This window comes from Leptinotarsa decemlineata, unplaced genomic scaffold (genome assembly GCF_025532065.1).
Source record: "Leptinotarsa decemlineata unplaced genomic scaffold, Ldec_3_MD MMD2_tig00000882_RagTag_RagTag, whole genome shotgun sequence".
Taxonomy (NCBI): Eukaryota; Metazoa; Arthropoda; class Insecta; order Coleoptera; family Chrysomelidae; genus Leptinotarsa; species Leptinotarsa decemlineata.
In genome coordinates, this window is record NW_027412556.1 from 21,759,764 (window position 1) to 21,903,942 (window position 144,179).

The 144,179-nt window shown below is 35.2% G+C and overlaps 5 protein-coding genes and 1 long non-coding RNA gene across 8 annotated transcripts; all 6 read left to right on the forward strand.

The window, feature by feature from the left end:
* The first annotated feature begins 16,644 nt into the window (after positions 1-16,644).
* Positions 16,645-67,311, forward strand: Osi15 (DUF1676 domain-containing protein Osi15). Of its 2 annotated transcripts, XM_074175215.1 has the most exons (3): positions 16,645-16,717; positions 16,779-16,978; positions 66,615-67,311. In XM_074175215.1, the coding sequence occupies exons 2-3, from the start codon at positions 16,942-16,944 to the stop codon at positions 66,923-66,925; spliced, it is 348 nt and encodes a 115-aa protein (XP_074031316.1). In that variant the 5' UTR covers positions 16,645-16,717; positions 16,779-16,941; the 3' UTR covers positions 66,926-67,311. The 2 variants fall into 2 exon arrangements, with proteins under 2 accessions (XP_074031316.1, XP_074031315.1); XM_074175214.1 differs by lacking the exons at positions 16,645-16,717; positions 16,779-16,978 and adding an exon at positions 41,447-41,865.
* Positions 67,312-71,789: 4,478 nt separating this feature from the next.
* On the forward strand, positions 71,790-73,188 carry LOC111502583 (uncharacterized). 2 transcript variants are annotated; one of them, XR_002721745.2, is made up of 4 exons: positions 71,790-71,925; positions 72,012-72,569; positions 72,663-73,015; positions 73,070-73,188. It is a non-coding gene; the product is annotated as an uncharacterized lncRNA (long non-coding RNA). The 2 variants fall into 2 exon arrangements; XR_002721744.2 differs by lacking the exon at positions 71,790-71,925 and having other exon boundaries at positions 72,378-72,569; positions 72,663-73,011.
* A 6,766-nt stretch (positions 73,189-79,954) lies between these two features.
* LOC111510492 (uncharacterized) lies at positions 79,955-80,889 on the forward strand. The gene has a single exon (XM_023166417.2). It carries the CDS (start codon positions 79,997-79,999, stop codon positions 80,795-80,797), a length of 801 nt encoding a protein of 266 aa, XP_023022185.1. The 5' UTR covers positions 79,955-79,996; the 3' UTR covers positions 80,798-80,889.
* A 3,421-nt stretch (positions 80,890-84,310) lies between these two features.
* Positions 84,311-85,184, forward strand: LOC111510490 (uncharacterized). The gene has a single exon (XM_023166415.2). The coding sequence runs from the start codon at positions 84,355-84,357 to the stop codon at positions 85,120-85,122; it is 768 nt and encodes a 255-aa protein (XP_023022183.1). The 5' UTR covers positions 84,311-84,354; the 3' UTR covers positions 85,123-85,184.
* Positions 85,185-90,941: 5,757 nt separating this feature from the next.
* Positions 90,942-92,402, forward strand: LOC111510493 (uncharacterized). The gene has a single exon (XM_023166418.2). The coding sequence runs from the start codon at positions 90,942-90,944 to the stop codon at positions 91,692-91,694; it is 753 nt and encodes a 250-aa protein (XP_023022186.1). The 3' UTR covers positions 91,695-92,402.
* A 25,402-nt stretch (positions 92,403-117,804) lies between these two features.
* On the forward strand, positions 117,805-127,668 carry LOC141482232 (uncharacterized). Its single transcript, XM_074175226.1, has 3 exons — positions 117,805-118,024; positions 118,110-118,555; positions 127,364-127,668. Exons 1-3 carry the CDS (start codon positions 117,912-117,914, stop codon positions 127,666-127,668), a joined length of 864 nt encoding a protein of 287 aa, XP_074031327.1. The 5' UTR covers positions 117,805-117,911.
* Positions 127,669-144,179: the final 16,511 nt, after the last annotated feature.

Consider the following 144,179-nt stretch of genomic DNA (forward strand, 5'->3'; position numbering starts at 1 on the left):
CCAAAATTAAAACTCCTTTGAAAACCCTAGAAAAATCTAATGTATATGTTGGTCAAACATCTAGAATTTTATCAGGACGTATAACGTCACATAAAAGTGATTGTAATATGAACAAAGCTACCTGTGCATTGGTTGAACATGTCATCAACACAAAACACACAATGAATTACACCGAAGTTAGAGTATTGTGTACTGAAAGTAATTTACAGAAACGGCTGTTTAAAGAAATGTTCTTTATCAAAAGGAATACAAACAACATGAACAAAAAGACTGAGATTAACAACCTTAGTAATATTTATGATTATATCTTGAAATTGGAACTGATTCCCCCAGGTTCCCAAAGTAACAGATAGTGTGTGAGTTTGGAGGTAGTGTTGAGTCTTGTTACTCACTTCTTTTATGAGTACTTGGCAGCACTGTATCCTTTTTCAGATACTTTTTGAGACTGCTAGTGTCAACACTGTTGTTTGGTATACCTTTTGGTAATTCTGGTTTAGTTATATTGTCAATTTTCAAATTTTAAACTTCAAATGTCATAATGTCAATTATCAATTTGCAGATATTTCCTGTTTCCTTCCTTTCTAGTTGCTACCACGCCACTAGTAAGTGCCATGCATGGCCGTTAAAATAAAATTTAAAATTTCGAATCCTCTAAATGTTATTCCCGAATAAATTTTATATATATATATATTTTCTTTAAACCATAAAAAATTTCAATGTGTGACACTTTTCTACATAATGAAAAGGACTTTTTTTGTGTTTCTCAGTGAAATTTTCGACTTTTTAATATAACCTCAAGTTAGTAAGTACTATTTATCTATTGTTTTACAATTTTGCTTCAATGTTATCAATTTATTGTAGATTTCTTGATAAAGGGAATAAACATTCTCGAAAGCTCGACCATATAACAAAGAGTATTCTTTAAACAACGGCCCAGCATTTTTGACTGCATCCCCAACATTATTCCGTATTTCTCCTTAACTAGTCAGTCAAGACTACCCATCGCTTTATATATATATATATATATATATATATATATATATATATATATATTGAACTGTTTTTCATGTGAAACTTGTGTTACGACAAAAATATTACAATGTCTAATTATACCTAGTAAATATGGACAATAAAAAATGGAATTCAATTGCTGAACTTATTTTCAGTCGCTTGAGGTATATAATCGATAATGATCACTACCGATACGTTTGATTTCAATTATATTTCAGATAATAATCTTTAAATCTAAAGAAATGAACTTTAAACGATCATAATTTTTATTTTCAAAAACTCATATGAAACAGTTGATCTCTGAAAACATGTTTTTTGTTCATTTGCAACATGAAAATGCCAACATTGACTACATACCTATTTTTACTGTATTATCTAATACGACGAATCATCTATTCGTCATGTGGAATGGAAATTGAATGAAATTTCCACATTTGGATTGTCAAATAATGAGAAGCACGTAAAGAAAAAAATACAGATTTGAATCATTTGAGGAAATGAATATTTCAAAATGAATTATCAAAACATTCATATCCCTCAACAAACCTACCCAATAGGTTCTGGTAAATGCTTTCAGGAAAACAACTACTTTTGCGGCTAATACCACGCTGGACATTGAATTATATCCAACAGACATTCATACAAGATATCTCACAGAGGTTAGTTAGTCTTGCAAATTGATTCATTATGGAAAAAATATGAACTGGAAGTGAATGAATAAATGGTGAAGGTGAAGGAATGAAACTCATGGTGTATTAGCGACCCTTCGAATTCGCACGAGAAATGAAGCATTAATGCCTTATTCTTTCTCTGTCATACTGTCATATCAGCTTATTCGTGAGAAAGATTACCGCTTTACCTGAGGAGTATTCTTGTGAAGATATAGGAACTGGAAGTTCCACCATCTAGAATAATCTAGAACAATGCAGATCATCGGAGAGTATTTGAAAACCTTCTTCATTATTTCAGAACATCCAGAAACACTCGTAATTGCAGTGAAATACTCGGTAATAGCCTGGAATATTCAGTTGAATGTCAAAACACCGCAGACCATTTTGGAACGATCAAGAAAGTTAAATGATGTGTTTGTTTTCTATCTTCCTTTTGTGAAGTTGAGTTAGGTTTTCATCTGAAGGGCATGCTTTCCGGAACATTCTGTTATGTGGTGGAATGTTTGAGAGTGATATATGATGTTCAGGGAAATACCGAATGATTAATGAACATCCCAGATCATTGCAGAACCATAAAAGGAGTTATACTTTGTGGTAGCTCTTTATTTCTCATATATGACAAAGATTTCAGTATTTACCTGAAACACGTTCTTTCAAAAATATAATAATCTCAAATTATCCATAACATTCAACACTATTCGAGAGCATTCCAGAGCATTTCCAAAACATTCTGGCATGTTCGGAAATAGTTTGAAACGTTCAGGAAAATCTTAAAACTCTCAAATCATTGTAATAATAATAATTTTTGTTTGAAGATGGTTGACAATGTTTCGTGATGCATTTCATCAGTTCGGTCTTCCATTGAAATGAAATAAAATACAAGCAACAAACAAAAAATAAAAAAAACTGAACTTATAACACGAGATGAAAATTAAAAAATTCCAGACTTCAAATGGGAAACATCTGTATATCGAAAACCCAGTCACACAGGATCTGAACTAGGAATCCAACCACCATAAATCGACTTAGAGGGGAATCATCAAGTCTCTACTAGATCGTGCTTTCGGACTTTGTAATACAAAGGAAGGTCTCGAGAAGGAAGTATGCATCATCAAAAATGACTTTCAACGGAATGGTTACGCCAAAGTGATGATGATTGTTGCTTGTATTTTATTTCATTGTAATTTCAGTTTTTTTTAATTTCAGTTCGGACTTCCATTGTCTGATATTATATGAAATGATTTGAAATCCCTGAAAGAACTCAAGAGAAGAATTAAAAATCAAAGAAGAAGAATAAAAATGAATAGCTGAAACAACAATTATTTTAAGCGAAAAACCTGAAATGAAATAACAGTGAAATAAAAAAAAAAAAATGAAACAAATTGAACAAAAATTTAAATAAAATTAAGTAGTTGAGCGATTCCAAGCCAAGTTAATTCACAACGTTTCGATTATTACTATCCACAATCGTCTTCGGGTGATGACTGCACTGAATCCTCCGTGAGCTGACTATTCATAGGTCATTTTGAGTACTTTCACTTATTTCAGCTTGGAACCAATCGATGTTATGTTGATGGGTGCAAACATGCTCTGCTATTCCTGATTTGCGGGTTTCCCCTCGCTGTGTGTTTTTCTTGTGCTCGGCAATGCGAACATTCAATGGCATCTTAGTTTCACCGATATAGGATATATATTTCAGTATAACTATTTTCGTTCGGGTTTGAAGGCCGTCATAGTTTGAAAATGCATCCTAACGTTTCGCCAGCACGAGTGGCTGGCTTCTGCAGATATTTATTCATCTTGATGATTCACCAGTCATCGGTGAATCATCAAGATGAATAAACCTCTGAAGTAGCCAGCCACTCTAATTACAAGGATGACCTACCTCATTACATCCAATATTTTACACAAAAAAAATCACATAACAAAATAAGTCAGTTACTGTGCATAACCCACATTAACAAAAACGCAAAAAAACAATATTCGACAAAATTATTCGACGTTTTCAAACTATTCTTGGCATGCAACCACAAGTTTCCGATTCTAAACGATATGGAAATTCTGTACTATGCTAGGAAGGGTTGCAAACTCAATTATTTAGAATCCATGGAAATTCACAAGCATAAACATTGAGGGTGCAACCTGTTGAATGACCAAATCGATTTAATTTACTCTCCGGTTTTTAAATTGGCACATGCGCATTGTGAACTGTAAATTCAAGGTACTTATTATTTATGTCAATTTGACTATTGCAATTATTGATTATATGGCAAACGCAATTATTATAAACTATAGCAGGTTGATTGGAAGTAGTTGCTTGTTCTTGATTCAGAGATTCTTGAATCATCTTTGCCGATGTTGAAACAGACCTCATTGCGTCAATTATTTTCTGATGATGGCCCGAGTCTATTTGCAGATATGTTTTTATTGAGTGGCTACCATGACCGGTTATTTTAATCAATTGCTGTTCTTCAATTCCCGTTTTGGCTAAATTTGAAACAGCAGTGGTCGTTACAGAATGATTAGTTATTTTGATCTTTTCAACATCAATTCTAATCCAGGAACCAGTAAGATATTGTATTCTGTCCAACTGGACTATTCTTGTACCAGCCTCCTGAAGATTTGAAGACAAATTTCCAAGATTAGGTATAGATTCATAAGAAGAATTGATAGGTGAACTATTATTCGTTACGTGTTCAGAGATAGAGTGTCCATAAACTCTCTACTACCTACTACTTAAATGTTGTTGAGTTTTACCTGAGTTCTTCTTCTTCTTAGTTGACCTCATCTCCCCGTTAAGGTATCGAATATTAAATCTGAAGTTTTCACGGATAGGACTATGCTGAACTGGTTTTTCCGGGTATTTGATCCGTGTATGTGATATTATCCCTAATTTCACCGACGTTTCGACAAAATCTCATTTGTCATTATCTAGGTGTGCTGTTACCTGTTCAGAAGTTTGTTGATCTTGCTCAACTCACTTCTTACTATACTGGTAAAATGGTATTCGTTACGTGTTCAGAGATAGAGTGTCCATAAACTCTCTACTACCTACTACTTAAATGTTGTTGAGTTTTACCTGAGTTCTTCTTCTTCTTAGTTGACCTCATCTCCCGGTTAAGGTATCGAATATTAAATATCTAAAGTTTTTACGGATAGGACCACAAACTTCTGAACACGTAACAGCACACATATATATTTATATATATATATATATATATATATATATATATATATATATATATATATATATATATATATATATATATATATATATATATAAATAAATAAAATAAAAACTTGGCAAGTTGACTTGGGTGTCACACCAATAGGTGGTTCCACTTATGTTTCGCTTGCGTTTACGCAGCTATTTTTATCAAGTACTTTCTTGGTTTTTTCTCATTTTGTCTTCAATCGAGGACCGCCTGCCCGGTACTGACGATGCCCAATAGGCTGAAACAGCTGTATACCGGTGGCTCTTAAATTGAAATCAATATGTGAATGATCAAAGAGTACTTATCTATTTATTTTTTGATTTTCATGGAATTATTTTCCAGCAGCTTGACTGCATTAACCTTTCTAGATTTTATATATATATATATATATATATATATATATATATATATATATATATATATATATTTATTTCCTGAATTCCTGGAAATTATTACTTCACAGTTGAAGTCTTCATCGCCATATCTACTAATCACAACATACTGAAATAATTGTCGTTATCGCCAATTCACATAAATACATTCATACAATGACGTCAAGACTCATCTATTTGCCAAGGCCAACACTTCTTAAAGTTCAAATTATAGAACTATGGTAAAAGATATCTAAATCAGTTTCTCCACTCCGATGAGTAAGACTACGTTGCTCGAAGTAATCTTTTTAGAGTTAACTATAATTTTTCATAGTACCTAATGAATTTATATAGATGGCTATAATACAATGAAGCACATCTGATCACTGTAACTGAATTTGAATTATACCATTGTTATGTTTCAGTTGCCAGAAGAATAACTGCAGCAACTAAAATGAAATGAATCGGTGACAATGAAAGTAAAACTAAAGATGTGAATTTGATTTCAAACTTCAAGTCTGATATATTTGAATTCTTGCATTTCATCATTACCGATTGAATGACATTTGTTCTTTCTGAAGCATATTGATCGAATAGAAAATATACTGAATTTCATTAGTTCGGACTTCCGCATTGTCTGATATTATATAAAATGATTTGAAATCCCCGAAAGGACTATAAAAAAAAAATCAGAAATAAATAGCTAAAAAACAATTATTTCAAGCAAAAAAACTTGAAATGAAATAATAGTAAAATGAAATACAAGTAAAAATAGAACAATTAATCAAAAATGAGAATAAAAAGTTAAGAGATTCCAAGCCAAGTTACTTCACGACGTTTTGATTGTTAGTTGCTACGTTGAGATCTGATCCCTTGAAGAGAGAAGTTGGAAAAATTGATCTAAGGTGGAGGTAACAAAAAAACTATTTATAGTGCCTCACTTTTTTTTTTTAAAAAGAAGGCACTCGGCTAGCATAAGTGGGCGGTGGAGTGAGTAAGGTTGGTTACGAAATGAAAGAGTGTTGGTTACTTCCTCGACATACGTTTTAATGAACCCTAATAAAAAAAAGGAAAGTGTACTCCTTCCTATTCGGAGATCACAATGTCAGATTTATAAAGAAAAGTACAATACTGTATCTGCGTACAAATATTTCAAATAATACCTTGTTATACCAATGCGCTTTACCCTACCGAGGTGATCACCGCAGTTCACAAGAAGTGTCTTTATGTCCAAACGGTAAAAAAATTGCACTATGTATATTAACTGAATATAAGAACCTGAAGGGCTTAAAACATAGAAAATATTCAACTAATGTAGAAAATACCAGAACAGCGATAAGCGCTCTCACCACAATCTATATACTATACTTGGCGTATATCAATACTTTGGAACAGGAATCCACAGAAAAAGCACTGTGTCAGTAAATTCAATATAAGTGCCTGAAGGGCGGAACTATAGAAAATATCCTATGTAATGTAGAAAATACCAGAACAGTGGTAAGCGCTCACTCCACAATCTATATACTATACTTGGCGTCTCTCAATACTTTGGAACAGGAATCCATAGGTTATTCTTGGGTGTCTGAGAGAGAAGGGAAATTTGGGACAGGCAGTGGCCTGGTTCTCTGGTCTAGAGGAGATGTCTTGAGACTTGTTCTGAAAGAATAATGTCTTGGGACCCGTCCTAAGTAGGAATAATGTCTTGAGACTTGTCCTAAGCAAGAATAATATCTTGAGACCCGTCCTAAGCAGCCCTACAATGGCAATACATAATTTTAACCTCTCCAAATCATCGTGGGAGAAAATTATCTAGCACGAGGAGTTGCCTACCTGTTGGATGGTGGTTGGGCTAGAAAAAAAAGTAGCTGATAAGTCCACCGAAGCGAGTGATAATCCCCTCAAAGGGTATTGAACGAATTCAAAATAACACCAACGGCAATGATTCTCCTATTGATCCCACCTTTCCCAGTGGATAGAGAAAACAACTATAATCTCACTTGAAGAATATGGCCGATTGGAACTCACGTGTCGTCAAGACTCTGTACCAATTCTCTCCTTGTCAGGTAGGCGGAAAATGTCCCACTAACAGGAAGGTGTCGTGCGCCGGCGTTAACCGGAAACTTCGGTGAGTTTCATAGACGTTGCCAGACCACAACACATCAATGACACTACGCGTTCACGACAACTCTCGAGTAACTCCGAACATCTCGTTAGATCACAACCAATAAACTTACTCGATTTAACGGACATGTTAGAATTTCGCAAGTTGCCTGATACCTACCACGACAACCTACCACGACAACTTCTATCTATCCCGAAATCCAATGAATAATCGACGAAACCACGCATTATCGATACCAGTTTTAGATGTCAGGGTTGGCAAAATGACCTTCGGTTACTGCCCACTTTTCAAGGCAAATAGCAATTCGATCATGAGAAGAAGAATGTCGAGCTTGACACCTGAAGACTAGGGTTAATCACTTCAAATCATAACATCGAATATACGACCGAATTTCAACAAGTGGGTAGAACTATCAGCTGTGTAATGTTACTCCTATAATATCGGTGTCTATTTCTTCTAGGTATGATTGAGAGTCCCAGTGGTCACTTATTTCTCTATTACTACCACAAGAAAATCAAGAACACTGTATGCGGAATAAATCTTTGTACCTAAACAGTCTTATAAGAATCAGAAAATAGAGTAAATCAGTTGTTATTTTGTGGAAAAGAACTCAGTGTTAGTGGCTGAGAATGTACGATATTATAGTTTTATTCGGAAGCTGCGAAGGTTAGTACAAAATTGAATGATTTTTAATGCATTCGCAGTACTCATTCGGTGAGACAAATTCATCATGTAACAACTCCCCCTCAACTCCCAAGAGATTTACCCGTAAATCTCTTCTGAGCTATGTTCTTGCCACTTACAAAAAAAATATATCCAACTATTGATACCCCCAAATTCTTAAACCCTTAGTCGCAAGTGAGGCTTGACACGCATGACAACAAGTCGCCTCAACTTTGTTGTTCTAGCAAACATAAATATCATAAGGGTTGAAACGCATGACAACAAATCGCCTCAAGTTTGTTGTTCTAGCAAACATAATTATCACAAGGCTTGAAACGCATGACAACAAATCGCCTCAAGTTTGTTGTTCTAGCCCACCTCAAATTGTTGTGTGTGGATCCAGTCCATGAACCGTTTCCGCTGTCCATAGCCAAAATTTCCAGAACACCCAATGTGATTGAGTTTGGATGGAGTTAACTCAACAACCCCCAAAAATGCACGACTCAATGGAGCAGGAGAAGTCTTGTATTTTGAGTCACATTGTTGCTCTAGTCATTCCAGGAACAAGATCCAACAACCGAAACGATCCCTAAACAAAATCCCACACTTCAATTGTCCAGCATTAGGGAGCTGCCATCCCAACAATAATAATGCATATTATCAGCGTAAAAATTCAAGATTTCACAATACCCACCAAGCCCTGGAAGAGGCACTGAGCGGAAACACCCCGTAACTAAATAAAAAAAACAAGAGAAAAGTTTGAAACAAAAATGGCTCAGGACCTTATTGCCACCAACATTAATATAGATAGAATGAAAGATGAAACAAAAATACAACTCACCAATCTATTTCGAACATCATTCGAACTAGTCGGGATTTCAAATCACAATAGCACGCTCGAGGGATACACTCATACCGAGGGTACTTGCAAAAAACATCAACGATAATGACAACCAATGTTCTTCCAGAAAAACTACTTCAAACAAAAAAAAAGTTACTGTCATGGGCCAGAAATAACATTCTCAAATAACAAAACCAAATGTACTTTCGGTCACGCACAACGGAACACAATGGGGTGGTACTAAGATAGAGTAGTCATTACAGGAGGCATCAGAGATAATGGAATCAAATGCTCTCCCTGTAATATTAACCACAATTCAAACAGTAATGTTACTGCCATGGGCCTGAAAATATTTTCACACATAAAGACACCGAATATATTTTCAGCCACTGGATGGGGACCGTACCATGTCCAAGTCGCTTTAGGCATACGCCAAGGATGACCATCCTTCACCCCAGACACACAAGAACGACATATTGTCGGCTTCACCAACAAATGTAACCCCCATTCGAGTAGTCAATCTATAATCCACGTTAGTGGTATTTCCCTACGGAAAAGCACCGAAAGTGGTAGTAATAATCCCTCATGAAGGAAATACCTCAATATACCTGAAACTGAAACCACGAAAACGATACCTCAACAGTGCATATCTACCACTCCCGAAATGACTACGAACTAGGCTCCAAACTGGCTGGAGGAACCGACAATCTCTAACAAGACCACACAAAAAAAAAATAAAAAAAATTAATCAATTCGTATCCAAGTTCCTATGAGTTGTCAATTATTCGTCGGTATCCGTCCCCGAACTTTCAGGTTTTAAATCAGGAGGGTGACTTTTAAGATCCTTAACGTGCCAAGTCCCTTTAGCTCTGCCATCAGCGTCCACCAGTTCATACGTTATTGGTGAGAGTTTTCGCTTTACAATGAATGGACCAACATATTTCTGGTCAAATTTAGCAGTGAACTTTTGTGCTGCATCCGATAGAACATAGTTTTTGCGATATACGCGTGAGCCAACGAAAAAAAATTCTGGCCGTCTTCGTAAATTGTACTGTGCTGCAGATCGGATATGGGCCGATTTCAATCGCTTTGCCACGCCTCGAAAAATGTTACCATATTCTTCAACAATGGCCGCCTTACTAGCGGGTTGTGCATCTTCCGAGTCGATTTCGGGTTTCCGATATCCGTCACCAGTAGGTATGTGTTCGCGCCCGAAATTTACAAAGAAGGGTGTAAGGCCAGTTGCCTCATGCACATCCGTTCTAATTGCACAGCCTACTTTGGGTAGTAACGTGTCCCATTTCTTGTGATTATCTTCAATGTAACACGATAACATGGTTTTAAGTACTTGATTCACCCTTTCGACCGGATTCGCCTGCGCGTGATATAACGGAGTGAATCTAATGGTGATTCCATACTTTCTACACAAGTCTTGGAAAAGATTCGAGCGGAACTGTACTCCGTTATCGCAAATGAGAAATTGTGGACATCCAAATACGAGAAATATTTGCTCCTCGGTGATACGCGTCACGGCTGCTGCCGTTGCAGTCCGGAGTCGGTAATGACATAAATGAACTTATATCCCTGTGACGAACGTGGAAGCGGACCAAACAGATCAACACTAATCATTTGCCAAGGTACTTCGACTTCCGGGTGTTTACCCATTTCACCTGGTGGTGTTTTCAAGACCGACTTTCTCGTAATACAGATTGGACATTTTCTGATGTAGGCGGCAACATCTTTCCGCATCTTGGGCCAATAATAACGATTTTTGAGACGTTCAAACGTTTTGAATACGCCAGAGTGACAGGCCACCATACTGTCATGATGTTGGTTGATGAGCTGCTTACGATCATCTTTAGGAACAACTACTTTCCAGAAGTCACTGGTACCGCGCAACGTTGGATATTTACAGTTCACGTATTTATAGAGCTTATTTCCTATTAATCGCCACTATGGAAATTTCAAAGGGTTTTCACGGACGCGCAAGGCCATACGATTATACCAAGGATCTTTAATAGTGCACTGGGTGGTTTCAATCGCTGATACTTCAGGGACGGTTCGCGATAACACGTCGGGGACAATATGGTCTTTTCCTTTCAGGTGTACGATGTCAAAGTCAAACTGTTGTAGCCTAACCGCCCAACGCGCCAATCTGCCGATGGGTTCGCGTAGGTTGTGAAGCCAAATCAGACTGTGATGATTCGTCACTAATGTGAATTTGTAACCCTCTAGATAAGCACGAAGCTTCTCAATGATGTACAGTGCCGCCAAACATTCACGTTCGGTCGTACTGTAGTTTCGTTCTTGACGGGTGAGAGACCTGCTGACAAAACAAATTACATGTTCGCCATCGTCCATTTTCTAGGATAGAACGCCCCCGATTCCGTAAGCTGAGGCATCAGTCTGCACTACAAAGGGTCGAGTAAAGTCTGGGCAAGTGAGTATCGGAGCCGCATCCTTAACATCAGTAAAGGCTTTCTGACATTCATTCGTCCAAGACCACTTCTTGTTTTTCGACAGCAGCGCAGTCATAGGTGCTATCAACGATGAGAAATTCGGAATGAACCGACGATACCAAGAGGCAATGCCCAGGAGGCGTCGAACCTTCGTCGTGTTCTTTGGAGGTGGAATGTTCAGAATTGCCGATACTTTATCGGGATCCACGTGAAGGCCTTGTCTGTCCACTACATACCCAAGGTAGTGTAATTCTGGTCTACAAAAAAACATTTCTCTTTCGAGACAGTTAAACCTGCTTTCCGAAATCGGTTGAAAACCTCCCGTATGAGCGATAGATGAGACTCAAAGTCCTGTGTCACCAAAATTACGTCGTCTAGATAAACGAATACGTTTGGCTCTAGATCAGCCCCTGATACCTTATCTATGAGTCTCTGAAATGTAGCTGGCGCATTGCACAGACCAAATGGCATTCTTTTGAAATGATACAGTCTACGTCCCGGTATTGTAAACGCAGTGTATTCGCGAGACTCAGGAGATATAGAGACCTGCCAATAAGCAGACTTGACATCAATGGAGCTGAGGTATGTTGCGTTTCTCAGTTTATCCAAGATGGAATTTATAAAGGGCAACGGGTACGCGTCCTTCTTGGTAACGCGGTTCAGCTGTCGGTAATCGACACAAAAATGATATTCTCCATTTTTATTTAGAACCAGCAGTACTGGACTTGACCAGGCTGATTCTGAAGGTTCGATCACATCATTAGCCAACATTTCTTTCACAGCGTTATCGATATGCAGTTGCATAGCTGCAGAGACACGATATGCTATTTGTTTAATCGGTTCTGATGATGTTACGATTTTGTGTTGAACCATTGATGAATCACCCTGTAGTTCGAAATAATCATGGAGATTACCCGAGTAACCGAGTTCATTCGTGGGTTGGGGCGTTCAAATTCCCAACAGTCACTTTTCAAGTCCGGAATAATACCCATAGATATCCAAAAGTCCACGCCCAGAATGATGGTGTGATTCAATTACGAAATAATCAGTACCTCAATAGTTCGCACTTTCCCTTCTACGTTAAATGGTACACACGCTGTTCCGATTACCCTGCAATGCTCGTCGTTCGCTACTTTGCACGATTTTACCTGAGAAGTACTGAGTTTGATTCCTAGATTCTGTAACACTGTCCAACCAGGTCCTCTAATGACTGTTCTATTGCAGCCACTATCCAACAACGTTTTAAATTTCAGACCCAGAACGTCAATTTCCAAATAAGGTCTATTGTCTCCCTCACAATGTGGCATTATATAGTCAAGAACGGGATGTATATTATTAGAAATGTTGGTCGCTGAAGGCAAGCGCTCAGAGCACACTGGACGACCAGCTAGTGGCTCCTCTGACCGTTTCCCGAACAAGTTACACGATTCCTAAGTGTCACCATTTGGGCTCCACATCGAAAGCAATGTACTCGCCGTGATTGGGTACAATTCGACCGCAAATGACCAGATTGATCGCAGTTCCAGCAACAAGCTGGTCCTGAAGACCCCCTCACCGGCCTCAAATTGACGGCGGTAAGAACGGAGATTCCAATTCGGTGATCCGGTAGGTCAGTAGAGGCACCAATCATTGAAACTCGCGGCTGACTTACACGTTGGTACTCGAGGCCAGGCTCTACGGAGTGTCGAGGTAATATTGCTGGGGCTTTATATTCTTGAGCACTCAAAGTCGCTTCCTCAATATCTCGACCGACCATGATCAATGAACTCAACGTTGTAATGCATTTTCCAGCAAAAGCCATTTGAATGTGGGGTAGCATTTTTCCACGAATGGAGTTAACACATGATTCTTCCCTAGGTTCACTAGACAATTTAGCAAAAAGGTTCTCCATATATGCGACGTAGATCCTACGTTTGAGTGTTTCCCATATTCGTTCTTCATAGTTCTTTGGCAAAAAGCTTACTCGAACCGAGTTTAGAAAGACATCGTAGTCGCAAATCGAAACCACACTGAAGCATCACCCTCTAACAATTCTGCTAGTGAGTCAAACATCTTCGAGACATTTCGAGATATTCTCATTTCTTCTAACTGTTCGATGAAGTCCGTAACACTGGAAGTACCATTAAATCTCAATCTCCAACGGCTCATATCAACAAACCTTGTTGAAGAAGGACCACACTGATCTCCACAAGGAAGATAGTTAGCATCAGGTGACCTCATATCTACCCGGTGGTTAAACCTATGGCCATTTCCCGATGGGTCGAACTCGTGTCTGGGATTCAATACAGTTGAATTCTGAGGCATCGTGTTGAAGATCGCACACTGCGTGTTGAATACCTCATCATTTCTAGTACTGTTTGTCATCTGAGGAGGTAAGTGTGGAGGGATGACGTGCCTAAGAGACATATTCTTCACCTTCCCTACTAATTCCGCAGGAACAAAGGTAACCTGCTTAGGATTTGGCCCGCTATTGCCGGGGTTTGAACTCGAGCCTAGTATTTGGCAGAATTCCTCCCACTGGTTATCAGCAGCCGGTGGTTCAGCATTGGTAGTTGGGACCTGTTCAACACCAGTACGTGACGAAGATACGTCAGGTAGCAGAATATTAGGCTCATCAAGTATTGACTGAGTCTCCCGATGTATTTCTGTTTCTCCTGTATTTCTATACTTCGCATAAACCTCCTCCAACGCCTATTGGGTGTCCTCTACAATTGATAGTAACCGATATTTTTCTGTTTCAATGTCCGTATTAGGAGGCTTAATTCTCATTAAGCGACTATGCACGTGAGTAAGTCGTGTACCAATACGCCTATAATCATTTTCTAAAGTTTCAATATTGATATCCTGGATGTAGCCGACTAATTCCTCTAGTTTGTGACTACAAACTGTGATTTCATTGTTTGGATCACAACTCATAGTATCGCGGCTAACATAACCTTGATGCTCACGAAGTAAAGCCTGTCTCAATGACGAACGCTTTTCTTGAACAGTACCGTTTCCCAAACCTGCACCACGAATCAATAATTCGTAAGTCAGTTCGTCTCCAAGCAACCGGTTAACGTCCATTTTAACACAATATAAGGAATAGTGGGAATAATAAAAAAGATATTCACTCTGTATATAGAATATCAAAAAAAAATTAATCGAAAAATGGAGCACTAGTCACTCTAATGAATCCCCCTGTATTCCCAACACAAATAAAAAAAATCCAAATCAAACAAGAAAAATTATCGATTTTTTTTTTCAAGTCCTTGAAATTTCCGACGAGAAACTCCTCCCTTTCCTCAAAAAAAAATCGAGCCACTCTGCAAACAAAGGAACAAGATACGGCAACTGTATACACAACTATTTTTTTCTTTTTACCAAAGAAAACTTCCACGAATATTTAGTGCGTCTCACCTTGTACAGAAGACAATCAAAATATAACCAACTGAATTGTCACTAGGGGGTCGTCTTCATTTGTGAACGCCCTGTAAGTTATAAATAAAATAAACTTTCGATACAACCCAACTCACCAATGAAATAAATCAAAAGTGGCACTTTATATCTAGAATGACTTTGTATAAGAAGAAAAACAAAAGTCCTAGGGTGTGGGATGTCACCCTGTAAAATTTCCAAAAGGAGCAAGGTATCAAGAGTCAGTGTATGATACAAATGTTTTTTTTTGCAAACTAGTATCCAATTGAAAACCTATCAAACGTCATATTGTTCTAGCGAAACGAAAGTAAAAAAAACAAACTGCACTGGCACGAGAGACAACCGAAAATGTAAGAACTTTGCTGCCGCTAGACTCAGGATAACAATTGATTGTTTTATTTTAGGGTTAATAATATAATAAGTATCCATCAAAATCATTTACCAATTTTGTGTGATTCACCCTGTACAAACGGAGCTCACAGTAAGGCTGAGTAGCACACGGAACCAGAAAATAATACGTATTTTAATAAACTATTAACAGAGTCAAGCGAAGAACGAAATAGAAAGTATTGTGGCAATTGAGCAGTTAATTAAAATCACCTTGTATAGTAAAGCATTGCTGACAGTAAGGAGACTTCTAAATATCAAAACAAATAGGTAATTTTCATTGAAAATATGCAAGATTTATCAATTTTAAATGTCGAGGATAAAAAAAAACAATTTTTGCAAAGAAAACTTATTTCCACCAAATCATTCAGTAAATCCAACCATACACATCGTAACCAACTGAAGTTAGATAAGTTCAGTGGGGCGCCATTTTGCTGCGTTGAGATCTGATCCCTTGAGGAGGGAAGTTGGTAAAATTGATCCAAGGTGGAGGTAACAAAAAAAATATTTATAGTGCCTCATTTTTTTTTAAACAAGGCACTCGGCTAGCATCAGTGGGCGGTGGCGTGAGTAAGGTTGGTTACGAAATGAAAGAGTGTTGGTTACTTCCTCGACATATGTTTTAATGAACCCTAATAAAAAAAAGGAAAGTGTATTCCTTCCTATTCGGAGACCACAATGTCAGATTTATAAAGAAAAGTACAATACTGTATCTGCGTACAAATATTTCAAATAATACCTTGTTATACCAATGCGCTTCACCCTACCAAGGTGATCACCGCAGTTCACAAGAGGTGTCTTTATGTCCAAACGGTGAAAAAATTGCACTATGTATATAAACTAAATATAAGAACCTAAAGGGCTTGAAACATAGAAAATATTCAACTAATGTAGAAAATACCAGAACAGCGATAAGCGCTCTCACCACAATCTATATACTATACTTGGCGTAAATCAATACTTTGGAACAGGAATCCACAGAAAAAGCAGTGTGTAAATAAATTCATTATAAATGCCTGAAAGGCGGAACTATAGAAAATATCCTATGTAATGTAGAAAATACCAGAACAGCGATAAGCGCTCACTCCACAATCTATATACTATACTTGGCTTCTCTCAATACTTTGGAACAGGAATCCATAGGTTATTCTTTGGTGTTTGGGTCTGAGAAACTTCGCTGAGTTTCATAGACGTTGCCAGACCACAACACATCAATGACACTACGCGTTCACGACAACACTCGAGTAACTCCGAACATCTTGTTAGATCACAACCAATAAACTTACACGATTTAACGGACATGTCAGAATTTCGCAAGATGCCTGATACCTACCACGACAACTTCTATCTATCCCGAAATCCAATGAATAATCGACGAAACCACGCATTATCGATACCAGTTTTAGATGTCAGGGTTGGCAAAATGACCTTCGGTTACTGCCCACCTTTCAAGGCAAATAGCAATTCGATCATGAGAAGAAGAATGTCGAGCTTGACACCTGAAGACTAGGGTTAATCACTTCAAATCATAACATCGAATATACGACCGAATTTCAACAAGTGGGTAGAACTATCAGCTGTGTAATGTTACTCCTATAATATCAGAGTCTATTTTTTCTAGGTATGATTAAGAGTCCCCGTGGTCACTTATTTCCCTATTACTACCACAAGAAAATCAAGAACACTGTATGCGGAATAAATCTTTGTACAGTCTTATTAGAATCAGAAAATAGAGTAAATCAGTTGTTATTTTCTGAAAAGGAACTCAGTGTTAGTGGCTGAGAATGTACGATATTATAGTTGTATTCGGAAGCTTCGAAGGTTAGTACAAAATTTAATGATTTTTAATGCATTCGCAGTACTCATTCGGTGAGACAAATTCATCATGTAACATAGTATCCACAATCATCTTCGGGTAATGACTCGGAGAGATGACTATTTATGGGCCTTCCAATACTTTCACTAATCTCTGCTTTACTTTTTCCGCTTCACTGGTTTATTGGGAGATGAGCGTTTGGCGGAAGTTGGCCATGTTGTGGTCAAAAACCACCTGATTTGCTGGTTTCCCCTTTCTGTCTGTTTCTTGTGCTCGGCAATGCGAACATTCAATGGCCTCTTAGTTTCACCGATATTGGATTTTCCGCACTCACAGGGTATCCGGTAAATGCAATTTTCGGAATCGCAGTCCACGTTTGGTGGCCTGGTTTCAGTTCCCAATGAGGTCACCGTTGAGTCCCTTGTTAGCAGGTATTTTCATGGACAACTTGTAAAACACACATATCCTGACACATTTCATTCTGGTTCAGATATGTGGATGATATCTCGCTATTACAAGAACCAATAAAAAATTAACATCTATAGGAAAAACACTTTCACGGACTGTACAATACCTATGGATCCTTTCAGTCCATAATAACATAAATAATCGGCAAATTAAGATCATAAATCAGATAGCATATAACAACCATATATCCGCCGCCAACTCAACTGAAAAAATGATCTTCAATAAGAATCAAAAATTGATCAAGAACGAACTATACCTAAATCATGAAGAACCTAAGAAATATGCTAGCATGGGCTATTCGAGAAAGCTCTCTAAAAAGAAAAAGAACTATTTTTTAAAACATAATTACGTCATTTGCTAATAAACATCGGGCATATAAAGATTAGAATGAGGTGACTGTCCAGCAGCTTATGCTGGACCGGGAGCCTGTATTATCGCAAAAAGTCAGCTACCATACACAGCTGAACCACACAGTAAATAAAGAAAACATGAAAATCATTCATACGTGCAATAAAGAAAAGAAGATGAATTTGTTGGAAGCACTGGAAATAAATAAATTCTACAAACTATTAAGCTCTCCCCTTTTGAATTTTTTAATTTTGACAACTAGTTTAGGATCCAAACACCAGTTGGTAATCGTGATTATTATGAAAGATATAGTTATTATAGTTTTAATCAGTATTGGAATTGATTAATCCAGTGACATTTGTTATTTCAGGTGCCTATTATAGGTATCTGACCTTATCAGTGTATATTCATAACAAACTTGGTAGAATTTTGACAAAAAATTATTTTTTTATTGTATAATAAATATGAATTTCTACAAAATAAACAAGTCATCAATCGACAAATTTGAAAAACTAAATGGCTTATATTTAGTAAGTCAATTTCAACATTTCATTTTTTCACTTTTCATAGTATACCTACTGTTCGCGAGGCAATCTAGAAATGAAGAAATCCAACATTCTGACAGTTATTTGATATCCATATTAATTGTTTATTTCATTTTACGGCAAGGTAGACAATCTAATATTCTTCTTTCATTCGCCCATAATGATTAGCGTGAAGTGAGGTACAAACGAGGATATTTACTAACGTTTGCGACAATGTTAAACTTAGAATCGGTGAGCGCCCTCTGTGTGAATGTTTGAAGGAACTGATGCTTGGGTTTTGAACTGAAACCAGTTCTATGTGTCATTTCCTTATAGATAATACCACAATTTGTCTTCTGAAATGAGGAAATAGCGTCATATGCGTCATATTATTAGTCTGAAGTGAATAATTATTATCTAGAAAAGAGACACAACTCAAATAATGTCTTCGCTTGTACAAACGCTTGTAGTTAACCTTGTTACTATCTACTTGATGTTCACTTTGGTAAGGTTTCCAATGCAAAATATGCCTGCTCTGTGATCCTGCTTATCTGAAATAAAAGTAACACAAAGAAGACTGTTGTTACGTTTCAATTTAGCACTAGATCAAACTGCTCTTATGTGACCTTTCAAAACACTACGTTACCTTTTAAGATCTTTATTCAACGGATATTAACAATGTAATTAAGTTACAAGTAGATTTTATTCATTTAACATTATTCATTTAACATTCTATGGAATCTTCCGTTCCATAGAAAACCATACCTGAAATGTACAAGAATAAATGTATGCTCCCTGACTAACTGCTTTGACCAGTACTTACGCATTCTCCTATTGCCAATCGACGTTGGAGATCCGAAATTCCTCGCTAGGTTGAAATAGTTGTTATTGTTTGTTTCTCAGTTTACTTCGCCTATCATTTTTCAGCCGTTGTCTGCCTTATTCTCTATACCTTCCCAAGAATATTTCTTGCATAGATTGTTATTCATCACTTCCAGAAGGATTACTACATATTAGAGTCATATCGCCTGAAAAACAATACTAGTTAGCTCTTGTTTCTGAATACTATTTGATATTTTCGGTAAATATTCTGCATAAGATGAATGTTCAAATATTCGTACTGAATGGGAAAGATGTGACGACTTACCTTATATGTTTCTATTCCATCGCATAAATAAGGATTGGTAAATAGTTGAAAATAGGTTGGAGTGAATACTTTTGTAAACATTATAATATACAAGGTTAAGAGACAGCTGTTGGTTGACATCTGCCGAACTTTCGTAGTGTCGTTCCGTCGACTTACACCGAACTAGTTCTACAGTTGTTCACGGGTGAGGAATTGATCGGTTACTCAAGTTGTCAAGGGTTGTTTAAGGGTTGCATTGCTTTGAGAAGGAGTTTTGATGGGTCATGGACTTGTTGATATTGTCTCAAGTGGCTGTGGAGGAATTGATAGATTTATGATGTTGTGCACAGCGCCCCCTTGGTGCTTGTAGGGTAGGTTGGACGCACTGTGGCAACAACTGGTTAGCTGTCAGATGTGGCAGTCTCGGAGTACTCGGAAGTTGGCTTTCGATGAGCTTGGTTCGGAGTTCAAAGCGTACCATCAGACTGATTGTAGGATATATTTGGTTGTATTTGTGCCATCCTTCACGGGGATTATTTCTACAAGTCAGGATTGTATAGTGGAAGACTGATTGGTCATTTTGGTGTGGATATTTGCAGTCTGAAACTTAAGCTCTTTTGAGGATTTGTGGTGGTTACCGAACTCGTGCCAGGTGGAAGGATTTCCGAAATTAGGTATGTCTGAATCACTGTCGCATCTCTCATGTGGTCTTAGCTATGATATCACCTCTTCAATTCTACAACCTTCGTTTCTCGTCTCTAGATTCATAAGAAACAGAAGGCCCTCAGTCACTCATCAAGTCCCAGTAGGACTTCCGTGCAGAACACCGCACACGAAGAAACGTATAGAAAACCCCTTGGCCAGGGTAAGAATTTTACCATTAAATGTGTTTTTGATGATTTTAGTCATTTCTGATTCCATCGTTATATCTCAAATGAATATTAGTATTGAAGAGAGGTTTCAACACTCATTCAATTTTCTTGATTTTTTTTACGGGTTATATGGTTATACAGGGCACCCAATATACCAGGGGTATTGATTAGTCAAATAGTCCCTATTGAATGGGGGTTGAATCTCACCTTGTTTTTATCTGATTCTGATTGAGAATTTTCTTCCGTAGGGTTTTTTTTTTCTTCTCCTTTCTTTTTTTTCTTCTTCTTAAGTTTCTTTATCTTTCTGGATCTTATTTGGTGATCCATTACTGGTCCAGCTTGTCGTGCCCTACAGGGTGATCTATCTTGGTGGTGCTACAGGGTGATCCATCTCCGCCGTACTACAGGGTGATCCACCGGTGCTACAGGGTGATCCATCTCCGTCGAACTACGGGGTAGCCTAACACCATATACCGGGTGGCCCAAAAGGAGCACGCAAGTTATAATTGATTTATTTGAATATTTGTGCTATACTGAGTTATTTAAATGATTGTTTGCCCTTATGTTTATTGATACCTGTTGATATAGTGTTTGTTTATCGTTTATTGATCAAGACTTTGTTTATTGATACCTGATTGATATAGATATCTGTGAAACGGAAATTGAGGTATATTCTTCCTTTCACGATTACTGATTGACACCGATGCGCCTACGCCTGAGCTCACGCGACGCAAACGAGTTTGTCTTACCATCCGATACTAGTATTTACGATTTCCCCTACTCAATTTTCGTGGTAGTTTTATTCGACGTATTGTAGTTTTTTTTGAGCGTCGTTACTACCGTAATTTATGGCTGATTGAATTCGTGGTTATATACACCGCGCTCTTGTATTGATATTTGAACATCGCGTAGTAGTGTGAATATTGCATTGTTGTCTTAGAAGCGTTGTTGGTTAATCCATGTAAGTTAGGATTACTGAATAAATCATATTGGGGATCTTTATCTTTTATTTCCAATATTAATTGGTAAGTTATTGATATTGTGAGTTACTTAGGGTATCTGGAGGATTAAATTTACCTGGCGCCCATTAAGATCTATTTGAAATTTGCTAAGTTGTTTAACCCACTCCCGTCTCCACTGTTTAGCTTAGCCGCGGATACCCATCTGTCTTATTTGTTACCGACAGATGATTTAGTCTCCTCTTGTGGTTTGTGAGGTGACACTGTTCCTAAATAATACCAGAATTCAATACTCGATGAGACTTTCACCAACCAAGTTTCCATCTTCAGGAAAGGAAATAATCTGTTTACTTTATCTCTTGAAGACGCTCACTTATTTATTCTAGGCCAGAGGTTTCAGTTTTACCTTTAAATAACAGTGTGAGGCAGAGAGAGTTTTTAACTTGTTTATACTAAAGGGGAGTTCAAGTTTGTTTGTTGATGAATTTTCTAAAGTATCCAAAATCTAGTGATCACTGGTGTCATTTTCTGTTCGTAGTTCGAACAGAAAATGACGAGAATTATCGAACAACGAACTTGACCGTTACGAATATTTGAATTCCATAGAGGAATCATGTGAAGTCAGAAGACGAAGAAAATTATTGTCTGAGGAGTTATTGAAAAATGATTTTAAAGAACGAAAGGAAATGGTGAAAGAGAGGGTGCAGGTGAAAAAAAGTTTACTTCTTCTTGATTTTGGGGACAATTCGGAGAAATTGTCGCAATCCAGAGTATTTTTTCAAAGACAAATCACATGTTCTACAGAGGAAAATTCTTAATGTGCTCTAAGAGCAGTTTTTGTGCGAAAGTAGCGACTCACGTTGGATTTGAATCGCTGGAGATTAATTTCATTCGAAAAAGTTTATTCCACATGAACGCAGTTCTCCAAATGAAAGACTTCTTGATCTATGAACTTCTCTTGAAAGTATCTATGAACGAGACATATCTTCAACTATTCTTCGATGTTTCAGTCTATCAAGCTTGCAACTGATGTTGGTGTCTTCAATCAGATAACTTCTTTCTGGATAGAACCCAGCAACTTGAGTTTATACTTAGGGGCGGAGCTCTAAACATATGAACAATACTTCAAAGAAGGTCTGAGCTTCATAAACCATCAAAAGTTGATGATGTGCATACGGTTTCCTGGCACGAAACAGGGTTTCAAGCTTTTCAAAAGCACCTTTTGAAATTTTAGCGACATAATTGTTCCAAGACATATCGGCGTCCATTTTAACCCCCAACAAAGCAGAAAGCGGAATGGTCAGTCCTGACTTTATTTTATTTGGTTCGGCGACATTCATTTTTTGAAGAAAACCGATGTCTGGGTTTTCTTGACATTGAATTGAACCCGATTGATTTCACTTCAATTCGAAATCACTTCTAGATCCTCATCAAGACATGCAACCTCCTGTTACCGGTGAAGATGGGGGTCCGCAGCCGATGTCATGGAATTCAAATGGAATAACGACACGAGTGTGTAGTCGTCAGCAAAGCAATATATTGGATTCTTGTTTTTTACCAATGAGTCGTTGATATACAATAAAAAGAGGGTTGAAGGCGATATGGATTCCTGGGGAACAGCAGCGTTGATGGTAAAAGTATTCGAGAGATATCCATCGACCGCCACTTGTAGGAAGCGGGTTTTCAGTATGTTGAAAACCATAGCCACACTATGTTTTGATTTTTGAAGAAGTAGTACAAGTACGAGTATATGGAGGTTACTAGTACGAGAGTATAACATGATATCGAATTTGGTATTAGAGCACGAGCCGCCATAATTAAGTCGCAGTTGGGATTCCTGACATCATGAATGCGTTGCGTTGAGTAACAATATTCAGTTGATATCTGGTGAGTCGCGATTTTATTTTTGTACCAACTGACTGCAGCAAAATTTTTCTTCACTGCTGAGTAATGGTAACTCAACACGCATGCATGTGAGCTGCATTCTACTGCTTCACAGTGTATTTTGATTTTATGCTTTTACCTATGTAAGTGCTCTGTGAATTCCAAAAGATTACCTCAGTCTAGCTTGCTGTCGTTTCAGCTTGTCAGCACCATATTACGAAGACAATATCATTGGTGGGACGGTAGCCTGGTGGGTTGACGTGAGTTATTTGCTTCGTTCACTCAATCAACTGCTGTGTGAACCGGTGGTTCGAACCGCAAGGTCGGACTATCGATTTTCTCTTCCTATCGTCTAACTCGTGTTAGGATTGTCATGTTAAAAAGTAAGACCTCGTTAGTCTTTAGATCGCACAAGTTTCGACTTTTGAGAATTGTCGTTCGAAGGGGGCGACAGCTGTTTAACGAAAAAATAGGTTTTCACAGATTTTGTTTTATACTTACATTTCTCGAATACTTAGAATTGCTGCCAATACTTTCATGAAAAGTGTTTCATGAAACTATTGACTATTGAAAACTTTCTTGCTGATTTGTGTTTCGAATATTGTCCTTATACTGTGAGGTTTCATTTGTAAGAAACTTTTTTAGGTATTTGTTGGTTTAAAATTGTTATTATCCACATCTTGTGTTTAGTAACTTGATATAATGATGATAATAATATTAATTATAATAATAATAACCAATAATCAGCTACCCCACGGTGTGGGGAGTGATCATTGTTTGATAATGCTGGCGCGCCCCCCCGAATGTATCGGGGCTTCGGGGGATAGGGCCTGACCAGAGCACACTACGGTGGAAAAAAAATAAATAATAATAATAATAAGTAGGGATGTCCACTAACACCCATAGCCTTTGGTGAGTTGCGACACCACTTACCCGAACAACTAGTGCAAAACCGGACCGGCAGCCCAGGCGCACCCGGGAAGGAGAACTCTATTCCCCCTCCGGTGCCGGCCGTGGGTCCACAGGGCTAACCACCCGGTGGACCCAACACTTGGTTCCCAGTAATCAAGAAAGGGGCCCCCACAATCGACCCGCTCGGAGGGGTCAGAGGCAAGGTGGTGGGGCCCATAACGATGATTTGCCTACTGATGTCAACCTTGGCAATGAAAACGGACGCTTTGAGTGGACGCATGAGCTGAGAGATGCATTGCCACGAGAGTAGTGAGCCCGCGCGAAGAGGGTTCATGGCGAGATTGCATGCTCTGTGGTGTGAAACACATCCGGAGCATGCCGCCTTTTCCGCCTAAAACCTTAGGGATTTTGTATCTTATCTTCGGCGGCAGGACTATTTAGGTCCTTCCCAGCCTGCTAACGAAGTGGTAGAAGTGACAGTTCTACCAACCGTTGGCACGGCTGGAGAGGAGACTCGCATCATACCACCAATGGAGACGACAATCAGAACATGCAGGGCGCTCCAAAGGATTAAGCATCTGAAGCCACAAGATTAAGCCTCTGAAGCCACAAGAACTGGCTCGTTTGGATATGGAGGTTCACAGTGTTCTAACAGAAGAGGCTGATATCTGGCAAATCAACACCGCCGTGTAAAACGTCGTCCAATTGCTTTCCGAATCGGAAGGACGAAATCCCGGTTTTACGATTTGGAAGATTGAACGGCGTGTACACAAGATGGAGGCTAAGATCACGTTACAGGGCAGCCAATAGGCCTTTCACGCCCGCAGTGCGGCGAATAGCCGCCAATCTACGACGTATCCATCACACTTTAAGCCAAGGCGTGCTGCTGACCACCAAACTGCACTGCCTTGATAGAATACGAATGCTAGTGGCTACTAAGAAGTCACTGGTGAGGCGAGCGAGAAGTATCGCGGAAAACCTTAGGTTCCGCGAGAAACCTTCTCGCTTATTCCAAGAGCCTCCACGTATTATGGATAATCCACCGACCGCTGATCAGGTGGAATCCTTCTGGAAGGATATCTATGAACACCCGCAGCCACTAAACTTAGACACTCCAGCCCTAGCGCAGTTCGAAGCTTTCAACAGAGGCTTCGACAGCCTGAGCTCAATGAACTGCGCAACCCGGTAACCCCGGATGACGTTCGAAGGGCCCTTGTTGGTTCCAAGAACTTTGCTGCTCCAGGCCCAGATGGGCTGATCACTTATTGGTGGAAAAAACTACCAAGTACCCACCGCCATCTGGCCAGAGTTTTCAACGCATGGCTGGATGGAGAGAAGCTGATTCCGGATTGGTTTGTGGAGGGGCGGACCGTTCTCATCCCTGAAAGCGGAGATTTGTCGATTCCCAAAAATTACAGACCGATAACATGCTTGAATTCGTGTTACAAGTTATTTACAAGCATCTTATATACACGAATACTCACCGCAGTTGACCGAGTGTTCGAATGGATATATGAGCAGAGAGGGTCGAAGAGAGGAGTCGCTGGATGTTAAGAGAACCTGCTTTTCAATAGATGTGTAACACAGGATTCAGTACAATATAAGCGTAACCACTCTATGGCCTGGATCGATTACCGTAAGGCATTTGATATAATTTCGCATGAGCTCATCTTGCATTTGCTCAGATGCCTTGCGGTACCCGACAACATAGTGAGATGCATTGAACAACTGACACCACTTTGGCGAACTCGCTTCACCATAACATCTGGTCAAGCAAGAGTCCAAACATGGTGGGTCACTTTCAGAAGGGGTGTATTTCAGGGAGATTTCTTCAGTCCCCTTCTATTCTGCATCTCACTATTGCCATTATCCGTTGCGCTCAGAAATACTCAAGGGTATAAATGTGGCTTCCCCCCAGAAATCGGAGGCACAAGGTCACCCATCAGTCCTTGAGGGTGGTGGAGGAGTAGACGCATGCTATCGGTATGAAATTAGAAACAGACAAATGTGCAATGGTTCATCTCAAAAGAGTACGATGATGCGGGGACTACGGAGAGGATGTGCAGCTCGTAGATGGAAGCATCCTACACCATCTGGATGCCGGAGAGACGTATACTTACCTCGAGGTGGAACAACGCCACTCACAAGAGGTAACTGCAGTGGAATACTCTCTTCGCGGCAAGTATCAGCACAAACTCGACAGATCTGGTCATCGAAACTGTCGGGAAAGAACAAAGTTGCTGCAACAAATATGCTAGCCGTTTCAATCTTACTCTACTCGTTTGGAGTAGTGAAGTGGACTCGGGAGGAGCTGTATCAACTCGACGCAAAGACCCGAAAAATGATGCATCTCTATAGGAGTTTGCATCCCAAATCGTCCGTTTCACGGTTGTACTTCCCCCGACAACAGGGAGGCCGTGGACTTTTGAATTTGGAGTGTCTACATGACAGAATGGTACTGGATACAGCCCGTGAAGTCGTCAGGAGTTTGGATACCCTTCTCTGCATGGTCGGTGACCATGAGAGAGCAGGAATTGGAGCATTTCTCCTTAGGGCAGCTGCTCGAGCAGCTGATGGACTATGTATAGTTTTCGACTCTGAACGAGGTGACTACAACTCTGTCACCGAGTTGGAACCCGTTCCGCAAAAAGCTCAGATTAAAGCCTTACTTCTGCGGAAAGACAAGGATAAGCCAATGCATGGGGTCTTCTTCAATAACATCGGAGACCTTGGCTTATCGGAGTTCCTGACGTTCGCTTTTCTCAGGTTGAGTGGGCTGAAGTCGGAAACTGAGGGGTTCATCATGGCTTGCCAGGATGGTGTCTTCAACAACTTAGTCTATCGCAGTCGCGTGATGAGTATAGAGGTACTTGACACAAGGTGCAAGGCCTGCCGCGAGGCGTCCGAGACCCTAATGCACTTGCTATCTGCATGTTCAGCATATGCGGTCTCGGCCTATATCCATCGACATAACGCGGACCTAAGAGAGCTATATTACCATCTACGGCACTCTTACGGTATTGACGAGACACCGGTGTTGTCCTACGCTCCGGGGGATATTGAATCCGTTGTGGGGAACGGGAAGTGCCAAATTTATTGGAACTATTCGTTTCCCACCCTCAGGCTCATAAAAGCTAATAAGCCTGATGTAGTCCTTTTCGACCACCAGACCAAAACGATATTTGTCGTGGAGTTTTCAGCTCCTGGCGAGACGAATACCGTCAGAAAAGAGGAGGAGAAACGGATAAAATATCGAGATTTTCTCTTCGAACTCCGCAGACTCTATCCAGATCACTCTGTCAAGATGGTTGTTCTGATTAATTATTGGAGTCCTTGGTGGAATGATGTCCTCTCTACTATCGAATTTTAAAATCATACCGACTTGCCGCACTAAGGCAGAAATCTCAGCCACACAGATGAAGAAGGCTGTCATTCGGGGCTTCGGGGAATAGGGCCTGACCAGCGTACACTACGGTGAAAAAATAATAATAATGATGTGCACAGGACACATGCTTCACGGACCCAATGATCACTTATAATATTGTTTATTCAACAACAAAAGAATAAAAAAAACAATTGAGCATTACATAAATACCATGAAATAAACATAGGTACTCACAGAAGCAAGTGATTGCTTGTACGTGATTCGGTATCATCACATAAGCGCGAAAGCATTGTTTCAACTTCATTTATCTGTATAGAAATATCAACAGAAACCATCTCGATTGATATATCTTTCGATATATTCATCGAAATATATCCATTTGAAAACCTCAGATGTCTTCCACCTCCGATCAACAGCGTAACAAACAGCTACGAAACAAAAATAAAATGTTTGAAAAATCAACTCAATTCCAAACATGAACGTCTTTATAGGTCAAACTAATGAAAAAATAAGGGTGGGAATATGATCCAAAATTGCATGATGGCGCTCCTAGAGTCAAAATACTCCGGAGGTAAAGCAGCTGGCCAATCGGGTAGAGGCTGATTCGGAGCCATCATCCTGCAGAAGTTATTCAAAAACCAACATTTCTGGCAGTAGGCAGGGTCCTTCTAACACCAGTATACAAAGAAATAGCATGATAACTGCCGTTGCTAAGAGGCCCACTAGCAAATTCGAAATCAATTTCTGCAACATCAGAGGACTCGACTAAAATATAAACTCAGTGCACCAGTATCTGCAAACAAATAGCCCCCATATTTTTGCACTTACAGAAACTGAAGTCAGTGCTTCAAAAAACCCCGTCAATTTTCTATAATTCCTCTATGATTTCCACTTTCGATTCAGACGCAACTAGAGAAAATGCTGGAACCCCCAAACGCTCCCCGCCTCCGCATGGGAAGCACCTCTGCTCCAACTCCTCATGAACATCATCGTGATATTTCAGTTAATTTAGAAAAAACATCAATGAATTAAAGGCATTAACCTTCTTTCTGAATTCATTGGTAAAACCGTATGTTCGTTTTTGAATTTTTCGCGTTTAGACAAGCAGAAGGGCGGGACAGTTTGTTTCAAATTGAGTTGTGAATATACGAGAAGTCGAGAAGTCGAAATTTCGAGCTCGAGCAGCTGCTCGAGCAGCTGCCCTAAGGAGAAATGCTCCAATTCCTGCTCTCTCATGGTCACGGACCATGCAGAGAAGGGGATCCGAACTCCTGACGATTTCACAGGCTGTATCCAGTACCATTCTGTCATATAGACACTCCAAATTCAAAAGTCCACGGCCTCCCTGTTGTCGGGGGAAGTACAACCGTGAAACGGACGATTTGGGATGCAAACTCCTATAGAGATGCGTCATTTTTCGGGTCTTTACGTCGAGTCGATACAGCTCCTCCCGAGTCCACTTCACTACTCCAAACGAGTAGAGTAAGATTGAAACGGTAAGCATATTTGTTGCAGCAACTTTGTTCTTACCCGACAGTTTCGATGACAGTTTTCGACTTCAAACTCGAAATTTTCACTTTGAAGTCGAAATTTCGAGATTGAAGTTGAAATTCGAGTTTGAACTCGTAATTTTAAAATAACGAGATTAAAGTCGAAATTTAGGGTTAAAATTTGAAATTTCAAGATTCAAAGTCGTAATTTACAGAAACCAATAATAAAAATATGTGGCCCTTCTGCGCTTCCGTACATAAACATTGGAAATTTCACTTTTGTAACTATTTTATTATGGCTTCAATGTCACAACTTTACAGGTGCGACATAATGTTCATTTATGTATGAGTTTAAGAACAAAAACTTTTTCTTAAATATGGCGCGACCTTGTAGTTAAAATTTTTTAGCACTGCAATGCTTTTTGAACGCGATTGTAATGTTCCAATCTATGTTTCTGTTCGATGAATTCAGAGTGATATTATTACCTGTCATCCATAGTAATTTCTGACTGATCCGTAGATTTCCGGACCACAAACACCAATAGAGGTTAAATGTTTCACACAATTTGTTCTCATTTGTCTAAACGCATTTCATATAATAATCGATTTCTCACGGTTACGCCTCAAAAGAATGATACTGTAATGATCATGTTTTTCGGGATTCGTACTAGTTAGCTTCAATATGGTACATGAATATAATGTGTGTACATCAGAATGGAAATGTTTCTCTTGTCACAGAATTAGTTTCGAATCTGCCTAATCTGCTTCACTCAGTAAAAATTGGACTTGTTCGGAAATAATAAGGTATTTTTCTTGATATAACAAATATAGGATTAATGGAATCTCTCCACTTTTTATTTTTATTTTCTTTTTTCATTTCTTTATTTTTATTTATTCAATTGTTCTATTTTCACTTGTATTTTATTTCACTATTATTTCATTTCAGGTTTATTTTGGTTAATATAATTGTTATTTTCAACTATTCATTTTCAATTCTTCTTTTTTAGTTGTTTCAGGGATTTCAAATCATTTTATATAGTAGACAATGGAAGTCCGAACTAGTGAAGATCTATTGAAATAAGATATAAGGAACACTCAGCACACCTAAAATATGAAAGACCAGAAAAATCAACAGTCGCCCATCATATTTGCAATAACACCATTCCATAGACTTAAGTTCATTAGGAACAGTTAAAAAAGACAATAACAACAGGCATCTAGATGCCTATGAGGGTGTAGAAATAAGTAAACATAATATTATTATGAATATCGATCGTGGACCAATACCAAATAGTATACTATATAGCTTATTGAAATACATACATACATAAAAACACTATAAAATGAATTCAAGACTAGTAGATGAGGCAATATTGTGAAATCAATTTGAGACACTCAAGACGCAGGTACCTAGAAGAGGTATCTAAAGTATGAAAAAGGATAATATTGTACGTATTTTAGTTTAATTTCCTTCTTGGAGGTCTTGGAGGTCCTCGACAACACGTGTCGAGAAGTTAAAATAACGGTTTGGTGTTGGGATATATCTCCAATAATATTCACTTAACTTAGAGTTCCATTCAATGAACGGTTACGTACGTTTTATCACCGCAGCTGTTAGCTGGATCTCCAAGCTCAGATGTTCCTGAAAGTTCAGGCACCTAACCAAGATTACTCCCAGTAAATGAGTTCGGCTTTCGATGCGTTGATCTCAATTTTGTTTCTATAATAGTACGGCACGACTAACTTGTCGAGGTGGATCTGCAGTTACTGCTCAGCCACCTCGCTCGAAAAAGAATGTGCGTGAATTGCAGTATCATTCACATAAATACCCACATTCTTCCTCAAGAATATGTGAAAGTCATGCCTGTACAGTGAGTACAAGTGCGGTAATGAGCAGGTCGGAAAGTTCAGTCGCTCAGGCAGGTTTCAAGAATTCTAGTCACATTCAAGAATCCTTACCATGACCAACCCTTTTTGTCCAAGTCCCATCAAAGGATTTCTGTATATTCAGCAGGACCATAACTGTATTTTCCCCTCCCTCGATAGATATCGATCTGGTATTTAAGTTTTCAGGCCTTGTTATTGGGCACCATCTCCGTACACTTCAAATAATCCGGATACAATTGATGTTTGATTATGGCGTTGGCAATATGCACTAGCTGCACAAGACCTTTACGAGAAAGATTGCGAAATGGAACTGCCTCGATTTCAGTAAGCCCCGGGGCTACATGTTTCCCAAATGCTTGATGGTCTCTACTATATCATCATAGCTACTGAGTCACTTTGTTTGCAATATAGTCTTGACTGTGACTGTTCTTCGTTAACCTGTTCCTAGACGTCTGAATAATGGAGACGAAACAGTCATAGACCATATCAAGATCTGCTCTCGAGATGTTGCTTTGTGACCTCATCCACTGTGACCAGCTTGCATCGCTTACGTTTTTATTGAGGACGAGTTCAATCGTGGTGGACGACAAAACTTCCTAGGGGAAATATGTGGTCTCGTCAGCAAACTCGATGTTGTTATTGTTGTTCGAGAAGTACTCAAACTACGTACTCCCGTTGACGTTCGGTTGAATGTGGCAGTTCCACTCACGCCTCCTAGTGTTGAGGTCTCCCACAATCACCATCTCACTGACAACACTCGATAAGTTGTCCACTCATACGGACCGAAGCGTCCATCCGGCCGGCTGTACACTGCAAATACGCATGTATCATCAACAAACTTTACACCCACGTGTTCTATTTTACTGCGTTGCTGAGGCAACTGCGTAGGTGCGAAACCTTTTCTAATGATGATAGCTACCTCATTGCTTCTCAGTACTTGAGTACGGTAGGCCTGGAAGGTAATAAAGTGGCACAGCTTCAGTTTATGATCTTGTCGAAGCTAAGTTTCGGACAGAAACATATATACTTTGTGTGTATTAATGGAATTGACAACACTGGGGTATTTGTTGCCAATTCCATTCACGTTCAACATGCAGACCTTCACAGGCTTGCATGTATCAATCGTATTAACAATCGAGAAATGATACTTGCTTGCAACAGGGTGTCAACCTTCATATCAGTGGGATTTTCTGTCTTCAAGGAAACTGAATTCATTATCGATAATTACCTTGTACCTACTAATCGGTTGCGGACTTTTTGTACAACAATCTCATCCTTATTTGGACGGGTAGTTGTGGAAAGAGAAGGTAAGCATTTTTTCGTTCCAGTCTTCCTAGGTTAGATCCTCAGAATATTGGCAAGTTTTTCCATTATTCTAATCTCTTCTTCCACATTCCACCACGAATTGTCTCAATTTGGTTCTGTCGCACCAGAGTAAGCAAAAAGACTCTGACCTCCTAACCCGTCACAGTTTCCTCTTTCTCGGTGTTTGTTCCTCTTCACAGTCTGATGAAATGTCCTTCCTAGGGGCAGGGAAATTTCGTTTCTTAGGTAAAAATTTTATTCTACTAGTTATAAGCTATTACTGGCTAGTTTTCACTAGCTCTCGATCCACTTCGAAATGCGAAACTTGATTTTAGTAGTTCAATGTGAAAGGTCGCCACTGAACGCCACTGAACGTTGTTTATAATTGAGATTTTCATCTCTCTGCAATACATATTCAATCCTCTATGCTGGGATTTGGTGGATTTGGGCCATAGAAATACCCTAAGTATTCCGTTAGGAGTTACCTTCATTCAAGGTCCATCATTTTGCTGACCGCGGAAGTAGAGTGACACCTCTGGTAATGTATTCGACCTGGCATCGCTGTCACCAATCTGTTTTCTTCTGAAATGACATGTCAATCATCTTTTCTCTAGATTGTGGAGTTTGATGAATGAGGTGGTGTGTGTGGTCCGAATTATCTTGCAACAGTTTTTGCATCCATCCTGGTATTTCAAGATTTTTTGACTTCGTGATTTCTGGTGTTGTTTTGTGGTTTCCTGAAACCTATATTTTCTTTGGAACGCAGAAATCCTTTCGGCAATTTGCCTGACTTATGAAGCATCGGTAAGAGGTTATGTTCTATCAGAGGGATGTGTGGTGCATTTCATCAGTTCGGACTTCCATTGTCTACTATGATATAAATAAATTGATTTGAAATACCTGAAAGAATATGTGAAATATTTGAAAGATCAGCTGAAAAATAATTTTATTAAGCAAAAAACTGAAATTACAATGAAATAACATACAAGCAACAACCAAAACAAAACCAAAAAAATGTAACTATCATCACGAGCTGAAAAAATTGAAAAATTATTAACAAGAAATGGAAATTCAAAATATGAAATTGAAAGATTCCAAACCAAGTTACCTCACGACGTTTCGATTGTTAGTATTCACAATCGTCTTCGGATGATAACTGTTATCACCCGACGTTGGTTGGTGGGACCAGCTTCACCATTTAATGCAGATTTTCGTTCTTCAATATCCGTAGGAGACGCGACTCTTTGGGAGACCCCCACTCCTCCAGTTTTCGTCATTACCCAGTCGAGCAATCAAAAGCTACCGCGCGCAGAGCACGGAGAGAATCGAATGGATTAATTTGAGAGATAACGGCGTGGCTGAATTACAAAAATAACGGTATAATAATGATAATGAATGAAAAATCGGATTAAAGAAAAAACATGGCTACCAGCGTTGAAGAAAAAAACATGGTTGCCAACGTAATAGAAAAAACATGGCTGTCATCGAGGTTTACAGGAAGTCTCATAATTTAAGAAGAAAAAATGATGCCAATGTATACAGGGTGTCTCAAAATACGTCATTAAAAAAAAGACAGTCCAACAGGGCTCTATCGCTTGAGTGTGCGATTCATCAATGTGTACAGGGTGTCTAAAAATACGCCATTTGAGAAAAACAAGGAAGTTTAACCAAGCTCTATAGTTTCAACGTGCGATTCTTCGATGTATACAGGGTTTCTGAAAATACGTCATTTAAGGAACATGGCAGTTTCGACCAGAAGGGCACTGAGCCACATTTTCGTTAATAATAGTCGAATCATCACGCACAGCACGCCAAATGAAAAGAGAAAAAATGCAGAATTCATAAGAAAGAAAAAACAGAGGATTGCTGCCAGAACGGCAATAAGCCACATCTTTGTTAATATTAGTAGCATTGTGACGTACAGTACATTAAATGAAAAAAGAAAAAATGCAGGATTCATCGACAGAGAAAAAAAATATTGCGGGCAGAAGGAAACAAAGCCACATGTTCGTTAATAATGTTAGCATCGTCACGTTCAGCATGTCGAATGGGAGGAGAAGAAATGCAGAATTCATCGACAGGAAAAAAATAACGATTGCGGGCAGAAGGGCACAAAGCCACATGTTCGTTAATATGTTAGCATCGTCACGTACATCACGTCAAATGAAAGGAGAAAAAATTCAGGATTCATAAACAGAAAAAAACAAAGATTGCGGCCAGAAGGGCACAAAGCCACATCTTCGTAAATAATAGTCACATCGTCACGTACAGTACGTCACATGGAAGAAGAAGAAATGCAGAATTCATCGACAGAGAAAAAAAAACAAAGATTGCGGCCAGAAGGGCACTAAGCCACGGGACCTAACATTTCAACGTGCGTGTTGTGAAGTGAAAGTTTGAAAATTGGGACAATGAAGGAGCATAGTATACAGCACTGACATTTCAAAATACATCATTCAGAATACATATCATTTGTCAAAATACATCATTCAAGAAAAAACATGGCAGCCATCGGGGTTTACAGGGTGTGTATAGCGTTTGAGAAAGAAAAATGCAGTTAAATGAGCCTCTTAATTTTCAACATGTGATTCCTCAATGTGTAGAGAGTGTCTTAAAATACGTCATTAAAAAAAAAACAGCAGTTCAACAGGAGCGTAGCGTTTCAACGTGTGATTCCACTGGAAAATGTGTAAAAATATTAGTTTAAGGAAAGTGTAGCATTCCAACGTGCGATCCCAATGAGGAACGTATTCATATTCAGAAGTTTCGTGGAGTTAACGTTCGAAAATATGTTGTTTTACAGGCATTCCGGCCGTTTTTTTTTTCGATCGTTTCCCGTTTTCGTGCCGGTGTCCTAACTTTCAAACATGCAATCCCTCAATGTGTACAGGATGTTTCAAAAAACGTCGTTTAAAAAAACATGACCGTTTAACGTGCGATCACAATGAGGAACGTATTAATATACAAAAATGTAGTAGAGTTAACTTTTGAAAATATGTTTTACAGGCGCTTCAACCGTTTATTGTTTTCGTATCGGGGTCCTGACGTTTCAACATGCGATCCTTCAGTGTGTATATGGTGTGTCAAAATGCATCAAGAAAAAAAACATGACATCAATGTGTACAAGGTGTGACAAATTTCATTATTTGTGGAAAAAGATGACAGTTTAACGAGGTCCTGAAAACAAATAATGCATGACAGAATGGCAGTATATCTATTATGATAGAAACTAGAATCGAAATTTCCTCAGACCTAGAGAAAAATGAAATTTCATGAGACATTTGGAGTGTAATTGAGAGAAAGATTCTTTATAATATGGAGTGAGAAATTCTTCGCGAAAGCATTCCCATGTGAAACGTGGGAACCAGAATCAAAATTTCCTTAAATGTGTAGAGTAGTGAAGTACGAAAAAATATGAACATTTTAAAACAATTGTTATTATTCGAGCCATTGTTCATTTCTATATATACAGAGCAACTAATTCATTTGTTTGCTTGCTCGTTCGTCAGTTAGTTAGCCCGCCTGGTCGTTCGTTCGTCCTTTTATTTGTTCGAGAGGAACGTATACAGCTCGTATCAAAATACAACGTTTGAAAAAAAATTGTACTTTAACAGGAAACAAAAAACCGTTTGTTCGACCGCACCGGTCGAACGTTCATCTGTTCGTTCGTCACATCGTGTCAGATACTGTAACATTTTTTGTCACATTTTCACAAGTAGTGAAAAAGTACCTAAAAATATAAAAATTATACAGTCACTAAAGTTAGTCGGAAATTTTTGGAGTGATAATAAGAGATAATGACTAAAATTAGTTATAATATATACAAATACAAATATTATAGAATATGACTGAGAACAATGAAGTAACGAAAAATTCAAAAAGTAATCTCATATAGAAAAAGTTGTCGAAAATATGCAATAACAAAAAATTATATACGAGGGTTCATAGTTATGCATAAATATTGTGTTGAAAGGTGCAAGTTTGGTAAAAACAATTCACATACATAGGATATTTGAGAAACGAAAGAGAATATGTTTTTGTTTGCCAATTCAAAATTGTTACCAGTGTATGCCAACGAGGAGGCCAAAACAGTTGGTACACTATAAGGAAACTTAACAAAATTCAAAATAACAACACATCATAGAATGGTGGTATTTTTTTTCCAAATAGTATGGCTCTTTTTCAACAGACTATACGAATACTTATCTCTAAATTGATAGAGACGATTCATTAATTTGTGTAGTGGCATCTTTTTTTACTCAAATAGTATGGCTCTTTTTATTGAATAGACGGTTCATTTATTCGTCTAGTGGCATCTTTTTTTTACTCAAATAGTATGACTCTTTTCATTGAACAGACTACACGAACACTAATCTCTAAATGAATGAAGACGGTTCATCTATTCGTCTAGTGGCATCTTTTTCACTCAAATAGTAAGGCTCGTTTCATTTATTAGACTGCACAAAGGGTAATCTCTAAATTGATAGAGATGATTCATTGATTCGTATAATGACACATGTCAGTTTGAATTTTGTCAATCATAAAATGGGTAAGGGGCATAGGAAGGATAGATGGTATATAAAATATGAGGTTATGACTGGTTGCTTTTTGGAGTGAAGATTTTATCATTTTAGGGGCTACCTCAACACATAAAGATTTGTGAAGTGAATATTTTTGGTTAGATCATGTGAAAAATCAGAACAGTGTAATGTTTGTTTCAATGTTGTAACAGAAGTTTGTGATGGTTTGTATTTTTTAGTTTTTTGATTTCTTGAAACCGTATGGTATGGAGGTGTTATCAGACTGAAATTGACATTTAAGGCATACAGGTTCGTACTTTTTGATGAGATCAACGGTAATGACTTTGTGTTCTTTGGAACTTTTTATCTGTTTGCTTGAAATTTCGATGGGGTTTCCATGGTTCAGAGTAGTTTCTTTTATTGAGTCGAAATTTATCATAAGTGAGGCATCGTAGTTTAGGCATATGCCCTCCACTTTGCAAACGACTGTAAAATCTTGTTATCTAGTGTTCCAAAGTTTGAAACTATAATTTTAAGAGCCTGCGGATACAAATTTGGATATATGTGAGCCAGGGCCGTAGCTTGCTAATTCATCTGTCATATCACCAATAAATTGTCCTGTGGGGATGTCATATTCCTTCGATTTATACACGTTGATCACAGAATCTGTATCGTAATACAGGGCTCTGTCATCAAGTCTCTCTAAAAAAATGTATAGTTTCAGACGCGCCAATGCTGTGACGTATGCAGGAATAACCACATTGACTGTTGAAAGGCGATCAAAACTTTCACTTCTGATTTTCCAGTTGACAATCAGGGTGTCCTCATTTATTGATAATGCGGAATTGATGACACGAGGGGAATCAGTAATCATTTTGAAGAATTCAGCTGCCTGATAGACAATAGATGTTTTAGGCTGATTCTCACGCTGACAAAACTTACCCCAAAATGAATTCAACATGAGCTTAGCCAGCGATCTCAAGTCATGTTTAACAAAGAAATGTTCATTTTCTGTGGCAGAACAGGGTGAAAGAGACTTTGAGTAGGGAGTATCGTACACTTTATGAGTCCTGAGATGGAGAAGAGAGAAACATCGCATTCTTCTTCACCAACTAGTACTTTTGGGATTACCAATTGGAAATTCACGGTAAATCGTTGAATTTCCTCAGAAAGTTCCCGGCGAAAGTCACATTCTCACTTTTTGATGACTGAAACCCTGAAACTCTAGAACCTGATTGGTTTCTGAACACCAACCATCAACTTTGAAATTGCCAACGAGCGCCTCAGAAGAACGACATGCTTCGCTGTTTTTCCTCCCAGAGCAACCATTGGGTGGCTATCACAGACTGATTATTACGATAACCACCCTCGGGAATAATACCAATGGTATTTGATTTGAGAAAATTCCTGCGAAATACTTTATTGCATGTTGAGGCAATCGTTACGGCTTCTGTGAATGGACATACATTCGTTTCAGTTAACATGAGTTGACGAAATTTCAAACAGGCTTTGGTCAGGATTTCAACATCTGAAATACTATAATTTATGATTTTTCGAGAAAAATTGGAAATTATTTTCAGTGACTCTTTCCGAATGCCATTTCATGAGGGAAGAACGTGCCTCTGAAACAAGGTTATCCGGAGAATAGAATTCAAGAGAAGGAATAGTACCCTTATAATTCTGATTTTCCACACGGTTAAAAAGATGCGGGAAGTATCCCTTCTTCAACTCTGAAAATCTTAAAGATTTGGAAAGTTTTGCCAAAGTCATTAGGAAATAATTAAGAGAATCTGAAAATTTTACATTTCCGATGGTCATTAATATGAGCTTACTTCCGCGCATGATCAGATCAGGGGTTAGGTCAGTTTGTGTTGGAATATAATTCACGATGAATTAATGGTCAAAGCCTACTCCATTGTGAGCGATAACTATGATTGTTTTGGATTTTTTCCTCATGGTCAATACGTGGTGAACAAATGGAGGGATGGGATCGTGGCACTTGAGAATTTGTAGACGTACACCAATGTTTCTGCAAATTTGTTGGTCGGTTTCGAGGCAAGCGTCACAGCTTTGCCAAAAAATACACGAATTCGGCTCGTGAAGTATCAATCCATAGTCCTGCATACTCTCCTGACGAGTCTTCAGATCATAAAAGATGAACAATCATGATCTAATCATGCGCGGGAGTAAGCTCATATCAATGACCGTCGGAAATGTAAAATTTTTGGATTCCCTCAATTATTTTCCAATGGCTTTAGCAAAACTTCCCAAATCTGTTGGAATTTCAGAGTTGAAAAAGGGATACTTCCCGCATCTTTTTAACCGTGTGGAAAATCATAATTATAAGGGTTCTATTCCCACTCTTGAATTTTATTCTCCGGATAACCTTGTTTCAGGGGCACGTTCTTCCCTCATGAAATGGCATTCGGAAAGAGTTGCTGAAACTTATGTTTTCGCCGTAACGATTGCCTCACCATGCAATGAAGTATTTCTCAGGAATTTTCTCAAACCAAATACCACTGGTATTATTCCCAAAGGTGATTATAGACATCGTAGTAATCAGTCTGTGATAGCTACCCAATATTTGCTTTGGGAGGAAACACAGCTGAATACAGAAATTCAACAAGCATGTCGTTCTTCTGAGGCGCTCCATACCATACGGTTTCAAGAAATCGAAAAACTAAAAAATACAAACCATCACAAACTGCTGTTACAACATTGAAACCAACATTACACTGTTCTACTTTTTCACATGATCTAATGAAAAATATCCATTTCACAAATCTTTATGTGGTTGAGGTAGACCCTAAAATGATAAACTTCTCACTCTAGAAAGCAACCAGTCATAACCTCAGATTTTATATACCTTCTATCCTTCCTACGCCCCTTACCCATTCCTATGATCAACAAAATTCAAATTAACATGTGTCATTATACGAATTAATGAATCATCTCTATCAATTTAGATATTACCTTTTGTGCAGTCTAATAAATGAAGCCATACTATCTGAGTGAAAAAAATGCCACTAGACGAATAGATGAACCGTCTCCATTAATTCAGAGATTAGTGTTCGTTCAGTCTATCCAATGGAAAGAGCCGTACTATTTGAGTGAAGAAAAGATGCCACTAGACGAATAAATGAACCGTCTATTCAATGAAAAGAGCCATACTATTTCAGTAAAAAAAAGATGAAATCAATGAATCGTCTCTATCAATTTAGAGATTGGTATTCGTGTAGTCTGTTGGAAAAGAGCCATACTATTTGGAAATAAATGATACCACCATTCTATGATGTGTTGTTATTTTGAATTTTGTTAAGTTTCCTTACGGTGTACGAAATGTTTTGGCCTTCTCGTTGGCGTACACTGGTAATAATTTCGAATTGGCAAACACAAACATATTTCCTAACATTTCTAAAATATTCTATGTATGTGAATTGTTTTAACCAACCTTGTATCTTTCAACACGATGTTTATGCATAACTATAAATCCTCGTATATAATTTTTCGTTATTGCATATTATCAACAACTTTTTCTGTATGAAACACGTTTACCACATTTTCTAATTGTCAATATTTGTGGAATTGCACAATGATAGCTTTCCACTCCTTGTCTTCATACAGAAATGTGAAAAACTTTCGAGGAAAGAAAAAAGCAATACATTTCAAAATGAACTCTTTACAAAGATGTGTAAATCATGCAAAGAAATTACTTCCAGACAAAAAGCACTTTCGAAACAACTACTTTTATATAAATACTGAGTGTCACGAATGAAAAAGTACTGTCGAAACAACAACTTTCATATGGTCATGGAATTATACAAAAACACTTTCTTTTATTCAATGTGTACTCCAAACATTATTCATGTAATTGAATCAGATACTATTCACAGGTACGCTACAGGATACAGTATATATAGTTCATGTCCGCCATTGAGGATGACAGTATTCCATATAAGTGAAATTTCATTGCTTTCATATAGGTAACCACTCATAAATTATAGCATCAGGAAAAAACAGAAGATTAGAATGAAATACATTGGTAATCCGACTAATCCTACTTCTAATAATATTATAAATACGTGGAGTTTATGAGGATGGATGAATGTAATGTAATAAATAGCTTCGAGAGTCGATATATGTTTCTTATATAGAATATTCGGAAAACTAAACTAACACAACCGTCAGCGAAGTCTGCCCTCACGCATCTGTCCGCGTTCGGGTCGCGTTCTCGGCGATGGCGCCCTACTGCTAAGACCGCCCCTCTAGCCCCGCGTATCGTTTCCCGTGGTCTTACAGTAGACGCGACGCATAATGGCTTACTGCGTTGCGTGAAGTTAACCTTTTAGTGATAACTTTTGCAATATTCGTCCAAATCACTTAGTATAATCGACAAAGTTAATCTATATTAAACTATTTGAACAAGTACTATAATGGGCCATTAGCAAGAATTTTTATCAATTCACCACAATATCAATTCAAACTGTATGTTTGCACCTTTCTGCAATCGAAAATCATGAATTAGGTACTCAGTTTCACTTTTTCAGAACCAAATTACCAATAGAAATTGAACTATTTCAATTCCTTTGTGGAACGAATCAATACCCAAGTCCTCATTTCATACAAGTTATTTTTCGACTTCGTGAACGTCTCTCATATTGAACTACAAGGAATAAATTAAAAATAAGCTTCATTCGTTGCATACAAAATTGAATGGGTACCGGTATGACATTCATTCGAATCAACGAATTCGCGACACCTTCATCCGATTGAGTATCAAAACACGATCCAACATGGTATTTACAAAGTACGTGATACATATTCTATTCAATTTCGCCCCCACTCACACTCATTTTTGACCTAAAAATATAAATACAGTAACACTTTTTGCGAATTGATTGTCAGTACCAAAAAAGCACAATGTACAAAATAGTAACCTGTTTGTTATTTATTATTGTTTTTTCAAAATGTGACAGTGTAACCGATTGTGAATCAATAGAATGTTTGGAAGATCAAATTATTCGGTATATTGACGATATGGACGAAGGTGGAGACATAGGGGAAAATCTTTCTGTTAAAAAAATCAGTGGAAGTGATAAACCTACTGCTGTTAAACATGATGAGGACATCTTTGAAAGAGGCGCCAGATTTTTGACAGAGCACGAGATAAGTCTGCGAATTTCTCCTTCCCAAGCCAGAAGTTTAGAATCAGGTAATTTTGAAAATATTTGAGTTCTCATAATTATTGAAATATCTAAACAAAGTGTCCATTTGATCATTCTCATGCTCATAGTGGAATGCAGATGGAACTAGAATATAATAAAATAGGAATGGAGGGTAGGTACCAATGAAGATTGTCCTTGAGTAATTATGATAATCTTTTGTTCATCGTCTATAGACTCATATTCATGCGCGATCGTAAAAACAAGATAAAACCGTAGAAATTGAGTGCATTTTCTCAGATGATGACTAATTTTTCAATAAGAATATTGTCTGGTATAAGAGGGAAACTATTTTTTTTTTATTTTGAACGCAATATTTTCGGAATTTCAAATGTCACTCTCGTCACATTGCAAATCAAATCACACGAGCATCATTCAAATATACACACTGAAACTGCCACCACAATGAATCATTGTAAAATAATGAAATTGGAAGAAAAAATTCGATTTTATTGGACTGGTAGATGATCATTGGAACAAAAGAAAACAAAGCTAGAAGCATTTAGTACTGTCAATATATTTTTATTGTATTGTACTTTATTGGTCAGTAATACACGACATAGTGTTTTGACAAGTCATTGACTACACCTAAATCTAAATCTAAATAAAATTGGTTTATGATTAAAATATACATATTGGATTTCTTAATAATCATTCATTTTCACGACACTGTTTTTTGGATTCCAAATTTCAAAATTTATAAATTTTATTTACATGTTTCTTACAATGGGTTTATAATGTTACACACAGTTTATCGCCTAATATTGAGGAAATCTAAATTCAAAGATGTCATAATAGGCAGAACATTGTGAGTTTTCAGTTTTGCTTTAATAAAGTCTTGATAAAGTCTGGTAGAGAGTTGAATAATCTGATACCAATAAATTTTTCATTCGTAGAGGTTAATCTGTTATTTGGAATAGCGATATTGGATATCATCGTAGTCAAATAATTGTGTGTATCTCCATTAAGTGTGTACAAATGCATATGCGTTTTTATGTGGGTTAGTTCGTTGCTGCCAGCAGAGTCAGTATTGTAAACTTAATGACCCATGGTTTACAGCTTTCAGTCTGGGTTATACCGGCCAGAGCTCTAATGGCTCTTTTCTGGATAATGAATATCAACTGATTGTAGCAAGATTGGCCCTAGTTAATTGGAACCATAAGTCATAATTCAGTGGAACATTCCATGGTGAATAGAGATGGCTGCCTCCAAGTTCACTAGCGATTTCATCCATCTAATTGCAAATATTGCTTTTGATTACTTGCTTGTTAATTGATCTAAATGAAGTTTCCAATTTGAATTGGGATCGATAATATGTCCTAAAAATTTTACGCTCTGAGTGGCAGTATGCTTGGTATTGAAAATAGGTGTCTGAGTCTTGCGTGTATTCAAACTTAGTTCGTTTGCCGTGAACCACTCAGTAGCTTGATTGATGATCGATCCTATCATTTCATCAATTGTTGTAGAATTCTTTTCGATTCTGGTTGCGAATGTAGTATCATCAGCAAACAAGGTTGTTAATGCGTCCATGCTTTTGGGTAGGTCTTTTATATAAATCAAGAACAATAACGATCCCAAAACGCTTCCTTCTGGAACACTTTTGCATATTATCAGACTTGAACTGCTCTGATTATTGCAGTGAACTATTTGGGATCTATTTTGGAAGGTATGAGGTCATCAGTTTTATTGCGGAGTCAGAAAATCCGTTAGAATTTCAACTTGTCTATTAGTAAAGTTGGATTGACACAGTCAAACGCTTTACGGTGGTTAACGAAAACCGCCAGAGAGGAAGTTGCGGCTTCAAACCCAACGACTACAAACTCAACAAATGTTCTCCTTTCCTGAAACCATACTGATGTTCTGAGAAAAAACTATTCTCTTCGAAATAATTAAATCAGTTTCTCAGCTAATTGTGCTAAAATAGGTAGGAGAGCTATTCCATGGTAAATATTCAGATTAAATATTCAGATCATCTTTAAGAGGAAGAATAAGTCTTTCTCTTGAAGATGATCACTTTGTGATCGAAACTCATGTCGAGGTGTTAACAATAACGATTAGGTGTTGGAAAGAAACTCCAGTAATATTAATTTTTCTCTCAGACAAAGGTAGCAGAGCCGTGTTGAAATTAATTGAGTCCCAAACATTGCTGTAAGGGTAGGATCTCTTGTACTGACGAGAGGTAATATTTCGAAACCGTGATCTGAAGGTGATCTAATTGGATAATTTTAGTATGATCCTACTGCTCGATGAACGAGAAACATCTGCAAGGCTTGCCTCTGTGAGGAATCTTGCATAAATATCTGTCAGATATAATTCAATATCCAGCGTGGTACTAGCCGAAGAAGTAGTTGTTTTCCGAGAGACGTTTACCACACCTTACTGTGTAGGTAGTTTGGGGAGATTAAATATTTCGAAATTTTTTTCAGAATATTTGTATCCTTACATAGATCTTATATAGATCTTCCAAAGATGTATTCAAATTTCAAAATGAAACATTCTGTTTATGTTATGAAAACGTCATTATGATAACGAACATCATTTTCGCAATGATAAACAGGCGTTTTTCACATATTCACAAAAAATGTTTACCCTGTAGGTTTCAAATGTCATTTTGTTATACCCATCTTTGAAAACACTATACCTAGGAATATTATTGCCTTAAACCAATATTATTATTGATGAACAAGTATTCTTCAAAACTGGAACAACATTGGAAACAGCTATCTTTTAAACGATCATAATCATAGATCGAAACATAAGATCTTGATTTTGGCTTGCAACAATTTCAACTTTTGAAGTTTGGGAAAAAAACGACAATTGGTTGACTCAAATCTCATTTTAGTTTTCTTTTTTCGATTCCTCATCGCATATATCTATTTATTTTCATTATTGTTATAAATATATACAATTAACCACAATGCATGAAATGAGTTGGTTTATCTCACTTATCTGTCCTACATTCGAGAGTAGTAATAATAAAATTGCAAGAGTTAACGTCAATCTTTACTTTCAAACATATGTTACAGTATACCAAACAATTGTACAGCCTCATTTCGATTACTGTGATGACTTACTGTTTTTAAATAAGTTACAGAATAGACGAATGCAATGGCTTTTGAAGTATAACACATAGGTAAAACCCCATTCGGACTATCCCGTTAGTACACTACTCCACAAGAAACAATTACAAACTTTATGCTCCTCGTACCCATTATTTCCGCACAATATATCCCCACTCTATTTCATAGATACCTTTTGGAATACAATAATCTTTCAGCTAGAGTCAAACAATGTAGGTACTTCTTTGGGAACTTTCATATAAGAATTGATGAATTATTGGAAAGCAAGGTTGACATGAGATCCTATTCCAGAATAAGCTTTAAATTATTCATGAAATAATCGTATATTGTCTATATAATCACTACCTGCAAACTATGTAAATTAGGATCTTCCTCTTTCACTTGGTGATCGAAACACGTGACGAGGTGTTAAAATAACGGTTTGGTATTGGGAAAAAGCTCCAGTAATATTCATAGCTATACCAAAGGTTCCAAACAGTGCACCACAAATTATAGAAAATAATGTTTTTCGATTAAATAACTACAAGACTGGCCTTTTTTCAATAAGACCCACTCAAAATTGGTATATATTTTTTGACATGCTAAATTTCAATTCATTAATCAAAAACTACAATGTCTTTTTGGAATATTCATAGTTAATTTGAATATCTATTTTTTCGAAACTTTCATAATCATTCCATAGTTTTTCATAATCATAACTGTTCCTCAAATAAGATTCCCGACACTGATCAACTGTTTTTGAAACTGTGATTTGATGATACGGAAATAACTCAATTTCGAGTCAATTAGTTACGTTCATGTTCTTCGAATATGAGGAAAATGAACAAGGTTCGCGATCTATGTTGGAACAGAAACCAATCACAAAAATGGGAACAATGAGAGAAGGAGACGGTTGCATTTCTATAATATAAAATCATAAATAAGAAAGTTGCACTCACTGGCTTCCTGTAGTCCATCTCATTGCGAAAGTTTTCTTGATTACTATTTGAATTACAAATTCGAATGAATAAAAAATATTTTACTCATTAAAAGTATAAAAAAGGGTTCTCGAAAAACAATAAAAAAGGATTTTGTAAAAATTTGTGATATTAACATAAGAATATATATCCTCAAAATAGAAAATGTTCGAATGTTGTGATTAATGGTTATTCATGTAGACAAAAATTGATGATCTTATTTGACATGATTTGTATATATATTATGTGGATGTATGTGGTGTTTTTGTATGAAGATCGACAAGCTGCTTTCAGTCCGTCAGTGCCATTTCTATATACCTCATGAAATATTTCAATGAATCACCTAATAGTTACGACATTTTCAAAAACAATTTTGCATCGACACGAATTGAAAATGAAAAAATAAGTTTCAAATCAATTCAAACACATCAATTCATTACATAACTCAATCTATATGATGTGAAAGTTTATCTATTAAAAAAAAATATTTGTTTCTCAGAATTACTTATTTGAAGGTGGCTGACAATGTTTCATGGTACATTTCATTAGTTCGAACTTTCATTTTCTAATATGATATAAATTGATTTGAAATCCTTGAAAAAATCTGTAAGAAATTAGAAAGTTAGCTGAATAATAACAATTATATCGAGCAAAAAACTGAAATTACAATGAAATAAAATACAAGCAACAACCAAAAAATAAAAAAAAAGAACCAATAACACGAGATGAAAATTGATAAGTTATTAACAAGAATTGAAAATTAAAAACTGAAAGATTCCAAAACCAAGTTACTTCACGACGTTTCGATTGTTGGTACCCACAATCATCTCCGGGTGATGACAGGACTTATTTCTCAGAGATCTGACTATTTATAGGTCATTCGAGTGCTTTCACCTATCCCCTCTTTCCTCTCTACGCTTCATCGGTTTTAACGGAAGCTGACCGTTTGACGGGAGTTGATCATGTTATGCTTGATTAAAGGTTTCCACATGTTGCATATCTCGACGTTTACTTGGCTAAATGCGTTGTTGGACAACATATATGTGATTTCTTTGAATTTTCTCCTAAACCAGCTTGAGATCACTTGATGTTATGTTGATGAGTCCAAACATGCTCTGCTATTCCTGATTTGCTGGTTTCTCATCAATGTATATTTTTCTTGTGCTCGGCAATGACCTCTTAGTTCTTGGAATCGCAGTCCGTGTTTGGTGGCCGGGTTTTCGTGAGGCTGCTACTTATAGTGCTCCCAGATCTGAAACATATTCTGATGTCATACTTGAACCCGATCATTCTTATCATTCTCATCCTTTCCGACAATCCTCTGATGTAGGGAAGTACAAGTACTGGTTGTGACAGCTTTTTTTTGTGGAGCTCTGGTTGTCTTCTATCTGAAGCCTGTTCCACCATCACTTTAGAGTAACCATTTCGTTGAAGATCATTTTTGATGCCTAGTTCCTTTTGGAGACCTTCCTTTGTATTACAGACCCCGAAAGCTCGGTCTGGTAGAGTCTTAATGATTTCTCTCTTGATGGTGGTTGGAATCCTGGTTCAGATACTGTCCTGTGTGAGTGGGTTTTCGATATACGGATGTTTCCCATTTAGTGTCAGTTGTCTTCAGCAATACGTCTAAGAATGGCAATTCGCTGTGGACTTTCTTCTCCATTGTCAAATTTATGGAAGGATTTACGTTGTTGATGTGCTTCAGGAAGGTGTCTAGTTCTGCATTCCGGTGATTCCATGTTATGAAGGTGTGGTCCACGTATCTCAACCAGACTCAGGGCTACTTGTGAGCTTCTTCAATGGCTAGAGTTTCAAACCACTCCACATATATATATTCGCTATATTCGCTATCTTTAAATTTTTAATTTTCATTTCTTGTTAATCATTTTTTCATTTTTCATCTCGTGTTAATAGTTATTTTTTTTTTGGTTGTTGCTTGTATTTTATTTCATTGTAATTTCAGTTTTTTGCCTAATATAACTGTTATTTTTCAGCTGACTTTTCAATTTGTTACAGATTTTTTCAGGAATTTTTCAGGAAATCAATTTGTATCATATTAGACAATGGAAGTCCAAACTAATGAAATGCAGAATTACTTATATTATATATTCAGTTATATATCATATTATTATTTAGCTGCACTGCCTAATCTTGCGACGAGCTCTTATATCATATGAAATGTGTAACTTAATAAATTCATGAAATTCAATTGTCAAACATTTTTTTGAGATCATGTAATTGAAGCTCGCTTTCAGAAATGTTCTTCACTATTGATTTTTTTTTGAGATATCGTTGGACATGTTCCTTAGTCTGTTCATTTCATTCAATGCATCATTGTTTGAAAGAGTAAGGTCCACTTTCATTTGGTGATATAGAAAGGAAAGACGATTTTTATCTCTTGCGACAAATCTATGAATATGATTAGCAGGATGCTTTTTCTAATAGGTATTTATATTGCCCTGCAAATAGGTATCCCCTATTCTCCAATACCCAAACTCACCCATAGAATATGTAAATCGGGCTGACAAAACATGTTTGAGGTGGTCCATAGGTCACGTGACTCACATTTCCCCTGCTGGGGAGGCAAATAATTGTTTTTTTTAATTTATTTTTTCGGGGGCTCACTATTTGATGAAAAATTCAGAAAAAAATCATTTGTATAGGTGATGATAACACGTTGGAAAAAAATTTTTTTGGTCCCCAAAATCCCGTTCCCACCATTTTGTAAGCCTTTTACTATTTGTACCTCGAATGGATACGTTATAGATTTGCACGGCATACTACAAGATCCGGAAGGAATCAGTAAAATTCTGGATTTCGCGATGTTGTTGAGTTTTTGAAAGGTGAGGGTCACTGCCAAATTGCTAATTGCCTGCAAAATCTTTTTGGAAAACGGTTAAACAATTTGGACGAAAAAATAAGACTTGTAGAGCACATGAAACTAAAAAACACAAAAGTTATCAATTTAGAGGAGAGGATAAAAGAAGAGAACTTGAACAGGAAAACGATCCCATTTGAAACCACATCTTCGGAGGATCTGGATTTTCCCCAGTTAATTTTGGATGATCTTGAATCAGAATCATTCCAGCTTCAACCAGATAAATTCTCTCGGAAAAATATCTGGTTGAGGCGGGAATCGAACCCATGGTCTTCCGATCGTGAGTCGGGCGCACTACCACCGCGGCCAATTCCACAACATGCATTATTAGGTTTGAGGTAAGATCATGCCACATTAGTTCAAAAGTGCACAAATGTTACGTTAAGCATGACAAAGACGGAGCTGGTATTGATGCCATCTGGGATAATGTTGTACATGTGCGAATGGTTAGCGAACCGTTGGCTGCTGTTCTCACGACGCAGGCCTAATATACCACCTTTCTTACGGAAGATATCAGTCGAAGATCGTTAGACCTGTAGAAATGCTCTCTAATATTTTCGATATGGAAAATATGTGTCCCGTAATCGATAAAGATAGCGACGTAGATTGAACATTTCTTACCACGATGTTTTAATATAAATGTGATTGGCAAATACTTGTATTGATAAAACGATTTTTTGAACAATTTTTTTTTATGTGAAAGAATAATTACTTCATGAAAATAATATCAACCTAGTATACTGCTCAGTGATCTTCAAATATACACCGTTACCTACCTGACAAGTTATATGGAAACAGTACGTTAAGAAATCGATTGCATCCTTTCCCTGTTCTTTCCACGAACTTAACAATAGAATAAGAAAAAAAAACATTTTCATAGAGAACGTATCATTTTTACAAGTGCTCAGAAGAACATGCACCATTCGCAGCAAAGTCCCGTTTATCACTACTAATCTTAAAACGACAATTTGTTCATCACAAGAATAAAAATGCTCTATAGTAAAATTTATATATGTGAAATTTTCTGAGGAATTCAATTTTCAAGTTCAACGAGCTCGCAAGGTGTTGTGAATGGTGACAAACGGACAAAAAAATGTAAAAAACGATCAAAATTACGAAAAATGGGCGTTTAAAATGTGCTCAGGCCTTGAAAAATCTGAAAAAATACATGAAGGTGTATTTTTTTATAAGTCTTCAGAAAAAAAAATTGACGTATCCTTTTTAAATTTTTTTGTTTTATTTTTTCAAGTTGTGAGCACGGGATTTTGGAGACCAAAAATTATTTTTTTCCAAATGTGTTATCATCACCTATAATAATAAATTTTTTCAGAATGTTTCATCAGATAGTAAGCTGGGAAAATATTATTAAAAAAAAAATGTTTGGCCCCCAGCAGGGGAGAGACGAGTCACGGGACATTTGACCTTTCTTAATAGGGGATACTCAATTTACTCTACGGTTTCTACTACATCCGAAAGCTGTGAGGGAAGTTTCAGCAAACTGAAAGTAATTAAAATTCATTTGCGATCGTCTATGAGCTACGAACGCTTATCGAGTCGTGGAATTGCACACGAATTGAATTATGACAAGGCCATAAATTTATTTACTGAAAAAAATCGAGGAGTAAAATTGTAATTTCAATTCACAATATGCAATAATATTTGATTTTTATTTTCATATTCATTTCAAATCCTATCCTGTGCTATGTATAAAATATATATCCTACACGTTTATGTCTATATACATATAAGGAAATTACATATGAATAAATATAGTTTAAAAAAACTGAAAAACACGCTTTTGAAGAACATCGAACGAAAAATTTGAAAATATTTTTTTTAAATTAGCTTAAAACAATAACGAACGAAAAATACTAGTATTATTGTGAAAAAAGCGACGTGCGCTTGATATATAAAAATATGGCACAAAGCGCACACGCTTTTTTTACAATAATACCAATATTTTTCGTTCTATATTGTTTCGAACTCAAGTTCTTCAAAAGTGTGTTTTTTAGTTTTTTTAAACTATATTTATTTTCCATTTTTTAGTCCGATTTATTGTCAAAAATACTTCTTTTTTAAGTTCTAGTCACTAGTATTATATATCTTTAACAGACGGCGCACGAAAACGGCGTAAAATTCCTCTCAAACAACATAATAAAGTTTGAGCATTGGTTTGAGGTCTTAAATTCTATAGTAATAATGAGATGTAGTTAGTCTCCAACAGAGGGCGGACAGTTGTAAAATTTGTTTCGAAGTAAAGAGAAAATTTGAAGTAATAATTTCAAAAAACAATTCAGTCTTGATATGTTTTGATTTGAAATTTCATTCAAAATATTAATGAACCAAAATTATTTTTTCAGAGGATAATTTTATTTTTCAAATCAATCTCTTGATTTGATATGTATGTCAAGCACCTTAATTCAAATTTTTCGATTTTTGGAAATATTTGAGTAACTAAATTTTTTAGGTGTACAATTTACGATGAAGTTTTCTCATATTCTGGTTTGCTTTCAAATAATCGAATTAGATTTTAAAATGTATCTTCCGTTTCGTTCAAAACTTTTTCTGTGCCGAATCATGGGTAATTGAAAATATTTAAATATTTCATCTGTAGAACAAAATTTTGCTAACACTTATAATTCTTACAATATGTTTTTTATTCTGATTTTCTTTTGGACAACCGATCAAGGAGGTTACGTATAGCGACATCTGTCCGCGAATAGTTCAAGCGAAGTTGATTCTCACTAATGTTTTCTATTTATTCACTTTTATATTTTTATGCTTTATAGTTTTTATATTCTCATACTTGCATTTATGTGTTGTATGAGAATATTCATTATTATTATTATTATTATTATTATTTATTTCAATATGTAGCATATATATAATTACTTTCTGACTACTTTTTCACCCCAAAATGCTGAAATCACCAAATATTCAAATATTACTTTCAATTTGTGTAACTTATATTCTTCAAAATAATAACACTTTGACAATAATTTTTTTTCTTCGACAATATCTTTTAAGTTGTGTATCTTATATTTCATACAACAGTAACACTTTGTCAATGAGATTTCATCTTCAACAATAAAGTACATTTTGATTTGATTTGATTGCAATAATTGATAGTTACGTACAGCGCCATCTGTTCGCAAATAGATCAAGCAATAATTGATAGGTACGTACAGCGCCATCTGCCCGCGAATAGATCAAGCAATAATGCCGATAATTCTGTCAATATAGATCCCGAGTTACACACAAACATGCATACAAACAATCTTACATACATACATACATACAAGTGAAGCTAATATAAAGCGTGTAAAAATATTAGAAGGGATTGCCTCCGTCAAAGTTTAGTTTTGAACATCGGCGTTTTTTTTCCAAAGAAATAATATTAATGGATATTAGATTATTCTATACATATTCGTTTATATGTCAATTGACACTTTTCGAATTCAGCAATGAATACGTTCCAATATCGTGAACTATAAAGTTCTCAAATTTAATAAAAAACTAAATTTCAATACTGAATTGAAGGCAGAAAGTTGATAGAAAATTTTCGAACAAAGAATTTCAAATCTGGTTGTATACAGAAGGTAAATGACATATTTTTGAAATTGATAGTGACTTCAACTTCAAAACGTAACCTCAATAATAAGATGCAGACGTGGTGCCTCATGATCTAAAAATCGTGAGTTCGGATCTCCAAATATTTTTCTCGCGAGTATTCATTTATTCGAAGATAGCTCAAAAAGTTACAACGTAGAGTACCCAGAACACAAAAATAATGATCATAGTAGTCGATACCATTGATTTCGAATAAAAAAGAAATGAAGAAGAACTCAATTTCTGGAGATGAAGTCGAGTCAAGTCAGTAGACTGACTTGACACGATTTTACTTTGATCATGAAAGCGTCTTCTTGTGGTCTTCACTATTTTAAACACAATTTTTATGTATTTTCAAAATATAATAGTAGGGCGATGAATGTTTCAGTTGACACTTCTGTTGCATTGGTACACCTCCGCGATCTTACAGGAGGTTTCACATTGACCATTGATACACGAATCGAAACTAACACTGATTTAAACAACTCTTGAAAATAATCTCAAATATCCGTTCCACTTATCGAATGTGAGGAAATAGCGACCTGATCAATAATCACATATTGATGATCATCTAGTGTGATACTTATTCCCGTTTCCGTATCAGTGCCATTATTAGTCATCAATAATTTCATAAAAATATTCAGATCCTCTGATGAATTGACAATGAAATCCTGTATTCAAACCTGCTACATGCTACAATCAAAACTTGAAAATCTTGGCGAAACAAAATGAATGGAATGCAAGCAACCGACAGTAAAGATTAAAGAGAGATTCACTTGTTGCAATGCCACTTGTAGTGTCAAGTTCAAGAATAACCTGTTTTTGATCTCAAGTTAAAGCAGCACGTTAGCGTTCTCACTCCACAAGTAAAGTAAATCGATTGAGAAAGAAAATGACTGATGGAGAACTCTCTCGCCAACGGCCTTTCACTGAATATATTCAACATATTCCATATATTTTTTGAAAATCATAAAATATAAGAAGTAAAAATTGCTTTACAACAACCTATTTGTTGCACTTGTAGTTTCATTCAGAAATGTTTCAGCTCTCATTCATTCATTCATTTTTTGTGAATTCAAATGTTTTAATTTCTAGTTCATCACATCACACTGCTATGTATATTTTTGTGATAACATTCATAGTGATATTCATAGGGTGTTAATATTTGATTTATGAGTTCTTTACGGTCGTGTTTTCAAAAATTTGGCAATTCTTGGAAAACACTTTTGTAAATAATACCTTGTCATTAACCACTAACATTAGTTTGGTGAAAATCTTTAAAAAATGATGGTAGAGTAGCATACATTTTCTTCAGATTTTCCGGATATTATTTTATTCTCTATTCTCTTTCTGAATTCCTGAGAAAACTTCTCGGTGATTGGGTGTGGTATCATAGGAAAGTTGTAGTGACAAAAACTCCACTAAAGGTTTATCCCTGATGCGGGTGGTGTTGAGAATTTCCACAAACTTAGACAATGTTTCATATTTCAAAATCTTAAAAATCTTTTATCTTCATAGGGAGGAGTTGGTTGTTTCAATATTGAATGAAGTCAGTGGAATAAATGAATTTAACCGGCTATTGATATTGCCTTTCTATCGATTTCAAGTCTCACACTGAGTTTTGATGTTTCTACTTTATACTCATATGATCTAGAAGACGTAGTTACTCGTCCCCTATAAAGTAGTGAATGTCGACTTTCAGGCCTAATTTTGAAATAAAGCCATATTTGTGTGGAATTAAGCTAGTACAGAACGATTTGATGATAATTTCAATTCGACAATTCGACGATAGCCTGATGGATGATTATTGAGAAATGAGAGGATATATCATAAGACACCTCTTTTTGCTAGAATGTGATTTTATAAATAATTTGTAAATAACTCAAAAAATCATATGAAATTCATTCACTTCTTTTTATTAAATCAGAAAGTAATGGGGGCCAAGATTATTATGAACGTAGAAACACAGAAAATTTTGCTTGGCAAGAATAATCTTTTTGGAAAGAGATCATGTGTCACTTTCCATGTCATCATTTGATATCCAATGGGAGATATTTTCAAAGTAAATTACTTCGAATTTTTTCCCTCAGTGGTAAATATCAGGTTGAAATAACGTGAACATGTCTTCTTCCGGAAAGATCGTCGACCTAATCGAAGGTCGAAGTAACGTAATTCTGACTAATGAGTATTCTTTTGGTCTGCAGATTGTATCATCGGTATCTCTTTGTCTTTTCTCCTTGACGCCTGGATGGTTGATTTGGAAACTATGGAAATGTTCAACTGAAATTTCAGTCGAATCAAGTTTTTTCAACAAATATCAATCGTGATTTTACAAATTGACATCACTTCTTTATATAAGCCAGTTGAAATGACTTTAGACTAGTGAAAACCACATTCGACACACAGACAGCGATCAGTTACATATTCACCATATGTCATCAAATTGACTTTCGATCAGGTTAGTGTCATTTTTCCATTCTCCTGGTTTTGAGGACATCTGGACCACTTAATTCAGAGTATAACGCTATGTCACATGAAAGATAAACAAATAGTTTTTTAATGACTGTCTCCGCTTTAAAAACGATGGCCTACAATGATATGAGTGATAATTTGTTCCATGCATGTCGTTTTGTGTTGGTGTTGTCTCGGGAATTTGGTTGTTGCCATGTTTTTTTATTTTTTTCAATATGTATCTAATATGTCTGCTGTTTTTTAAAATAGTACTAGCATCAACAAAAAGACGCTTTTTTTCGAGCCCTGAAGGAGAATTTGAATGAATTCGAAACGTCGGCAAGAAAACAGTTGTTTTTTTAATTGATCCTGTTACCCAACCAACCCTTCTTCAGTAATAATTACCGTTATGAATGGAGAAATGGCACAAAAAGTATACTGGGTATAGTAAATATACTAAATTGATGGATATATAGTAGCCGTTACTACGTCGTAGGAGATCAGAATGAAAAAAGAAACAAAAATGGACATTCTCAAACTTATGCAATGAACTTATTGTATTGTAAGTTTGAGAATGTCCATATAGGACGGAACTGCAGTAACGTTGGTTACAAATGAGAGTGGTAGAAAACATATAAATTTTCATTTCTCTTTTCATCGTAAATATACTGTTAATGGGGAGCTATAGATTTTCCTGTGACTTCATATTTCCAAGGTGTTCAATATAATAAGGGCTATTGAAACTATACTGCGTGACACGTCATCAGAATATCCGTGAAAAGTCGTTATTCTTTGAAATAATCTAATCAGAGTGATTCTTCAGTTACACAATAAATCAATCCAAATAATATTCTTAGTTAGAATTACGTTACTTTGACCTTCGATTAGGTTGGCGACCTTGCCGAAAAAGAAAGTTTTTACGTTATATTTATCTCGTCATTCAAAGTAAATTAGACGTTGAAAACTGAAATAGTAGGACACTTCAACCACTAAGTTGAAGGTATAAAGTAGGATTATAGTCTGGATATTGATTTGAAAATATCAAATATCAAGTAATTCTTCTCATTCCTCACAAAAAAGATAAATAAACAAGTTTCAATTAATGAATAATATCTACATACCTCAACCTTTCATGATTTCTCCAACATGAACATGACAAAGATATGGTATGAGATATGAAATGAAAAGTGACTGTATATGCTCTCTCCCCAACGAAATTACAAGTTTATGAAAATCATGGGCCCTTATTACTATCTAATTTGAAAAAAAATAAGGTAATCAATTGCACATGAGCCAAAATGAAGGTCTCGCAGAACAGAAACACTCACCCATCCTTCAATAATCATTTATCAAGCTATAGACAAATTGGAGATATTATAAAATTGTTTTCTAATTGCTGAAAATTCAATGCCATGCAAATATAGTGTCATTTTCAAGTTCAACTTCCAACATAAATGTCTCAGGGACTTTTCAAACCCATGATTTCACATAAACTCACGTGCACCAATATATCTAGAGAGTCCAAGGAGAAAGAGAGAGTAGTTCTCCAAATGCAGAACTATTGTAATAACGGGTAACGTAAATTATCCCATCTTTCATCGGTCATAGGCACACTGGTTGTGTTCTTATAAGATTTTTTTATTGTCCTTTTCCCTCGTTTTAACATTTAATCATCAAATTCACTACCAGAAATCATACGAAAAAATTCTAGGTGGCCTATGATTTAATAGTCAATACGATTCACCATGAAGTTCAATACATAGTCATCAAGTAGGTATAGGACATATGGATAATTCCACATTGTTCATTTTTCAGATTTAATAATACCTAATATCGTACCTGAATTCAGATAATCTCGTTCCTCATTAAGGCTATCAAAGCATTTTTGCAGTGAAGAATAACTACTATTTGGAATGCTTCATTTCACAGAAGTTTACAATTTGTGGGGATGGTCATTGGTGATAATCGTCCTGATTTTGCTAATGTTACTACTTATGAGTTAGTTTACACTCCGAGATCCAATATTCAAGGCCACACTCTACCACAGTCTTTCCCTTTGAATACGTTTCTCCTTCTCACTTGCAAAAAATGAAAAGTTCTCAGTTGGGAAGATACATTTTTCACGAATAATTATTCCAATATAATTTCTATATTTTTTTCTTGATTTTATCAAAATTGATTTGATAGTTTAGTTGTTATGGCTTGATTCTTCCTCAGCAAATTTTGAAATATCATAAATACTAGTACTGATACAGTTGCGATAGTCATTCAGTAATCGACCACTGGTGCTACAGTACCTTACCTAGGACGACAATCCGGCCATGAGCATAAGCTTGGTCGAGCTTTTGCGCAAGCGTGACTCATTAACTTACTAACCCACTCAATGTCTCTTCCGCTTCTCCTTGACCTCCTTAGATATCAACACTATATTTTCTCTCGCCTTTTCAGTCTTTCTCCGCCTTGATTTCGATAGATTTCTCATTTCTTGTCTAGTTGGCGGAACGCAAATATTGGATATCTTAGATCTTGTACCCATTATTTACACATTCGTATTGCGATAATTGATTTTATGGCATAGAGAAAAGGAAAATGGCTTCTGAGGCATGACATTTAACGGGATCGAATACTTGAGCCATCATTGTAATGTTTATAGCATATTATTTCTCTATGCATCCAACTTGGGTACATGAAATTTGATTCATTTCATATTCATGGTGAATATGTAGTCCATCTGAACATTCTAAATTGTAATCTAATCAATAATTTGTGTGCAATCCATTGCAAATATTATATTTGACCAATCGGAGGAAATTAATCAATTTCATATTGCATTTAGTATGTGACTGTGATTTTTCAGAATGAACACAAATTATTTTTTTGGGAAAGAAAGTTTTTGGTTTTCTACTACTCCATCTGATACAAAAAAAAAAACGGATGAGAGAATTTTCCAAAGAAAGGAAGGAAGTAATCAATTTGAAACTCTATACATGAGTGTGTAGATCATGCAAAGAAGTAACTTTGCATGATCTACACACTCAGTTGCAATGGCGTTGGTCTTGTTCAATTAGTAGGTCGCATTTCTGTTCTGAGTTGTCTTCAGGTAGATTGGTACTTCACCTGTTTGAATAATGCAATTGATAGTTGTGAATATAATATCGTTTGATTTAATTTCATCAATTTTAGTTACAACCAGAGGTGACAATATGACAGAAAAAAATTAGGTATGCATATAAGCACTGCCTTTTACTGCGAAATGATCTATAGCGAGTCAAAACCGTGCTATCTCTGAATAATCGCCAATGTTTCGTTTTGAGAACCAGTTTCAACAAATTATTGAAATTATTCCAACTGAAATACATCAATCATTATTGATGGTACTTTTTTCAATTCCCGTTCGAAAATTTCAAATCGGAAAACCGATATAATTGTGTTCAAATGAAATTGATTGTAACATCTATCAAGCATCTGTTATAATACTTTTTGAAAATTAAGCTGATGGGTTCAATAATTTTTATATTGGAGCAGTAGATTCTAATATGTAAGTTAATTGAGTAAAAATTCTAACAGATGTAACACGAATGGAATCCGCATTGTTGAAAGCTGGATTCAATTAATAGAATGACTACATGGTCTGAATATCATCGAACCGTTCTTCCATGAAATCACTTGTAGATATCAGCAGAATCCGTGAAATCGATGAAAATTATTAGTGTCATTGCTTTTCAGTTTACTTTCATTTCACCTCCTAGCAGAGTTGGAGTGAGCAGCTACCACCAATTCCAAATAGTTTTCTGAATTCAAATCCAAAATTCAAATCAAGCAGTATATTCACACCACAAACATTAAATGGTATTTTTGAATAATCAGTAAAAAATCAAGTCAGAAAATTATAACAGGTTGATAACAACTGAAAACCGTATATTTGTTTCGAAAATGCTATATGCTTTTGAGAGCAAGAGTAAACAAAGAGAATAAGAAATAAGCTTTTTGATCCGAAGCAGAAACAAATTGGGTATATTTTCAAAAATCACTGTTGTTGGGCAATATGAAGAGTGAATCGAAGAGGTTTCTGTATGAAAGTGTATAATTATAAAGTTGCAACGCGCTTTCGACTTTCGTCATACTTCATACTTCCTGTTGCCTGGCAAGTAAGTAATCATAAACTATTTTCCAAATTTCATAACCTTAAAAAATTTTTGCAAACTTCAATTTTCACAAAACTTTCTTATCAATTAGATCACTTACTATCAGGTGAGCACTGATGATGACGAAAGTCGAAAGCGCTTTGCAATAACTTTATAATTATACACTTTCATACAAAAACCTCTTCGATTCATTCATTTAAGTGTATTCAGCTTCCCAAATCTATTTAAATATAACGAATGACCCCTATGTAAAATTGGCAATGAAAAAATCTATACGAAAAATATTGTTAACAGTTGAAAGCAATGAACTGCTTGTCAATCCAAAATGTTTTGGATCTTTCTGACAATGGCTGAAGCTTAGTTGAAATTTCAGCAATTCCACAGTTCCACCACTCTCACAAATGGATGCTCCAATAGAAACAACAGTGATAAAAAACAAATCCACTTGCGAAACAACGAAGATTCTGGTCCTGATAAAGTACCTGTTATCGTACTTGAAACAATAGTCAACGAACTCGCACTAGTGATTTGTAGGCTCTTCACCTCGTTGTCTGAAAAGTGGGTTCGTCATTTTGGTGGAAAATTGTTCGAGTTCAGCCTATAAAGATATTTAAAATATTCCCCGAATCCTTGAAGACCATCAGTCATATAAAAAATGATCAATAAAGCTTTTGATGAAAACATTAATAAAAATTTGGAATGCTTCAACGTCCAAAGCGATCGTCAATATGATTTCCGGAAGTAAAGATTAACAGACCACGTTCCCACATTGGTCATCAATGATTCAATCGATATGTAGAGTAGGGAGGGTGAGTGTAGGCCCACAGCACTTAGGCCACATGTGACCCATTGTACATCCTTCCGAGGAGTTGTCCTCCTAGGTCATCGTCTAACCTATCCATTCCAGGAAGGTGGACAGGTCACCAGGAGATATCTTCTTTATATCGGCAGGTGTAGGACAAAACTCTCGCCTTATACACACTCTCTTATTGATGATAACTCTGGACACTCGCATGAGACATGCCTGACAATTTCATCTTCTGTTCACACATCCTGCATCGTTTCACTTCAGTGCGAATATATCTTTCGCCTTTTTACTAAAGACCTCGGACTCATTTGCAAGACCATGGATATTTGAGGGTTTACTATGGAAACTTCGATGTTATGGTTCGCCAGAGTTTTTTTGTTCGTGTCTCTCCAGCCTTTCTAAAAATCATTTGTCACAAGAAAACATCGATAATTTCTTCTGGGATGCATTTTATCATCAACAATAATGTTCCACATAGGTATAAGTGTTTTTTCACTGTGATACATCAATGATTCATCAGAAAATACAAAAACTATGATATTTCGCTTCACTGGCGATAGTCCTATTTTTTCTATTCATGTACCGGAATATCAGCTGCCAATGTGAATCTTCAGCTTTAGTGAATGTTGGCTTGGTTTGGATTACACAACCAAGTTTTTTTTGGAAAATGTGACAGAAGTGAACATAATGTCAAGGCAAACAATGATCTTGTGATGCACGGTTTGGAACCTTTGGTGTATCAATGAATATTACTGGAGTTTTCTCCCAACATCGAACCGTTATTTTAACACCTCGACACGTGTTTCGATCACTAAGTGATCATCTTCAACAAGAAGATCAAACTAATCATACTTACAACGCTATCCTTATGTATACCATAGATACCTGTTCCAAGTATATGCGTCTTGAGTGTCTCAAATTATTTTACAATGTGTCCTTATGTAATAGTCAGGTAAATGTGATAATTGAAATATTATAAGTTATATAAAATTGATTTCTCATATGCCTTTTCTACTAGTCTTGAATAAATTTTACAATGTGTTCTTTTGTAATAGCCGGGTAAATCTAATAAATAAAATATTATTTTAACAAGCTATATAATATAATATCAGGTATTGGTCCATCACCATCGTTATTCATAATATTATTATGTTTACTTATTTCTACACTCTCATAGGCATCTAGATGCCTGTTTGCTAAGCACACTTGCAATATGGAAGATCTGAAAAATCAGCAGTCACCCATCATATTTCGCTACAAAACCACTCCATAGACTTCAGTTCATTAAGATCAGTTAGACAAGTCAACAATAACAGGCATCTAGATGCCCATGAGAGTCGAGAATAAGTAAACATAATGATATTATGAATAATGATGATAGACCAATACCTAATAGTAAATATAAATAGCTTGTTAAAATAATTTTTTGATTATTAGATTTATCTGACTATTACATAAGGTCACATTGTAAAGTTAATTCAAGACAAGTAGATAGGGCAATAGTGTGAAATTGATTTTATACAGCTTACAATATTTCAATTATTACAGTTACCTAACTATTACATAGGGACACATTTTAAAATTAAGTTAGGACTAGTAGATGAGGCGATTTGTGAAATTAATTTTATATAGCTTATAATATTTGAATTATTAGATTCACCTTACTATTACATGAGGACACATTGTAAAATTTATTTAAGACTAGTAGATAAGGCAATATGTGAAATTAATTTCAAATAGCTTATAATATACTTGTGATATACTGTTTGGAACCTTTGGTGTAGTAATGAATATTACTGGAGTTTTTTTCCAATACCAAATCGTTATTTTTACACCTCGACAAGTGTTTCGATCACCAAGTGATCATCTTCAAGAGGAAGATAAAACTAATAACTACTCAAAACTAAAGCTACTTATACTTATCAGGTATGTCATACAGGTAGGTAATCGGTAATACCACCCATACAAGTGTACCACCCTAAATTAATTTTACAATTGGCCTTTCTATTATTTACAATATGTCCTTATGTATGTTTAAATGTTACAGCTATAATAATTACAGCTTATAATATTTCAATTATAAGATTTACCTTACTATCACATGAGAACACATTGTAAAATTGATGCAAGATACCCAAGACGCAAGTATACTTCATATATATATATATATATATATATATATATATATATATATATATATATATATATATATATATATATGTATATATATATATGTATATATATATATATATATATATATATATATATATATATATATATATATATATATATATATATATATATATATATATATATATATATATATATATATATATATATTCCGTTTATATAGATGAACTTGAATAGGTGTGAACCACAATAAACCCTTGCGGGTTGCGGTGGAGGGTAGAATAGACCCACTCACTTGTGACCCAACCTAACTACTCACTCACATATATATATATATATATACAATCGATCGCTTCAAAAACACTTAACTAACTTTCTTCGAAAGCTTCTGATAATTACTCTTCCATACTATCCGTTTCACTATCACTGTTGTCATTTAAATCGATGACGAATTTAATTCCACCATTGATATGGAAGTGTCCAATCTCCATATAGTCTTTTTCAACTAAAATTATTTTTTTAATTCTTTTCTAACAGTCCTCTTCGGTAATATTAGATACTTCTCCTTCAACTAGCTACCCTTCTTATCAAATTTTGTAAAATTATTTTTACGCCTGATGTTTTGTTTCAATTTTCTCCAAATCAACTCGATGGGATTGAAGACACAAAAATAGGGGGGAAGTCTCAATATGGTGTGTCCATACTTTTCAGCAATACTCTCAAGGGAATAAACTTTTACAAATGTTTTTGTCTGTAAAACTTCAAGTAGTTGGTTTTTGGTATAGTTATCTTCAAAATACAAATTGTTATCCATTAAAAAACTTTGTATTTCATCTTTCCTCGAATTTTTATTGGTACTTTGATGAGCTGTCGCGAATGATAGGAAGCGTTGTCAAGAAATATTACACTATTCGCATCCAAATTTGGGATCAATGTGTTTTCAAACCATTCCCGAAAAATATCACCTTCCAAGTTCTTATGATAGTCAAAATTGCAGTCCTCAATTTTTTTTCCACATAATTTCACAGAATTCGGAACCTATCCTTTACTTCCTCCGCAATGCACAATGATTAGTCGCGATCCTTTGTTTGCAGGCATGTTAGGCGTACACATTCTCGAACCATCAGTCCACCCTTTTGTAACTGTGTCGTGAGTGTCATACCAAGTTTCGTCCAAATAGAAAATTTGCCGTTGTTCTTGTCTATATTCACTTATTCGTTCTAAGTATTTGTTACGCAATTCCACTATTCTTTTGTTTTCATAACTGCTTGACATTTGCTCATTATTTTGAATCTAAATCCTAGTTTCTTCATCCAATTCTGAAGAGTTTTGTCACAGCAGCTCACGTTATGGCCGAAAGTATTCAATTTCTTTCTTATGATTTCAATTGTAGGAATTTCATTGCTCTTGAAACAGTCGTATATTGTTTTTTTAATGATTTTATTAGATGAACATCTGAAGGTTTTGGTAATCCCGCATCAAATCGCGTCTTGGGTTCCAAAGGTATGTTTTTGACTATTTTACGTACAGTTGAGAAAGTAATTTCGGTCAAATCTGATGTTGCTTCTAATAGTTTTTTTCCCTCGAAACCAAACTTGATATGTAGATTCTTATATACATTGAAACATACTCTCTGTGTTTCAATATTCAATTGCATCCGAATTTTATTCACTGGTATCTCTTTTTCGCATTGTTCACTAGCGCTATTGAAATCACTACACAGGAAAAAGTCTGCGTTGTTATCACATCGTTATTACTATCAGTACTTGTCCAAGGACGTCACATTTCAAACAGAAATTTCAAGTAATTATAACTTCAGTAATTTCTAATTTCAACACTCAAATCGCGATCAGTTCCTGAAGTAAACATTGATAACACGACTTTTCTAACCATCCTCACATTCTATTGGTCACCGTAACATGACTTCAAATTTAATTTTATGACTTTCAGCCAATCATAAAACTCGGTCAGGAAAAATCATCCAATACGAACCGCCAATTCTTCAGTGCACGTGGACTAGTTCGTAGCGGCATTATTCCTTTGTATTGTTTTTTTTGGCCTTTGAGTTCGCCGAAGCTTTAAGAATTACGATATCGTTTACTTCAACTATACCTAAAACAGGTATCTATGGTATTAATGAGGGTAGCTTTGTAAGTATGATTAGTTTAATCTTCCTCATGAAGATGATCACTTGGTGATCGAAACACGTGTCGAGGTGTTGAAATAACGGTTTGGTGTTGGAGTTGAGAAAAAACTCCAGTAATATTTTTTGCTAACAATGATGCTAATTGCGGCTATTACTTTGTTGGGTGTCGAATTGCACTATGTATGGTAACGATTATGTTACTAGAACAGCAAAATCAATCATATTTTGAATTGAAAAGTTATGCTTACTTCAGCTTCTTTGGAATATTGTTCACATATATAGAGCTTCGCATACAAGCATACCATGAGGCTGATGGATTATGTCTAGATAAAATCATCCACAAGCAAACTGGAATCAAAATCTTTTATGTGAAATGTTCGATTTAGGTAATCAGTAGGGTTAACTCCTGTTTCATCATTTTCACTCACTCAGTGCAGAAACACTCCTGGAAGTTTTTAATATGAAATTCTGTAAAATTCAAATGATTTTTTTTTTACAACTTTTCATTACATTTCACTTTCTCCTTACAAAGATGAAATAATAGTTCATATTCTCTGATCGTACCGTGCCATTGAAAGTTGTTGTCTCGACAGTACAATTTTCAAAGGAATGTCTACATAGAATGTCATTGCGATTAGCTTTAACCATAACGTAATTTGATGTAACAATTAAGACAAATATATCAATGAAAAAATGAGATGATTTATTGATATATCCTACAACACATATTTTGCACCGTCGAAAGATGACGAAGGTTCATAAAATGTTTCGAATGAACTATCCTGTTTCTCGCATATCAAAGTTCCAGCTACAAAAAATATCTTTCGATGAGTTCAAAAATGTGTTGAGATATTCCTCTCAGAGACATCTGTTATGCTCATTACAATTTCAAAGAACCTACCATGACACCTCCTACGGTGCTGAATGCTCTGAGGTAGAAGTTTTATCAAATGATTACATCTATCTATGCCAGCTCACCTCCAAGCGGTCCTCAATTTGCTGCTTAGCACTGCAGCGAGATTCATATCCAGCCTTATTTCTTTCAGCCTCTGGTGCTCGATTATTTTTCATATGTTTGTGTTTCTTGTAACCGGCTTTACAATGTGGAGTACATTGCAGTACACTGTACCTGATTAGCGATGACTATGTATGTACAATCAACCAGATTTGTGTCTGTGCGAGTCTGTGTGTTTCTATACCTGATGAAGGCACAGAACAGCAACTCTCAGAGGTGATCTCTGGTTTTGTTTTGTCTGCCTCTGATGCTTCTCCCCCTTGCGGAATTTGTAGTCGTCCCTGTTAAGTGCGTCTTGAAGGTCATGCAGTACCATGTTCTGGTGAATATATCCATTGGGTATGTTTCTAGGAGCGTTTACTGACGTATGCAGGCATACCTTCTACTGGCCTCAAACAGTGGAGGCATACAGGATGAGAGAAGGAAGATTATCTTGATCAGAAGCGATTTCTTCTGCAATTGAGGTTATGTTGAGCGATTCGTTAGCCCCAGTATTTGTGTGATATGTTAAGGGTGACTTCCATGTATATTGCTTCGTTTGTCTCTTGGAGACGACGTGACTTACCGGTTGCGCCCTCCTTTTAGTAAGTAAACTCTTCTTAGGGTTGATGCTCATCTTCCAAACTTCGACTCACTTCTCTATTCTTTCCACTTGTTATTGCAGGTATCCTATGACACACTTGTAGATCTGTCATCTTCGTAGAGAGTCAATATGTTGGAGTTGTTCTCTGACCTGGGCACGTCTGCCTTACACACCGTAAACAAACTGCGCTTTGAGAGTCTTCTTCTTCCAGAAGTCTCCTGGTGGACACTTTCTGTTCTACTCTGCTTCGGCATCATAATTCAGTTAAAAAAATTTCAATCAGTCACACCATTGTGTGTAGTAACTTCTGCCCATGTCGAAATCTTTGATTGCATAAATTATAATCTGGATTCGGAGACATGTTGAATGTTCTGGCCTGAATCAGAACTACTCGTCTGGTAGGATGTTCAATTTTTATACTGTCATACATGTCGGTATGAAAACGCTTGAGGAAACTATTATAAGGCGGAATAAGTGTTGCGGTTTTGCAAACTGTCTAGTGAAAATCCCACACTGATGCGTTATTTGACCAAGTTACGAATGTTCATCAATTATCGTCCAATTCCATCACCTATGTACATAATAGTCGCCCTTCACACCGTACAAGTTAAACTAATATCTTGGGAGCTATGGCAAAATTATCGAATTGCTTTGAAGTTTGAGGTGATAATTTTATTTTGTATTGGATTAAGGAAAATGGGTTATAGGTTATATTTCAGAACAAAGATTGATTGTTGTGTAAATTCAATCAAAGATTATCATCAGTTACAAGCTGTGGTACACGTGCGAAGCGGAGGCGGAGCACTAGTTTATTATAATTTGAAATTTCAGCTACGGATATTTCATCACCGTTTGAAATATTATTCCAGTTTCATATTTTTGTCGATAATGAATGTCATTAACTAGATCATCAAATAATGTACACATTTTTTTTTCAGAGGGCCGCTCGAAAAGGTTGAGAAAGATCATCCTCCCAATCCTACTTCTCTTGAAGCTGAAAGCGGCTATCATCATTCCGATTATTCTTTCGTTCATTTCCTTAGTAGCTTTCAAAGGTTTGGGAGTGGGAATAACAGCTTTAGCTATTGCCGGAGCCACTGGACTGAAGAGTCTCTTGGAGCACCATGGACCCTCGAAGATTTCTTACGAAGTTCTTCCACAGGTAGTCACATCTCAATGGAGTAGATCATCTGTGGAAGGGCCCTTCATTGGTTCACCTCTGAATGCGGGATATCACACTATATCATAGCACTGAAAGCCAAAAATTGAAAAACATTATTTATATTCATAACTTATTTTTGATATATATATATATATATATATATATATATATTACTTGGTACAATTCTGTTTTATTTTTGAAAAATGAACTCAGTTGAAAACGATTGGTTCCAACAAAATCACATGCAAAATAATATCGGGTATTTATTTCATGAGTACCTCTTTCTCCAAGTGAAAAACGGATGAATATTTTCGAAATGGAATAGCAGCCTTGCAATATGCGTGGAATGTGGAGCTCAAAAAGAGTTTGTATTATCCAATGAAGAAAAAAATGTGCTCAATGAAGTATTCAAAGTTGTTGAGGTTATTATCCAATTGTATTCTCGACCGAATCAATAAACGTTTGTAGTGAAATTGTGTGTTAATTTTCAGAATACTCAATCTTTTTGGATGACATTGGTATTTGGGTGTACCCAATATTATATGTCACTGTCACCCATTATCGAAATATTGTTCAGATTATTTTGTTCGCCTATTAGGAAAGAAGATATGCATTCATAGTTGATGTTTGGGTATCTGAAAGAAATGAAGAAATCAATGAGCTATCATCAAAAAAGCAATTTATTGGATACATCGTGAGGAGATGATACTGATCAGCATTAACAATAAGGCCTTGTACATAACAATCAGAAAAGTTAATTCAAAATAATTGGATGTGATGTTGTGAATTCTAGGGGTAGCATACACTTTTTCATGATTTCATAGAATATGGAGAAGTGGAAAGCCAAAACTTTTTTTTCCCAAATAAAAAATTGTATTTTGATGTCAAATCCAAAACGTGCCTGATCAAAATATCAATGTCTCAAAAGCGTTTTTTTTTTTAAACAGCAGTGATCTTTTATCAAAACATCTTCAAGGTGGTGCACAAAAGATAACATCACCGTTGAAAAATTTGCCAGGATATGTAAAAAACAAAATAAACTTTTTCAGAATAGAATGTTTTCCATTATTCGTGTTTTCTAACAATGATTTGAGTTGTACTGTTTTATAATTTCACATCTGCAAGTAGATGATTCAAGAAAATAAACACACAAAAATATTTTTATTGCATGTGTACTTCAGTCTGAATTCTAGGCATATTTTAGGTTCAACATCGTGATAAACCAGTTATACTGATGAATTGATGAATGTAGCCGTTACTACGTTGTAGAAGATCATATTGAAAAAAGAAATGGAAATTTCTATGATTTTTACCACTTTTAATTGTAACCAACGTTACTGCAGTTTCGTCCTATATGGACATTCTCAAATAATAAACTGCTTTATTGTATTAGTTTGAGAATGTTATTACGCCGACTAAGATGGAAAATCAAATTATTGGGGCGTAATAGAAATAACTCAAAAACAAAACTCTAAAATCAAAATTAGTCAACCGGTAGAGGGTTGGTGGGTAAAATAAATTATTTGACACTAAAGATAACAAAAAAACAATATATATTAATTTCCCTCTTTGGGTAAATACCCTTTTCCTGTAACAATGTAACCCTGGATAGAATTTCCGAAAGTTAGGGCCGTCGGTATATCGGAACGTATTCTTCTACTCTATAAATCCACGGTCGATCAGCTGAACGATTTTTATATTCTTAAATTGAAACTGTCAAATGTCTGAATAATTGCAATATGGTGCATGTGCAATTGCAATTATAAATACAATATATAATATATATATATATATATATATATATATATATATATATATATATATATATATATATATATATATATAAATATATATATATATATATATATATATATATATATATATATATATATATATATATATATATATATATATATACAGGGTCCTGCAACAGTGGCGCGGTGTTCCATATCTCTATATAGGAAGCAGATAGGAATCTAATTTTCTATAATATTACCTTATTGCTCGAGCTCGACGAAATAAAAATATTGGCGGTCATACAGGGTGTTCGATTTTTTCTGGGCGGATCCCAACTGTGTCTTTTTAAATGGCAACCTGTATTTTTTATCGCTTTTTCGGTTTCTTCATAGAAAATAAAATAAACTTTATGAATATCTGCACTTCGAAAATATTGACGGTTTTCGAGATATCTAGCATGACAGGTTTTTTTTTCCAATATTCGTCACTCAGAATATTTGAAATTATAAAGTGGTGACAAGTCCAGTTGAAATTTTTTTTGATCGAATATTCTACATTGGTAACTCTCTCAAACGATATATCTGAAATCGACCTGTGATATACAGGGTATGAAAAACCGCTTGCCAAATATTGTAAATGAAAATTTGCAAAATCTTCCTTAGATTAAATGGAACACCCTGTATATTATTGATCCATAAGAAGCGCCAACGAAACCTCTACAAATTTCATTAAGTATTCCCTATGGCTAAGTTCAATAGTTTTTCTTAAATGAGCATTTCTTTCGAAAAATGGTCATTTTTTCAAAGCGAAATCCATTTGACGACTGATAAAAATATACGAAAGATATCTTGTTTCAATTTTGTACATTAGAAGGTGTCCAAACAAATATTTTTTAACGAAATAAATGTATGTACCTATCACTTTTTGCTAAATGGAAAATTATTTTTTCATTGGATGCAGAATTTCACTCATAAATCGTGCAATATCAAACCAAACAAGTTAAAAGAAAGAAACATTATAAATAACTATTTTTTTCATGTTATTATATTCATTCAGAGCTTGAGTTCTAGATATTCAAATTTGTCAACTGGCAAATTACAAAACTACAAAAGGGAGAGTTTAATTAAGGTTGATAATGAAACTTTTATAAAATATGTTCAACATGTCTTCCATTTTCTTGAATGCAGAGCTGAAGTCTATGTTTGAAAGACTGTTCTACCCTGCGCAAGACAGCTGGTGTAATGCTGCGAAAAGCATTCGTTATTCTAAGTCGCATATTTTCGGGAGAAGTTGGTGGCTCAACGTAAACCATATTTTTTATGTATCCCCAAAAGAAAAAATCTAGTTTCGTCAAATCTGGTGATCTAGCGGGCCACCGTACAGGCCCATTCCGTCCTATCCGTTTATTGGGAAATACTTCATTTAGATGATCTCTCACTTCTGCCGAATAGTGAGCAGGTGCACCATCATGTTGTAACCACATTCTATTGCGGAGGTCAAGAGGAATATCATCTAACAAACCTTGTGAATCATTTCGTAAGAAATTGAGATACATTGCACCATTCATATGTCCCTCAAAAAAGTATGGACCAATTACATATTCTCCAATGATGCCTCCCCAGACATTTATCGACCACCTATGTTGATAATCCACCTGTCTCAATAAGTGAGGATTTTCTGTCGCATAATAATGGTAATTATGTCGATTTACAAATCCATTTTTATGGAATGTCGATTCATCCGACCATAAAATATTATTGAAAAAATATTCGTTTCGACGAATTTTGTTCATGGCCCAATTGCAAAATCTCACTCTTTTCTCGAAATCAGCATACAGTAGTTCTTGATGTAACTGAACGTGGTATGGATGCAAGCGATGTTTCTTCAATACTCGTTGCACTGATCTCTCACTTATATCCACTATTTCCCCAATTTGTCGTTGACTCCTACTAGGATCTTCTTCAACAGCAAGAAGAACTTGCAATTCATTATCTTCATTAGTAGCTGGCTTGATGCGCTCATGTTTGGAATAATTAATAGATCCAGTTTCAACGAATCGTCCCAAGACCTTTCGGAAAGATCTTTCATCTGGATGCCTTCTATCTGGATACCGTTGAGAATAAATTCTACTTGCCAATAAACAATTCCTGTCTGATTCACCTAATATGAAAATCATATCAATCAAATCACTTTTTGATAACAACATTCTGATGAAATTATACCGACAGTTCAACTTCACGATTGACTAAAAATTTCAATATTCATTTGCAGCCAAATATTTTGTTCTGTCATTTGCCAGACTACTTGATGTTGTTTTAGAAAGGTTGTTTTAGATCGAAAGAATATGGCACAAATTCCGAGATTTTTGAAATTATTGTAACTATTCAAGAACGTCCATTTTGTGGTGTAATTCGCAACTTGTTCATCTAGCAACAGGTAATTTTAGGAATGGGCGATATTTTAAGGAAAGGGTATTTTTTGTATATTCTTATCAGTCGTCAAATGGATTTCGCTTTGAAAAAATGACCATTTTTCGAAAGAAATGCTCATTTAAGAAAAACTATTGAACTTAGCCATAGGGAATACTCAATGAAATTTGTAGAGGTTTCGTTGGCGCTTCTTATGGATCAATAATATACAGGGTGTTCCATTTAATATAAGGAAGATTTTGCAAATTTTCATTTACAATATTTGGCAAGCGGTTTTTCATACCCTGTATGTCACAGGTCGATTTCAGATATATCGTTTGAGAGAGTTACCAATGTAGAATATTCGACCAAAAAAAAATTTCAACTGGACTTGGCACCACTTTATAATTTCAAATATTCTGAGTGACGAATATTGGAAAAAAAAACCTGTCATGCTAGATATCTCGAAAACCGTCAATATTTTCGAAGTGCAGATTTACATAAAGTTTATTTTATTTTCTATGAAGAAACCGAAAAAGCGATAAAAAATATAGGTTGCCATTTAAAAAGACACAGTTGGGATCCGCCCAGAAAAAATTGAACACCCTGTGTGACCGCCAATATTCTTATTTTGTCGAGCTCGAGCAATAAGGTAATATTATAGAAAATTAGATTCCTATCTGCTTCCTATATAGAGATATGGAACACCGCGCCACTGTTGCAGGACCCTGTATATATATATATATATATATATATATATATATATATATATATATATATATATATATACATATATATATATATATATATATATATATATATATATATATATATATATATATATATATATCAATAAATAGATGTTTCAAATAATACAAGAATGATATTATTTACGAATGTTTTCCCCGTTAGTATATATACTATTGTTTCACAGACGTCTTGGTAAGTAGCTAGTTTTGATTTAAAATAGTAAAGGTGTCAGTTCAATGCATAAGGTTAATTGATAACTAATATTTACTATGTTCTAGGTGCTAACTACAAAATACCACTACTTGCTCTTACGAGTTCACGGAATATTCTTGGTGATATGAAATGTTCCTTATATGTTAAAAAGAAGCAAAAGTTGTACAAGGCAAAATTAATAAATGAAGTAGATCCTACTTGTATATTCCTTTGGAGGTTGTCCTTTCTTTTGCAATCCCCAACAATGGCTTTCTATACAAGGTCCGTCCAGTTTATCAGGATTGGGGAAAGTCTGTACTCTAACTAGCAGAGGAAATCAAGCAAGCTCTATCTACTAAGCAAGGATGGAGCTGTCTCCAAGCGGTTAGGTGTAAAGCAAAGTTCTAAACATGCATGCTAGCTAAATTGGTGTATAGCTGGTAATATCCTTCGTATAGAGAAAACGTAAAACTAGGTACTAAACAAAAAGAGACCTGAAAAGACTGAAAAGTTACTAACCTGTGGATTCATTAATACATATGAAATGCACTTATTAGAGGATAATCCCCAGAATGTGTCCCAGCAGAATACCTACCTTCGATGGAGGGTGGTCTCGGAGAGAGTTTCGTCAGGAAACGTTTAAGGTTAGTTGAAAACCAAAATCCACATTGGATGGTTGGAATATCAATCCTATGAAAATTTTTTTGATGGTTTTACAATTACTTTTTATTTTTCAGACTCAGAAAATCCTCTATAACTTGAGAAAATCAGAACCACATGTTCCACTTTGATAAGCCCACAATAAAAAAAAGGAAAAAGGAAACAGATAGATTCTGGAGGTCAAACTAGGAATATTAGTGACATTTCATCAAAGTTGAGAATAATGAAGATGAATGACATCCTTTCTGTCAAATTTTGAATATTTAGCAGGGTTGGATCTTTTAGATAACATCTATTCAAACAATAACAAACTAACCTATATGAAAATGGAAAGTTAAGGAATGGTGATAAAACAGATAATGTTCTTATTCTTTTCGGAAATTCACAATGAACTAAACTGGTATCTTGAATGAGAAAGCATTCAAAGTAGGTAAAGTACTTCTTGTGCTGATTGAACATTTTTAAAAATATGACTTTATTTCAGATATTTTTCTGCTGTGCAAGATCACCGAGTGACTTCAAGTTATTCATCCTGAATGATTTAATACATTTTATAATGTTTTGGCTTACGAGAGCGCTATTAAAGTTATGAGTCAACTAGGAGGTATCAGTATAATTGAACCCGTAACAATGTCCATATAGGACGAAACTGCAGTTACGTTAGTTTCAATTGAAAGTGGTAAAAAACAGAAATTTTCATTTCTTTCTTCAGTTATACTGAATGTCTGTCAAATATAAAACAATATCTATCGTGGTATTAGCCAAAGAAACAGATATTTCCTGATAGGAATTTACCAGATATCACAGTGTATGAACATTGGAGAAATGAATAATTCGAATTTTATCTTGAAATATTTATTTTTTTTAATACGTCACGGGGTGCTTTTGTCCCCTCTGAGGGGCGTCATCTATGAGAAGGAGCTGGTAACGAATCATTCTCTCTGACGAAGGTTTCATACATGCAATAGATCTACGATGAAATATTTCAAATCTTAGGCACACTGCTTCTTGCATTGGATCTTTCCTGCATTGTTGAGGGGTACTATCACGAAACGGATCTGTGAATGTTTCAACTGATTTCAACGAAAACCGTTGCTATGCGAACTAGTTTATCTGAAAGACTATTCTCTGTCAGGTAACTCACAAAATTTTTTGTCGAATATAAATTAATGTCCATCATGGTATTAGCCGGGAAAGTAGTGTTTTTTTTTTCAAACCAATCATTTTGGTTGCAGAAAATACAACAAATTAGAAACATAAAACGTTGAGTATCTACCATATATCGTTGAAAACTGATAACTTTTGTCAAAGAAAAAATTCAAAAATGAATTTTCATTTCAGTTTTATTTAGAAATTTCATATCATGTTGGAAAATAATTATTCCAAGGATATTAGACCTGTACATCCTCCACTACTCCTGCATTTTTCTCAGTATGGATTCTGATTTCCTGAAAAAAATTGTTAAACCATTTTTGACTATAAAAATCATCCTATTCCATTCTCCATACCTTTTTGTGTTCCTAACAAGTTTCTGTACTAGTGTAATATTTCCCAATTGCACTACAAATATGAGTAACATATTGAAGATCACCTGTTGGTGACGACCTATCTGTGAGATTTTTGAGTATAGGCTGAACTCGAGCGTTTGAGAACAATGACATGCATCTCAACAACACCAGAAGCATTGTTGACGTCGTCCGATATCAATTCAAGAATCAATCTTGTAAAATTTTACTTCATTCTGATTCAATGATGAAATGATCAAGTCGAATTCAAAATTAAAATTTTTCAAATTTACTAAGAAATACACAATATCAAATGAATGTGTATAAATAAAAAAAATGTAAGAACATGCATAACATTTTAACAGTCTGCTAAGTGTTAACACTTGTGTTCGACTGGGTTAGTTGAAAATTGAAGATTATGACTACTGTTTATCAATATTGTTCATTAAAATGAAAAGAATACATGGAAATGAAGAAATGTATCTGCAATAGTGTTTTATTATGAATAAAGGTAAGATAAATTATCTGTTGAACTGAATTAACTTGATATGAGCACATTTTCAAATTTTTCAGTACTATCTAATGTCCAATTGTTCAATCTTTTTTTGAATGCTGTTGATCTCAACTTTTTGATTACTCTTGGAATTATATTGTGAATTTCACAACTCATACATATCGAGAGTTAAATCTAGAGTGACTCAGTAATTTGTAAGCATTTATTGGTCTCCAATCTTGTATCATACTGATATTCAATTAGGTCAATGCTTGTAAAATGTTTTTTATTTAAATCACACTGATATTGTTTATCTGAGAGTTGAAATGAAATATTTCCTGAATGAAATTTTCCATGAAAATCTGAATGGATTTTTAAAAGTATTTTTATTTGATACTCATTATTAGACTTGATAGATTTTGATGAATTTTCATATGCACTACCCCAGGTCGTAATATTGGAAAATATTGTTTTTACTTCAAATATATTACTCAGAAGTGTGAACTTAATAAGACATTTATAAATTCCTTGAAATGGTTTTATGGGGTTCTATTTGATTTAAGAGTGCAACTGGATTTTTGAAAATTTTCGTCTGAACATTCTGAACGGTGAATTTATAATGTATCTAGTACAATATTCTCCAAATGAACATCTGTATCATGAAATTTTGGCATTCCTTTGGATCGCTTCAACAAATGGAAATCGTTGGCAAATGTCACACATTTGAAAATTATATACTTAGTTATTCTCAGTTCCTTCTCATTTTTATTGATGATAATCGATACAACTCTAAAAGTTACGACTTGGTCATTAGTTCCAAAATATTCGAGCTAGGATATGGAATGGGTCACAAAGAATAACTTACCAATCCGAATAAGTCTGTTGAGTTGAGAATCTTGATAAAAATTGGAAGAGGTATATTTTCAGGTGATATTATTTTTTTAAAAAGAGTCAAAGAAATGAGTGTCTCGTTCCGAAATATCGATGTCCGCTATTGAGTTTTTTATATAGTGCATTGTGTAGCGCTCCTCTGAATGATATTTGAATCAATTCCATGACGAATGTTTGGAATACAAACTGAATAGGAAAGCAGTTCTTTCTAAAAGGCTTTTTCTTCCACTTTGTTTGTGGAAGTATCTTTAATGAATGATCTACACATCTTTCTGAAGAGTTTATTTTGATATTGATTCCTTTGGAAATTTCCCACATTTTCTAGTAAAGACGGAAAAGAAGAAAGCCATTACCTTTCTTTCTCTTTGATATAATGATTTGACCCTTCATTTCCATTTTCATTATGATCAATTTTCAAATTCAATTCATACAGTGAAAATTTACTCTACGTGAAAAATCACTGGGATTAAACATAATATATTAATCTCATCTTATGAAGATATATGATCTCTGTTATATTTGCAACTTGTCATTTGATTTTACTGTGAATATGAATCAATCAAATCTATTAATCAATTCAATATCAATTATATGTAGCAAAGGCAACGTGTTATGTTTTGAACAATTCTGAAATTCTATCACTGACCTAGATATCTCGATAAATGACGTTGAGAACTAACTAATGTCTAGGCGGATATCATAAAAAATTCAACTGAATGTGGAACACTTGACAGCATCCTCTTTAATATAGAACATTTCATTTTTTCTACTTTCTCGACCGATTCATTTTCAGATTCTTATATTTAGTTTTACTGCTTCAAGAAATAAGTATAGACTAGATTCATTAAATTAATTCACTTGCTGAGATTAAGAATGCATCAATGCTGCAATCTCTTTCATGAAAGTTTTACTAGGATAGACACATATGAAATCAGAGACGTGCTATAAAGGGGTTCTATTACTTCAACGTTTGATTTTGAATTCTTACCAGGTTTCACTACTTCAATTTGTTTATTTCATAATGTGAATTCTCATTTATAATATTTTTCAGAACATCGAACTTTTTTGGTGAAATTAATTTTTAGATCATACGATCCATTTTTATTGTATTACTACTGAAAAGGACATTTGAAAATGAATCGCACTTGTTTCCTCTATTAATTTTTGTCACTTCAAAATTACATACTATACTGTTTTCCGAAAATAGAAATAGAAGTTCATTTTTACAATGACTTTCACGAAACGTCTCAGAAAATTAATTCATTTCATTTGAGGAGTAGATATTTCTCAAAGTATTTGTGAAAAGTCTCTTGGATTCAAGTTTCAGATCATGAAATGATTCTATCAATCGATATTCAATAATGAAGTTGAATCCTTCTTGAGATAAATGATTAACATGTAACTTTTCATTGGGAGATTTTTACAAAGTCACAACAAATGTCTCGATAGACCATATTCAGATATTTTCAATACCCATCTGAAACTATGCTGTGCTGCTGGTGCAGAACGTGACTGTGACAGTTTAGTATCAGACACGCTTGAAGTATGAAACATTTGATGGGGATATTTGAACCAGGTTGTGAAAATCTCATATTGAAATGGTTTTGAATCTGTTCATTTTTCATAATGAGATTCATGATTAATAAACAAATATTAGCAGAACGATACATTGGTGATGTGACTCAAAAATCATTTGACATAATAATCATTTATTTATAGACAGTTTCATTGGAGAAATAATGTCAGTCTACTATATTTTTCTGACGAAAATCTAAGTTTATGTGTGAATTATGAAATCATGAATCAAATAGTGAAAAGAACTGGTTAGTGCATATGGAACTGGAGAGGTGGAAATTCATTTTTCGTTTCAATAATTTGATGGATGTACCCGTTATTATGTGGTTAAAGATCATAATGAAGAAAGGAGAATTGAAACTTTTTATGCTTTTCACCACTTTTATTTGTAACTAACATTACTGCAGTTTCGTCCTATAAGGACATTTTCGAACTCATATATTAAACTATGCAGTTTTATCCTATAAGGACATTTTCAAACGTATATATACTTAAATGTATAAGTTTGAAAATGTCCTTATAGGACGAAACTGAAGTAACATTAGTTACAAATAAAATTGGTGAAAAACATAGAAAGTTTCAATTCTGTTTTCTTCATTTTTCGTTCACTTTTTTGATAAAAACTATAACAAGTTTTTGTGGTTGTATTTTTCTGAGTATGGAAATGAACGGATTGGATTAATTTGACATTTTTCTTCAGACCCAATGTGATACGTATCAATACTTCTCGATGTTGTATAGGTATTAAGTTATTTTAAAGTAACATATTCAAATACCATCTCATTTTGTTATACGCATCGCGGTTCTGTGAACTTTTTGGTGAAAATGAATGAATATGAAGTTTTATTGAAATATGTGATCGCGTATTTCCATCGATCAATTCCATAACATATTTTAAAATATATCTACTCTTTTCTAAAGAAAAATTGCAATATTTCAGATTTTTTCCATATCATGTCCATCATATTTGCTTTCAGTAAGCTTGTTTGTCATTTCTATTGTTGTTTCAAATTCACTACAATCATGTGATATTTCAGCAAAAAAAAGTGTTTTTTAAAATATTAACTACCAAAAATTGTAGTTATTTGTTAAGAATTATCACCCCAATAATTAACTTTTTCTGCAGTAGCGATAATAGTAAATGTTGTTATTCAACAAGTAGTATGTGTAGACAAATATTTTCAATACATCTAAGATATTACTATCTTATGTGAGAAATCCGAAAGTTCTGTTGTCCAAATATAAATAAGATGGCAAAGAAACATTGTTCCGAAACACCAAGACTGTAACACTCTGAAGACGCCAACTTGGTGAAATGTGCCTCGAGAAGACTGTTGCAGTTCTGATAGTTGAAAACAGTACTGGTTTTTGATTTATTGTAAGCCAGAGGTTGCCAGTACTACGTTTCATAACAAATCAAAGCCATTGTTTTTCAGAACACAAGATATCATCTATAAAGCAAACCATTTTGTTTTCTGAAATGAATGAGGAAACAAAGATATGAAATGATTTGGACATCACCCGATTTGACAACTGGAATACATGACCATCATCATACGTTTGTATTCCAAAATATTTGATGTTGATATTTGATTTTATCAGATATTCATGAACCAGTCACCCCTATTGAGAAACATATGAATAATTATTTGTGTTCTTGTTATTGTTATAAAATGTTAGATTAGCGTTTTCCCCACTTTGGTCAAATTTATTGAGAAGTAGATGAGAAATGAGCGAATATTGATAAAAACATAACATTTGTTTGAAGGTGATTGACAATGTTTCGTGATGAATTTCACTAGTTCGGACTTCCATTGTCTACTATATAAAATGATTTGAAATCCCTGAAACAGGTGAAAAAGAATAATTAAAAAAGAATAGTTGAAAATAACAATTATATTAAGCAACAATAAACCTGAAATGAAATGATAGTGAAATAACCTACAGGTAAAAATATAATAATTGAATAAATAAAAATTAAAGGAATGAAAAAAGAAAATAATAAAAAATAAAAAAGTGTAGAGATTCCAAGTCACGTTAGTTCACGACGTTTCGATTGTTGGTATCTACAATCGTCTTCGGGTGATGACTTTTTTAATTATTCTTTTTTACTTGTTTCAGGGATTTCGAATCATTTTATATAGTAGACAATGGAAGTCCGAACTAGTGAAATTCAAAAACATAACAGTTTAAAAAAAAAAGTTCTTGGAACGTCAAATATTTCATCTTGAATTTCTTTTTTTAATTCCGAGAAGGTATGTACTATATAAATTCCATTGAATATAACAAAAGATAAAATTAGAGACGAACAATACATAAAGGTTTTTTAATCGTTTGGGAAGTGTTCTACGTGAAATGTGATAAAATATCAGTGGAGTTCCATAAAACTCAAAATGATTATATCAATATATTCTTGACTTTAATATTTCCACTCCCGTAAAATTAGAACCATTTCAAATTGAATCTTTTTCAGAGGTCGAATGTCCAATTTTGCCTATACCTAAATGTTTCACTTATATAAACAGCATATGAAGTTTAAATTTGGGTTACACTTCGAGAAAGATTCATTCAAATTATTCGCGGGCATAATAATTGATAATCATCAATTAGATGTAAGAAACAATTATTGGACACCAAGTCAAAGAATAATGGTTATTAGAGAATTTTGGAGATCATTTGGTCACTCTAATCACTGTAAATTTTAACGTTATTGATGAACAATAATATAAAATATACGACCCCCTACATGACATACGGTTGCGCCGCTGTTACAGGTTTTAACTTAGAAAACTGGTATAGAGAGCAATTTCCATTCATGATGAATTATAATCACAGTTTCTTGATAAACAAGATGCTTTATTTTTTCCTAATACCTTATAAGTTTACTATATAAACCGGAATGGCCTGATAATACAACATCAGTAGTTCAGAGAACATTACCGACGATATGTTCTCTAAGAAAGGCTTAGTGTTATTTGAAATATTGTTCCTATCCCTCAGTATCGCAGCTGAGGATGAGATAAAACCCGAACCGAAACCAAAAAGTGAATACAAAAAATCTTTATCGCGAGATTGTGCCAACGTTTATTCGGCGACATGTTTGAAATTGGATATAGTTTCTTGGGTCGATAAACTGAACGAAGACGATGATTTTAATGTGATTCCGGGTGTTTCGGTGGTACGTGAGGAAAGTAGTGCCAGAGCCAATACTGCAGACATGGTTGCTGAACTAGCCAGGGATTTTCCCAACGATCCAGATGCTCGCCTCGATGCATTTCTGATTAAAAAAGTCACCTCATATCTAAATAGTCACTCTCTACGTCTGGACCTCATGAACAAGGAATATGTTGGATCTGCAAGGAAAGGTGGTGGTGGTGGAGGAGGCAACAAGGGAGGTGGAGGAGGAATGGGAGGAGGAATGGGAATGATGATGGCTGCTGGGGCAATGATGAAGGGAACACTGATGGCCCTAGCTCTGGGAGGTATAGCAGCGATAGCTGGAAAGGCCCTGATGACTGGTTTGATTTCTCTTCTGCTGTCTGGTATCATTGGTCTGAAGGCATTAACAAGTCAGGGTCATAAGTCAACAACATATGAAATTGTTTCCAAGCCCATTTACTCTCATTCGAGTTCTCACTCGATAGGTCATGAAGAACATGGACATCCTGGTTACGGACATTCTTCTTACGGAAGGAGCTTCGACATGCCTTTACCACTGGGTTTGCAACAAGAGTATAAACCAACATAAGTGATACCAAACGATCCTCATTTTCTTTCAAGTCATTTCATTCAATTTTATGTTATTTATTGTGTTCATTCTAATTAAATTATTGAACTGTTCATATTGCTTTTCTTTCTCTGGGTCTTGTGACAGTCTAATGAAACGTTATTTCATTTGTTAACTGACGAATTCAGTCAGCTTTTTCTTCGCAAACAGTCTTCCGAACGTGTTCGAATATTTGTTCAATATGACCAATCATGCTCATCGACACGAATAGTAGACATATTTGGAGGGCAAGTACACTCTCTTTTCGTTAAAAAAATGCAATACATCAGAATAATCAGTTGAGTGTAGCAAGGTGAAGGTAACTTTCTTTTCCCGTGCCTGTGGTAGACATGCTTTATATTTTTTATCAGCAATAGGAAATGTCGTAGAACGACGCCAGTTGTAGTAGTTTGGAAAACGATTAACAATATATTTCTTCAGAATTGATAATATAAATTACTGAATATACGTTCACTCCTACGCCAGTTTCCGATGAAACAAAAATTGATATAAATATATATATATATATATATATATATATATATATATATATATATATATATATATATATATATATATGATGAATTCTCACATGAGATAGACAACGAAAGAATAAGGAATAAATTAAAGTCTCATTAGGAAGTCATTCATGATATCTTTTTCTACATAGCAACAATTATGTATAAAAAATTATGGACTTCGAGTTCATGTTCAAATTGAACATCACGACGATAGTCATTAGAGACTGACTTAATTGAGGACGAGTGGATGCGACTGAGTGATAAAGTAAAAGGTAGCATATTTCAAGTGTTACTCATATATGGGAGTAGCGGAAAGTAGCAGAATAATGGTAACTGTTCATTAAAATCGAAGGAAAGGTTCGGTGATACGATTATAGTCCACTTTTCAGATGGAGATTGATATTGTTTCTTATATTCAGGGTCGGATTCGAAGACAGTTTGAAACATTCCACAATTAATATAGCAGAATGATTTCATTTAAATACATTCTATAATTAATGTAACAGCAGAACATATTCATTTGATATCGAAGTAGCTTATTGATCCAAATATTTTTGTATGATTGAATGAATTGAAAAAACGATTAACCTTCTGCTATCTTTTCAGAATTTATTGATCCAATCATTTTCGATCAAAAATTTTAGAGCCCTAATGATGAATACGGATCCTAATTGACTCAATCATATATTTCCAATCAAATTTTTAAAAACCGCATTTGAAAAAAATAACGGTACCGATAATGGTTGCTCGATGAATATGCAATTTATTTCTGAAAGTATTTCTAGATTGACATGTTGCAACATGAAATAGGAAATGAATTCTTGTACATTTCACAACATGTCATATTCAGTGTAGATCTAATCGAATAGTTTCAATCAACATTTATTCTTGTACTTCATAGTCAAAAACAATAAAAATATATTTAGATGATGCCACTAGTTGTCTCCTGTTGCTAACGACAGTAAAGTTCTAGGGATGCCAAGTGCAGTAATGTGTAAAAAGGATCTAGTTCCTGCAACAGTGATGACTTGTTTGACTGGCGATTGGCGCATAAAGATCTAACGAGCAGAGCGACTCGTTCATTCATATCCAAAACCACTGGTCATTGGGTTAACACTAAAGTGAGACTGGCGTCAGCTATTCAAAACATTACAGGAAATACACATCAATATAGGGTTCTGGTATTTTTCATCATTACAAAATGTTCGGGAATTCAACCTCAGTTTTTTTTCGAAAAAACATCAGACATTTCTTATATTTCAACTCACTACAATACAGTAGGTATGCAAACATCGTATTGAAGTATAGAATTGAAAATTCATGAAAGTTGAAAATGACCAAAATTGTTTTGATCATATTTATTAACGCATATTCCTTGTGATAGTTGTGATTTATATAGTCAAACATTATGATTTTCATATACGACAATTAGAATCTACACTCATGTAATGACTTCTATATCGAAAAGACGATACATTTCTGATGAAACTCGTTGGGTGGATGATATATGCTTCAAAGAAACTTTAAAACTTCATCTTTGTGCTCAAGATGGCACTTTGAATGGTGAGACCCTCTTCCTTTCCATATCTCTCATCAATATTTCAAAAATTCAGATCGGTTGAAACACTCCATCCCCTTGAACAAGTATTTGATTCTCCAAATTAAATGTGACTTTGGTAGCGTTGAACACAAAATACTCAGTTGGGAACCAAGACTTCGTAGTTCCACAGATCATAGCCGTAAGTGGTAATCTGACTCAATAGATTCTCACTCATGATACGATAAAGAGAGGTTCACTAGTTAGTCCGGGATTCTTTTTTTTTATTTCCGTGGATTCGATGTTATGAAGAAGTACAACAATTACTGAACTAGATTATTTTATAACAGGTGAAATATTCAAACATAAGCCTCTCTCAAAATGTTACTCCTCGTTCTATAGCTTGAGGACTCAATGAAATGGAGTTCAGATGATGTATCATGCCTGGATTGAGTCTCATAATAAATATCATGAAACTACTTTCTACAGAATTTGTTATCAAGAATATATACATTCTGTTTTCGTCTTCAACAGGACAGTTTGTATGTTACTTCTATCAAGTCCAGCCAATAATATTCCACGGACTTGAATGTGTCGTTTAGTGAGCTGTATTCAGAAATACCTGAATATATTTGAGTACTGAAATACATAACTGAGAATACGACAGAAGTGATAACTTAAACTGATCTAAGTTGAATTATCCAAAATTGAAATTGTTTAACTTGAGAAAAGCTTAGGTTATTACTGAATTTTATGTATATTAATATGATAATGTAAGGAAAGTTTATTCATTGATAAAATCTTCAATTGATTATTTTGTGTATGTACATTATAGCTATCATCAGCCAATTTTTACTTTTGTAGAATTAACTGATGAAACTAATAATGTACCTATATACACAAAATTAGTATCATAAAAGTTAAGCCACGTTTCACATAATAAAACAATATTACGTGCTTGTTGGTTACATTTTTATAATATTGTCAACAGTATATGCCTAACGCACACTAAACACTGAGCGTCTGTCCGACAAGAGAGGAGGAGCCTTTATACCTTTATACAATACTCTGCATGGAAACTTTGGAGTTCATGTGATATTTTTGTCAGATAATGGTGTTAAATACTTTATAATTCCCTTATATATCGGATCATTCTTGAGTAGTGATGTCCTCTGGAAGTTTTTCACGATAGATTTCCATTCTGCATTCCAATATTAAAATAAAATAAGAGTCTATAGCTGAGTGAATGCACCAAACAAATCTCTGGCAGTCCGGTACTGGTCAGAAAAAAATGCAAGATTTTCGCCCGTCACTTACATTCACAATTACTTTTGTGCTCCACTAACTTCATTCATAATCTTAGAGAGTATTATTTAGGTAGTTAAAAAGTACATTTTTTTTAATCTAACGCCACAACTATATAAACTACTGAGTATTTCAAGAACGATATCAGTCACTCACTGACAATTTCACACCTTACAATGTGGTGTATTCGGGTATTGCTCGCGATTGTTCTGATTCTGAATTCTTCAGCTGAAGAATCGAAAAAAAGTGATCGGAGTGAGTTCAAAAAGGCCCTAGTAAAAGACTGTGAACATTCCTATTCGACAATGTGCTTGAAATTGGATATCGTTTCTTGGGTGGATAAGTTGAACGAAGACGAATATTTCAGTGTTTTACCTGGTGTTACAATTGTGCGTGAAAATGTTACCGCCAAAGCTAATAATGCCGAAATAGTTGCTGATCTGGCTCGAGATTTTCCCAACGATCAGGATGCCAGACTGGATGCTTTTTTGTTGAAGAAAGTATACGGGTACCTGAATAATCATTCCATAAGGCTCAGTCTCTTCAACCAAGATAGTGCTGCTACCGGACGCAAAGGCGGTGGTGGTTTTGGAGGCGGTGGTAAAAAAGGGGATGGAGGAATGGGCATGATTCTAGCTATGGGTGCCATGATGAAGGGAACTCTGATGGCTCTAGCTCTTGGAGCTCTGGCTGCTCTTGCTGGAAAAGCTTTAATGACCGGTTTGATTTCCCTTCTACTTTCTGCCATGGTTGGACTAAAGTCACTCTCCGGTGGAGGTGGAAAAACTACATACGAAGTAGTTTCTAAGCCTGTGTACACACATTCCAGTTCACATTCTTCCGCCCATGAGGATTATGGTCACCATGGGCATTCAGGATATGGAAGAAGTTTCGATGACGTACCATTGCCGATGGGACTACAGCCAGAGTACAAACCCGCATGAGAAGTTATTTCGCTTTTTTTTATTTATTTTTCCATACTCAATAAATTATTTATTTGTTTTCATTATTGACTTTTTCATCTCACACTACTTCAAAAAAATAAAAAGTATGACATAATTCAATATGTCATTCCATAATAATATCATATGTTTTGGTTAGTCTATTCTGCTCTGAAAATTTGACCCTTACAAAAAAACAACACCTTGTTGTAAGTTTTATATTTGGATAATGTTTTCTTGCCCTTTTTTTGTTAACAGCAATGAATACAAAATGACAATTTATGACTTGAGTTTACAAAAATATATCCAATAAAAATTTATTACGATAACGAAACAAACGATCCATTAAAAACCAACGATACTAATGAAAATAGTGATAATAATAATAGTAACATAAAAAATTACATTTCTTCATTTTCATAGCGATGAAAATAACAGCAGTAATGTGCTTCATTCTCATTGAAGAGAAAGAACAGAGCTAACTGTTGAGTTCAAAAATTATTCATACGTATTTGGGCACAACCTATCTGTAATGTCTATCATATTCAGAAATAAACAAGAGTAACCAAAAATTTCGAAACGAAATACTTATGAATAACTTGAATACATTACATTTTGTTAGAATGAAACACATGTTCAACGCATTTTTTGAAATTTGGTAGTCACTTCATCTTATATTCATCAGAAATTGAGTTGTACTTATACTTTTGTTATCTGGTGTACAAAACCCTTTGCGTTCAGTGTACAAGGGTCATGAATATTTCATTAGATATAACAAATAATAATCTTACCGTCTATAACCTTGAAAATACCTGCACGTGGCTTCTACAGTAAGAAGCACAAAATTATTCGACTGAAAACTCTCATAAATTGCTCAAGAAATCTTTCTCCGTTTGCATAAACTTATGAACATCATAAATAATTTCTCCACCTTGACTTTGAATTACTTTCTTGAAACTATTCCTGTTCGTAGACTGGTATCTTCAACAAGAAAATGAACAAATTATTGTCGAATACTCCTTGAGTTTGGGTATAACTTTTTTATGAAATTTTCACCAGACAGTTTATACAACTGCAACACGTTGCGGTAAAAACTAATTGAAATTTTTGAACATCATAAAATGAAAATTCACTAACTCATTGAATGGGCATTTTGTGCTTTATGAAGGGTGTAGAAGTTGGTTTGCGTGCTTACAAAATCCATCTCTTGCAAGAATTGAAGCCACACAATCACAAAGCAAGGCGTAGATTCGGTGAATATACGCCTTGCAGAATAAGATTGCCGTTGATCCCGATTTTCATTAGCAAATTTTGTTGGGCGATGAAACTCACTTTTGTTTGAATGGATACGTCAATAAAGAAAAATGGCCGTATTTGGAGTTATGATAATCCTAACGTGTATGTTGAGACACCGTTACATCCAGAAAAACTAACTGGTGTGCTTTATAGGCTAGTGGAATCATTGGTCTGTACTTTTTTGAAAACGATTCTGGTGAGAACGTTACAGTCAATGGTGACTGCTATACAGTCATAATTACTGAATTTTCTGTTCATCAATTGAACAACCATGATGTGCACAGCTAACTATTTTCTGTGGGAATATCAAAAATTGGACCTTTAGGTTAGACTACCTCCGAACCAGCCGAGGCGCTCATGTGCCAGATGTCATATTCAAATCATAGTGCCAGAAAATCATCTTTCGAATGAAGTGAATTTCATGTCAATTCAAATATTCATCTTTTTTTATTCCATTCCAAAGTTCTGTAACTATAAAAACACACTATATAATATTACTTGAGTTTTTTCACAACACCAAATCGTTATTTTTAACACCTCGACACGTGTTTCGATCACTAAGTGATCATCTTCAAAGAAGAAGATTAAAACTAGAAACTAATGCGAGCTAACCCTATTTATGCTATATAGGTAACCCATACACACACACATATATATATATATATATATATATATATATATATATATATAACAATATATAGCTGCAAATTATTTTATATGAACATATATTGTAAAATAATAGATAAGGCAAAATTGTAAAATTAATTTAGGTTGGTATACCAGTATGGTTGGTACGCCTGGATGGTTTACCTGTATGGGTTACCTATATAGCACAAATAGGGTTAGCTCGTATTAGTTTCTAGTTTTAATCTTCCTCTTTGAAGATGATCACTTGGTGATCGAAACACGAGTCGAGGTGTTAAAAATAACTATTTGGTGTTGGGAAAACACTCCAGTAATATTCATTACTACACCAAAGGTTCCAAACAGTGCATCATAAACACTATATAATAACAATTTGAATCACATGAATCGAACTCCTTCAGTTTTTGACATTCATTAGAAATATTACAGTAACTCAATACAGCTCTGATGTAATCCGTTGAAATGATTTTTTGTTGTGTTGACACCACAAAGGACTCACGATGAAAATGTCCGTGCAATCGAAAACAACACAAATAATACAGGAATTTAAAAGGTAAATAGAATTGGACATCAATAATTCCATAAGATTATTTATAATCAATCACCATAGTTGCGTTGAAAAAACAATATATTCGATACACTTTTTTATGCATTTTACTGTTGATGAAAAGGTTATGAGCGATTAAAAAAAAACTTCTGAAAAACCATGAAACTGTAATTTCGATAAGATAACGTTTTCTAAAATTTTCGTGATTATTGATGAAATAATGATTATTCAACTTAACTACCACTTACCATGTAGATAGAAAACAATCCCAACTGATTCAACTGAATATTTAACAGCTTCCAACAATGAAATTGACATAAACTAACTAAAATCGAGAACACAACTATTTTTCAACAATGACAATAAATCAGGGAACTTCAATCGAAAATACAATTGTACTCCAACATGGATTCGCATATATATTTGCGCTAAGTCGATGTTCAACCAAACAATACTAGTGTTGAAGCGTGAATTCGACACTTGCGCCTATATATGGCATTGCCTTTAAGAAAATCAACAAACTCTCTATAGTGTTATTGATAGTGACTTTGTATTCAAGACAAGTTTTATCATATTGATCTACTTGGTATACCTATATTGGCTAAGTATGTTTGCCATTTGTTTTGAAAAAAATGTATTATTTGTTTCTCTTTATAATCAATACAAGTACATATACTTTCAAAATCGAAACTGGAGAATTATCAAAATTTATTGTAATCGACATTGATCTTTCTACCATTGTACTGAACTTGCTTCTGAGTAATTGATCTTTGATATTTGTCGTTCTATTAGGACATTTTCAAACTAATACAATATTGTATATTGTATTTGTTTGAAAATATCCTTATAGAACAAAACTATAGTAACGTTAGTTACAAATAAAAGTGTTGAAAAAATATAGAAAGTTTAATTTCTCACAGTTGATTTATACTAGGCATGTCTCAAACCTAGCAATAAAACAATTGAAGAACTATCCATAAGAATGCACTGGAACAAAGAAAAACTTTTAACAATATGGTACAGATTTTTTCAATCAATTTAACTGTACGGATCTAATCGTTTTCCAAATATTTGAATGGAAGATGAGATGCGATGAGCGGATTGCCATATAAAATCATTTCAAAACATAATATGTTTATTTATTTTTATTATCGATAATTTCATGAATTCTTCTAAATTATTTAGAAGACCAAAAGTTTCAATTATGAGATGATAACGAATTGATTATGATCGATCCTGAATAATACAAACTTCTTTGCTCTACTGCCTTTCTCATGTTTGGAATTTTACATCGATTGTTATTTCTGGAAAATATGCACTTTGGGAAATATTTCTCGGCTTTCGGAATTTTTACATGAAAATTCCAACATTGTGGAAATGAGTTTATCTTAAATCAAAAAGTTCCATTCCTCTATATGATTTTTCAAAAGAATATGTTCGTTGTTCTCGAAGTATCGATTTAAAGAAACGGGACAAACAAAAAACTGTCTAAAAGTCCGTTCGAGCACACAAAAGAATAGTGTGAAAAATAAAAATCCTGATGCTTTCAATTAGCCAAATATTCGCTTGAAAATGCTTTCACTTTGCTGTCACAAATAAGGTTAGAGCTTCTGAATTTGATAACCAGAAAAGAATAACGTTGATAACACTCTATATAAATAAAGAACATATTTCTGGTATTGATGGAAGTGACTTGATGAACATAGACTAACGTTATTCATTTAATATCAATACAAACTTTTTACATCTTACTTTTGAAACGTCTGTATATTTTTTTTCTGTTTTTTCATTTTACACTAATTTATAAATTTTATTTCTACACTGACTACACTAACATAGTGTTATTAATAAAATCAAAATTTTTCAAACGTTTATTCTCATTTATTGATACTTCAGAACCTGAAATTGACTAAGTTACTGAAATTTACGTTGTTATTGTATTTTTAATTTTCTTTTTTGATCGAATGAATCTGCCAGGCAAATATATTAAATAAAAATAATTATTTTACGAAAACACTGGCATCAGTGTTGTCAAAAATGTAGATGTTATAGGACTGGGCATAATAATGGGTAAATTCATTTGATGTGAAATTGGGTTTCAACATTTCTTTCCACAATAATGTTATGAAAATATAAAATAAGGTTCTCAGAAACTTGCACGCCATTATGAGCTAGAAAGCTGAACATACCTCAGAGAAAGACATTTAATGATTTATAAAGCTGAAGATGAAGCTTTTCCAAAACAACTCTTACCTAGCCTGGTTGGAGACCAAATGTCACGAGTAAACTTGATGTGAGGTTAGAACGTTGTTACTTTCCTATATACCTTCACAGAATATGTTCAACTGACTTAGTCCATCGAGGGCAGAATATCTCAGAAGTACACAGCAAGCTATATATGCCCATCGCTTCGAAGTTCTACTCAATATTTTCTCAATCATACAATATATCTTTCCAAATCCGATGTCGCATCTTCACAGAGGCACCACCCAAAGAATTCTAAGGATTCTCCAACAGAGCATGACCATCTTTAAATTTTTTTTGCATATCAGGCTCTTGTTGACCCATCATCTATGCTAAACCATGAAAAACTGCTAGTGTTGTTTTGTATTTTAGAGTTTAATATGAAATTTTACATGAACAGATGGAGTTGGAAGATTAAACCTGTTTGAAGAAATGAGAGGTGCATTACGATTTAAAAAAATTATTAAAGTTGCAATTTCAGCCAAAAAATTCATACCAAAACCTGGACACTACATGCGATGTTGACAAAATATCATTCAATAACAGCTGTTGTCAAAAATTTTGTATTAATTCTCAACACAACAATATTGTGTATATGAAATTAATGAGACCATACATAATAATAATTGAACAGTTTTCACACGATGCAATTGAGTCTACCTCATATTATTATTTTTCGTTTTATTTCTATTTCGTGTCTAGACTTACAGTTTATTCTAACGCATATAATTTTATCGATTATTATTGGAGTTATTGAGAGAAAAGTAAGTCTATTATTTAGAATATTCCTATCAGCGAAAATCGAGTCTGTAAAAATAAAATTTATATTCCGTTTCTTCAATTATGATCATTTGAAATCTAATTTCACAGAACGATAAAAATTCATCAAATATTCATATCGAATTTATGTCCATCACTTGCGATCTTAACTGCTTCGTGCTCCACTAACTCCACTGATCTAACCACTGGACGCTAATTTAAGAAAAATTTAACAAGCATTTTTTCTAATCTAGATGCTCTACTATATAAAGCACGACAACTGTCTCAACCCCATCAGTCTTCTGTTAGCAATTCACATCTCATCATAAAAATGTGGAACATCCGTGTCGCAATAGTTGTTGTTCTTATTGTCTACTCTAGCGCTGAAGACGAACATGATAAAAGTGACAGAAGTGAATACAAAAGAGCTCTCGCTAGAAATTGTGAAATGTCATATTCCACAACTTGCCTGAAACTTGACATTGTTTCTTGGGTGGACAAACTGAATGAGGATAAGAATTTCAGTATATTTCCGGGAATATCAATAGTGCGTGAAAACGTTAGTGAAAATACTGCTGATATTGTAACCGATTTAGCCCGAAACTTTCCTAATGACCCAGACGCTCGATTGGATGCCTTCTTCCTGAGAAAAATCCAAGGATATTTGAATAACCATGCTATTCGAATCAGCCTCTTTGACAAAAGTGAAGCTGAGTCTGCTCGTAAAGGAGGTGGCGGAGGTGGTGGAGGAGGAAAGAAAGGTGGGGGCATGGGGATGATTTTCGCCGCAGCCGCTATGATGAAAGGGACATTGATGGCTCTGGCTCTCAGTGCATTAGCTGCCATTGCAGGAAAAGCATTAATGACTGCAATGATTTCCCTCCTATTATCTGGTATTGTCGGACTCAAGTCCCTTTCTGGTGGAGGAGGAGGTAAAGCCACTTATGAAGTTATATCCAAACCAGTTGTTACCCATTCACATACCTCCTCTCATGAAGATTATCAACATGGGCATTCTGGATATGGACGGAGTTTTGATATGCCGCTACCACTAGCTTTACAACCTGGATACAAAATGGATTAATTAGTTTTATTTTTTTCAATTTTCGTGCAATAATTTATTTATTTATTTGAAAATTTCAGATTCGATGTGGTTGTACAGCTTTTCAGAGAAAAATCACAAAAATGTACATTGAATATTTTTTGAATAGCTTGAAAACCAATTGGGTCCTGATAATATATTGCAGAAAAAGTTGGAGTTAGTTCATAATTATCTTTTTTTTCCTGATTCATTCGGCCGTTACTTGATGAAGTTCCATAGTAATTTCATAAACTACACCTCACGATTCAATTTTCATTTGAAAAAATATATTTTTTTGAAAATGAAGCTTGTGAACATCAAATCGTAAGGTATAGTTTATGAAAATAATCATCTACCGCAAATATTCGAAGTTTTCTAAGAGTTTTCTTAATAACAGTTGATATGAATGTTATTCAAACTGAAAAATCATCTGATTAAGATTAACTAATGAAAATGAATAAAGAAAGAGTCTGAATATATTTTATATTTTTTTGTCGCTTTTTCGCTTCATCCTTTAATGCTTATGGAAAATAACTCACAGTGAAAGTTTTTTATTGAGCAATAGATCGTTCTAATGAATACATTGGAATTATTTACAATTTTCAGTTTCTCATGACGACCTCATTTGATAATAAATTTTTCTAAACAGTTTCAAATTCTCATAGTTTCCCTAAATCCATGATTATAATCCATAGGATGTCTATGAAAAAAAAAATACTAGCAGAAAAAAATTTGAAATTAAGGGAAAAAAGTGTGATTTTTTTCTTTGAACGCCCTTTCAGTTAATTGAAACATGTCTTGTTAGGACAGATTGTATCTGTTCAATCTTCAAATCCTTCCTATAGAACCATAATAAATTTTTCTATCGAATCTTTTGGATTAGGTCAGTTTTAACGTCTTACTTAAGAAGTTGATGAAATTTAGCAAAATGTCTATGAGTGAGTTCAATCATATGAATTTAAATAATTTATTTTCCAACTTATTCGGAGGATTTGCTGAAGTTCTATTGTTAGGCCATCTGAAATGACGCCTTTGATAACCTAATTATTAATTACCCAAACTATACCGAAGAAAAGTGTCCAGTTTATGGATATGTTAACATAACTACAAATATATTTCATTCGATGTTTTTCAAGAACATTGAAAATAATTTCCTATAAAAGAAATGTTCAAAACTTTCATTAATTTTTTCATTATTATGACAGATACAAATTAGAAATAATCATTTTGAAAAAATTCTTCAAAATGAACTTCATACCTTCGTCAGGATAACTGAAAATATTTCAAGTGTCAATGCAGTCAAGCTGCTGAAATATAATTCCATTACGTGGTTTCGCTTGCATTTACGCAGTTATTTTCAAAAATTATTGTTCTTGGTTATTCACATTTTGTCTTCAATCGAGGACCGCCTGCCCAGTATTGACGATGCCCAACAGGCTGAAACAACTGTTTACCTGTGGCTCTTATATCATATTAGACAATGGACTTGTTCATTGTCACATATGACATAAAATGATTGAAATCCCTGAATGAACCAATAATATTGAAAATATTAGCAAAAAACTAAATAACAATTATATTGATAAAAAAAACTGAAATTACAATGAAATGAAATACAAGCAACAATTTTATTGGAAATTGACAATTAACAAGAAAAGAAAATAAAAATTGAAAGATTTCAAGCCAAGTTACTTTACGACGTTTCGATTGTTAATATCCACAATCGAACCTATTTATAGGTCATTCGAGGGCTTTCACACCTATCCCTTCTTCCGTCTCTTAGCTTCATCGATATTAAATCTGTTTCTGTTTAAAATCTGTTTTTCCGTTAATCAGCTGTCGCCCCCATACGAACAAATCTCAGAAATTGAGAAACTTGTGCGAGCTAAGGACTAACGAGGTCTTATCTTTTAACGTGTGATTCCTAACACGATAGCGGGAGCTGACCGTCTGGCAGGAGTTTCACCGCTCTCGGTAGAATCAAATATGCCAAATCACTTGATTACTTTTCGTGAAAGTATCTATAGAAGATTTGAATAGAAAGGGTTATATTTTTAATAGTGATTAATTTTTGGGAAAGAAACTTTTTGGCTTTCTACTACTCCATCTTGATACAAAAAACAAGGATGAGGGAATCTTCCAAGGAAAGGAAGGAAGTAATCCATTTTAAAATAAGTAACTCTATACATGGATGTGTAGATCATGCAAAAAAGTTACTTTCAGACATAAACTGGAAGAAAGTCCTAATGAAACAGCTACTTTCATGTACACATTGAATTACACGAAAGAAAAAATTCTTTCGAAACAAATACTTCTATATGAACACTGAATTATACAGAAGATACTTTTCTCTACTCAGTTTGTATTTCAAACATTCGTTGTGGAATAAAAATCAGATATCATTCACATGAGTTCTACTATAGAAGATGTTCCAGACTATCAAGGTTGCAAGTGATGTTTGCGTCTCCAATAAGGCGGATGGCTTTTTTCTGTATGGAATCCAGCAGCTTCAGGGTATGCTTCAGAGCGAAGCTCCGTACATCGGAACAATACTCAAGGTCTGATCTGAGCTTTATAAAGCATCAAAAGTTGCTGAGTTGTCTACAGTTTTCCAAATCAGAACAGTGTTCCAAGATTCTGATAAATAGCCTTTGCAATTCCAGCGACATAATTGTGCGAGAAAATATTGATGTCCATTTTAACCTCCAACAAACTTATCGAAGCAGAAAGTGGAATTGTTTGACCTGACATTATTATATTCGATTCGGAGATATTCATTTTTTTGGAGAAAATCGCCTGGGTGTTCGTGGCATTGAATTGAACCTAGTCATTTTCTCTCCAATTCGAAATTACTTCTAGATCCTCATGAAGATATGCAACCTCTTGCTGCCGGTGAAGATGTGCATCTGTCGCCCATGTCGTGGAATCCAAATGAAATGACGTCGTCGTCGTCGGCAAATCAATATATAGGATTCCTGGTTTTTTCCAATAAGTCGTTGACATACAATAGAAAGAGGATTGGAGATAATATAGATACCTGGGGAACACCAGCGTTGATGGTAAAAGTATTCGATGGATATCCGTCGACGGCCACTTGCAGGGAACATTTTTTCAGGAAGCTGGAGAGCCATACACAAAAATGATCCGACAAGTCATAGATTCGAGATTTGGCCACAAAACCCTCATGCCACACACGGTCAAATGGCTTAGAAATATCAAGCGCCACAGTCTTTGACTCTCTATGTTTCTCGATTGCGTTATTCCAAATATTGGTAACATACGATAGAAGGTCGCCTATTGATCTTGTTACCGAGAGCCATGTTGATGATCGCTCAACATGTTGGAGGCTCCCAAATATTCAAAGATATGGTGCTTTACGGCTTTCTTCATGATTTTTGACATCACTGATAGCAAAGCGACTGGTCTATAGTTATTTGGAAGATCTTTCTTGCCCTTTTTGGGAACGCTGAACGCGATCAATCTCTATACAAGACGGAAAAACCTCTTTCTTGTGAGACAGGTTGAAAAGTCTGCAATATACTGGCGCGAGTTCATTTGCTCACTTTTCCAGTACGATGACGGGCACTTCATCAGGACCAGACAACTTGTTGAAATTGAGTTGTTTCAGAATTCGCTCGACTAGACGTTGTCGTAAAGGAATTTGCAACATTGTGGATTGTAGTGTGGGAATAGTGGATGGCACCTTTCCCAGAAAATCGACTGTGGAGTGGGTTGCGAATTGTTCAGCTAGTAAATTTGCTTTTTATATGGCTATTGTTGTAATTGAACCATCCGCTTGTGTTAGTGGTGGAATTTTTGATTTCGTAAAGTTTTTCATCAGTTCGGACTTCCGTTGTCTAATATTATATTAAATTATTTGAAATCCCTAAAACAACCAATACAAATGAAAAATTGAAAACAATTGCTGAAAATAAAAATTGTATCAAGCAAAAAAACCTGGAATGGAATTACAGTGAAATAAAATACAAGTAAAAAATAGAACAATAAAAAAATTAAAGATAAAATTAAGAGATTCCAAGCCAAGTTAACTCACGGCGGTTCATTTCAGGATTGTTTGCCTAATATATTCGTTATTTTCAGCTATTGTTTTTAATTTTTCATTTGTATTAGTTCTTTTAGAGATTTCAATTCATTTTATGTTATATTAGATAACGGAATTCCGAACTAATGAAATTCATCATGAACCATTGTCAATCACATTCAGACTAATGTTGTAAAGTTTAGATTAACAGCTTCAGCTACAACCAGAAGGATCTAGACCCGCTGGGATTGGCAAGCAGTTAATTCTTGATTCTCTGATTGTAAAGTTCTTCGCTTTCATTTATCCTAAGTTTGCAGCTGTTGCGAGCATTAACAAACCTAGTTCGGTTTTTGCCAATGGGATGTTTGCACCACTGCCTGTAGGCGAGATATTTGGAGGCAACAGCTTGCTCGCAATTTTTGTCGAACCAAGGTTTGCCGTTAGAAGTTCGTTTCATTGAAAAAGGAGTATATGCAACCATGGATGATAGAATAACCTCCGTGACTCCAGAAGCACAAGTTGATGGATGTTTAGAGCTGAAATAGTCATCTCGCCAGGGTAAATTTCGGAAATAGTCTTGAAGATCCTTCCACTCAGCAGATCTGTAAAGCCAAATTTTGCGCGACTTAGGTTGTTTCCTAACATTCACCGAATATTCTCTCAACACTGAAATGAGTTTGTGATCAGAAGATCCCAATGGAGGCCTTACGGTGACTGTGTCAATTTCCGGATTGGTTCCAGAAGACTGGCATATTCTCCATTACGGTCGCTATTAGCGATAGTGACAAGTAAATTAGTATGACGCAGTCAGTTTGTGAATTTTCGAAATTGAATTAATACTAATTGTGTATTGTTGTTCTGTTCCTAATTTGTTACTTTAATGATTCACTTGTTATTATAATGGCATACACAAATGAGGAAATGGCTGATACGCATTACGTTTACGGTCTCTGGCAGGGAAATGGGTAAGAAGCTTCTAGAAGATATGCTGAAACGTATCCTCAACGGTAGCATCCTTCACATAGAATATTTGCTCGACTTCATCAACGATTACGAGAATATGGTTCATTCGACAGAAGAACGCAGTATTGTGGTCGCCATCGAGAAGTAAGAACACCACAGTTTCAGGAAGCAGTACTCAATTTGATTGAAGAACAACCTACTATCAGTACTGGAAAGATTGCTTTCCAGCAAAATGTTGATCATATGACGGTTTTTCGAATTTTGAAGGAACAACTCTTATACCCTTACCATCTGCAACGAGTACAGGCAATGTTACCGCGAGACTTTCCGAACCGTCTTGAATTTCGCAATTGGATGCTGGAAATGATTAGAAGAAATTGTGACTTTTTGAAGACGATAGAGTTCACAGACGAATGTAGTATTTATCGGGATAAGATTATTAATTTTCATAATTACCACATATGGGCTGATGAAAATCCTCAAGCTATTGTCGGAAGTAACCATCAAGAACAGTTTTCTCTTAACGTGTGGCTCGGAGTTATTGGAGATGATTTAATTGGGCCTCATTTTCTACCTCCTCGATTAAATGGTGAGGCATACGTTCAATTTCTATGAGAAGTGCATCCAGTAATGCTGGAGGAAGTTCCATTGGACGTCAGAAAGGGTATGTTTTTTATGCATGATGAGGCTCTCGTCCATTTTAGTCAAGTAGCACGTCAGCATTCAACTGAAACATATGAAAATCAGTGGATAGGTCGAGGAGAACTACAGAACTCGATCTCCGGATCGAATCCTCTCGATTTCTCTATTTGGGGCCATTTACATCATTTGGTTTATCGTACTCCTGTTCGCGATGTAGAGGACTCAAGAAACCGCATCATCGATGCGTGTATATCTACACTACATATATATATATATATATATATATATATATATATATATATATATATATATATATATATATATATATATATATATATATATATATATATATGTATATATCTATATATACATATATATATATATATATATATATATATATATATATATATATATATATATATATATATATGTATATATCTATATATACATATATATATATATATATATATATATGTATATATCTATATATACATATATATATATATATATATATATGTATATATCTATATATACATATATATATATATATATATATATATATATATATGTATATATCTATATATACATATATATATATATATATATATATATATATATATATGTATATATCTATATATACATATATATATATATATATATATATATATATATATATATATATATATATATATATATATATATATATATATGTATATATATATATATATATATATATATATATATATATATATATATATATATATATATATATATATATATGTATATATATATATATATGTATATATATATATATATATATATATATATATATATATATATATATATATATATATATATATATATATATATAGGGGCAAACCTCGGACACGTGTTTCTGGCTATTGGCCTCATCAGCGCGGTGCAGCCAATTACAAAGATGGACAACAACTGGTTACCAAAAATGAAAAACATCACATATGCATGGTGTCACCAACAGGAGCTAACCGCACATTTGTGGTTTCAATTAGAAGACCTAGAATTCCCAGGCATCATCTAACATCACCACGTAGGCAGGTAACCAGTTGTTGTCCATCTTTGCAATTGGCTGCACCGCGCTGATGAGGCCAATAGCCAGAAACACGTGTCCGCGGTTTGCCCCTATTTTTTGAGTGTTCTGTCCACGAATTTCTCCCTTTTGATTTATATCATACACACTCGTTAATATTTATATCTCTGTATATATATATATATATATATATATATATATATATATATATATATATATATATATATATATATACATATACATTAAATTTTACAAAAAGGATTTGAAGCTTTATATCTTCAATTAATTATCTACGAGTGCTTTCGACAGCTGGTAGTACTGTCATCTTCTTGGCACTCCTCAAACTGAACTTGTCATCCTGTCGTCTGCCCCTTTATACGGCCAGAGCGTCTCAACTGAGGTATTTCAGGTACTTTAGGTAAATTTGCCTGTATTTGTACTGCATCAGGTACTCTTCTTTGTGTTAGATCTTTTCTAGGAATGTGTATGGTTTTGTTTAATATATTGAATGTGAGGTCTTGTTGTGTTTTGATTTGTACTTGTTCCTCGATAAGTAATTTATGACTGTTAAATTTATACCACTCAGCAATGAAGCCCGAAACAAAGAACGGAAAGTCATATACCAAATAGCGAACGAAAACGGATACACCCAAAAGACAATAGATAAACTAAAAAACAGAATCAAACAAAAAATAAAGAACAAGGATCAAGCCACTCCAACAGACAAAACAACACAACAATGGACAGCATTTACGTTCGTAGGACACCAAACCAAAAAACCAACAAACTTCTTCAAACCACTGAACATCAACATCACATACAAGCCGAACACGAAGATAACACAAAAAATAAACAGCTATGAAAAAGAAGAAGACGAAGACCAAAACGGGATACACTACAATGCTCGGACTGCAACAAATTCTATATCGGCCAAACCAAGAAAAAACTGATCCAAAGGTACAATGAGCACAAAAATGCATACATAAATCCAATAGTATATAAATCAAACCTCGCAATACACGCCATACAAAACAAACATAATTTCCCCCAGAGAACATAAAACTCATAAAACAAGTCAAAAGGGAAACCGCATGGATATTTGGGAAAACTTGAACATCCATAACTTTAACAGTCATAAATCACTTATCGAGGAACAAGTACAAATCGAAACACAACAAGACCTCACATTCAATATATTGAACAAAACGATACACATTCCTAGAGAAGATCTAACACAAAGAAGAGTACCTGATGCCAAATTTACCTAAAGTACCTGAAATACCTGAGTTGAGACGCTCTGGCCGTATGAAGAGGCAGACGACAGGATGACAAGTTCAGTTTGAGGAGTGCCTAGAAGATGTACTACCAGCTGTCGAAAGCGCTAGCAAATAATTAATAGAAGATATAAAGCTTCAAATCTTTCTGTAAAATTTAATATTGAAATACTGAAAATAATGGAAAATTTGTTGCATCATTAATATATATATATATTATATATATATATATATATATATATATATATATATATATATATATATATATATATATATATATATATATATATATATATATAAATAGAGATTTTATCGAGTGTGCATGATATAAATCAAAGCTATAGTTGCCTCCGTGGTCATGTTAGATGTAGCCTGGGAATTCTAGGTCTTCTAACTGGAACCACAAATGTGCGGTTGGCTCCTGTTGTTGAGTCCGTGCGTTTGTGTTGTTTCCTGATTTCGGCAAACAAGTGTTTCCCATCTTTACACTTGGCTGCACCGCGCTGATGAGGCCAATAGCCGGAGGCGCGTGTCCGCGGTTTGCCCCCCTTTTTTGAGTGTTGTGTCCACAAATTGTTCAATTTTTGATATATATATATATATATATATATATATATATATATATATATATATATATATATATATATATATATATATATATACAGTAGAATGAAATAACGGGGTCTCTCAGTCAAAAAATCAAAAATCAAAAACTCTGCTTTACTTTGCCAAGCTTTCGCTTCTAGTTTCAAGCTTCTTCAGGGCCTATAATTTATTGAGTCGTGGGTTTTTTTGCCAATGAATAAAATTACAAATCATACTTACAGTAAAAATGAGTAAAAAACAATTAATTGAACATATAAATCGACGAAAAAAGTTAAACATTAATGGAGTTTTTTGGTTTGACAAATGTCATACCTTCACATAAATGTCATTTTTTAATGGGCATGATGATTTGATAATCTTTGACTCTAAATGGAAAGTTGATTGATACAATTTTCATTATTATCAATATGAGTTTTGGTGTAGTTCCAGCAAGTTACTGTATATACTGCTGAGATTATCAATGTCAGTTCTCTTATTCATACAATTAGAAGACTTATTAATTTCAACCATTTCAAGAAAAAGGCGTTTGGAAATATTTTTTTCTGTATGTAAAACTGTGATATTAGAGTAATTTGGTTTATGTCCTGTTTCTATAGAATGTTGCGCTAATGCACATGATTTCTTATTAAGCTTCATATCACTTTTATGTGAAGTTATTCTATCTTTGAGAATTCTAAATGTCGTTCCAATATAATCCAAATTACAAGTGTTACAAGGAATGTTATAAATCACATTTGACTTTTTGGTGGCATCCGTTTTATCTTTCAATTTGGTATTTAAATTCTTTATAGTTTCAATATTTTTTTGGCATATTTTGATATTTTGTTTATTATGAAAAAGTTTTATGATATTTTGAAGATAAATAAATAAAGATAGAATAACTCCACATAAAAGTGATATGAAGCTTAATAAGAAATCATGTGCATTAGCGCAACATTCTATAGAAGCAGGACATAAACCAAATTACTCTAATATCACAGTTTTACATACAGAAAAAAATATTTCCTAACGCCTTTTTTTGAAATGGTTGAAGTTAATAAGTCTTCTAATTGTATGAATGAGAGAACTGACATTGATAATCTCAGCAGTATATACAGTAACTTGCTGGAACTACACCAAAACTCATATTAATGATAATGAAAATTGTATCAATCATCTTTCCATTTAGAGTCAAAGATTATCAAATCATCATGCACATTGAAAAATGACATTTATGTGAAGGTATGACATTTGTCAAACCAAAAAACTCCATTAATGTTTAACTTTTTTCGTCGATTTATATGTTCAATTAATTGTTTTTTACTCATTTTTACTGTAAGTATGATTTGTAATTTTATTCATTGGCAAAAAAACCCACAACTCAATAAATTATAGGCCCTGAAGAAGCTTCACACTAGAAGCGAAAGCTTGGCAAAGTAAAGCAGAGTTTTTGATTTTTTGACTGAGAGACCCCGTTATTTCATTCTACTGTTGTACATTTCTCCAGTCGCTAAGATTATCTTTGTATATATATATATATATATATATATATATATATATATATATATATATATATATATATATATATATATATATATATAAATATATGATAACATGTGATTATTACAAATTAAGAATATCACCGAGATTTATCTATGTCTAGTAAATGATTGTAAATTATACTCAGATTTTTAATGTCTGTTTTTTTGTTAATTTTATTACGATTTTTGTTGTTTTGGTAATAATATGAACCAAAAAACAGAAATTGAAAAGCTGAGTATTATTTACCATAGATAGATAGATAGATAGATAAATCTCGGTAATATTCTCAATTGGAAATAGTCACACGTTCTCTTCATATTAGACAAAGACTATGAAGAAAACACTCCCGCCTTGTAGAGTGTCTTTGATAATGTTAGAATTCTAAAAATGGTCTAATGTCACTCAGAGGCAATACGTCACCATAGGAAGTGTTTATTACTGCTATCTCTACAAGAAATTCAAACGAGGAACTGTGGCATACTCAAATTCAGGAGTCTATAATCATTAACCATATCTACCATCTCATCAAAATGTTACTTAAAAAAATAGTTATAATGTATGTGGAAAGAAGGGTCACTTCTCAAAGGTTTGTAGATCTTGAGTAAATTCAAGAAAACTAGACTTCATCGACTCTTCTAGCGACATTTTCAGCCGTGTCACCAGTTTGTTGATCAAAAACAATTTTTCGGGTTAACATAGACGAAATTCGGACAAATACCTCAATTGACAAGGAGTTTGAATACTTATTTATTTAACCAAGTTGTGTAAGCAAAAAAACTGATAATATTTCAATGGCGTCTACGTCCCTGGAAGCACTATGTGCAGATATGTGTATTGATTATGATTCACTGAAGAAGCATTCAGATGTTTGAGTTACTTTTTGTGCACCAACAGTTTGTAGTTTGGCTCTTGCTAAGCTAGAACCAATTTCCCTATTGTCAAATTTTTCTACTGATTGCAAACCTATTGCTGTAAAATCTCGTCAACATAATCCTGTAGATCTAAACTATATAGAGAATGTGAAAGTGGCTATCATATTATCTAATTCATTTTTAATTGACAAAGATAAAATTCACAAGATGGAGTAATCTAGAGCTTATGAATTTAATTGTCCAGGATGTACTAGTGTAAAAATAAGTAAAAATGACTCGACGTTTTCAAATCATTTCTTTAAATGCAACCACAAGTTTCCGAATCTAAACGATACCGAAATTTTGCACAATGCAAGGAAGGGTTGCAAACTCAAATATTTTGAATACTTGGAAATTCATAAGCATCAGCATTGCAGATGTAACCCACTAAATGACCCAATCGATCTTGTTTTCTCGACAGTTTTCAGATAAGCGTATACAGATTCTCACAGGTGAACAAAATTCAGGTACTCAATTGAGTTAAGAACCTCTGTTATTACCTAAAGAGATTCATCTGAAAATGTCCATATAGGGCGGAACTGCAATATCGTTAGTTACAACTACAAGAAGTATGAAAACGTAGGAAGTTTTATTTCTCACTTTTCATGATGATCTCCTACCACGTAGTGACGGCTACATCCAGGAATTCATTTTTATAAGAAAATGCAAGTTGGCTGTCATTGTTCATCTTTCACTGCCTGAACCACTGTGCATGCTGTTTTCGGCTAATGCTTTGGTTTGGGATGTGGGGTTGAGCAAACCGGTCATCAGATGCCTGCTTCCACGTAGCCCAGCTGGATACGGGAATGGTAAAATCACGTGTGGTTCTGTTATTCCCTAACTGAATGGCATCCCAACGATGGCCTAATCCTTAGGTGTGTATCCGTGCCGAGAGGATGAATGACACTGAACCTATCAGCTGTTTCTAACGGAACCTTCGAGATACCGGGTGCCCTTTCGTCGTAGCATCGCCTTGCACGGTAATGCCATGCTCTGCCATGACTGATTTTCTTTCCCTAGCCACTCGTGGGACTTTTATGGACAGAGTAAATTTGGATTTTCTTTCTGAGTCTACAGAGGAGATGGATGTCGAACTTACGACTTCAGCTGACCTCCCTGTAAGTTTAGATCAGGAGCGAGAGCTTACCAACTCTTCAAACCCTGATTCAAAAACTGAACCTGGGAAAAGGTTTACTGGTGCAGCCAGGAAACGACTGAGTCGTCTCCTCAAGAGCGGAGTACCTTATGAAACCGCCTTGCACCAAATTCTTGAGCGACGTACGCAGACTCTGCCTCAGGTGGGGGAACAAACCCCCCCTTGAGCAGGTTAGCAAACGTTTGCGCTCAAATGATGATTCATCGAAACCAGAGGCAAAAAAGCCCTGCAGGGTTGAATCTAAGGCATCGTCAGGTGTACCTGATGTGCAAAACCCTCATATGGGAAGGTTGTCGCGGGCATCAAGGTGGGAATCTTGCACCTTGATTATCCGACTACCTCATTAACGGCCAACCAGCTAGAATATGGCTATTTTGTCGGCTGTGGAGGTTATTCCAGACGACGGGCCGCAGGTACAATTCCAGAGCTGCGTCTTCCGGCCTGGATGGTTACAGGTCATCTGTGAGGATCAGGTTAGCTCCGACTGGCTTCCGGGTGTAGTTAATACCCTGCAGCCGTGGGAGGGCGCTTCCCTAAAATGCGTCACAGGGGACCAACTTGCGAAGCCACACATCTGTTTTGCTTACCTACCTGACAGAGGCAGTCATAGACTGACCTCCGGTCTGTCAACTTTGGAGTAGACGTTCCTCCACAAGAAAAAGTCAGGCCCTGGTAAAACATGGACCTTCGCTGTAGACGATGGATCCATGGGCCATATTGGCGAAGATGGGTTTCAGACCACATTTTAGTTTTGGACAGGTCTTATTCCGCCCCAAAACCCGGGCCCCTTCCCAGCAGGAAACTACTCAAACGAGTCACTCTAGTGTACTTGTTAGAGTAAATAAACCGGGGCCGAGTGGAAATCCACCTATGGAAAAGAGTTCAACCAAACCCCCACACAAACATAGGGGTAAACCACCGGCTCACACCCAGCCCAAGGCCGGGAAAACAGGCGTCTCTCAGGAGACGAAGACGGCCAACGTCTCGTCGAGTAAACCAGAAAAAAAAGGCTGGACGTGGCTCTCTGAAAGTGAAGACGAAAATCGTCTCCTCAAAGAGATCCAATAAATCAGCAGGCAACTCAGAGTCAGCAGGTGTCCTCACCTCATCGTCTGAGCCTACACATCTCTCGATCCCAGGAGAGGAGGTGGAGGTGTCCTTGAGGACCCCTCATCTTCTACCTCCTAGGGTCGAGGAGTTCTAAGTTTGCGGCAACACTTGTTATCTTCAAGTGTTTGCAGGCAAACTTACAACATAATCGATGTTGCCTTCCTGCAGGAACCATAGACAAGAAATACAGGCCGAGTAACCGGACTGAGCAATATTCCTGGTGAGGTAATAGCGTGCCCTGGGGTGAAACCCAGAGCAGGTCATCAGGAAGGTATTAACCATTTTTTGCTTACAGGCTTCTGCACCCAAGACGTGGTAGCCATTCAAATTTCCCTATCGGGCAAGAAGGGTGAGACTTATTTTATCGCCTGCTCCGCCTACTGTCCGGATACTGTATCTCCTCTTGCTGTTAGACGACTTATCGACTGTAGCGAAAGGAACAAACTACAAATAGTAATGGAATGTGATGCCAATTCACACCATACAGCGTGGGGCAGCACGAATATAAACCGTAGGCGTGGGTTACTCTTTGATTATATACTAGGGGAACGGTCGTCTGTAATTAATGAGGGCTCGGATCCAACTTTTGTCACTAGTAATAGGCAAAAGTTATCAGATTTAAACATCAGCTCACATTCTCTGAGCAACAAGATACACCATTGGTCTGTATCTACTGAACCTTCTTGTTCAGACCATATATATATTCTTTTCGAAATTGAAACAGGTCTAAGACCAGTAGTGGAATATCGTGACTCAAAATCCACTGACTAGAGGGGGTATGAAAACTCCCTCCAATCGTACTTTGAGGACGGATTCAGTACTATTCTCAGTTGTAATGATATGGATACAGTAGCGACGCAATTTCGCGAAGCAGTGATCTCATCCTATTATGAGAACTGTCCACTGAGAGTCGAAAGAGATAACCGCGCAACTCTTCTTGGTGGAACAAAAGCCTTGAAAGTAGAAGAAAAGTAGTTCGACGATTATTCAATCGAGCTAAAGAGTCGCAGCACAAGAATTCACAAGATTCTCTCTAGAGAGCCGACTGCTGAAATTGGGTCGCTTAAACGACCCGATGGAACATTTACAACCTCTAGTAAAGAAACTTTAGAGCTTTTGATAGGAAACCACTTTCGTGGACATCTGACTTTTGATAACAACAGACCGCCCATCTTCGAGGGCGCTAAACGCCACAAAAAGAACGTCTGAGACATCGTAAAAAAGGTTATCACAGTACCGGCAGTTGAATGGGCTATCAAGTCATTTCAGCCCTTCAAATCTCCCGGAGAAGATGGTATATTTCCAGCTCTGTTTCAAAACGGGCGAACTATCTTCACAAAATTGTATAGAGCTAGTCTGGCGTGGAACTATATACCACCCAGTTGGTTGGCAGCAAGGGTGGTATATATACCTAAAGTGGGCCGGAGAGACCCACACCCCAAATCGATACGACCAATCAGCCTTACATCCTTCCTGCTGAAAGGACTTGAGAGGATACTGAACGGACATATCAGGAGGGTAGCATTATATGCATCCCCCCTGAATAACCACCAGTATGCTTATCAAATCGACAGATTCAGCATTAAACAACCTCGTTGACAACAAGGAGATTGCGGTTGCTGTATTTCTTGATATTGAAGGAGCATTTGACAATGCACTACCTAAATCTATAGGATTGTCTCTGACTAGAAAGGGTATAAAATCGACCATAACTGGCTAGATCTATGCCATGCTAGTAAACAGAACTGCAACTACGACTTTTCAAGGCGAGGCTATCAGGTTCAGGGTCACCAGGGGCTGCCCTCAAGGTCTGGATTCCTGCCCATACTGGCCTGAAAGATAATGAAGCTGCTGACTCTCTTGCAAAGGAGGGTGCTACAAGCGGCTTCATTGGACCAGAACCTGTAATTGGCATCGCTTTGGGCTTTGCCAAACAAATACTGAACACCTGGATGGCAAGAAGAGTTACGGACTTCTGGCAGAATCTTCCAGGATTGGCTCACTCCAAGGCTCACCCTTCGAAGCTTGATTCCAAATAGTTGTTGGACTACAGTAGGGATGAACTACGATGTCAATCAGGCCTTCTTACAGGTCACTGTCATTTCAATAATCACATGCAGAGACTTGGACTGTCGGAAGACAGTGCGTGTCGCCTCTGTCTGGAAAATGATGAAACTGCAGAGCATATAGTTTGTGCCTGCGCCGCTTGGGACCGAATCAGGTTCTTTGAGTTTGGCAGATCCGTACTCTCACCATCTGACCTAAAAGACCACTCACCATACAAACTAATCGGCTTCGTTAAGAAGCTGGGTTTATTTGGCCGAGTGTGAATAGGTGTGAGCCACAATAAACCCTTATGGGTTGCGGTGGAGGGTCGAATAGACCAATTCACTTTAGTGAATTGTTCCATCCATATAGGACGGAACTGCGGTATCGTTAGTTACAACTACAAGAAGTATGAAAACGTAGGAAGTTTTATTTCTCAATTTTCATGATGATCTCCTACCACTTAGTGATGGCTACATACATCAATTCATTATTATAAGATGCCCACTACAACTCTTTTCAATTCTTGGAATGCTCTCATACATACACTCTAATCTATTGGTATCACAGAAAATGAAATAATTTTTGCAGTCAAATGATATTGCCTCAAGTCGTACCAAGGCCTACCCTCAAGGTAATAATCGGTGAGAGACATACAATGGCATTATTTGGAAAACAGTCCAGTTGGCTCTCAAATATGAAAATATGATATTTGAATTCCGTTTTACAAAAAGCTCTCCATTTGATAGGATCATTATTATCTTCGGGAACAAACTGTACTCCCCTTGAAAGAATGTTCATTCATTATTATCGACGAACACCGAATGGTTCCTCAACTTCCTCATGGTTTGCTACTCTAGGACCAGTATTTCTGAAAAAACATTTGAGAATGAGGGAAAATGTAGATAACTTGAATCGAATGAGTTGAACTTATCGAGGTTAAACCTGATTATGCTCAAGTATGATTTCCAAACAGGATTAATCTACTGTTCAAGCTCGTCATTTGGCACTTCGAGGGGACAGAAGTTTGATGAAAGGATTTCAAAAATCATTTCCAGAAATCTAAAGAAGAAGGAAGAAGTTCAGTTGAACAGGAGATAGGAGAGAACATGCCAAATACTATCAACCAAAATATGGCAAGAAGAAACAAATAGTTTGAGTCGTCTTTAGGAATGAAACATTTGATAGATTTCATTACAAATAAGGAGGGGTGAATATTATTTAGTTCATTATCTGTTCAGAATTCTCACTGTATTGTCTGTATCTATGTTACCAAAATAATGTTTAATATCAGTGTCATTAAGAATTGAATAAAGCCTTATTGCTGCTAAGGATTATTTTTTTCATACGTTATTTGCATTTCAATCATATCAAAATGTTCCTTTACACCATACAATTCAAAATAATATTTCAATGCGCATCTCAAAATCAAATCAATAGCCCGATGAAATGAATTCAACTGTTTGACAAGCCGATGCGATAAGCGCGATGAAGAAAGATTGCGATTGCGATATAACATAGTGGATCATTTTGAAGGTTGGAGTCGCATTTCTGTTTTGATTCGTCATTAGGTAGATAGGTAGCACCTATTTCAAAAATAAAATTGATACTTGTCAACAAGTTTATTTATTAACTTACGATAATTAGAAGAGAATGTTGTGATTTGAAGGTGATTGACTCACTGTCAAGTAAGTTGGCTTGGAATCACTTAACTTTTCCATTTTTTTTTCAATTGTTCTATTTTTACTTGTATTTTATTCCACCATCATTTTATTTCAGGTTTTTTTCAATATAATTGTTATTTTCAGCTATTCATTTTTAATTCGTTTTTTTTTTCATTATTAGTTCTTTCAGGGATTCCAAATCAATTTTTATATCAGACAATGGAAGTCCGAACTAATGAAATTTAGAATGTTGTGAATTACAAACATGTTAAGTCGAATAATCCATTCTGATGTGAGTGCTGCCATCTTCACGGCAATGTTTCAACTTAAATTCAAGTATTGTAGACTAGTTCCCTCAAGCGACGCAGTTATTTTATTGTCTGAATACTCAATGACTTCCTGAAATGTTGACTCGTGTTTGAAGATTAACTAATGAACAACTTCTAAACTTATGGTCAAGAGGGTGCTGTCTCCTGTTGTTCATGTAATCATTCGGCGCGATCGCACTGAATATGGGCAAAATACTCCAAGACTACTATAAGAATTATAAAAATAATTATTTCATCTAGTTCAACTTCAGAGGTACTACTATGTATAGCCTGAATTCACAGACTTTAGATATTCCTCATCAGGTGGTGGCACCTTCTGCACATGTACTATTCTTGAATTGATTATATTGGTTCAATAAATTAAATCATTTTATAATTAGAGAGAGAAGTCAGAAATTATGATTGCATCGAATGATTCGAGGTTTTGATAACGATTTCAATTTCCCTCTATTATAATAACTTGATACTTGATACTATAGAGATAGCGAATTATCCTTGAACTGAAAGGTGGATTACCGTTAGGAGCGCATTCAGAATTCAAGTTAGGAGACTCACCCACAGATGGTGCTAGAATTATGTACGAAACCAAATCAGTCTAACACCGTGACTTGAGGTGGATTTAAGTGTGGGAATGCAGGGTGACCCACAGAAGTCGGCAAAATCGTGAACTGCTAACAGCAAAATTGCAAATAACTGACAAACTGAAAAAAAAATGGTGGACTAGTTTTCTATCAATAATACAGCATTTCTTCTACTCTAGTTTTCAAAATAAAGATTATATTACTGCTCCTTAGGAAGTGCATGAGGAATCTGCCATCAGCACTGAACTCAAAAGCAAAACAACTGTCTACATTTCCGAAGGAATTCAGCCCTTCAACGACTAAGTTGACGCATACCTAAGTCTTAGGAATGAGGAGATATTTGAAAAAAAAACATCTATTCCAATGATCTTCATGAAGCTTTCATCCGTTTGAAATGAAAATATTGAACTTGAAATAAAACTGAATATTTTCAAATGTATTTTGCATATTTGAATTGTCATTTTTTGTAAGAATTTCGAGTGGATTTCGAAAATGTATTCGTTCACACAGTGAAGATATGAAATTTCTCCCAAACTTTCAACTTTTGGGAGGGGAATGATATAAAAGTTGAACAAAGTATACGTGAAAACCATTCATTTTTGGAGAATTTCCAATAGAAAAAAAATTAGTGAGGCATCTTTCAGTGAGTTTTTATGATATTTCGTCTGATAAGTCTTTCAATTCAAAGTATTATCGAAGTGTATTTTTGGAAATCGAATAAGCCGTGTTTGAATAAATAGCAGGTTGAATTTCCTTTCAAAATTTTACAAACAATCGATAAATATAGTAATTACAATTGAAAATATTATTCATATATTGACAATACCCTTCCTGACAATGATGAAGCCTGTTTACAAATTACATTTTTACATTGTGTATTATATCTGCGATTATTCCTTCGAAAGTACGTCTCATTCCATTCAGGTGATCTTGAATGGACTATGATTATAAAACGTATAATTTGAGTTTCAGAAATCCCACACAAAAAATCTGAGGACATCACATCGGTGATCTGGCGGGTCATTCTAAGCGGACCACTTCCTGAGCCTGTCTGTCATAATGAGGTGGTGCTCCGTTTTGCTGAAACGAAACATCAGTTGAAAAACCTTAATCAACTGTAATAGTGCTATAGTGCTCAATACCGACTTCAAGTACATATCAGGACCAAGTATCAATTTATATTATTCCTTAAATTTCGTTGACTGTTCATGATTTGGCGCCTACCCCAAAATTTTTGTCTCTTCAATTAATTTTCATCTAAACATAAGAACCTTTGCTTCCTTAGCCAAACGTCAGTGGTGCTCGGAAAATTATAAATTCATTTTATTGAGTGTTTTTATTTTATTTTTATCGTTGTTTTAATAAAAGGTAACATAATCAAAGAGACAGTAGCAACCATTATATAATAATAATATAATGTGATATATTTAATTTTTTTTTCATTATTCAGAAGTTTTCCACTTTCTGTATGATGATGGAAAAATGAAATGCCAAAAGTTATTTAAAAACAAAAAGTTTTACCAAACATATTACCAAAATTATTCGATTGAATCAAGATCAGTGATGTTCTTTCTCTTTCTACTTAATTCTCTTCATGAGGAATAAATATTTATATTCATTTTTATGTATATTTGAATTGATATATGATTCCTCAAATGAGTAAGAATCAAGTATGTATTAGTATTATTACTATTATAGGAAGGTAGATAGACATAGGTTTATACTTGCCTTTTGGACATGTAAGTATACAGAAATAATCAAATAATATAAAAATTCAGATTCAGAAACAGAGAAAGAGCATGTTTCATTCAATTGAATAATATATGACTCCATCAGCTACATACGAATTGAGGATAAATAAAATAAAATTCATTTTTCAATTTTTTTCGTTTCCACTTTTCATATATTATCAACTATAAAGGTAATCATCAACTACCCGTTCCATTGTCAATGATCAAAAAGGATCTACAATGTTAAAAACTCATAACTGATGTAACTGTATACTTTCTGAAAAGTTCAGTTCAGTTTAGAAGTAGAAGATTACAGCCAGTTCTAGACATCATCCCACCACTATGACGTATTCAATGACATTTTAATGACTGCGGATGTAATCAAGATTACTTTGAAAAATATGTCTGGTGCTCAGGTGTGAATAACGTCAAAAAGTATCCTCCTCCAACACTTTTTACCTTGGCCGACGTCACACAGCCTTGAAGCTATGTGCAAGGTCATATGATCTTGTACAAAGTGGTTGACCTTGAGATTCGATCCTGTCTCCGGTAGATGTCCTTGGTACTTGACCTTAGAGAACGTCTTTGAGCTGTGTGCATGCGATATAACCTTGAACGTATTTGACTTCAAAATTAGGGGGTTAGATTGTATATACGGTGAAGGCAGGGTTTGACATTGTTCTTCATGTGCACTCTGAATATACACGTCTGCATAACACGAAGATCCACCAACTAATAAGGGGGTATCTTCTGTTACCTCATCAAGTTGTTGACTGGTGAAGGGAGGTCGCAGCACCAGCAAATGAATCTATCACATCCACCTCTGGATATGTGCACTTCACTAAATTTCACATTTGATGTGTGCTCGTCTCTATACAGAATGACTCTTCCGATACTGCGGTAGTAGGTTGAGTGCAACATCATACGCTACCCCTTAGGTGAAGAGTGTACACGTCTGCACTGTCTGAAGTTCCGACGGCCACTGCCTGCTCGTATCGCCACAGTAGAGAGATGAAGACCCAGTAAAGTCACTATCCTCACTTTTTGGTATCAAATCTTAGAGCGCATGATAGAATCACAGCGGGATGTTTTTGGATGTGCCGTGAAATGCCTTGATAATCGGTAAAGTTATCATGTCTGAAATTTTTCATGGAATATACCGCTTTTGGTCTATCAGAATAAAACGTTTCACTTGTGCAATCATGATAAAGAGAAGTTTTGTTGTGGCTAACATTACCCTACCTCCAGAAATATTTCAAGTTCTGATTTATTTCATATTGTATTCTTATTTCAAAAATATGAAAACAATGTATAGAGAAATGAGAGTTTTGAAAGGAAACAACGAAGATGTTACCAATTGAATGAAGTTTGCAAAGGGATAGCAAAAAAAATTTCCAAGCATTCCTCAGTTTTTGACCAATTTTGAAAGATAAGGGATTGAATTAATTGAAAATGTAATATTTTGTCTATTGTACTATATAAAGGATTCATTTGAAGTAACAGAAAAATTTAATAACACTATTTTACCTCCACACTATATCATATCTAGTTTGGATGTAGTCTCCTTATTCAGTAACGTTTATTTAGAAGCATGTCTAATGTCAACTCATAAGAATTGGAGCAACATTAGTAATAATTGCAACATTGATGAAGAAACCTTTTCCAAATTATTAACTTTCCTCTTTAACAGTACATATTTCTCCTTTGACAATAAATAACATTTGTAAGCAAACCTTTGGAACTCCCATGGGAGCATCTATCTCCCCAATATTAGCAGCATATGTGATGGATGATGTGTTGGACACAGTATTACCAGTCTTATCCGTTAAACCTCAATTTTTTTAAATATGTAGATGATATCATAGTTTCATTCCCCATGATGGCACCAATGAGATTCTTGACACTCTTAACAGTTACGAGACCCATACATCCAGTTTACGATTGAAACAGAAGATCACTTGCAGTCAGTACCGTTCCTCGATACAAAGTTCATCAAAACAACAGATAACAGAGTCCTGATTGACTGGTACAGAAAACCTTGCAGCTCAGGTAGATACATGAACAACCTATCATATCACAAACATTCTACGAAAGTGAACTCGATCAAACAACTAAAAAATAGAGTGCTAAAAATCTCACATACTAGTTTCCACAATAAAAACCTTGAAATTCTTGCGAATCTTTTCATAGAAAATTCTTATCCCATTCGGTTGGTAAATAATATTTTGTTCAATACACTCTAGAAAACAATAACTTAACTACCAATTTAACTACCCACTCTATCAATGGCAATATAACTAGTGATGCCCTAGTCCAATATATTTTTACAACCTCACCCTTCATTGAGGAGATAACTCCCAAACTATCTAGGATATTTCAGAATTTACCGAACATTAAAATAGCCAATAATACAGTACTTACCATAAAATCAAAACATAGCAAAGTCAAAGACAAAGTTCCATTAATAAACCGAGTGAATGTTGTTTATAGTATTCCGTGTCAATCATGTGATAAGTGACACAACTTAGAAAAGGCCAATTTTCAATAAAGCCCATTTATGTGGAACGTCACACTATTCCTAGTTACATACTCGAACCCCAAATTGCTGGATGATTCTGAACAGAACACGAGTTTGACTTTAGTGTTTTTGTATGTTAGCATCTCAACAATTTACAACAATAGTCGAAATATTTTTGATTTTTGGCAAAACTTTGAGTCGTGACATTTTTCTCCCAATGAATCAATGCTTTTTTTCAGTTGCAACTCTTCCACATAATGAGAAATTAAATTAAATAGTGAGTTCATTATTGTTTTTTGACGATACATTCATTGCTATACAAAAATACAAATGGTGATTAGCTACTGAGTACAAACAGACATGAAAAATATCGGTTAATTGAATAATGAGGCTTAAAATTCTTTGTATGCTGCTGGAATATAAGGGGCATTGATGAGATCCATTATATCAGTTCTTTTACGGTCGCCTACTTTCAGCTTTTTGGTATAGGCTGGCTTCTCTGTCCATGGCGTATCTTGCTTTGATTTCCGTTTGGTGTTGCGTATGACTATTTTTTGATATTCTTCCTGTTCATGCGATGTTTTTATGAAGTAGGCACCAGGAGTATCTTTTTTGACTTTTATTATTTTGTAATTTGTCATGTATTGATGTTCTTCATCTTCAGTAATGGAAAAATTCCTGCCTAAATGGCGACGAAGATCTTTGAAATATAAAAAATCTTCGTGGGATAATTCTGTGACTCTATAGGGATTACCTTGCTTTTTTGCTCCACGTATTATAGAAACGTACTGGTAAGGAACGTAAATTGGACCAGACTTCAATGAACGTTTCACTGCCTTCTCGATAACCGAATGAATATTATCTTCCTCATTTTAGGTGTGTCCAGCTATCCAGTTGGTTACTGCATGCAAATACATAGCTATAATAAAGAAGTTTTTTTGCTGGCCTCTGCAGTTGTCTGAATATAAAACGACGTCCAAGTCATTACGTGCTGTACTTGTAATTTCTTGCAGGTACTTGTATACACAGGAACCAATTTCTATGGAACCTCTTTCGATTTTTGTTTGTCCTTTTCTTTTTCTTCCCGAGACAGCTTCTTTTTTTTCTGATGGATATCATACTTTGCCCTCAAAGCTACCTTCTCTTCATTTTCAGCATTTGTGAACGCTACACAAAGTTCGCATTGATCCTTTTTTGGTACGAAGAATGAAATGTTGAATTCGTGGTTGAACATGTAAGTGTATGTTGATAAAGATGCCTAGGGAATATTTTTTTTTGTACTGTTTGTTTTATAATCCCTGTATAACTCAGCAATGTTCTTGCCCCCATCAATGAATTCTCTGCTGGTCTGTTGGCGAAGGTAGTGGCTTTCAATTCTAGGAATTGAATTGACATGATCTCGTATTCCGTCTTTTATGGCAGGATCTACCTACTTATGAGAGTTGTGCTTACCTCGCCTGTCTTCGCCAGTAAACCCCATGTAATTTTTTTCGATAACAGTTATGATTGTTCGCTCGTTAAAATTCAAAGTTACTTTGAAAATCTGTTTACACACTTTTATTTTATTGTCATCAACCATAAAATAAAAACTACTATTCAGACGACGTTTACTGCCAGGTTTTTGATATCTATAAGATGGAGTAACCTGCTGGATATGTCTAGAAATGAATTTCCGCTGTCTTGTTAAATTACCAAGCCCCCAAAATTTGTTGAACAGTGTGGCTCTTTGGACTTCACTTATTCTCGTGGAACATCCAATTCGACACTTTTCACCACAAGGTGGACGCATTTGCCGTGGTTTTATTGTTTTTCTATTTCTTGATACCAAAACATACTCTTTACCGGAGTTGCGAAGGATTTTGGCTTTCATCTTTTTCCATTCATTCGGTTTACCAACACGAGATTTACATTTTCTTGGCAGTTCATTTGCTTTATGTGGCTCAGCATCCGAGGAATCAGAAGTATTACTTACTAAATTAGGGTCTGCGTCTGAATCGTCGAATTCTTTGAATGAACTCTCCTCTGACATTACAGCATAATTTTTTTCAGATGATCTTCTTTTACGGAAACGAATTCGCATGTCGTTTTCTGAACGTTCCGCAGACCATCTAATCCCATGCATTCTTTGTTTCTTAATACTTCTCCAACTATTTCAGAAGCAGCATTTTCTTTATTCGTATATGTATAATCGACATCTTTCTGACTACCGCCTTCTTTCTCTTCATGTTCTCCATAATCATAATCTGCTCAATTATTTTCAGGAACTACTACCACTTCCTCAACCGTTGTAGTGTATTCAATATTATTCTGAATCACTTATATATTTTTTCTATTTGTCTCTATTTCAATTTCACTAATTATTTTTTCTGATTTGTTATCTTCTTCCGAAATATTTTGAAAATCTACAATTTTTTGACAATTTTTTGGGATCTTTCCAAATCCGACTAGTTCTTCTTCAATCCTTGCTTTTTGCACAACTGGCTCATCTATTGAATTTTTCTCTCTAAGGGTTCGCGAACCATGCGCTGTCCACGAGAAAGCATTGTAAATCTAAAACATAAGAAAAATATGTAACAAATTTACACTGTTGTTCTAGTTTCAATGACTAATTTTTGTGAAATGAATTCATTAAGTCCAAGTAGATAGAATGAATGTGACTCATCCACTTGAGGAACAACGTCACAACTCGAAAGGGTGCGGTAAAGAAATCACTTCAAGGTATATTTTTCTTTAAAAGAGGCACAATTCAAAACAAGTCACAGCAAAAAGCACGTAGAAAATAGTTTTATCACAGAATACTGTCACAAGGAGAAATCGGAATTGTATTTATTCAAAAATAACATGAAGTTTAAAGACATTTTTTGACATGTGACGAAAAAAAAAGTGAAATGATCACTTACTTTATTTGTAACAGAAGTCACAAAACAAAATATGACGGTTTTCTATTTATATAAAGAGTAACGGCGTAATTACAAAAGTGTCATTTGCAACCGACCACATTAACAAACCTTCCTGCATCAACTACAAAGTGACACTGTTCCATATGAATGAACAACCAATATCGTTATACTGGAAAACCGACACTTCTGCCCTCTGGTGGCGACCCTTTAAGGGGGTGATATACTAGCCCATGTAGAACATATTCATACAAACATTTTTATTTTCTAGCGCGTTTTTGATTTTTGAGGAAACTTTTACGATTTTTAGTACAAAAACCCAAAATTGGTCAATTAAATGCTAATAACTTCGAATCTTAACAGAAACGTCCGGTTTTTTTATTTATTTCAGTAGTCTTATGTGTCCCCAATCGTAATAAAGTAGTTTGAAGCACCATTGTGTCCAAAAAAGTTATGTACAGAGCATTTAAACTTTACAAAAAAAGAAAGAAAATAAAAAAACTGACCTTTGATGCCAATTAAAAAAATAAATAAAATACATACAGGTGTTCAGACACCTTTAAAAATATGCTCAGTTATTGCTCTTTCGTTTGAGGTATCATTTACCTAGCTAGGTCTTAAACTTTCTAATTAGGGTACCTGAACCAGTTAAAGGTCGTAAATATGGATATTTGAAAAATTAAAAAAAAAGTAATTTAAATGAAATTCGGCTCAAAAACCTTTGAACGAAAATCCTAAAGCAATATGCGATATTATTTTTAGACTTACATGGAATAATAAGAAACTTAGCTCAACTTGAAAGAAGAGAAAACTGAACAAAGGCCGGTGCCGGTGGCATTTTACAACAAAGAATTTGACCTGACGCTAGTCTTTAATCGGAATGCATTCTGTTGTTATGATTTAGACCTTATGCTAGGGCCATAAACTTGCTTTTGAGTTTATCAATTTTTAGGTACCTGAGTTGAGTAATCAGCTTGGACCCCTCGCCGGGTCGGTTTGGTTGGTCAAACAAGTTCTCTAGTCACTGCTTTGCCCTTTCGAGTTGCGAGTAGACGTTGGTTTTGCGTTCCCCATTTTTGTAATTCACCTTGTTCAGTTGTAGCCTTTCGCTCCTGCAGGTGTTGTTTATTTTGGACTATCGAACTTTTTGTTGTGTGTGCTGCCATGGCTGAGTTTACGAGTCATGAACAAGCCGATATCATTTTTATGTATGGCAGAGCTGATGGTAACGCATCTCTGGCACGACGTTTGTACCAAGAACGTTACCCGAACCGCAGGTAAATTAATTTCTAATTGTAGCGGTAGTTAAATTTTGCCATTTTCACCTTCAAAAGACGTTGAAAATGAGTTATTTTATTGCAGGGTGCCTAACGTCCGTGTGTTTTCCAACACATATCGTAGGCTGTCTGAATCTGGTATTCATCATGCTGAACCTGCAGTAAATCCAGGAAGACATAATGTTAATGTTGAGGAGCAAATTCTCGCAGCCTTCGAAGCAGATCATACCACCAGCATCAGAGTTGTAGCGAGATATTTAAACCTTTCGATATGGAAAGTGTGGAGTACGATGCACAACGAAAAGAAATATCCGTTTCACGGCACGGGTGTGCAAGGCTTGGAGGAAACGGATCCGGCGAGAAGGATACGGTTCTGCCGTTTTTCGCTAAACGCAGATATTGACAACGCGTGGTTCTTAAAGTCCATCCTCTGGACTGACGAATCGAAGTTCTCAAGGGAAGGAATTACTAATTTCCACAATCTGCATGAATGGGCTGATAAGGACAGCAATCCAAATTGGAAAAAAAAAGGTAAATAAATGATTTTAATCATTATTATTTCATTACCCATGTTCAACACGTGTTTAATTACCTAAATTAACTAATTTATTTGCATTTTTGTTTCAGATTTCTTCCCAAAGATAATTTTCAATAAATGTGTGGGCTGGGGTCATCGGACGCACATTGGTTGGCCCACACATTTCGCCTGACAATTTAAATGGACAAAATTACCCCGAATTCATGATAAACGACTTGCCAATGTTACTTTATGATGCCGAAGTGCCAATATTGGACACGGACAGGCCGATCCCATTTCAGCAAGATGGATGCCCAGCACATTGGGCTGTAAGCGTCCGCGAACACCTGAACCGCTGTTTTCCTGGCAACTGGATCGGGAGGGACGGACCCATCCCCTGGTCTGCCAGATCGCCCGACCTGACTCCGTTGGATTTTTTCGTGAACCACAACTGAAGTACGAAATCGTTGTAGAAAGTGTATACGCAATGGTGGAGGACATTTTGAACACCAACAATAAATTTTTACAGTACAAAACATTTTTTCCTTTAATTCCACAAAAATCCATATTTACGACCTTTAACTGGTTCAGGTACCCTAATTAAAAAAGTTTAAGACTTAGCTAGGTAAATGATACCTCAAACGAAAGAGCAATAACTTAGCATGTTTTTAAAGGTGTCTGAACACCTGTATGTATTTTATTTATTTTTTTAATTGGCATCAAAGGTCAGGTTTTTTATTTTCTTTCTTTTTTTTGTAAAGTTTAAATGCTCTGTACATAACTTTTTTGGACACAATGGTGCTTCAAACTACTTTAGTACGATTGGGGACACATAAGACTACTAAAATAAATTTAAAAAACCGGACATTTCTATTGAAATTCGAACTTATTAGCATTTAATTGACCAATTTTGGGTTTTTGTACTGAAAATCGTAAAAGTTCCCTTAAAAATCAAAAACGCGCTAGAAAATAAAAATGTTTGTATGAATATGTTCTACATGGGCTAGTGTATCACCCAGCTACCAAACACTCTGTATAATCGTGACACTGTTCTATGGGATGGCTCCAAACCTTGGCTATACCGCTGTGGTATCAACTCAAAATGGCTGAATTTTGAGTTGTGTCGATTCTCTATGTGACGTGCAATATGTTGGCCAAACTTCGCGATCATTAGATGCTAAAATTACTTCTCACAGAAGTGACTGTAGATTACATCCAGAAAGATGCTCTTTATCACACCATGTCAATAAGTTTGACCACCATATGGATTATAACTCAATGAATGTATTAACCACTGAATACAGCTCAGTTAAGAGGTCCTTTCTAGAAATGTCTTACATTTTTTGAAATAACAATTGTATGAACAAAAGAACCGATATTAATCACTTAAGTGAAATTTATTTCTACTAATTGACTCTAGACAAGAACTTTTACAAGAACAATATCAATTTGAACAATTCCATTGCATAACAAATCTCAATTTTAAACCAATCATAAAATAAATTTTAAACCAAACATAAATTTCACATTATAAACTAGAGTACACTTGGTATTCCCAGTGAAATTTGAAACTCTCTATCGCTTGTCAGAAGTCACTCTGTCATTTTTCAAAGTTCTTACCTCAGACTCGTTCATTTGAATCCTGCACACACGAGGTGAATAATGGTCTGACAGAAATTATATTTTATAACATTTTTTAAATCATTCAGAATTGTATATCAAGTTTCATCTTCGCCAATGTCTCATCATTTCTTCTTAAACATCAATGTAACCATCCTCACATAATATGTAAGTCATGAGCATGTAATATTATTTTATTTTACTGTAAAACTTATATTATTGTAGTTTCCCTGATGATGGAAATAAAATTTTCCGAAAGCTTGGACTAACTTAAAAGAGTACTCATTTACTTGCTGCATTACCCCACTATCCAACAGTTTTTATTCTTACCTAGTCAGCAACGACTACCCTTCCACTATATATATGCAGTTTGAGTAGAGCCTAGATGATGACAGCACGACCACCTGTCGAAAGCGCTCGCATATAATTAAATAGGAGTTATGAAGCTTCAAATCCTTTTTTGTGACTCATATTAATATCAAAATACTGAAAATGAAGAAAAATCAGTTGCATATTCGAAATATAAATATATATACAGTGTCATCCCCAAAGTATACACCAAACAGGAAACTTTTTTATTAAGGGCTTTTCAACAAAAAGTTTTTTCTAATAAAAGTTTATGCATCCCTTAAAACTCAACATGCAACAACAAAATACAGTAAAACACAGGTAATATACGAGGAGCCATCAAATATTTTATTTTGAGACAAGAGAAAAATACTATTATTTCGAAACATTTTGGGAAATCATATTCAGAGAAGTTGTTCAACATCAAAAAATACATCTAGATTTGAAGTCATGGCCATGTAAGCGAAGTTTAATTTTTTTACCAATTTTTCTAAAATGGGGAATACGAAAAAAAATTTGCTAAAACGATAAATAGACAGCATCCTGTATACGACGATTCATTTTGAAAGCCTGCAATATCACAAATCACACAACTATGGTGCTATCCACGGTCAGTTTTTTTGAAGAGTAGAATAATTTTCAAAATTTTTGGTGCAAAGTTATTTTTATTTTTTGTTTACACCGAAAATCACTCAAAATTACATAGTATTGTAACAACAACTCAATATCCAATAATATCAAATCACAAAACATCGAAATAAAATAGGTATTATGGAACAAACTCATTGATATTCTGAAGGTTATTTCAGAATATTTCATTTCATATATATATATATATATATATATATATATATATATATATATATATATATATATATATATATATATATATATGGAAGTTTATTTTTTCATCAATGGATATAATAGGAATTTTACTGCGCAGTTAGATAGGTTGCAAAGCTCAGATGATAAGAATAAAAAAATGTTATATAATACATACCTTTTCATCGGTGGGGGAAGCGGCTATAGATTTTTGAATATGTAGAAAAATACTGTTGCATGGACATACTCGAGCGCGTCAGATATTGATAGCATCAATGTCCTACGTATTTTTAATAATGTTGGTATTTCAATCTGATCGTTTGCATGATGTGGGTGGTTGTACGTAAGGATTGAAAGTAAAAAGAAAAAAAATTCATCGGGCGCGTCAGATTTTCTAAGGGGGTGGTAAGTGCAACAAAAAAAAAGCTCTCATTCAATTATCTGACGATTTCGATCTGACGCAAACTCGCGACCATTATTATAATGTGCAAAAAATTTCGCCATTTTAAAATACTCAAGTGCGTCAGATTGTATATATGGTTTATCTTTATGTTTTTGATGTGTTGTCTCATAATCTGACGATTATCTAGAGGGATTCGCTTAATCTGACAAAAACAATTTTTTTTTATTCATTGAACTTAATTAATTGACAAGCTCAGGAAATAGCATGCAAATAAATAAGTGTATGTTTTTTGAGTAGAATACTTGTATTTATAAGAAAATAATTTTTAAAAAATGTTCAAAAAAAATTAATTTTTCATAATCAATTGATTAAATAATGAAGAAAAGAGAAATGAAACTTTCTATGTTTTCTACCACTTTCATTTGTAACTAACGTTACTGCAGTTTCATCCCATAAGGACATTTTCAAACTTATACAATATATAAGTTTGTTTAGTTACAAATAAAAGTGGTAAACAACATAGAAAGTCCAATTTCCCTTTTCATCATTATGATTTCCTACCACGTAGTAACGGCTACATCCATCAATTAATTGATTGATTACTCATCATCTTCATCACGAACGTGTCTCTGTGATCAGCTGTGATGGCGTCATGGTAACAAAAGAAACTCGGAGAGGGAAATATAGGTATCACAGCTGCACAGCGTGCACAGCTGCAGGCAATACACTTTATTGATGAATTTTTGTTATTTCAGCTTGCGAAAATCGTCCGTTTCTATATTTTTCGTTATCCTTGAATCATTTCCTTCAAAATTAAAAAAATAGGTACGCTTGAGAATGTCGAAATGACGTTATTTTTTTGCTGCCCTCCCCTTTCTTTACGTCACTCTCAAATTGTCAGATTACTGGAATATACACTTTTTAGCAGGTAATTAATTAACTCACCCTACCTTAATCTGACGCTCTCGAGAATTTGTGATGATCACTTTTTTTTACTAATCTGATCCTTTTTCCCTCACAAGCGGCCTTATATATGGGACTCATATTTGGTTGAGGTACTTAACCGAGTACAAGGTATCTCGCTGTATATTAATCTGCCGCGCTTTAGTGAATCCCTAAATCCTCGCTTGGGCTCTCCTATTAAAATACGTGTGCTAAAGCCGTAGAAAGCAAGTTGTGTGATGTTTACTGCAGTGTGTTAACTGCGTGAATATGAATAATGATTAAAAAGTATTGCATCGTTCCTAAATGCAAGAATTCTTCGGTAACTGCACCAGACAAAATTTTTATTTTACTGTTACGAAAGTTATGGCAGCGCGCTATGCAGAGTGCCGACTATGTATCTGTCAAGGAGACGCATTTTTGTTGCGAAGATCATTTCAATGTAAGTATGAATAATAATGATCATTAAAAAAAATTATACTTTACTCTGAGCACTACTTTGAATTTTAGGTTGAAACAAACTCGGAAAATTACATGTATATTAAAACTATGAAAGTGGGAAAAATTATATTGAAACCAGGCGTAATTCGGCATATATATTTGATTGCCAAATTGATAGATACATCTAAAGCTCCACCGTTTGTTCAAAAAAAAAGAAAAAACAAATTTTATTGGATACTTGTAACGAAGATATCGCTGAAAATCAAATCATGTCTGATGAGGCAGGTACACAGGAAAAGACCTTTGATGTTGGAATTCAAGTTATTACACAGGTTTTTCGAAGATCAAAAGCTAAACAGACCATAAATATTATATACCACCGAAAAAGAAATCGTTCTGAAGAAATAGAAAATACAGAAAGTATTGGAAAAAATTACTAATCACTGCCCGAGGGCAGTGATTGTTTGAGTACATCAGACATGACTTCTGTTGATACATCATCAGATTCTACTTTGTCTGGAATATTAGTTGGAAACTGGAAATCGAAAAACAATATTGAGCGAAAATCTATTTACGTCATGTAAAAAAATCCGAAATTATGTCTTGGAATCCCAAAGTACTCTTTATTTATTAAAGAACTTTTGTCTCAAAAATGCCAGTTACCCAGAATTGACATATATACCTACATTACTTTGCAGAAAATTAAATTGAATTGACGATAGCAGCGATTCATAATCTTCAACTACAGGCCCGGTTGCCACCGATCGAAGCTCGTTTGCCTGGTGTGACGTCAAGATGTACCGCGAGCGATCTCACATTTTCAACTGCTCTTGCTCAGTTGTTAACCTGACATATAAACCGGAAAACATTGTGGGATTCTCGGGAGATGATTTACTTTCATAATATATAATTTTCAATAAAAACTAAAATAGCCTGAGTGAGCCCATTCTGTCTAGAAGAATGCAAACCATTTTTACACTTTCATACACTTATTGACGTAATCACTAAACAGCCCAACAAGTACAACTGTTTGCACAATAAATACTACCACATCGTTCATATTTGCGAACCAATTTTTGCCTGAAAACAAAAACTTTTCACAGCAGAAGTAGCCAAAAAGGAAGGCTATCTGTACACTTCCTGCAATGAGAATTAAAAATTCAGCATTTACTAAACACTACCATCTACGTTTTATTATTAGATTACTTTTTGGTTTTCTCAAAGGAAAAAATACAGAAATAGCATTATTTAAATTTATCTACAAAATTCAATCTTCACTAGATCAAAGTGAATGTTTTGATTCTGTGGACCATTTTGTTTTAGTACAAAAGCTGGCATCACATGTGAAGCCGTAGATCTCTTAACAACAAAAAGTTTGTATTGAACATCAAGCATAGTTATTGTATGAGAAATGAGAAAAAAACTTTCTATGTTTTTCCACCACTTCGTGTTTTTCTTTAATTCTCAACGGATTTATTTCTAGAATAACGTTATCAGAAACAAATGACAGGTTTTTCTAAACATCATTTCTTTTTTATCGTTGGTCATTTTCTGAACACGAACTTTTAAACCAATACTACTCGAACGTTCATAACAATCAAACACAACTTACCTGGAATCTTAGGTAACTTTCAATAAGGGTCACTCATTTTATGTTTGAATGACCTGTTTATCTAATGGAAACCCTTTCGTATAATTGACTATGAAACAGGTATTATGTTCATGATTTCAATTTCAACGGATATTTGATATGTGAAAGTGATGAAGGAATAAACCTCCACATATATTCCATAAAATTGTGGGGAATACTTCCTCAATTTGCCTACTACTGTTCAACCATAAAGTGAATTAATCACAGTTTAAATTATTGATGATCAGTATGTAGCTGGCAAAATCGTCAATTGTTTATGTTTGCATTGAATATTCAGTTCCATCATCAGTATCCACTTATTTTGAAACAACCTATTATTTTATTCATGAAACATTACAAAATACAATTTTCTTGTCACTCAAGCATGTTCTGATTCATGTATTCATATTGCATCGCGTTTGTTCAAACGGAAAATGGAGTCATATGTCCGTCTATCTATTTTTGAATTACTGGTTGTTTTTTTTGCAGTTTTTGCGAAATAAACATTCTAGTTTGAAGAGTTCAGATTACGACCCATGTTTCACCGACTTTAGGGGACACACCACAAATTGAAGAAAGAAGACGAAGATTGAAACTTTTATTTTTTGGTCATTTGATTTTTCTCTAACACAAAGCAATGAAAAAATATATCATTAGTGATCCTAATAGATGTACTATACTTTCCATTCATTACTACGAACAGGGTACTCGATATTGGGAACTGTTCCGTCTACTCAAAAATTAGATGAAATATACCCACAAATCAAATCAAAATTTCCTATGAACAACGCAAAATGGAGTAAGCATATTGACCATTTCCCGATTTCCTCAGAAGATGCAGAGGAAAATAAACAAGTTCTCGAATTAACATTCTCTCACAAGTTCGAGAAAACTACCTTGAATTTATCTAATTCTCTTCAAATTCCTCATTCTGTTGGTCCAATGATGGGGAGAATAATCGCATCCGTGATTACTCGTAAGAAAACAGCAGTGGCGAACGTATCATCAACAGCTACAACACAATTAGATCAGTGATACATTTCTCAGTCAAAATCTTTGGATTAAATGGGTTGAAAAATATTGGCAACACCTGTTTCATGAACAGTGTAATTCAATGTTTATCAAATACGAGATGGTTATTGGAATATTTGAAAAAAGATGAGTACATGAAAGATGTCAATATGTCTAGTATGGAGGGGGCTCTTTCAGTTGAATCAGAAGATTCAACTGAAAGAGCAGTGAAGACAGTCTCTTTAAAAAGTCAGATTGAAAGTTTTACCCCTCGATTCATGGGTCAAAATTGAGCGGCAGCGGAAAAGCTAATTTATTTGAGTACATGTAACTAAGATTTTAGATAATTTGGTTGGTCAATTGAAATCTACGATGAAGTGCACACACTATGGACACTTATCTGTAACCTTCGATCATTTCTGGGATTTGTGACTCCCCATACCACAAAGAACTGGCCAATTGAATGTATCACAATGTTCGGATATCTTTACAAGAGAAACACTTTGGATGGATATGAGAAACCAACGGAAAGAAGAAAATGCACAAAGTTTTCATCAATCCATAAGTTTGCCCGTTTTTCAGTCATACATTTTAAAATATTCTCTGTAACAGAAAGATTCAGAGGCAAGTTAAATGTTGCCATGGAATTTCCTCTAGATGGAATGGATATGAACATTTATGAAGCAGACAATGTGACTTCTAGTCGTTATAATCTATATGCACTTTCGAATCACAGTGGGTCTACTCACAGCTGATATCATACAGCATTCTGCACACATCCCTATACTGGCACGCGGCACGAATACAATGATTCACACGTGCCCCCAATTTCACCAAAATCGCTCGTGACTGGAGGTGCATGCATCCTCTTTTATGAAAAGGAGGAAACGTGTTGGTACCTTTGAGCGTTCTGAAAAGTTATTTTTGAACTATTAATTTTAATGTTATAATGAATTATAACTCGGTATATTATTTTGACTTGATATTGAAATGACATTCTGTATTTAGCTGTACGATTTCATAAAGGAATAAAGTCTAATATATCTACTACTATTCGAAAATTCATAAATATAATTGAAAGTAACCAAATGAATCTATTCTTCTTATATAAGTGTGATAATTTCTTGACTAAGTAGGGGAGACCGTGGCAAGATGAAGTTCGGGGCAGCACGGGAAGTAAGCTTGTGTGCATGAATAGTAATCGTGTTCGGAGCGGCGACAGCGCCATTTGCACAAACTTCATTCTCCGCTAGTGTGTCCAAGCAGAGCGAACAGGTTAGAACTCGTTTTTGCGTTGCAGAGAGAAAAAAGTGATATTGCAAGCGTTTTTACGCGATATTATATTCGAAAACTGATGTACAGACATGTAAGTACCTGTGTTAATGTATTATTTCAATCCCGAGCTCATTATAGTAGTCCAAAACATTAAATTCAAACCAGATTTTATCGCCGGTGAAGTTTGAGGTTAGAATTGCGTCATCTTTTTCACCTACGTGTGGATCGGGGCAAGATGATCGGAGCATAATGGGATACTATCCCGTTTTGCCCCGCCCTTGTGATTAAAATAACATTTTCTATGTACTGATAATCAAGTGACTGAAAAAGGTAAAAAACAAACAGAGAAACCTGGAAAAAAGACTGCAAAGAAGATTAAAAAAACAACTGACAAGGAAAACCTGCAGAAAAAGCGTCAAACCAAAAGGTGCAGAAAAGAAAGTGAATCGGAAGATAGTTCATCCCAAGAAGAGGATGATGACTGTGCTTGCATCTATTGTGGGTACTTATACTCAGATTCAACCGAAGGTTGGGTCATCTGCGGCGTGTGCCACGGTTGGGCGCATAATTCATGTGCCGGAGTAGATGAGGAAGATGAAGAGGCACACATTTGTGAACGCTGTCTACCCGATTGAAAAGCGTACTCGTTTTGCCCCACAGCGTTTCCCATCTTATCCCAGTTATGGGGCAAAACGGGAAATTTGCCGAGTTTATTTTTTCATTATTTGCCAAAAAAAGTTCTGTGATTTTGCATGCTACAACGTTTAATTATGAGAGAGAAACGTATAATGGTTCCCTTTTTTGTTAAAGAATGTTATTAAAGAGTTTAATTTTCCTTGTATAACGAGTTTTGTCTTAGCTATCTCATCTTGCCCCAGTCTCCCCTATATTCTTTTCAGTCATAAAATAAATATAACAGGATTTAAAGTTAATTCGTTTATATGTTTTATTCTTGTTTCAGTAGGAGTGGCTGATTCAATCAGGTTTCGATTTTATTTTCTAGAATGATTAGGTATGATATGATAAGGTATGATATTCACCTACCACATGATATTGATTAACTTTTTTCAAATTATTTTATGAAGGTGGAGAGTATGATATTCACTTAGAATAACGCACAATGGTGAAGGCGATAAGTGATATACTAATTGTTGTGCTTTCAGAAACATAAATAGGTAACGTTGATGTAAAATGTAAGAAATATGTGAATTTTTGTACTGATGATGTGAAATGAAAGTGAATAGAATAGATAAATAGTGTTCACGAATAGCTAACACATGCACTTTGTTGATTGATAATACTGTATTTCCTGTTATTGTTCAATCTTTCTTCGTTACGTTGGCGCTAAGGCCACGTAATAAGTCTGCACCCAGGAAGTGATGATCGTCCCCGAGTAGTAAGTATAAAGACTCAAACAAGTATTGTAAAACATTTCTTTTTCGAAGATGTACGTACATATTGCATATAAAAGACAAACCTAGTATATGACATTCACCCTTCCAACGTAGGACCATGGTATTTGATGATACTGTTTTTCAGCTAATTAAAAATGTTGAGTTGTGATTTGATTGTGTACTTGCGAACGTTTTTTTTAAATGACCATCTTATCTCTGAATTGAAAAGTGTATATTATAAGAGAGATAAATGTTTTGGTGAATAAACAAGTGGGATTTCTAATCTCCATCTTCATAGAAAAATATGTGTGAATTTCCCAAAAGAAAGTAAGAAAGCAATCAATTTAAAAAATTTAACTCTTCACGAAGATGTGTAGATCATGCAGAGAGCTGGAAGAGAAGCCCTCTCGAAACAAGTACTTTGATATAAACATGAATGAATTACATGGAAAAAAACCTTCGGAAAAAAAACTTTCATGTGAACACTGAACAATTCAGGTTGTATTCCAAATATTCCTTATGGAATTCAATCAGGATTGCTTCACAATATAGTGAATGATAGAGATGATACATCTTCTACAAGGAACACTATCATCCTCACTGGTAGACATCTCTGTACCAAATCTGTATAAAACCACAAAAAAACACACAATTTATTCATTAAATCACGACTTCATGTTATGAACGAGTTCAATCTTCCCATATCATCGATGGCAGTACGTGAAGGCATTTATTCACATATATGATCATTCAATCAAATAAGCTATTGAATGTCATTACGTGTCCGTACTGTCATCGACAGTATGTACACATCAATTTGTAATTTCATGAATGTAAAGAGTGCTTTGTCTCATATTGTTATCCAGATTTAGTGCTGAAGAGCCGACGAGGCAAGTGCCTTACGAAGAAACATCGGATGCCCACCAGTAATGATGACAGTGTTCCATGTAAGTGAAATTTTACGTCTTTCATTCAATACATATTGTGTAGCAATTCTGTGAATGATATCTGATTCAATTCCATAACAAATTGAATGAAGAAAGGTGTTTCTTGTATAATTCAGTGTCCATATGAAAGTATCTATTTTGAAACTGATTTTCTTTTGTCTAATTCAATGTTTATATGAAAGTAGCATCAAATCAAAACGACCAATATATATCCATAATATCTAGTCATTCGAGTACGGATATGATTCATACTCGCAACGTTTTCATTATATAGTTATATTAGAAAATGATAAGCTAGAATACAAAGTCATTCCTATTTAATGTTTCATTGATAAACCCAATTCTCCCACTCAAAAAATATTACATTTGAATCGTTCTCAAGTCCGAATGTAAACCAATGGCCATTCTCATTTCTGCAAACTTAAGTTCTGGTAAAGGTTTGGTGAAGGCATCAGCTTGTTATTCACCTGTCAGAATATATTTTAGTATGATTGTCTTTTGCTCAATCTGTTCTATCGAAAAGTGATATTTGATATCAATATGCTTTGATCTTTCACGATCAGTCTCGTTGTTTCCCCAGTCAGAATCTACATAGCCAACAATCAGACTGACGTAATCGTATTTAAAATATGTTAATTTAATTTCAATTGTACCTTTTATGTATCTCAATACCCTTTTCGAACATTTCCAAAGCTTATGATTATTTATACTTTGATATCTACTCAAAATATCAATTGCCAAACACAAATCTGGACGAATGCATAACATTGCCTACATGAGTTGACCAATTAAATTTCTACATGGTTCATCATGATTTTCATCAATATTCAAAGGATCGTAGTTCACATCTCTATGCAATCATTCATGTTATTTTCAATCAAAATTGAATTCAGGTAAGAACTTTGATCTAAACTATTTTTTTATCGTTTTTCTCGATTCTTATTCCTAAAAATATTTTTATGTTTGAAATATATTTTCATGCGTAATATATTCATTAGATATTGCTTGAAATTTTTCATTACTTTTATGTCTTTCGTAAATATCAATAAATCATATACATATATATTTTTATTTATATTTCCTTTATCAAATATATAATGGCAACGACTCACTTGGGAATTATTGAAATACTTTTCTTTCAAAATATGGTTAAAACGTTCGAACCAACACCTTGAGGATTGTTTTGACCCATATAGAGATTTGATCAGTTTACAAACTTGATCCTTCTCAGCTATAACCCCTTCAGTAACTTTTATAAACATAAAGTTGTTGGGTTACCATATTCAATATTCTCAATATTGAAAACCCATTTGAAATCTATGTTTTTTCATAGGTTTACGTATAATGTCCAAGTTTCGTTATATGAAAGTGAATCAAGTTCGATTTTTATAGCTTTCTTCCACTGATTTCTATCTTCCTATTCTCTCAATAATTTTTAGGTGAATTGGAATCAAAAGACTTTGCTGACAATATGAAATTATAAATATTGTCATCGAGCATTTCATTATAGGAATTAGACGAAAAATATCACGAAGAATTTGTTCTTTTACTTCAGTGAATTTTGGATCATTCTCAATTACTTATTTTTCTGAGCCGGTATCAGGTTTATTAGTTTTGGAAGGAAGTTCATCGTCCAACTTTTTCTTTGACCTAGAGGTACTAAAATTCAATTCGTCCACTATAACATCACGAGTTTCAGACTGCACGTTCCGCAATGATTCATATCCAACTAGTATAGCTTTGAATGATTTCTCATCTAATTTATATTTTCTAGTTTTGTTATGGACATAGGCTGTAGAAACAAACATCTTCAAATGCTGTATTTTCGGTTATTTGTTATGGCACAATTCGTATGGCGTTTTATTTATTTGCAGTGCTTCAGTGGAAGACATGTTTATTTAATGGGTTGCTGTAAGTACAGCTTCTCCCCAGAATGATTTGTTCATATCGGTAACAGTAATCATCGTTCGAACTTTTTCTGTTATAGAACGATTCATTCGTTTTGAAACGCCATATTGCTGTGGTGTATGTGGAACTGTAAGGTGGTACGTGATTCCCATTTGAACGCAAATCATTCGATAGATGTTCTCCACCATTATCACAATAAACATTGACTACTTTCGTATTGAAATGCGATTTACTTTTAGCCACATAATCTTTAAATGTGCTGATTTGAAGGTAATTAGATATGTAACTATATAGTTTGTATAACTATCAATAAAAACTACGAAATCATTTGTATTATCCTAAGTGGTGTTATAGGGCCACATACATCTGTATGAATAATGAATAACGGCTCTTTAAGTCTAGGTTTTGTTTAACCTTTGTGAATGGTAGTCTTGCTTGTCTTCAATATGCAAGATTCACACATCATTCCAATTGGTTCTATCCGATCAATATGAGTAATATTTTCCATCATTTGGTTATTCTTCAATTTTTCGAATTTAGCTTCACTGATATGGCCAAGACGTTCTTGACATATTTTATAATCGTTTCTACTACTCATATCCATCAATTTAGAACGATTTGATGTGTGTTTCGTAATTTTTAAAATCACTTCAATGAGACCATTTGAATGCTGACCTGTCAGTATGATTTGTTCATTATATAATACCTTTGCACCATCAGTGTCGAAAATGACATTTATCCTGCTGTTTGAATGCGGGATACTGACAGCAAAAAATTAAAAATATCATTACAGCCTACGGAATTGAACAACTCGTTGATGAGCCAACAAGAATAACTTCAACTAGTTCTTCTTTAATTGATTATGTGCTATCAAATCAAAATAATGTGGAAGTTTGTATACATCATGAACCAGTAATTACAGATCACTTCATAATAACCGTAAACTCACACACTTACTTACACAACAAAGATCAAATAGTGAGTAATACATTTTTTACGCGAAGACATAAAATAAATTTGAAACTAATTGAATGCGATTGGTTGAACGGGTATAATGATGTGAATGAAATATACAGTAATATTGAGTGGAAATGTGAGATACTATTTAATGATATTGCGCCAATAGTTGAAATTGAGAATAAATCAAATCAAGTCCCCTGGTATAATCACGAAATCAGATCTGCTTCGAATCATAGAGACAGGGCTTACAAAGAATTCATTAAAAGATCCGGCATTGAGAAGAAAGGGTCCTGGAAGCGATATAAACTGAGACGGAATCAAGTTGTTGATATGTTAAAAATTAAAATGTCTCAATATTATGAAAACAAAATTGATGCGAATAGTAATAACTTGCGGGAAATGTGGAAAACAATGAAAATATTGATGAAAGATGACAAACAACAATTAAATTTCAAATCTATCAATTTAAGTACTAATGGCGCTGACGTCAAAGCGAGAACGGATCTACAAGCTGCTAACAACTTCAATTCATTTTTTGTTAAAAGCATTGAAGATATCTCCAATTCTATTGTAAGTATAAAACAATGGTCTCCCGAAAATCTAAATAATATAGAAACGAGATTTGTTGAATTTGAGGAAATTGGTATAAGTGAGCGGAAGTCAATTACTTTTTCTCTCAAAAATGGAGGCAATGCTACATTTTTGAAATCAAATTTTTTTACACTTGGATTGATTTCATATCCTGAACTTAATACAAACATCAATGTCGTCCGGTAACTTTCCAAATATGTTGAAAAAAAGTAGAGTTGTTCCCATCCCAAAAATAAATAATTCAGTTGAAATGGCAGACTTCAGAGCAATAAATACTTTGCCGATTATTGAGAAAGTTTTGGAAATTGTTGTACATGAACAAATTACTAGGTACTTTACTGAAAATAACCTGTTTATAGGAAATCAATCCGGATTTAGAGAACACCACTCGTGTGAAACTGCCCTTCAATTAACAGTTTCAAAATGGAAGAATGATAAATATGATAGTGATAAATTTATAGTAGAGGTGTTCCTAGATTTCAAGAGGGCATTTGAAACTATCGATAGGCAAATATTACTTCATAAACTGAGATATTATGGAATCGATGGAATAGCTTTAAGTTGGTTCAAAAATAACTCACGTCACGAATAACTAGAGTGGGAAATGTTTCTCAAATGAAATTTCAAACAATATAGGCGTACCTCAAGGGAGTGTCCTGGGACCACTGCTGTTTATAATTCACCTGAATGATGTGAATTATATACAAGGTTATGATTTTCTGAATGTATTTGCAGATGACACATTACTTGCATGCTATGGGCATGACGCTGTAGAAACAGTGGAGCGCATGAATCGATTGTTGAAAAAAATTGAAATATATTCAAACGGAAATAAACTGAAAAGTATTACGAATAAAGCCAAATCAATGATAATTAGTGAGGAACATAAACTGAAATCAATTGACTATGAAAAGCTTCAACTCGAAGTGGAGGGAGACATAATTGAATGGGTGTCAAAATTCAAGTATTTAGGCTTCGTGTTGGATGAATCACTAACACTCAATGCACACTGTGACTATACTTGTAAAAAGATATCAAAAAACTATTTTTTTTCTCCAGGATTCCATCGGAAGTTTTCATGTTTTCAAAAATAACAATATACAGAACCATTATACAGCCCCATTTTTATTATTGTTTCACTCTGCTTTATCTTTCAGATAAAAACAATATACAGACGTTACAAAATCGAGGTTTAAGAATCATCTTAAAATGTAATAGATACACTCCCATTCAATGCATGCTGAGTGTCCTCAAGTGGTATGATGTGACAGATAGACTGTATTACTCAAGTATGATATTCATCTATAAAATAACCAGAAATTTTTCACCAAAATATTTTGATTTCTCCATTATGAACAATAATCAAAAAGATTCTTTTACCTTATATTCATCCAAGGCTCAGTTGAAAATATGTATTACATCACGTACTCTATGAATGTTCGTATTTTTTTTAATTTTTATGTTTCACATCATCGAATAGTTTTATTGGTTCGAACTTTTATGTGTTCTGTATACATTGTGTTACATCGTGTTACATTGTGATATGTTGAATATTTCATTACCTACCCACTCGAATAATTGTTTTTATGCCCTAGTATAATTATTGTAATATGAAACTAACTATTCTGAATACTCCTGATTTGTTCTGTGTTATGGGACAATATTCTCAGGAACACATTTCTTTTTCTTGCTTTTTAGCTTCTTGTATTTATGTATTATTTGAAGGTATTTTATTTGTTAGAAACATTTTTATACTATTTTAATATTTTTTATATACCATTTTTAACTTTTTGGACTTGTATTTAAATTAGGATTTCCTATTTTCAAATAAATAATTATAAATAAATATGGTACGTCTGGGGATACAAGTAGGAGATTTGAGCCGGTTCTAAGCCTCCCCCCACTACTATGACGTATTCATTGCTTTGTTTGTTGTTGTTTAGTGAAGTCAAGGCGATGTGACTTTGAAGTGTCTGGTGCATGGATCGTTCAGAAATTTTTTCCCGGTTCTAAGCATCATCCCACAACTATGACGTATTAATTGCTTTTTTTGTTGTTTAGTGAAGTCAAGGCGATGTGACCTTGAAGTGTCTGGTGCATGGATCGTTTGGAATTTTTTTCATATGAGATTTTGTGTGTGTGTGTGAATGCACGGTACAGGGTTTCATCATTTGCTTGTCTATGTATAAACATACGTTTGCATACTTCGAAGCTCCTCCAAGTTATGAATGTTCCATCGGTGTGAGGCCACCAAGTTAGTAGTGGTGTGACGTCACAGCAGCAGCAACCGTTCAACGGTAAGAGAGCGAGATGTTCACTTCACGCCGTGTGGCTGAGTAATGCGTATTTATCGGTCTGCCCTCACTTCTCTCGATGCGGTGAAGGCTATGACGTAACGCATCGCTCCACCACAGCAGCAACCGTTCAACGGTAGAAGAGCTAGATGTGCACTTCACGGCGTTTGGCTAAGTAATGCGTATTCATCGATGTGGCCTTACCTCCCTCGATGTGGCGATGGCTATGACGTAACGCACGGCTCTACCCTCGCTCTCGATGGTGACGCGCAGGCGGCGAGGACTTTGGTATTTAAGAAGCGGGCGAGTGTTGGTTATGTCAGTTTTCATCGAGTGAGTTAGTGAGAACATATCATAGAAAATGTATTCTTGTGAATGTGGTAAATCTTTTACTCGTAGTGACAACCTTCGTCGTCATCAGCTCCAGAGTTGCCAAACAGGTCCATCAGTGAAACGAGTGAGATAAGATGACGCTGCAACACCTATGTACACATGTAATTGTTGTAATGTGATGATTCCATTGACTCAAGTGAATTGTCACTATAGAAGTCTGCAACATAAGAATAATGCATGTGTACAATTGAGTGATGTTGTTCAAATTATAAAGAGTACTTTCAAGCGTCGGATTGCAGGGTGCAGAGTTCCATTGTTTCCACCGATTACATGTTATTCTTTAATGAAATCAGGCAGAAAGTTATAAAATTATTGGAATCAGCCATCAGGGTTCACAAAATCATCAAAGTGAATATGGAAGTATTTGGGAGTTATATTCTGCAAACGCAAGACCTAGAGGGAACCAAATCATTTAACTCTCAGAATAGAACAGCTGACCAATCTACTGATTTGAATTCCTTATTTGATGAATCTCGAAATTGGATTATCGCTCAATCTACAGAATTCCAGTTTTAATTGGATGTATCAGTAATTTCGATTCGTATTCAAGGTTGAACTTGTGAAAAAATCATGTTTCTGGAGGTGAACATCAATAAATACAGCCCGCAAAGTGGATGTTCATATGTGAAGCTACCTGAATGTATCGAGCGTAGGAAGGCCGTGGTTAATGTCCGTAATGAAGATCAGCATTGTTTTGCATGGGCTATCACTTCAGCACTACACTCTGCAATCAATAGAACGTCAGAAGTTTCATCATATTCACATTTCAATACTGTCATAGATGTAAAAGGTATGAATTTTCCGGTGAATTTGGAGGATATTGTGAAATTTGAGGATGAAAATGATATTCCAGTTAATGTGTACGGTTTAGAAAGTAAATTCGAAAAGGGTAAAATAATATAAGAAATAATTGGACCATTACGTTACTATCAGAGAAGACTTAGGAGACATGTCAATTTGTTATTTATCACAGATGATTTCGGTAATAGTCATTATTGATCATCAAAGATCTTTCAAGTTTAGTTTCAAGCCAATTATCGGCTCAAAAACATAAGAAATATTTTTCTGATAGATGTTAATTATATTTTTCTAATGAGCAATTACTATTACGTCATAAGATAAATGATTGTAATCACTCGAGTACTACAACACCATCAACCAATTTCAAAGTCAATAAATATTGGAAAATGGTGCCTGAAAATATACTAACGTTTGAAAACTTTGAGAAACAAATGAAGGTACCATTTGTCGTATATGCCGATTTTGAATCAGTACTTGAGCCGTTTCAAACCACTAAATCAAATCCTGAATACTCGTCCTCGATCAAAACATTCAAACATGAGCCGTATTCATTTGCTTATTTGATTAAATGTTCATACAATGATGATTTGTCAAAATTTGTATCGTATAGAGGTGTGAATGCAGCCCAGAAATTTGTCAGCAAAATTGAAGATGATTTGAAAAATATTTATGAAAATCATCTCAGGTTCCCTATTCCTATGGATGCACATACTCCTGAGGAAGAGGAACAGTTTGCTTCTGCCACAAATTGTGACATTCGTTCTAAACAATTCAATGATGGTGAAGTTGAAGTGAGGGATGATTGTCATCTCACAGGAAAAAAAAAGGTCCCCTGCTACTCATTCATCATGTAATTTGAATTTCAAATTACCAAATTCCATTCCTATTATTTTTCACAATCTGAGTGGATATGATTGTCACTTATCCATACAGGAATTGTATAAAAACAAAGATAAAGTGGATGTCATCCCACAAACTAATGAGAAAAATATTATATCTTCCACAAAACATGTCTTTACACACTCCGATACGGATAAAGATGGTAGGGTGAAGAAGAATTATCTGAAAATGAGATTCATTGATAGTTTCAGATTCATGCCTAGTTCTTTGGAAAATTAAGGTGCAAATTTACCATCTGATCAGTGTATCGAGATGCGCAAACATTTCCCACAAATTGAAAATTTCAATTTGATGAGAAAGAAAGGTGTATTTCCTTATAGTTTTGTTGAGGACATCGACAAACTGAATCATCCAAGACTTCCAACCAAAAATCAATTTTACGATAAACTCAATTGTGAACATATATCAGATGATGATTATGGGAGAGCTCAACTTGTTTAGAATTTGTTCGAATGTCAGAGTTTGGGTGCATACTCCGGTTTATATTCAAAGTCAGATGTGTTACTATTATGTGACATTTTGAAAACTTTAGAAAAATATCTGTTGATAAATTTAAATTGGATCCGGCACAATACTTCACCGCACCCGGATTATCGTGGGATACCATGTTGAAATATACCAATATTGAATTGGAATTACTAACTGACATTGATATGGTTCACTCCTTTCAAAAAGGTATTCGTGGTGGAATCAGTCAATCTAGTGAAAGGAAACATAAAGCAAACAATGAATGTTCACCAAATTATAATCCGAATGAACCATCTTCATTCATTTCATATTTGGATGCAACAAATCTATATGGTCACAGCATGTCACAACCAGGTGGATTTTTTTGGTTAACGTCTCATGAAATTCTCAATCTTGATATAATGAATGTGGATGTTGATAGCCCTTATGGATATATATTAAAAGTGGATATACATTATCCCCAAGAACTTCACGATGAACATTCCGATTTTTTATTCTTAGTTGAACGTTTGATACCTCCATATGCAAAATCGAAAGTTCCCAAATTAATTCCAAATTTAAACGATAAAAGAAAATATACTGTTCACTATAGAAACATACAGCAAGCTGTCAATCATGGTTTGATAGTGATGAACACACATAGAGTATTGAGGTTCAAGCAATCATGTTGGATGAAGCCCTATATAGTTTTGAATACCAAAATGCGTAATCGGTCTAAAAACAAATCTGAAAAAGATTTCTATAAACTAATGAATAATGCAGTCGGTGGGAAAATAATGGAAAACCTAGACAATAAAATTGATGTTAGACTCATTACACATTGGGAAAATATAAAAAGAACTATAGGTCCTAGTTGTCTCATATCGCGACCAAATTTTAAAAAAATGCTCCATTTTTACAGAAAATTTTGTTACCATTCAATTGACTAGAGTAAAAGTTCATTATGATAGACCACTGTATTTGGGATTTTCCATTCTGGAATTATTCAAAACAGTTATGTATGATTTTCTCTATGGAGTTATCAAACAACAGTTTGAAGAAGATGCTTCCTTACTCTACACTGATACTGACTCCCTTATTCTCAAAGTAAATACAGACAATTTCTATGAATTTATCAAAAATAATATAAATGAGTTCGATACATCTAATTATAAAATAGGAAACCAATTCAATATTCCAGTGACAAAGTCAGTTCTGGGTAATTTTAAGGATGAATTCCCAAATGATCCAAAAATCAACTTTTACGGTACAGGTGCTAAAGCGTATTATGTGAAATCAGTTGATGGTGAACTGAAGAAGGCCAAAGGCGTCAAACGATATTTTATGAAGAATGAATTGACATGTGAAGACTATGAAAAAATCATCGAAGAGGGAGGTATGATATTCAGGAAGATGAACTCATTCAGAAGTGTATTGCATGATATTTGATATTTACACTGGGGTGTCTGAAATCGTTCATTCTTCTTCTCAAGAGAGCGCCTTAGACCAACTAATTAATTTGTTGACTGTTGAGATGAATAACTGAATTATCATTTGAAATGTTGTTGCTTTTTCCTTCAAACCGCCACATTCATTATTTGTAATTATTGCATTGTATATGTATTACTTTTACCAAGTTACTTTGATGATTAAAAAAAATAAAATTTTTTTTGTTTTATTTCTATTTTCCTAACCAATCAATGCAATGTATATATCATAATGTGAATGAAAGAAATATCAGTTTGAACAGAATCATCGTAGAGTGCACAATATCTAAAACAATCAATAAGTTTGGTAGAAAAAGAAAATGGGGTGGTAATGTCATTCGAGGTCCTCCCGGGAATGGATTCAAATTAACAAAAGATGGTCATTATGACATGCAAAGAAAAATATTGAAAAATACAAGTGAACCAATTGACAAGAGTGATTGTGTAACTGTATCATATCTTGAGGGGGAAATTAATGGAACATAGGAGATCATACTTCTAGCCCTACAAGCTGCAACACAATCCACAATAGGCAATGTTGCTCGCGATGCCCGTCAAGCATTCGACGATGAAATTGCAGAGATTCGGATAACTTTCGCTCATAAATATGACAATGTTACAAGTGATGTAGAAATAAAAATGTCTGATATAACAGTGTCCACAATGAAAAAATATGACGCTTTGGAACAGATGACGTATTAATTGAACGAACATGGTGAATGCGCGCGTTAGGTTAGGTTAAGTTAGGTTAGGTTAGATTAGGTTAGTTTAGGTTCATCAGGTGGACTGGGGTATCCCAGATAGTTCATTAGGTGGACTGGGGTATCCAGGACTGGACATTATTCCAAATGTTAGAATTATAGAATCAAAACCAACAGATGACGTATCAATTGAATGAACATGGTGAATGTATTCCGCGCGCAAAGCTTGCGTTTTTTCGGGGTCGAAGGCTCTGCCCACCTGGGTGGGGCGGGGCGGTGGGCGTGGCCCATTAGGGCCACCTCCGGAGACCACCCACCTATCATAGGCCACACCCACTGCCCCGAAGCCCCACCCCACCCTCAACTTCCAACACTTGCGCCTGCACGCCCTCACACCCATTGCGCATGCGCACCCCCGCCACATTCCCACCACTCGCGCATTCATGCCTATACCCCGAGGAGAGCACTCCTCAACATTCAGTACGACGACTCAAGTCAACGATAGCAGTCCAGTCCACTCCAGCTCAGTCAAGTGCAGTCAACTAGCAGAATTTTGAGTGAGTTGACAATATTATTTATTTCTATATCATCTAATTTTGTATTATTTTACATTTTCAGAATGGCATCCAACACACAGGAAATCAACAACGCTGTGGCATCGATCATGCAGGTGTTCAAGGAGAAGGCAGCAACTTCGAGCGGTAGGGGGCGATCTCTCAGCCCTCAGTTATTCGAGGCGGACAGTCTTGTGAAGAAGGTCAGTCGACAACCTACAGCTAGGTCGGTGGTCAACGGGAAGGCAGCAACTTCGAGCGGTAGGGGCCGATCTCTTAGCCCTGACTTATTCGAGGAGGATTGTCTGTCGACAATCTGCAGCTAGGGCTGGTCCTATTAAAAGTACAGAGTTGCTTGTAATAGGACTAATCCTTATGCAGGTAGTTGGCTGACCGCTCGTGAAAGCTTGAGACCTACCACACCGCCCGCAGCAGCAGTGGAAATACCGAGGGCGCCTTCTCCTGAGGAGCGCGTCGTATTGACCCCGTTGGCGGTGCCGCTTCCACCGCTGCCAGCAACACCGGCGAATCCTCAAGTGTTGGTGCCACAAGTGCTAGTGCCACAGCCTATCGGAGAGGTTAGTGAAATGTTGAGCGGTTTCCTGCAGAGGTGTAAGGAAGCAGAACATGCTTCTCGATTAAGCGAGGCCGCGTTGGCTAGCATTTCCCGCCGAGAGGCTGAAATTGCTGGCCGACGAAGTGATCTATTGAAAGAATTGGCCGAACTAGATCGGGAGCAAACATGTCTGAAGGAAAGGCGTAAAGCAGAGACCTCTTCGATAGAGACTTATGAAAAATCAGTGACATTTATAAAGACTTTTCCGTAGATTGAGTGTGAATAAAAGAGTAGTTTTAGGTTAGTTGGGAATATTCAATTATGGTAGTTTTAAGTTTATATTTCTACTTGTAGGAAACAAAAAAAAAGAAGTGAAATAAAGGATGTACATTATTTTGGTTTGGTACACATTGAACAATGCGATGGTTGGATAATTTTTCTTCACTTCGTGTTATTATTTTCTTTTTTTATTCCAATTCCAAGCTCTTCTAGACAAATACCTCACATCAATTTTTGTGTTCTCTAATCATTTGTAAATAATCTCTTGAGAAAAAAATAAAAAAAAACATGTTTCATGATGAAATCAATAAATATAATTTCATATAATTCATATTGTATTTCACCCATTCTATCATCTCTTTCATTGAATATACCTTATGTCATTTTGCAATTCATTCCCACTTAATCCCCACTCCTCCCCACTCCTCCCCACTCCTCCTCCACTCCCTTTCAAAAGTATAAAAGTAGGAATAATCTGTTGGAATTTTCAGTTGATCAGCCACCTTCAATATGGAACCTGATTCAACTAGCGAGCCATACAGCCTCCAGGAGCTTCGAATACCTTACTATACGCCCATCCAACAACGCTTCGTTCACTCCACGACGGCACCTCATAGGATGGAGTATGATGATGACATACCGTATGACTATCGACTGCAGGTGCAACATGTTACCGGCAGTGACGAAGCGGACCTTTCGGATGGAGATTTCCGGATCCTAAAGATTGGCGGAATCCCGATTGGGATGACCTAGTGCCCGGGGACAGTGATGACGATGACGATGAGTCCGAGAAAGTCGAGGATAGTCCTCCACCATCCTCAATCCTCATCGAGGATAGTCCTCCACCATCCCCCTTCCTGATTGATGAAGTCCTCAATTCTGATGACGATATGGGATCGTTTCCTCGTTTCTCCCACCCTTTCCTTTCCTTTTCTTCCACGAAGTACACACTTTATGGTTGGTGTATACAAGGCACTGCGAGGTTGGGGCAGTGTCTTCCTCCCTCTCCCTTATTAGTTTTTTCATGATAATCACTCAGAGTTTCATGAAGATTGTCATTCTTGTTGCTTTCGAATTTCAAACATTGAATTGTTCTACATTTACACTTCACCCCCTCCATTTTATTTCTCCAACATAAATATAGCATCAATCCCAGTTCTACATCATTCTTCCACAATGTCGAGTGCTGATTCCACCACCGAGCCGATGAGTGTACCAGAGTATTCTATATCGAGTACAGGACCCATCCAGGTACATGAAATAGATTCAACGTCCGATCATTTCAGTACAACCTTCGCTCAATTTCTGCAACGCATCTATGATCTTCTTGATGATTTCCCAGAACGTATAGAAGAAGTTATGCAAGAGGAAGTAGATGCAGAGTTTGAGATGGTTGTTGACGACGTAGACGATCTACCTGATTATGCGGACGATGTCATCAGTATATCATCTAATTCAGATGATTATGAGGACGACATCATCAGTATATCTTCAGATACAGATGATTCAGATGACGACACCATCATTATTGTTTCTGATGATGAGGACCGTTAGCCCTCATCATAGCCCTTTTCAGGGCTACAATTGAAGACTGAAACAAAAACAGCTCTTTTCAGAGCTATCATTATACTTTCAAACAGAAAAAGTTTCATACCATTGTTAACATCAGGTGTTCCCTCTTAGCTCAGTTGGAAATTTGTGAAATTGAAAATTATACTCACAGATTGAGATTTGGTTGTTGATACTTTTCCTTGGCTTGTAGGTCCAACTGTGTTCACTCGGTAAACTTGGTTGGGAAGGAAAGTTGGGATAAGGAAATATGAGCAATTCCACAACTTCTTCAAATCGAAAGGACCAGCTAGCCGAACCTAGTACCGTTGTCGACCTTTTGCAATAACTCACAACAAATAAAAATAACACCGCCGAAAAAAGAACACCCGACGTGCATTGATGATAATATAAAATCTTATTGAATTGTTTTCCCACTCTCTGGTCAGCCCAAGAATACAATGTTGCCGGACTGTCCTTAACTTAAATTAAAACAAAGGCGAGAGCATACCCTCGACCCTGAAAAACGTTCATTTTCCAGCGAATTTGTAAAGAAAAGAAAAAAACAAAATAACACTCAGGTCTTTGAATAACCATAAATAATAAATCATAGATACCATTTAGATCTACACTCTAGATCAAACCCATCTCCAGACCATCTGGAAAAAAAACAATAATTTCTAATTCAATTAGCATTGAATGAACAGGTTTTTTACTGTGAGGGCAATGGACACAACTTTACCACCGGTCGCGTAAAAATGCCTTTGCTCGTTTTTAAAGTTACGTTACGCACAACCCCGTCGTTACCCGGGTGAACCGCGATAACTACGGCTAACGGCCAATGCAATGGAGGCGCGTTGTCGGTTTTCAAAATAACAACAGTACCTACCGCGATATTGGGAGGTTGATTATTCCATTTTTTACGAATTTGTAAACTACCTAAATATTCCAACCTCCAACGGTTCCAAAAATCTTGAACCATTCTATCAACTAGTTGAAATCTGTCTAACCGGTTGATAGGAATATTATCGACTTTTTCAGAAGGAAAGCCGCGTAGAGGAGCCAATGTCAAAAAATGTGCCGGAGTTAAAGCCTCTGGAGCAGTTGGATCCGCTGATAACTGGCACAAAGGCCGTGAATTTAAAAGTGCTTCAATTTCCGTCAACAATGTTGAAAATTCTTCGTAGGTTAGTAATTGGTCTCCGATGACCCGGTATATGTGATTTTTGACGGCCTTGACATTACTTTCCCATAAACCTCCTTGTTCAGGTGCGAAAGGGCTATTGAAATGCCACTCAATTTCGTGAACACCGAGCTTAGCGCCGACAAAATTGGTACCTCTATCCGAATATAGAGCACGAACAGGGCCTCTTCGAGATATAAATC

Coding starts and splice junctions, on each gene's coding strand:
- Osi15 (XM_074175214.1), top strand. CDS start 41,574: ATGTACAAAATAGTAACCTGTTTGTTATTTATTATTGTTTTTTCAAAA. Junction 41,866..66,614: donor AGCCAGAAGTTTAGAATCAG/GTAATTTTGAAA, acceptor TTTTTTTTTCAG/AGGGCCGCTCGAAAAGGTTG.
- LOC141482232 (XM_074175226.1), top strand. CDS start 117,912: ATGGCTGAGTTTACGAGTCATGAACAAGCCGATATCATTTTTATGTAT. Junction 118,025..118,109: donor GAACGTTACCCGAACCGCAG/GTAAATTAATTT, acceptor ATTTTATTGCAG/GGTGCCTAACGTCCGTGTGT. Junction 118,556..127,363: donor TCCAAATTGGAAAAAAAAAG/GTAAATAAATGA, acceptor TGACTGAAAAAG/GTAAAAAACAAACAGAGAAA.
- LOC111510493 (XM_023166418.2), top strand. CDS start 90,942: ATGTGGAACATCCGTGTCGCAATAGTTGTTGTTCTTATTGTCTACTCT.
- LOC111510490 (XM_023166415.2), top strand. CDS start 84,355: ATGTGGTGTATTCGGGTATTGCTCGCGATTGTTCTGATTCTGAATTCT.
- LOC111510492 (XM_023166417.2), top strand. CDS start 79,997: ATGTTCTCTAAGAAAGGCTTAGTGTTATTTGAAATATTGTTCCTATCC.